The sequence below is a fragment of the Sus scrofa genome, chromosome 7 (assembly GCF_000003025.6).
Source record: "Sus scrofa isolate TJ Tabasco breed Duroc chromosome 7, Sscrofa11.1, whole genome shotgun sequence".
Lineage (NCBI taxonomy): Eukaryota > Metazoa > Chordata > Mammalia > Artiodactyla > Suidae > Sus > Sus scrofa.
Window position 1 is genome coordinate 78279451 of NC_010449.5, and position 143154 is coordinate 78422604.

Below are 143154 nucleotides of genomic sequence, written 5' to 3' on the forward strand. Positions count from 1 at the left end.
TGTTCCTAAATGTTAACCCGGAAAAATCTGGGCAGTTGCATACAATGCTGAAAGTGTTCCTGGGACACTTGCCCCAGCGGCTGACTGCCTCTCGGACCCCTACTGTTTCCTACAGCGTGCTATTTCTCCACCTGCTGGTGGTCTTCCAGCTACAACAGCACCTCTTCCCTCACCTCCTATTTATCTTTCGGTCTCTCCCTCTAGGTCCGCCACCAGGCCAGTAAAGGAGATGGGTTAAGCACGAAGCGAATCATCTAGAGAGGCAACTGCTCACCGGCTCAGGGAAGTGATTCAATTCCCAGGCCTGAGCCTACCCAGGAAGACTACCCTGACCCTCACCTAGCCGGTAAAGTGTCCTAGGATGGGTTCAAAGTCAGAATTTGAGCTCTTTAGGGAAGATTCTCAATTACTGAGCTTCGAAGGCAGTGTCATCTTTGGTACCAGTGAGGTACGGTTTGGCACACACTGCACTCAGGTTCGAATCCAGTCGTCCCTTCCTCAAGCTTCTGAGAAGTCGTCAGTTCATTTTAGTAGGTGGTGATGGTCCTGCCTGGCCCATGCCCTAAAGAAGGTGAGAGATAAATTTGTCTATGTGGCTTGTTACTCTAAGTCAGCCTCTACAATAGTGACATTTTGGATCATTCTTTACTGTGGGGGCCTGTCATATGCTTTGCAGAATTTTAGCAGCATCCTTGATCTTTACCCACTAGACACCGGAAGTACTGTCCAGTTGTGACAACTGAAAAAGTCTCCAGACATTGTCAAATATCCCCTAGGAGGCAAAATCCTCCCTAAATACTGAAGGTGCAACTAAAGTATTATTTTTCTATGTTTGGTTTGTCTTCTCAATCTTTTAGCAGTCTCTTTTGGAGGGCAAAATTCTTGATTTTATGAAGTATGATTAATCATGTTTTTCTTTTATGGATCATACTTTTCATGTTGCATCCAGGAAGTCTTTCCCCAAACACAGTTGACAGTTATTTTACTCTAAATATTTTATAGTTTTGATTTATGATCCATATGGAGTTAATTTTTTATTCAGTGTGAAGTAGGGATCAAAATTATTTTTCAAAAGAACATCACTATTGAAAATACTACCTTTCTGTACTGAATTGCCTTTGAAATTTTGTCAACAATTAGTTGATAATACATATGTGGTTCTACCTCTGTACTCCTGTCCAATAAGATCTTTTTTTTTTAATTTTAATACCAATACTACAGTCTAGATGATAGCAGCTTTATAAGTCCTGATATCAAAGTTCTCCAACTTTTTTCTTCTTTTCAAAATTGTTTGGGGGCATGAACTTTGGAATGAGCTGGTCATTTTCTGAAAAAAACAAAACAAAACAAAACACCCAACTCTGTTGTTATTTTTATTTGAATTGCATTGAACCTATAATCCAATCTAGGGATAACTGATATCTTAACATATTGAGACTTCTTAATATGTTCTCCTTGCATTTAGGTTTTATTTCATTTCTCTTAGCTTAGCTTTTTTTTTTTTGGTATGCAAGTGTTGGACATATTTTAATGCTATTATGTATTTAGTAAGTCTATAGTAAATTGGATTGCTTTTTAAAATTTCAACTTCTGATTGTTCATTGCTAGTATATATACTATAAATATAATACATAACATATATATTATGCATATAGTATAAACAATTACATATACAATTAATTTCAATATTAATCTTATATTCCACCACTTTGTTAGATTCACTTATTATAGCTTTCTGTAGATTCCATAGGATTTTTTCCATAGGCTTTCATGTTTTCTTGGAAAATAAGACAGCTTTACTTACTTTTTTAAACACAAACTTGATGTCTTCTATTTCAATTTTTTTTTCATAATTGGGCAAAAAAAAACCTATAGTTTAATGTTCCATAAAAGTGATGAAAGCAGATGTCCTTGGGAGTTCCCTTGTGGCACAGTGGATTAAAGATCCAGTATTATCATTTCAGCAGCTAGGGTTACTGCTGTGCCTAGGTTTAGATCCCACATGTTGCAGGCATGGCCAAAAAAAGAGGAGAAAAGAAAGCAGATGTCCTTGTTTGCTCCTCATCTTACAGGGGAAACATTCAGTCTTTTATTTAAGTTGAAGTCAGAAGTTTTCTATAGATGCCCTTTATTAGGCTGAAGAAGTTCCCTTCTCTTCCTAATTTGCTGAGAGTTTGTATCAAGAATGCATGCAAAGGTTGTCAAATGCTTTGCATCTTTTGGTAAGATCCAATGATTTTTTTTTTTGTTAATCTGTTATCATGAATTACATGAATTGATTTTGAATATTAAACCAACCTTGCTTTTTGGGGATAAAGCCCACTTGATCATTATATATTATTATTTCATATATTGTGGATTCAACTTGCTAATGTATTAAGTTTTTTTGCTTCTATGTTCTTTAAAGATATTGGTCTGTAGTTTTCTTTTTTTCGTAGTGTCTTTGTCTGGTTTTGATGCCAAAATATGCAGGCTTCATAGAAAAGTTGGGAATTATTATCTCTTCATTAATTTAATGGGAGGAGTTGTTTATAAATGGCATTATTTCTTCCTAAAATGTTTGTTAAAACTCGCCAGTCAAGTTTTCTGGGTCTTGTAAATAGATTGCAGAATACAAAACTTGCAATAATTAAGGCCTATGGGGACTTCACAACTAGCTCCTGCTTCGTGGACTGATGTTTGAATTAAAGAGTCTGCTTTTTGTATTCTTCTAAGGGAGACTTTCATTTTGTTGATCCACAACCAAAAAAACCTGCAAAAGACAGAAGTAAGAGATGCTTGTACCTAGCCTCAAGTAATTGCAACTCACCCTTCCGAAGCCATCACAATGGAAGACAAGGCCGCAGACAGAACAGGAATACAATCTGTGTGAATGCCGCCTGCGTAGCTGAGTCTGGGCGAAGCCTTCAGTATACCGCAACACCAGCACCCCCCACCACCCCTCTTACACATAATTTGTCCTACACAATACCAACTACAACCTCTATGTCTCCCCTAACTTAGAAAATCTCTAGTATTTGTGCAGACAACTCTGAGACTAGTGCCAGATCATCTCTCATGTTTCCCCCTCTCTTCAACAGTCTTCCTGATTCCTGAGGAGAAGCTTTGGGAAGGACATAGTGGCTCTGGGAGCAGTATGTCTGTCTCTCATCTCTTCCATAAGCTGTGTCAAAGGTCAAGAAGAAGCTAATATTTTCAGATGATGTTGAGCAAGTCAGCCTCTGACGATTAAATGAACCATTTAGGATCCTCACAATCATGAACTGAAAAACCTATTCTCAGGTCATTTTGGGGATGTGTTTGCTCCTATTTACTAAGGCTCTTAGTCCACAGCTCACCCCAGGCGAGTGGGTGGGAATAAGGGATTTAAAAGCCTTGTCACCCTGAGATGTCAAAGAATGGTACTGAAAGAGGAATTTAGAGGGACTAGGGAAGAGCACTTCTTATATGTTGTGCCTCATTGTGATCTGTAACAACCTCACATTGTTCTGGCACACTATCTTTTCTGGAGTCTGGCAATGGTAGCCAAGTGGCATTTGGTGACTGCCACCCAGGCATTGAACCTAGCAGTGACCTTTCTTGACCACACATTTTTTTTGGAAGATAAGCAAAGATTGACGCTAATTAAAGCCACAAAAAGCTTAGAAGGAGCATGGCTTATCAAATGGCGTTTTAGAGCATTTGCAAATGCTTGAGCACCTACTTAAAGCTAGAAACTAATCAACAACCTAAGATATCTAGGGACTCTGTTGCCTCCACCTCCCCCCGCCAATCAACTGAAACAACTGAAACGTCAAAGAATGCACGTATGTGACTGCTGAATTTTTCTTCAGAGAAGGAGCAGCCTCTCCTGGTTTTTTACTCTACTCCTAAGACACCTGAAGCTCCTTTCTAGACTGAGAGGAAGCCAAAAAGAATGAAACATAGTGACACCTGCCGAAAGCCCACAGCCTAGTGTGTAGTCTTTCATCCACTCATTATTCATTTTTTCACTGAGCTCTTCCCCTTTAAGCTCTGGGTGCAAGATGAAAAATTTAGAGTCAGTGAGGAAAGGAGGCTTCCGCGATAAGCCTCCGCTGTTCCTTGAACCTTTTCCCCACTCATTCTTAGGTCATATTTGAAGTTAAGACTTGGGGAACGCACTGAACCAAGACGGCAAAGGAAAGTAGTGAGTATTAGAAAGAGCAGTCAGAAAGAAACCAACATCTGGTAGCGTGGCCGAGCGGTCTAAGGCGCTGGATTAAGGCTCCAGTCTCTTCGGGGGCGTGGGTTCGAATCCCACCGCTGCCAATAAGGTATTTTGCCATTTGCGGAACACATCCAAGGCCTAAAACACACAAATGTGCTAGCCCAACACTCATTTGGCCTGAGATGAAAGACAGTGCGGTAGTGAGGTTCAGGTCAGACCATGCAAGCCAAGTGGGTACCAATTTTCTGTCCAGATAGGGCTTGGGAAAGTTTTGCCAATTGGTGACGTTTTGATAAGTCTTCAAGGATGAAGTTCACCAGGAGGATAGGGGAAGGTAAGAAACGGAAGTTTTAAGACCTGATAACGCAGGTGTAACCCCAGAAGAGGAAGCTGTCTGTCACAGGGATTGATAAAAGGATGGGAAAGGACAGGAGTGGTGTTTTGTTTGTTTACCCCACCCACCCACCCCCATAAATGAAAACTCAGAGGATTCCCGGGCCCTCTATGAATGAACTTCAAAAAGCAACTCTGGTGAGGGCGCAAGGCACAGGCCCTTGGGTCGGTAATATCGTCAGAATACAGTAGTGACTTTGGCGTCAGCTCCTCTTGTCCTTGGCTCCTGGCTGGTCTGTTTGTTCTGGAACATTTCTGCCTTCCCACCTTCAAGCTCCATCTCTTGTCTCCAGATGGAGTGCCTTGCCTTCTCTATGCATCTTTATGAGACAGGAGAAGGACAGAGAGGGTTCGGGAGCAACTGTTCAGAGATGTGACTCAGCAAGAAGGCGATCCCCACGAGAGGACAAAGGTGTTTCAATTCTTGAAGACGTTGAGTCAAGGATTTTTGACAACTTGGAAAATTAGCTCACTATCCCTACAGCTTGCTTTCAAAGAGTCCAAGAATGTTTTAACCCATAATCTGAACTCCTATTAGACATTTTCACCTATTGAACTGTAAAGACGTTGTACTTCCGGATCTTTGCCCATATTTCGGAGGGGGCCAAGGAGCGTTGATGGGTAGCATTTGATGTCCACTGCAACCCAGGTTGAATCTAAGTGCTGCCTCTTTTTCAGTTGTCTTTGGAGAGGTCAGGAAGGGTAGAACACCTTTAAGCAAAGCAGAAAAACTTTATCTCAGGAGGTGGTGAAGGAATAAAGGTAGCACATGTCCTTAAAAGAATCACCAAGAGAAGCTTGGGGTCTATAGGCATTGGTTCATTCATTCATTTCTTTTTGAAGAATGTTAATTGAAATATAATTGATTTACAATGTTGTGTTAGTTTCATGTGTACATCATAATGATTCACTTATACATATATATGCTTTATGTATATACATATATAATTTTTTTACATTAGCTTTCATTATAGATTACTACAAGATATCGAGTATTGTTCCCTACACTTCATATTTTATTACATGTTTTTCTTAATGTTATGGAAATGGTTCTCTAAAGATTGATTAATCTGTCACATAATGAATATACAGAAAAAATCAATTTGTTACTTTTTCAGTTATTACTCTTTCTGTTTGGAGGAAGTTTTATGTAACACAAAATTGAGAATAATGTAAAGAAAGTTCTCATATATATGTTTTCACTGCTCCTTATTATTGTCATTACTTTTCTTTATAATGACAAATTGCATTGGTATAGTACATTTTGTTAACAATCAATGAGCCAATTGTACCCTTTTATTAATGATTAAATCCAGGGATAGGGAACTCCCTGGTGGCCAAGCAGTTAAGGATCTGGTGTTTTCACTGCTGTGGTTCATCCCTGGCCCAGGAACTTCCACATGCTGCTGGAGCAATCAAAAACAAACAAACAAACAAAATTTAAATTACATTCAGGGATACTAAGTACTTACATACAGAGCAAAACTTCTTTGATTGCCATTAAAGATTTCTTCAAACCTGGAGCTTAAAAGAACCTTGCAATAAAAGCCTGAGAGAATCTGAGCATACTTAATTATAAACACCTCCTGGATGACTATCCTAAACTTGAAACTTTCCCTTTATTTTCCCATTGGCTTCCCTCAGCCTGCACTTCAGAAAATATCTATTGCTCTAAACATTGCTCTCATTGCACCCAGAAAGTATTTCCATCTGAAAGAGCGATAACTGCTGAAACTCGGTGAATCAGGACCAATACGCTGCAAATTCTGATTTAAGATACAGAAATAGAAATAAAGAGAGACAGTAAAACCATACAACAACAACAGAGCCAAAAAGCAGGAGGGAGGAGACATAGAGAGAAACAAAGAAAGAAACAATTTTTAAAAAAGAAGTTCTGCTATCATTTGATCCAGCAGTCCCACTCCTGGGCATCTATCCAGAGAAAACCACAACTCTCAAAGACACATGTACTCCGATGTTCATTGCAGCACCATTTACAATAGCCAAAACATGGAAACAACCTAAATGTCCATTGACAGAGGAGTGGATCAAGAAAATGTACATATACACAATGGAATATTACTCTGCCATTAAAAAGAACGAAATACCAGCATTTTTAGCAACATGGATGGACCTAGAAATTATCATGCTAAGTGAAGTCAGCCACACAGTGAGACACCAACATCAAATGCTTTCACTGACATGAAGAATCTGAAAAAAGGACAGACTGAACTTCTTTGCAGAACAGATGCTGACTCAGAGACATTGAAAAACTTACGGTCTCCGGAGGAGACAGTTTGGGGGGTGGGGGGATGTGCTTGGGCTGTGAATGGAACTCCTGTGACATCAGATTGTTATGATCATTGTACAACTACTGATGTGATAAATTCATTTGAGTAATTAAAAAAAAAGAAGTTCTGGGGGGAAAAAATCACAGACTGAACTCAGAAAAGAAAGCCAGACACCCTAAAAGATGGAAAGTGCGAAAGAGACGTCGACGTACAAGAAGGGGAAAAATTTGAGAGAAAAACAAATCAGAAATACACCTAGTAGTAGGAAGGAGGTGGGGAAAACAAAGCAGGCTGAAGGATGGGAACTGAAGGGTACAGTCAGTGGAAGATGGATGCTGGAGAACGAGCTTCCGACAAAAACTTCCGGTTTGTGGGCGGAAGATGGGAACCAAGTCCCCAGACTGGCCGCAGAGGGCCAGGCCAATGGGTACCTACGCGAGTGCTCAATCCTCCTAGCGCGACATGCTTTCTCCATCATTTCCCAGGAAGCCTCAGAAAAGCAGAACTAGGTCTAGGTGGGCACCACTGCCCGCTCTAGAGTGAGTGGCAGCGTGAGGTGTGTACGGAACCTGCGGGCGGGGGGCTGGAGAGAGATGGGTGAGATGTGGGGAGGCACTTAGAGGCGGTGCTCCTCCTCAAGGAGTCTTCAGCGGACTTGCAGCCTGCCTTCTTCTACTGTTCCTCTGCAAGCCCGACCCCGTCCGACCCACATGTCCCTTTGGCCAACGCCCCCCTCTCCCTTCACCGTCTGTCGTCCTGCAGAAAGGGGCAGGAGAGGAGAAATGAGTTAACTGGTGGCTGTCCTGGCCCAGGCATTTTGAAAATCGCAGTCCTGGGATGCCTGCCAACCACGGAGCCCCGGAGTGTGCACGGCTCCCTGCCAAGGGGCTTCCAACCAACCCAAGGTATGTCGCATCCGGAGCGTCCCAGTGCCTTGGCTTCCATTGTTTCTGCAAAAAGGAACTATCCAGGAAGTTCTCGCATTTCCAAGTACCCTTCGATAGCTCAGCTGGTAGAGCGGAGGACTGTAGGTCAGACGTCCGTTGACATCCTTAGGTCGCTGGTTCGAATCCGGCTCGAAGGAGATACTGTTGAAGTTTTTGCCCCACTCTTGTCTTTGCATCAGAAGAGCATCGAAGTCCTTGCAGAACCAGTTGTCCCTTCCTGAAATCCAGATCTATCCCCTTCAGCCCCAAACACATCTTTGCTCGCACCTTAGGAGGCTGCCCAAACCTGCCAGCCCACTCAACGTTCCAAACTCTTCACGCTTTTATTCACCCACTTCTCCCCAGGGAGAGCAGCGCCTGCTCTGCCACCACCGCTTTGCTCAACGTGGACAGATCCCTCACAAACAAGTGGGCGTTCAGCAGCTGCCCACTACAAGCCCTGGAGCCCGACAAGCACACGGGCCATCACAGGGGTCACGGACAACCAAGGCATCCTTCTGGAAAATCCTTCCACTCAATCTTCCTTTCCTACTCTGCTTCCTCCTAGTATGGTCCCTGGCTTCACTTTTCTGTCTAGCCCAACTATAATCTCTGTATCTCTATTCTGTTGTTTCTCCTCCAACTCTCTTTCTTCCTTTTCCTATAACTATATAGACCCACCAAGAGAAAACCCTCTTCTTCTCCCTGCTTTTTCTACCAAGGGACAGGACTACCACCCTGAGATTTCCCATTCCATTGCCAACTGTGCCCCTGCATGGAGAGAGGCTGGCACTGGCAGTAAACCACCAGGGCTCTGGGGCCAAGGTGGTGCTGAGGCTTGACACTCACAATGAAAACTTCAGAGGCCACCTTCAGGTCTTCTGTCAGTCAGAGGACAGGGCTGTGGCCCCAGGAAAATCTTCAGATTCTTTGAAGCTTCACACTTGTTTTTGTTGCTGCAGGGAGTTTTAAGTACCTTCTGAGAGAGCAACGATTGTTCCTACTCTACAATGGTGACAAAGACACTGGCACAGATTCCCCTGCTACCTCTGATGGAGATGCATAGAAAGAGAGACAGGCAGAAAGATGACAAAGACAGAGAAGGAGAATGACTGCAAAGGGGAGAGGGAGAGAGAGAGGAAGGGAGTTTGAGCAAAAGGAGACTTGGTACTGAGAAGGAGCCCTGAGAGTAGGAAAGACTGGGGGCAGGTAGATAAAGGTGACTTAAGGCAGGGAGGAGAAGAGGTCAAGAGTGGGCATTGGTGGCCAGATGTGTGGTTGTGGAGGGGCACAACAATTGTCCTCCTTACACTGCCATTAGCCTGTGCCTTCTGACCAGCTGGCTTAATAGAGGTCTAGCTCCTGAGGCTACATGGGCCTGCCCTTCTGCATCCACCACCCAGCTCTCCCATCTGGCCAGGTTGCAGTAGGGCTGGTGGTTAGAGGAGGGTTGGCAAGGCTGTAGGTGCAGAGAGGAAAGCCAGTGAGTGAGCCTTGCTCTTTTCCCTTCTGAAGGAAGGAAACTACAAAAGGCTGGACATACAGTTGGAAAGCATCAGCAAAACGGTGATGGGAGTGTGGCTTTCTGAAGCAGCCTTCACTCCTGTCCCACTGCTGACTGAGAGGAGTTGAGCCTGGGGCTGTGGAGTCTCCAGGGGTCCAGGAGGTGTTGCCATTGCTGTCCCACAGAAACCTTCAGGAGGAACCTATTGCTCTGTGGACATGGAGAGTCCCAGCCTCCAATGTCACCATCTGTGGAGACCAGTAGACAGGGACTAAAGAGAGATTCTAAGGCTTTCATTGGATGAGCCTTCTCCTACTTCGATCTTCACCCCTCATGGGAATTGCAGGAGTCCAGGTTTGGGGGAATCTAGCTTTGGTGCTTTGGGGACATAATAGGGATGGGAAGGTGGGCTGGTGGGTGGGAGGAAGACTATGGTGACCTGGACATGCCAAGGCGAGCCCCAGCAGGGCCACTTCTGCTCTCTGGGTTTCATAGCAGGCAGTAGGGGACCTCTGGGGAAATGCATCCTCGCAGGTGCAGACCTGCGGGTCTCCTGATCAGAGGCTGGAAACGCAGGCATTGAAGGGCAGGTGGCCTGGGTGTGGTTTACTGCACATCTGTGCTACCTGGGCTGGGTGGGTGAGTGAGTGATGTTGGGGTGGCAGGTACACACCAGATGGGATCTGAAACATTTGTCAAAGTCATGGAGCGAGGGCAAGGGGTCCAACTGGGACAGCAGTGTGCTCTGCCCCAGGATCTCGAGCTATTTCAGAGAGCAGCTGAGTCAGCCAAAGGAGTTCGGGTCTCTGGGCAGGAGAGGGGAGCCCAGTCCCAGCCTGGCCACAGCGAGCAGGGTGGGTACCTATGGGTCTCCCCTCCCAGCCCAGAAGGCTTTCTCCATCCATCTCTTCCCAGAAGCCTCACTGCACGGAAAAGCGAGCCTAGCTCATGGTGGGCAGCAGGGGCCCGTCGGGGTTGAGTGTCGGGGTGAGGGCTCCTCAGCACCAGGAGCAGGTGTGGAGTGAAGTGGTGCGAGGGGCAGAGCTGAACAGGTCCTGGAGGGCCCTTCAGCGGACCTGCCTGCCAGGTGCCTTCTTCTTTCCTGCTTCTCTCCTCAAGTCTACTCCCACTCAATCCACGCATCCGCATCCGTGGGCCTAACACTCTCCTTCTCTCACCGACTTTCTGGCCACCGAGGGCTGTTGTCTGGCTTCTCCCGATAGAAGTGACAGGGAGAGAAAATGAGTCAACAAGTGGCGGCCTGGGTCCAGGCATTCTGAAAATCGCCGCCCCGGGGTGCCTGCCAACTGCTCCTTGCCAAGGGGCTTTTGATCAATCCAAGGCATGTGACACCCGGGTCCTCCCAGGGCCTTGGCCCCGGTTTTACCAAAAAGAGGAACAACCCAGCAACTCTTTATGTGCACCCTTCGATAGCTCAGCTGGTAGAGCGGAGGACTGTAGAGCCTATGCTTGTGGACATCCTTAGGTCGCTGGTTCGATTCCGGCTCGAAGGAAGTGCTTTGGATGCTTTTTTTGCACGGGCGCTCTAGTGGATTCTCACCAGGAAAAACACCTGTCCCTACTCCCCTGCTCATGAACTCAAGCCCTTTAGCTAAAATAACCCATCATCACTCCACCTTGCTTTTGCCTAGCGAGCAGCTCCAATCAGCCAATCGCCACAACCTTCCGATCCCTTACACTATATTCTCCCACTTCTCCCCAGGGAGAGCAGCGCCTGCTCTGCCACCACCGCTTTGCTCAACGTGGACAGATCCCTCACAAACAAGTGGGCGTTCAGCAGCTGCCCACTACAAGCCCTGGAGCCCGACAAGCACACGGGCCATCACAGGGGTCACGGACAACCAAGGCATCCTTCTGGAAAACCCTTCCACTCAATCTTCCTTTCCTACTCTGCCTTTTCCTAGGATGGTCATTGACTTCTCTCTTCTGTCTAGCCCAACTGTAATCTCTGTATCTCTAATCTGTCTCTCACTGCGCGGAAAAGTGAGCCTAGCTCATGGTAGGCAGCAGGGACCTGTCGGGCTTGAATATCGGATGAGGGCGCCTCAGCACCAGGGGCAGGTGTGGGATGAGGTGGGGCGGAGTGGTGGTGGTGGTGGGGCGCTTAACGGCTCCTGGAAGGCCTTCTGTGGACCCTGCCTGGCCGGCGGGGTTGTTCTTTTGCTCTGCTTTCCTCCTCAAGTCTGCGGCCATCCCACCCACGCATCCACATCTGTGTGGCTAACACTCCCCCTTACACCTCATCCTCCCCCCGGCCACCCAAGGCTGTTCCCCCCCCCCCCCCCGCAACAGGTGGCAGCCTGGGTCCAGGCATTCTGAAAATCACCGCCCCGGAGGTGCCTGCCAATCACGGAGCTCCGGAGCAAGCACTGCTCCTTGCCAAGGGGCTTCCAATCAATCCAAGTCATGTGGCACCCAGGTCCTCCCAGGGCCTTGACCCCGGTTTTTACCAAAAAGGCGAACAACTCAGCAACTTCTTTCTGTGCACCCTTCGATAGCTCAGCTGGTAGAGCGGAGGACTGTAGTGGTGATAAGCTGCTGTCATCCTTAGGTCGCTGGTTCGATTCCGGCTCGAAGGAGGTGCGTTGGGTTCTTTTGCCCCACGAGGCCATGTCTGTCAGGCAAATAGGCCTTTGCCGTAAGCTGTGTTCCAATTCTCATCCTTCAGAACTGGGAACCTCTTCTGGAGCCTCTCTGATACTACTATCTTTTTCCTGTTGCCAAGGAAGCAAGGCACACGTCTTCTTATTGAAGTCTTTGACCCATTCCCTTCAGCGCAAGTTTCTCACCCTGCATTGCCCTGCCTTAGCAGGCATCCCCAACCCCACCTCCCAGCCTTTTACACTTTGTTGCCCCATAGTTCTTATTTTTGATCCTTCTGCCCAGCACAGCACTGTCTGATACCACAGCTTTTCTAATCATGGACAAATCCCTGTCAAACCCCAGAGGAGCTGCTTACGGCAAGCCCCCCCCTTCTTTTTTTTTTTTTTTTTTTTTTTTTTTTGGCAAGCTCTTTATATTGGCAAGCATACAGGTCACAGATAACACTGATATGTATGTTTGAAACTTTTAATTTTGCTTTATGTATATATCTGTTTTTCTCAATGTATTTTCCCCCCTCATTGGTATTTTTTATTTTGTCTGTGAATTACATATGTTTTAAACCCAGCTATACAGTGAACTCTTTTGGTTGCCTTCTTAGCACAGTTTTAGTAGGGAATTGCCTTTTGAAAATGTAAGTATTTGCTAATCAGCACTACTCTTTAAATGACATTTAAACTGAAATATGCTGCCGTTTTGTCCGTTTGGTTTATTGAGTGATTATTACTCCCAATGTCCTATCTAAATAGGTGGTCTGATTTCTGGATTTTTTTCTACTCAGGTTTATTTGTGTTGTCAGTATTTCCTGGTGCTCATGTAGGTTTTTGGCTATATTATGAGCAATGATATCTCCTAGTCAGCTTATATCATTTGGTACAGACCGTGATCTATACAAAGACTCTATTGCTCTGTATTCACAAGGAGACCCCAGCCTTGAATGTCACCTTATGCAGAAATTAACATAGTGGGACCAATAATGGAATCGGGGCCTTTCTTATACACCCTGTAATTCTACTCCTTACACATTATGTTTAGATTTGCTTCTATTTACTAAAAATGTGTTCTCAGAATTATGAATGAAGGCATGTACTCATCAATAAAGGGACTGGTATTTCTTGCATCCTCTTCTTAGCTCATCCACCCAGGTTGTGTTGACTCAATAGAGTTGCCACTCTATAGGATTTACATTCTGGTATATTTTGTTGACAAACCTTTTAATAAGCACCTAATCTGTCCCAGGTATTGTGCTTAAAGGTTAAAATATAGGTCTTGCCTTAAAATCTTTCTGAATGTATGTTACACAGAGATGGAAGTGGACAGTTATAATAGTGTGCTGAAAACTGCAATTGAGGTAAATAGAACATTCCATGTAAATCTAAAACTAAAATTAAATCTTAGGAAGTTTTAATTCGTGCTAAGGTGGTGGGCAAAGTAGAAAATATGGAAGGTTTAATGGTAGAGGCAATGCACTGTAGTCAGTTCAGTTTTAGCACAGGAATAGTAGATCTGTGATCAGGTGAGCAGAGTGGATACAGATAGTTAGAAAAGAAACACAAAGCTGAAGAGTGTTGATTTTTTGGTAACTATACATTATATCACTGCAGCATACAAAGTTCAGGACTACCAGGAAATGACAACACAAATAATTGTGCATGGAATTTTAATTTATAGCACTGATGTTCCAGTTGCTGCTTATTCTGGAAGCAAGGGGAAGATTTCTCAACATCCCTTGTGAGTCTTCATGGAGAAGACACCATGGTTTTATCACTTGGTATATTTATTATTCTACCAGAATGACCAGCAGAAGAAAGGTTGATTATGTCCGTGTGATAGGGATGGTGTAGGCTAGTTACACAGGTAGTTGTATAAGTCCCAGTAGGGGACCACAGATAGAGAGGGAAACCTAGGGAACTTTGATAAACCACTGTAAATTAATAATCTCTCAAGAGCCTTCAGAACAAAGCAGGCTTGCTTAACTATAAAACCATAAATAAAAGCACAAAATATGCCTCAGGTCATTAACTGAAAGATAAAATGAGGCCTGCATTCAAGTTCAGCAAAATAATGGTCCTTAGGACCAAGGACAGGAAGTTAAGGGAAAGATGACGTTCCAAAATAGGAGACGGCTCATTATACGGAAATCTGAGATGCCACAGCCACAGCCATGCCAGATCCAAGCTGCTTCTTTGATCCACACTGAAGCTCACTGCATTCAATGCTGTATCCTTAACCCACTGAGCAAGGCCAGGGATTGAAGCCACATCCTCATGGTTACTAGTCGGGTTCCTTACCCTTGAGCCAAAATAGGAGTTCCCATTCAACATATTTTAGCACCTGTTACCACCCTTCTGCTGATTTGAACAAGCACCATGACAGTCTTAGTTTGACCTCAGAGGGTCAAATACAATCTTACCTGATAAGAAGGAGGAGCTAATGACGTAAGCCTGATGTCTACTCAAAGGAAGAGGGAAAAGGCGGACGTTCCTCCCCTCCTCCACTTTCCTTGAATTATAAAAATGTAACCCACCTAACCCTTGGGGCAGAGCCACCTTGCCAGCGGGCTTGCATGTCTCACAAGAGTCCTATCTTAATAAATCTCTTTCTTGCCTATCACTTTTCTCTCACTGAATTCCTTCGGCGCTGAGTCCCAAGGAACCTGAACCTCAGTAAGTCCAGACACCAGGAGTGCAATTCTAATTAAAAAAACAAACAAACAAAAAACAATAAACATGGGTTCAAGTCCCAATCTGGGTTCTGGCTAGGTTCTAGTCAGATGTGTTGGCAGTTTCACTTGTACTTCCACTGCATTCATTTCCACTCCTACTGTCATTATCTCTGCACACACGTTTTTGCAACTGCCTGCCCTGATTCAGCTGACAGCAAGGGCAAAAACACTGCTGATGCCAGGAGGGAAAATTTTTACCTTGTATGAAGCGTTTGCCCCTTTTCAGATTTAGCAGGAATGGAGACCAGGGAAACTTCCATTCAAGATCTCTTGAAATTGTCTTCTCTCTTTCTTGAACCTCAATATGTCATCACACTCTCTCTTTTTTTAATTGAAGTGTAGTAAATTTACAATGTTGCATTAGTTTCAGGATCCAACAAAGTGATTCAGATAGATATAGATAGATCTATCTATATCTACATTTCAGACTCTTCTCCCTTATAGGTTATTACAAAATATTGAGTATAGTTCTTTGTGCATATAGTAGGTCCTTATTGGTTATCCATTTTATACATAGTGGTGTGTAAACATATCATCTTTTTACCACCTGGGTAGCCTTTCTCAGCAAGTCCTTCCTCTATGATGCCTGGACCAATAGAATTCTCTGTGCAGGCCACCCATCCCTGGTGATAATTAAATAGTTATACATAGGTTATAAATGAAAATGTTTACCTTTCAATAGTGACATTAATTAGAAACCAAAGCTTTTGTTATGCTCTTCCATCTCTACACTCATGCTGATACAAGCAATCAAGAGGTTACACGACAATGGGAGGAAAAAGTATGTATACATGTATGTGTAACTTGGTCCCCATTCTGTACAGCAGAAAAAATTAAAAAATAATTAAAAAAAAAAGAGAAGTATGTGGTCCAAGAAGGGTAAAATGGCGTTTGCACACAAAATCCATAAGCAAGAAATAGAAATCCTGGCCTCAAATTGAACAGTTTTTCAGTCAGTAGTGGGTAAAGGGAGTGTGGGTAGGCGTCAGAGTCTTCTCAAGATGGAGGACGAAAGGTGTGATCTGTTCGAGTACACCTTGTGACTGACACTCTCACCCTGTACACAGACTGAAATATCTTTGGGCATTATGTGGCAGATCCCTTTATTTAAGTATCAAACCTGATCAGGCCAAAATCATTGCATACTTTGTAGATAAATAAAAAGCTCTTTAAGAGGAGACGATGGGGTCCTAGGGGCTGGTAGCCACAAGAAATGACATGGTGACTTGCTTCTTCAGGGTCAGAAGGCACCCCCCCCTTTTTTTTTTTATAAGACAGAGCCAGGGTTCAAACCCAAACCCATGCCACAGTAGTGACCTGAGCCACAGCAGGGACAACACTGAATCCTTAACCCACTGAGACACACCAGAACTCCAGTGAAGTGGTGCTATTTGAGACTGAAATAAAATTTGAATGCCCACTATCTTCTAGTCAACATTATACTGCAGATTTTGTTAGAATAAATGAAAATAAAGAAATGATTGTGTAAAAAGAAAATATAAAGAAAACTACAGATCAAAAATGCTGTTGAATACAAATGGTGATTTCTAAGATTTAAGATGAAAAGACTGATAAATGAATTTCTTGGGTTTTATTTGGTTTTTTCTCTTCTTTTCATAGCTACACCTACAGCATAAGGCGAGGGGTCAAACTGGAGCTGCAGCTGCTGGCCTGTGTGTGCCTCAGCCACAGCAATGCCAGATCCAAGCCACATCTGCAACCTATGCCTCAGCTTGTGGCAACACTGGATCCTTAACCAACTAAGCATTCTTATGGATACTATGTTGGGTGAACCACAATGGAAATTCCAAAAATAACTTATTTAAAAAATAGAAAAAAACTCACAGATTTCAAAACTAATCTTATGGTTACCATAGGTGAAACTGGTGGAGGGAGGAGAGAATTGGAAGGGCAGGAATAACATACACACACCACTGTATAAAATAGATAATTAGCAGATTGAACCTGCATCCTCCCAGAGATAATGATGGGTCCTTAACCCACTAAGCCACAACAGGAACTTCTGAACTCATGGGCATTTGTCCCTCTGGTGGGTAGGATGGCTTTTGATGATAATAGTGATGGTCTCAAGCAGCTTTACTTCTCCAGCTCTCCCTGGTGAAGCTGTGAGGGCTCACCAACCCCATGCCCTTCTCCCCCCATTGCCTCTCTTGCAGTTAGACTGATAAGGTGGCCAGCACCAGCCAGAGATAGGTGGGCACAAGTGGTATAAGTGTCTTCATGTGCCTATTCATGCTCTTCTCCTCATCCTTGGTGATGGTCCAGGCTTCATGTTGAAGACCCTGGATCCCTGAGCTATTGCTGCAGCCCACAAGACCATAATATGAGTGAGAAGTAAACCTTCCCTGTGTTAGGCCAAAAGAAAAAAAGAAAGAAAAGAAAAAAGAAGTCTACAGCTATATTACTAGAAATAACTGATGATTTTAATAAATTTGGTTTTTTGTCTTTTTTATTGTAATAAATTTGCAGTATCAAAGGTTAATATTAAAAAATTACGTGTATTTCTATATGCCATCATCCTCTAGAATAGTTAGAATATTAGATTTTTTAAAGGTTACCTTACAATAGCATCAAACAATGAAGTACCTAGAAATACATTTTTTAAAATGTGCAAAATCCTAAGGCACAAATTACAAAATATTATTGGAGAATTAAAGAAAATTATATAAATGGAAATATAGTCTATGTTTATGGACTAAAAAACTCAGTATTATAAAAATATCAAATCCCCTCAAAATAAACTTTGATCTTAAAATCTAATCAAAATTCCACAATTGTGCAGGGCTTTCTTTCTTTCTTTTTTTATTTTTTTTTAAGGCTGCACTTGCAGCATATGGAAGTTCCCTGGCTAGGGGTCAAATTGGAGCTGCAGCCGCCGGCCTACACCACAGTTATGCCAGAACCAAGCCCATTGGTGACTGATGCCGCAGCTTGCTACAACTCCAGATCCTTAACCCACTGAGTGAGGCCAGGGATCAAACCTGCATCCTCATGGATACTAGTTGAGTTCTTAACCCTCTGAGCCATAATGGTAACTCCCAGACAGGGCAACTTGATAAGACAATTCTAAAGCATATATAGGCATATTTGTCAAAATAGCTAATAGACTCTTGAAAAGGACAAATAGAAAGGATATAGCTGTACCAGATGCCAACAATCTTTATAAAGACACAATTTGGTGAGAGTGGTAATGACATGGAACAGGCAAATATACCAGTGGAAGAGTGTAGTCTAGAAATAGACCCATGCTTGGCCATTCATTTGTAACAAAGATTACACTGCAAGGGAGATAATCCTCTTTTCAATAAATAATGATGGATCACTTAGTTAATATGGTGGGGAAAAATAAATCTTGATTCAAAGCACATATTACATACAAAACTGATAAATTATAGATTTAATTGTCATTTGCAAATCTGACTGTGAAATGTAAGAGTAATACTTCTTTAAAAAATATGAGAATATCCCACCTTGAGTTAGGCATATATTCCTTAAATAAGACACAAAAAAACAAATGTAAAGAGATAAAATGGATATACTGGGCTGCATTAAAATTAAGAGCTCATTTTTTTAAATTCCGTTAAATGAGTAAAGAGGACTGCCACAGAGTAGGACAATGTACTTGTATATCTAACAAAGAATTTCACCCCAAGTATATAAAGAATGCCTAAAAGTCACGAGAAAAACAATTAACAACCATTCCGATGCTTTTTCTTTCAACAGGTTTTTTTTTTTTCCTTTTTAGGGTCTTACCCACATCGTATGGAAGTTCCCAGGCTAGAGGTCAAATCAGAGCTACAGCTGCTGGCTTACACTACAGACACAGCTACGCCAGATCCAAGCTGCATCTTTGACTTACACCATAGCTCATGGCAACTCCAGATCCCCACCCCACTGAGCAAACCCGAATCCTCGTGGATACTAGTCAGATTGGTTCCTGCTGTGCCCCAAAAGGAACTCTCTCTTTCATCAGTTTTTAAAGCACTGTCTTTCCTGCTGCTTCAACCACTTTTTTTTTTTTTCTTTTTTACTGCACTCCAGACATGTGAATTTTCCCAGTCCAGGGACTGAACCCATGCCACAGTTGTAATCAGAATCGCAGCAGTGACAACATCATACTCTTAACCCACTGAGCCACAAGGGAATTCTTCTGCTTGTGTTTTTCTATTACCGAATCTGAAGTCATGAAGATTTACCCCTATGTTTTCTTTTAATGGATATATAGTTTTAGCTCTCACATTCAGATCTATCATCCATTTCGAGTTTATTTTGGATATAGTGTGAAATGAGTTCAGTTGCATTTTTTTCTATGTGAATATTAAATTGTTCCAGCACCATTTGTTGAAAAGACTATTCCTTTCCCATTTAATGGTCTTGGCACTCTTGAATTCTTATTTCTATTTCATTGACCTATATGCCTATCTTTATGCCAATTCCACATTTGTGGAATATTTTAAAACTGAGAAATGTGAATCCTCCAACTTTATTTTTATTTTTCAATATTGTTTTGGCTACAGGGGGCCTCTTGCAATCCTGTACGTATTTTAGAATCAGCATAAACATTTCTGCAAAAATTTCAGTTGGGATTTTGATAAGGATTGCACTGGATCTGTATATTTCTTTGGTTAGCATTGCCGTCCTAACAGTAGTAAGTCTTCCAGTCCATGAATATGGCGTGTCTTTCCATTTATTTAGGGTTTTTAAAATTTCTTTGAACATTTTGTAGTTTTTAGTTTACAAGTCCTACATCTCCTTGGTTAAATTTATTTCTAAATGTTTTATTCTTTCTGATGCTATTGTAAATGATAGAATTGTTTTCTTAATTTTGGATTGTTCATTGTTAGTTTATTGTTGTTAATTTTTAGTATATAGAAATACAAATGATTTTTCTGTGTTGATCATGTTTCCTACATTTCTGAATATGTGTGTTTGCTTCAGTAGTTTAGCGGTTTTTTGGTTTTTTTGGGTTTTTTTAGAGTGGGTGAATTCTTTAGGTGTAGGTCACCAGTGAGATGAAAATCTAGTGTTGCTGTGGCTGTGGCTGTGGCCAGCAGCTGCACATCTAATTTGACCTCTAACCTGGGAATTTCTATATGCCTCAGGTGTGGCCTAAAAAGAAAAAAAATTTATAAAATCTCCTAGTAGAGACAGTTTTACTTCTTCCTTTCCAATTTGGATACATTATATTGTATGGTATGTTATGGTAAAGTATTGAATCATATCTTTTTATACTGTTTTGTTTCATTTAATTTTATCATGACAAGTTTTGTGGCCTAATGTCTATCTTAGAGAATGTTCCATGTGTATCTTCGAGGAATGTGTATTCTGTTGTCGGGCAAAATGTTCTATGTAGATCTATTGGTCCAGTTGGCATACAGTGTTGAAGTCTTCTATTTCCTTTTTTATCTTTTGTCCAGTTGTTCTATCCATTACTTAGAATGCAGCTTTGAAGTCTCTAACTATTATTGTAGGACTGTCCAAATCTTTTTATCATTTAAATAATTAAATGATAATTAGTTGTTGGTTTCCTTATTAATGAGTTTTAAAATCTCTTAATATAGTCTTATACAAATCCTTTACTAGATATGTGAATTTAACATATTTTCCCAGCCTATGGCTTGTTCTTGCATCATCTTAGTATTTTTTTTTTTTGAGAAAGAAAACTTGTAATTTTGATGAAGTTCAATGTATCAATTTTTCTTTTATAGACTGTGCTTTTGATTTAGTTTCTATGAAATCTGCCTAAATCAAAATCAGATTATGTCTTATTTTGTAATTTTAGAAGTTAAAAAAAAATTTTTTTAGAAGTTAAAAATTTTTTAGTTTTACATTTAAGTCTATGATTCATTTGATTTTTATATATGATCTAAGGTGCAGATTAAAGTCCATTTTATCATATGAATATCCAAATGTTTCTGCAATATTTGCTGAAAAGACTATACTTTTTCCGCTTAACTTTCTTTTCTCCTTATTGAAAATCAATATATATGTGGGTTTGTTTCTATACCCTCTATTCTGTTTTATAGATATTTGTCTACCTTGATGTCACTTTACATTTCTCTCATATATTTTATCTATTAGTTCTATTTTAGGAGATTGTCTCTAGCCAATCTTGAAGTACCCATTTCCAGTCCTGAAGTACCTGTTTCCCCGAAGGTCACTTATCATGTTATATCCTTCTTTTTCACACTGAGATTATACTCAAGGCCAAGTGATATGTGGGTATGAGTTAACATGTATGAATTAAGTACTATGGAATAAACATCTCCTGTATGTGTTTTAGATTTGCATTATAGTTCCCTGTTCTTTTAAATTCAATTCTATCTTCTGCTTTATTCTCCTGGAATTTCCTTTTGTACAAAATTTGGTAACGACACTCTGTCCTCACCCTCTTAAAAAATGAAAAGGGAAGAAAAAGAAGAGAAAATGTATCTACATTTTAAGGTATTTGTCATAATGAAAAAGATAGCGCTCTGGGAGTTCCCGTCGTGGTGCAGTGGTTGACGAATCCAACTAGGAACCATGAGGTTGCAGGTTCGATCCCTGGCCTTGCTCAGTGGGTTGAGGATCTGGCGTTGCCAGGAGCTGTGGTGTAGGCTGCGGACATGGCTCAGATCCCGAGTTGCTGTGGCTCTGGTGTAGGCCAGTGGCTACAGCTCTGATTAGACCCCTAGCCTGGGAACCTCCATGTGCCCAAGGAGTGGCTCAAGAAAAGGCAAAAAGACAGAAAAAAAAAAAAAAAAAAGGAAAGATAGGCTCCTGCACTCAACATATTATTTTAAACCCATCTCCCCATTCTGAACTGTGATTCTGTGTGTATAGATGTGTTTCCATATTGTCTCCACTACTTTTAAATCAGAAAGTGGTTTGTTGCTGAAAGGTTTGAATTCCTCTTAGAGTTTGTTGCTCATTATAGTCTTAATATTTCCTGGCTCTGAGGAGCCCACATGGTATTTGACATTCCCCAGTGGTTGGTGGGCTAATTTTGTGGAAATCGAGTTCCCATCTTTAGGAGAATATTTCTGACATTCATTAATTTTTAACTGCAGACATCTTGAATTTCTAAGAACTTTGAGTTTTCTTTAAATTCGTATCTGACTTCGCTGTGTATTTCAGAGGTTATTTCACTATGAAAAATCTCAAACATACTAAAAATGGAGAGAATGGTATAATGAACAACAGTGTAACCAACTCATAGTTCCATGAATTAACAATTCAAGGCCAAGCTAATGTTACCTATTCCTCTACTCTTTTAATTTCATTTAATTTTAAAGTAAATACTAGATATCATATCATTTTGCTACAATTTATTTTTCCTTACAAAGTGATAATTGAATTTTTAATACAATTTCTACCACAATAGGATTTTTACCGACAAGGAAAACTGAAGTCAAAATGATATCAAGTGGCAGACAAAAAAAAAAAAAAAGAAAGAAAGAGTTCCCGTCGTGGCACAGTGATTAACGAACCCGACTAGGAACCATGAGGTTTTGGGTTCGGTCCCTGCCCTTGCTCAGTGGGTTAACGATCCGGCGTTGCCGTGAGCTGTGGTGTAGGTTGCAGATGCGGCTCGGATCCAGCGTTGCTGTGGCTCTGGCGTAGGCCGGTGGCTACAGCTCCAATTCAACCCCTAGCCTGGGAACCTCCATATGGCCGCAGGAGCGGCCCTAGAAAAGGCCAAAAAAAAAAAAAAAAAAAAAATGATATCAAGTGGTAATTAAAGTAGAGCTGTAATTCAAATGTTGCAGCCCAACCATTGAATAGATTTGTCTCCTCAGTTTAAATATTTTCCTTCTGTTCTCCATGTAGTGGCTTGGAAAGTTTTCCAGGGTATCTTAAAACCAAGAAATAGGGTGCAGAACAGCATAAGAAAGTCCCAGGTAAATAACTACCCATCTTGACATTTGCTTATATATACACAAAACAACACTGGAAGGATGAGCAATAAAATAATGAAAGGGGTTAATCAGGGAAGGGATATAGGGTAAATGGGGAGGGGGCTAGGACCTTTAAAATCTACACACTATTACCTTTTTATTTTTGAATCATGTGAGTATAATTTATATTTAAAAATAAATATTTCCTTGTAATATGCTCTATTTTATGCAAAAAATTAGGATATTTCTATGATCAAGTCAGCTAAAGTATTGTAAGCTGAATACAAACACCATTGTCAGTTGGACAAATAGCGATGCAATTTTTTTTGTTTGTTTGTTTTGTTTTTGTCTTTTTTTGCTATTTCTTGGGCCGCTCCTGCGGCATATGGAGGTTCCCAGGCTAGGGGTCGAATCGGAGCTGTAGCCACCGGCCTATGCCAGAGCCACAGCAACGCTGCATCTGAACCGCCGCTGCAACCTACACCACAGCTTACGGCAACGCCGGATCGTTAACCCACTGAGCAAGGGCAGGGACCGAACCCGAAACCTCATGGTTCCTAGTCGGGTTCGTTAACCACTGCGCCACGACGGGAACTCCGCAATTTTTAAAAATTGCCTAACTTTGATTTCTTTTCTTTCTGTTGTAGCCTTAAACCTTATAGTTCAATTAAATTTAAAACATTTTTATGGTTTAAGTGTGCTTTACTAGCGAGTGCTCAGACTCCATGGGTCTCTCTTCAATGAGACCACTCCTCCCTGAAGTTCAACAAACAAGAGCATCCATTTCTAGTGTAGTTCAATTCAGCTTAGCTCAGCTAGTTCTACCTGTTTCTGCTCCCACTCCTTCCTCAGAATCTGAAGGGATGACACTTCTCATGCCTCATTCATGCTTCTGGTTAGGTATTTTCTTTTCTCTTCTGGAAATGTCCAGAAGGATGGAATTCGGCCAAACTGAGTCTCAGGGGCACCTTTGTAGAATCAACCATTTGTATCCATGGGTTCAGCATCTGGGGATTTAACCAACTGTGGATTAAAAACCTTAAAACATTCAGGAAAGCTAGAGATGTCACAGGCAAACTTCTCCTGTCTTATCCCACCCTTGGGGATACTATCACTTCCCAACCCAGAAGCCAGGGGAGGGAGTCCCAATATCTCAAGCCTTCAGGGAGAAGACAGGATGTCTGTGTTACTCAGGATATAAACATTTCCCCCGAGTGCCATGCAAGAGAAAGGGGGGCAGTGGCTATGGCTTTCTGCAGCTGGTCAAACTCCATCCTTCCTCTCCTTCCCACCATGCTGCCCAGTACTTTGCAGCTGCCAGTTGGGATGGGTGATAGATGAAGGCAGAAGCGTTCCCACTGATGCCTTGTTGAATGAAGAGTCACCCTCCTTTTCAGACTTATCAGGCATGGAGTCTGGGAAATTTCTGTTGAACTGCAAATCTCCTGAGTCTTTGAGGAATTATTTTCTCTCTTTCTTAGGGTTTTAACTCCTCACCACTTGGGTCTCTTCTCCAGCAGACACTGCTGCTAGCTGGGGTCTTGATGTCTGGTTCAGTAAATTCTCATTTGAGGCATCTTCATTGGAAACTGAAGTTTTGCATGAAGAATCCTACCTGTTAATGGAGAGATTGGATAGGAACCTATGACTTTTTCAGCCTTTTCCTTCCCTGCACTCAGGCTACTGCCAGAAACTAGAGAGGATGGGGTCTAAAACAGGAAAACTGACAATTTTTGTGTTCATAAAACTCACCAACAAAATGAAGACCTGGCTTTAAAGAGAACATTTTCCAACCATTCAAGACAGAAGGAATTATAGGTAAGTGCATTGAGTCTTGTTACAGATAGAGGAATGGCTAAACCCCTCCAAACCCACTCTTTGCCTTCCAGTCCTGTGTGGTTCTTTTAGTGACGTACCTTGGAGCATTGTGAGATCATTGTTCTTCACTTGACATGAGCTTGTTTTAGCCCAAAACTAGTGATCAGATTGCAAAAGAGAATCTTTCTACAGGGAGGGTAGGGTGAGCTCTGAGGGTTTTACTGCCCATGGCCAGAAGAAGGGGCTATGTGATGCAGCCTCCTTAAGATCAGAAAGTCCCTTTGTTTACAAGGCGGAAGAACAGCTTCTGGAGAATTAAACCCGGGAGGAAAACGCAAGAGAAGAGGCTGATTATCCAACTGCTGCCTGTTTTCCCAAGTGCTTTTTTCCTGTCTTCAGGAACTGCAAGAGTGCCAGGCTATTGTCAGCCTCACAATACAAGGTATGAGGAGGACTCCAGGATGGAGTAGGGCATTTCAGGCATAAGAAAGGAAAGAGAAGTCTTGTGGGGCGATCCCTACCCTCAAGGAGACATCAAGCATATTCAGGGTAGGTAGGAATAATTCCTTCTATATTTTGGCTTAAGACTCATCTTCCTCTCACTTTAGATATAGTTAGGCTCAGCTCAATGGAAGGATTGTCAGAGAGAAACAGGGAGCCAGAAAGAGTCTTCTTTGAAGTGACCAGTCTGATCTCATTCCACTCTATCTCTTATTTTCTGTGCTTCTGCCCACATGTGCTATGTTCACATGCTGCTCTTTTCCACTGAAACCCTGCTCTCCTCTCCCATCAAATCCATGCTTATTTTTTAGCATTGATTTTAGGCATCACCTTTTCCCAGAATACATCCTGTCTCTCTAAGTCTCAGTTTGGTTCCCTTTCTAGGTGCCTCCTTGTTACCCTATGCTCACCTGTGACTTTCCACCTGTGACACATGTTAACTTTTCTGTCATTCTCATTAGGCAGTGAGCTACATGAGAGTAGTGACAATGTCTCCTTTATCTCCAAATCAACAAATATAGGACCTGATACATAATCAACAGCTTAATGATTTTAGCTGATAGTAAGGCAATTCCTTTAGAAGCTGAAGGGAGATGAGACTGAATGGAATTCCTAGGAGGAAAGACCACATAATTGCTTTATCCTTTTTTTTTTTTTTTTTTTTTTTTTGTCTTTTTGCCTTTTCTAGGGCCACTTCCTGCAGCATATGGAGGTTCCCAGGCTAGGGGTCTAATCAGAGCTATAGCCGCTGGCCTACGCCAGAGCCACAGCAACGGGGGATCTGAGCCGGAGTCTTCGACCTAGACCTACACCACAGCTCACGGCAACACTGGATCCTTAACCCACTACGCAAGGCCAGGGATCGAACCCGCAACCTCATGGTTCCTAGTCGGATTCGTTAACCACTGTATCACGATGGGAACTCCTAATTGCTTTATCCTAAACAAAAAGTACAAAAGTTTTCCTACTCAGGTGGGATCTACAGGTGAGAAATTGTAAGTAAAGATTTTAAACTTTGCTGTGAACAAAAACTGCTGGGTGTGCTAGAGAACAGTAGGGTTGACAGAGAACCCATGACTTAAGGTCATTTCTCATGCTTTGCATGGCTAAAGGGGATCAGTTTTCTCCTTATAACTGGTGATAGTCTTCAGAATTGAAATGATGAATCAAGTGGTAAGGACTTCATTTCTGATTTCATTAGTAATGACCAGGAATTCATAATTCTCTCTCTGACATGTCATTTGATAGAGCCCAAGTTTGTGAAAGGGCCTTGGCCTAGTATCAAAGATTGAAAAAGCTTGAGAAACACATCTTAATATTCCCCAGAATACTTAGCTTGAAGTTGACACTAAATAAATAGATGTGGATAACTGACTGATAAAATCAATGTGGTTTATCCTATTCTCCCTTTTAAATATAACATAACTTTTTCGATAAGCAAGCACTTTGTGACAAGCTGAGTTCAGTTAGATTCTGGGGTTGCAGGGGAAATTCTCCTTGAAAAGAGAGATTTCATATAATAGATGTACAAATGACCTAGATTCCAAAGACTTATTCTACAAGCCTAGCCGATGAAGGAAAAACAAGACTGGATTTTTTTTGTTGTCATCTTTTTTTTCTGTCTTTTTAGGGCCGCACCCATGGCATGTGGAGGTTCCAGGCTAGAGGTCCAATCAGAGCTGTAGCTGCCGGCCTACGCCACAGCCACAGCAACACCAGATCTGAGCCGCATCTGCAGCCTATACCACAGCTCACAGCAAGGCCAGATCCTTAACCCACTGAACAAGGCCAGAGATGGAACCCTCAATGTCATGGTTCCTAGTCGGATTCATTTCTACTGCGCCATGACAGGAACTCTAAGACTGGATTAACTGATAGTCTTCCAAGGGAAGTGGCCAGAGCTTTCTCTACTATATCATTTGTTAGCTAAGTGCTGGCCACTCATTGCATTATTGTATTTCATTTGCTCTTTAGTATTTTACAATTGAGGAGCACAGAGAGGTTAAGTAACTTTTCCAAGGCTACTCAGCTAGTAAAAGCTGGAATTTGAAGCTGGACAGTCTGTCTCAAGTCTGATCATGGCTGAATGGGAATCACATTCTTCTCAACATCATTTTTCTGATATTTTAAATCCAACTCAACAATATTATTCTTGTAATTATGAGGTATCACCATTTAGGATGTGAAAATACTAGATGTAAAGATGGAAGTCCTTGGCTTGAGGTTAACAAATGCAAACTATTGCATTTGGAATGGATAAGCAATAAGATCCTGCTGTACAGCACAGGAAACTATATCTAATCACTTGTGATGGAACATGATGGAGGATAGTGTGAGAAAAAGAAAGTATATATATATATATATATATATGTGTGTGTGTGTGTGTGTGTGTGTGTGTGACTGGGTCACTTTACTGTACAGTAGAAAATTGATGGAACACTATAAGCCAATTATAATGGAAAAAATAAAAATCTCTTTCTAACAACAAAAAAAAAAAAGATGGAAACTCCTGGTATTTCACAGCTAACTTTTAGCTACCCTTGATAGAAGAATCTTCCCCAGCTCTAAAAATCAATTAGATCTCAGGTCTTTCAAATCTTAACAGGATCTGAAGATCCTGGTGATCTGGAGGAAATGACTGGAGAATGTGGAGACATGTGCGCCTTATCATGATAAACTAAATTTCAGGATTGTCTGCAGAACCTGTGCTTACCAGGACCACATTGGTGTTGTTGCCCAGGTGGGAAAGATAATGGCTCCTGGTGGAAACCAGAGCAATGGTGTGACAGAGTTCATCCTGGCGGGCTTCCCAGATCTCAACAGCACCAAAGCAGAACTGTTTTCTGTCTTCCTTCTTGTCTATCTGCTGACCCTAACAGGCAATGTGTTGATTATCGGGGTGGTAGGTGCTGATATTCACCTGCAGACCCCCATGTACTTCTTTCTGGGTAACTTGTCCTGCCTAGAGATCTTGCTCACTTCTGTCATTATTCCCAAGATGCTGAGCAATTTCCTCTTGAGGCAACACACTATTTCCTTTACTGGATGCATTACTCAGTTCTATCTCTACTTCTTTCTTGGGGCCTCTGAGTTCCTGCTGTTGGCTGTCATGTCTGTGGATCGCTATCTGGCCGTCTGTCATCCTCTGCACTACCCCTTGCTCATGAATGGTGCTGTGTGCTGTCGGGTGGCCTTGGCCTGCTGGATGGGGGGACTCTTCCCTGTACTTGGCCCCACAGTGGCTGTGGCCCTGCTTCCTTTCTGTGAACAGGATGCTGTGGTACAGCACTTTTTCTGTGACAGTGGCCCACTGCTCCGCCTGGCATGCACCAACACCAGGAAGCTGGAGGAAACTGACTTTGTGCTGGCTTCTCTTGTCATCATATCCTCACTGTTGATCACTGCTGTGTCCTACGGCCACATAGTCCTGGCTGTCCTGCGTATCCCCTCTGCTTCAGGCCGTCAGAAGGCCTTCTCTACCTGTACCTCTCACTTGATGGTGGTGACCCTCTTCTATGGAAGTGCCATTTTTCTCTACGTGAGGCCATCACAGAGTGGTTCTGTGGATACTAACTGGGCAGTGACTGTGGTAACAACGTTTGTGACACCACTGCTGAACCCATTCATCTATGCTTTACGCAATGAGCGAGTCAAGGAAGCTTTGAAGGACATGTTTAGGAAGGCAATAGTACGCTTTTGGGGGGATCTTTTAGTTGCTAAGTGTTTCAGTAAGAAAACAGTGAAGTGAAAGTGTCACTTAAGGAATATCTTAGGTCCAAGTCTTCTCCATTGTCACTCTCATTCCTGCCATCATCATGGATATCACCATATGACTGAATTCTGGAGCTACTAAAGATCTCCAAAGTCATCAAGTCCATCCTTCCTCTCTTCCAGGCAAAAACTGCTTGATTATATCTCATACATAAATCCACATTATTGGGAGTTCCCGTCGTGGCGCAGTGGTTAACGAACCCGACTAGGAACCATGAGGTTGCAGGTTCAGTCCCTGCCCTTGCTCAGTGGGTTAACGATACGGCGTTGCCGTGAGCTGTGGTGTAGGTTGCAGACGCGGCTCGGATCCAGCGTTGCTGTGGCTCTGGCGTAGGCCGGTGGCTGCAGCTCCGATTCAACCCTAGCCTGGGAACCTCCATATGCCGTGGGAGCGGCCCAAGAAATAGCAAAAAGACAAAAAAAAAAAAAAATCCACATTATTATTGATTATCATAATACTATCATTTCATCATAAGAACTTCCAACCTGTATGATCTTAAACCTAAGGGTCTGTGGTCACCAAGAAGTCTAAGGATGAGCTTTAGAAAAATGTACAAGCCACATTATTATGCACAGTTATATGCATATTTTATAACTACATCAAAGTTTATATATTTGAGCCTGTATGCACTTGTCTGGGAAGAGGATACATAGCTTTAATTCAATTCCTAAAGTGATCCATATATGATCTTTACCAAAAGTTATAAACTGATTAAAATTCTCATTTGAGCCTTCAAGTGGTTTAGGAAAATCAGAAACTTTAAGAAAAATTTCCTTATAATTATGAAAATAAATAAAAGCAAAATAGATTAGCTGGATACTTTTGCATATACTCTGTGAAGAAATGCATTTACTGTCAGGTGGAAAAGAGGAAAAGCAAATTTAATAAGGGACTTATTCACTTCATGGCAATTTCAGGTATCTTTAGAAAAGCAGATCAAAAGAAAATTTTGTGAATAATAGCAATTAATATGGTTTCCAATTTACACTACATTATAAATTGAATTAAAGACATAGTCACTCTTTTTGCCATTGGATTATGTTTCTTTCATTTGTCCATCTTTTTTACATTTTCATATCTATCATCTTTATTCATCTCTGGTTTTTAGTAAAATTGGGATTGGTGGAGTTCTTGTTGTGGCTCAGTGGTAACAAACCTGACTAGTAACCATGAGGATATGGGGTTGATCCCTGGCCATGCTCAATGGCTTAAGGATCTGATGTTGCCGTGAGCGGTGGTGTAGGTTGAGATGTAGCTCAAATCCTGCATTGCTGTGGCCCTGGCACAGGTCACCAGCTGTAGCTTGGATTCGACCCCTAGCCTGGGAACTTCCATATGCCACAGATGTGGCCCTAAAATGTAAATAATAAATAAATAAATAATTGGGATTGGAATGAGGACGTTTGATATCAAAAAATTAAGAATGCAAACTATTGCTGTACCATACTTTGTGTTACATTTTATCTATCTCACTTAATATGTGAAAGGAATTGGCATTCCTATTTGTAGTGCTCTTGAAATCTTGGACAATATTTATTTATTTATTTATTTATTTATTTAATCATTCAACAAAGGTCTGTTTAGCCTCTTTGCTGGATACTGGGATACACTAGTATATGCTAAGATGAACAAGAAATGGTTTCTAACCTCAAGTAGCTTTGATTTTAGAGGAGAAGACTGAGAGACCTATAATAAGTGGAAATGATAAAGGTGTTTATAAAACAACATTGGGGGTCACTTGAAAATTGATTTACCCTTTCTAGTGGTTTTTTGTTAGAGAAGTTTTCAGAGTCTTTCATTCATTAAACAGGAATTAATTCCACCTTGGAGTGTGTTTGTATACATAGAGACAATGAAAAAGAAAACAAATTTCAAAGTATGAACAACACATCGACTTCAAAACAGTGCTGCAAAACTTGCAAACTAATTATTAGCATGCAAAGAGATGACCATGAAGCTTCTGTGGTCACTGAAAATAGTAATGCTTTTATCTGGTTCTAATTAGACACACACACACACACACACACACACACACACATCTTTCTATCCTGAAAGATTTCAGAGTGAGAGCTAAAGGAATGGAAGGAATGATCAGTGATTTGAGAGGAAAAAAGAATTCTAGATCTAGAAGTGCTTCCCAGAGGGCAGATGAAGTATTGCCTTAAAAGCTACCCAATTTCATGGTGCAGAAAAACCTGAAGTCAATCCCAGACACTGGCCAAAAAGAGGAATTCATGTACAATTTATAGCATTTCTGGAAGGAATGACCCCCATATTTTAGCAATAAAGCACCTTAAGCCATCTATTTTCTTTTTATTCCTTTTGGCGGGGTACGCACCCAAAGCATATGTAAGATCCCAGGCTAAGGCTAGAATCAGAGCTACTGCTGCTGGCCTACACCACAGGCACAGCAATGCCAGATCCAAGATGAGTCTGCAACCTACAGACTCAGCTAATGGCAACGCTGGATCCTTAACCTACTGAGCAAGGCGAACCCGGCATCCTCATGCATACTAGTCTGATTTGTTTCTGTTGCACCACAGCAGGAATTCCCTGCCCTGTGTTTTTCATTCCTAACAGTCCTTTCTTTAGTTTGGATCTTTCTCCTGAATCTTAGGACTTTATTTCCAGCTTCCTACTGTGTATCTTCATCAGTAGTCATTTAGCAAACACATCAAAGCCCGGGCTAGCTATATCACCTTTCTCATGGGACAAGCCACCTGGAAGTCAGGGTGTCCTGGCAGATTCTACTCTCTTCCCTCACTCCAATCACCAATCACAAAACTCTATTCTTGCCTGGCCAAGTAACTTTTCCAAGAGGAACCTTGCAAAGGACCAATATGATCAGGTCAGATGAAAATTCTCTCTGTAAGCGAGTTTGAAGGGCTATCATTCCAGGAGTTCATAAGTTTGGGCGACTTCTACAAACCTTAATCAACCACACTCCAAGGTTACAGGTAGACACCTCGCACTACAGCCGGCTGATTTTCTAGTTACACAACCAAAGATCACTAAAGAGTCTGGAAGGTTCTTGCCATAAATGGCAAGACTATTGTCACTATGCTATACTGCATGTGAAAAATAATTCAATTACACTCCCCTGGACGGAATGGATGTCTGTGCACTTAGAACTCGACGGTTCCCGAAGGCCCTATTTAGCGTGAGAAATTACCACAACATTTTCGACACTGGGGTAGACGGACTAGGGCCTCAGGAAGAGGTTCTGCTCAGCGCTGAGACCCCAACACACCTCCACGTACCACTCTTTCTGTGCGAAATGCCCTAGTGAGAAGTACACTAGTTTTTTTCCGCTCCAAGTGCAGAAGGGGGAACTGTTAGAGCAAGCCAAGCCACTGCTGATAAGGGGCCTGTTATAGCAGGACGACGCTTCGTTTGGCTCTCAGGGGGCAAGAGGGGGTTGGGGAGCAGGACGACGCTTCGTTTGGCTCTCAGGGGGCAAGAGGGGGTTGGGGAGGGGGAGGCGGGGGATAAAAGGAAAGCTGTAATCGGGGCTCGTCCGGGATTTGAACCCGGGACCTCTCGCACCCAAAGCGAGAATCATACCACTAGACCAACGAGCCGCTCCTATAAGCATTTTTTTTTTCTCTTTAGGAATATTCATTGATTCTGTTAGTCGCATCATAAAATATGAGTACCGTTTTTGATTCCTCTTCTAAGCCCAGTAATTTTCTCCAAGTTCCAAGAGCATTAACATGCGAATTCGGAGGGACCTGAGCCACGCGTCCCAGAGGTGGGAATGTTCAGTAAGGGACTCAGAGTGAGCTGGTAGTCTGACGGTGGACACTTTCACGAGAGTCTGAGTACTTACAGGCCACACTCGCAGGTGGCCTGATGTCAGAGGACCGGTAAGGACAAATAAAGAAACCATTGATTGACACAACATTGTAAATCAACTATATTTTAATAAAAAAACAAACTAAAAATCCCCATTGATTTCTTCAAGAGGCAAAGGTTACCCCCTCCCACAACCCCCACATCTTGCCCCCAGGATCCCGCAGCGGAGGAACCTAATACTACACGCCTGGGGAGATCAAATCAGACTCATTGCCTGGCTGTCTCACACACTTTAACATGTTTTGCTGTTTCCTTTTAGTTTTATTTAATAAACTTCGTACTATAAGTATAAATTTAAGGCACCCTTCAAGGGACCGCAGAAGGTGGCAGCCATCAGAAGAGTTACCCATTTCCAATACCCTCTTCTATAGAAGCCTGCCCTCGCTTGCTTCTCTATCACCCAGAGGGTGGTGGGTGGAATGCGAAGGGAGGGCGGTGTCTGTCCTTCGCAGCCCCTTCGGCTTGGGGAACGAAGCTCTTAGGCGCCAGCTTTTCTGCCTTAGTCACACTGTTCGCTGTGCACCTAGCACCTTCTTGGCTCAGGGGACAAACTCTCTAAGTAGCAGTTGAATGAATGGCTGAATATTTGCCCCAGGAGGCTGAGCCAGCTGAGGCTGGAGAGAAAGGAAGGGAAGCTCTCCTTTCCCAATCTTTCTATGCACTGCCACATTCTATTTATTCTGGACTTCAGGTTCAGCATTTAGAAGAGCCCGGAAGCCAAGAGAGAAGCAGCTACTCCTCAGACTTCAAGTTGTTAGCAGAGAGTGTGAAAGGACCTAGAGAAAGCTTACTCCCTCTCTAGCCAATTTCTGATTCAGGAAACCTGGAGAACTCTCAGGCCCAGACTGACCCTGACAGAACCCGACTCCTTTGAAAGGTTGGGGGGAGGGGGGGAGATCTCCCAGACGCCTTCACTTTCTCACTGACTCTCTCCACCAACCACTCCAAATTTTGAGGGTCCGGGGGTACGTCCTGGGCTTCGAGAAAGCCATCTCCCTTTAGAAAACAAAAACCAACTTTAATTTCAGTCCACGAAACCTGGAGCAGTTACTTTTATACGAATCCAATCAGATTGGAAACAATGGCTTCATGCTTGGTCTCACATCCTTCTCTTAATTAAGACGCCAGCACCCTACCCCACTCTAAACCAGGCTTCCGCTCGTGGCCCGGGTTTTGCCCGAGTTCACTGACTTGTTAGGCTGAGAAACATGCACTGTGGGTGCTACCAGTGCTCTTCCAGGTACTTATATTCTTGTTTGCGCCTAATCAAGTACATGTTCATTTCTCTTATATTAAGAAGCATTTCCTTCAAACAAATTTCTTTTGATTTTTAAGCATTTATTAAATCGTTTAGATAACAGTATTTGCCTGCAGTTCTTAAAATTTAGGGAATTCGGCGTTCACAAGAACCTATCGCCTTGGCTCCATAGCTCAGGGGTTAGAGCACTGGTCTTGTAAACCAGGGGTCGCGAGTTCAAATCTCGCTGGGGCCTGTGGGAAGTGCTCTTTCCGTTAGAGTCACTTCCAAAGAGGGTGGTGGTCCCCTGTTTTTGAAAGGAAGCACTGCGTGATGTCCCAGGGAAAATCAGATCTGGAGATCTGGGATGAAAGATCGCAGGATTGGAGCCACTATGGACCTGGAGGAAAAAAAGGTAGATATTTGTATCAGCAAGTAGTTTGGAAACTAGGTTACTCAGGTCTTTGCGACTGCTAAGTCCAAAGATCTGAGATTGTGAAAGACACCAAATCGGTCTATTTACAGCCGTGACCCGCCCCCCGGTTGCCACTGGAGCGTGAAGTTCTCCTCCTTTCCCCACTTGCAACCTGTTTTTCCCGCGCTCTTGAGCACAACCGGTTTGCAGATTACCCTGAGGCAGCCTAGTCCAGAAGCTACGTAGATACACCCCGATTCGGATGGTTCCTGCTCTGTTTCTATCCTCACTTGCTCGGACTCAGACTCCATGTCCTTTTGTCCCAGGTTGTTCCCGGAATTTGGCTGTTACTATGTGCTCAAATATTGACACTAAGTTAGGTCTGTCGAGCCCTTCGATAGCTCAGCTGGTAGAGCGGAGGACTGTAGTGGTAATAAACTGCTGTCATCCTTAGGTCGCTGGTTCGATTCCGGCTCGAAGGAAGTGCCTACGATTTTGCTGCAGTCCGAAAGATTTAATTCTGTTTTCAGGTAGCAAGAGAATAGCTATTTGCAGACCATAAAAATTAATTTTACATTTCCTCTTTGTGATCATCCAGTATACACATGATTCGGCTTACTGGGCTGGTATGAATTAGTGGCTCTCCTTTTAAATTTGGACGTTATCTCCCAATCTTTAGGACCAGCTAGCACTTGACTGAATATTGGGTAACATCCCTCAACCCCACCCCAACCCTACACATTTTCCTTACAGTGAATAATTTATACTAGAAAATTCAGGGTTTAAAGAGAAATACTGGAGAAGTATCTGCCCTTCAAAAAGACATAAACAAACAATACAGAGAAAAAGCAATGAAAAAGGCAAAACATGCATATGGAAATGTTTCTTCAATAATAACAGAGAAATACTAATTAAAATAAGAGGTTTCACACCATATTAGAAAGCGTGGATTAGTATTTAGCAATGATCAGGATACAGTGACAGGACTTTCTTGTAGTGTCACTACTTTCTAGAGGACTGTTGGGCATTATAAATCAGGAACTTTCAAAAGACATTGTAGGAGTTACCTGATGGCCTAGCTGTTAAGGTTTTGGTATTGCGGCTGATGTGGCCCAGGAATTTCCACATGCCGTAGGGGCGACAAAAAAAAAAAAGAAAAAAGAAAGAAAAAGGAAAAACATTGTATTTGATCAAGTGTTCTTTTCCTACTTCTAGAAATGCACCATTCATTTTTGAAAAAGAAGAAATACGGCAAAAAGTATTTGTGGGTAAATTGTGTTCTTTATACTTTAATGGTTTTTTTCCCCCAAAATATGCCATATATATAAATTTCATTCTTTAAAGAACAGTGATTTAACTTTAAGAAATGAAATTTAAAAATATCCTCTGCTGCTATGGAAGACATTTTGGCAGTTTCTTACAAAACTAAATATATTCTTACCATGCAATCCAGGAGTCATATTCCTAGGTACTCACTCAAATGAGTTGAAAACTTGTGTCCACACAAAAACCTGCCCATGAATATTTATAGTAGCTTTATGTGTGTGTAATTGCCCAAACTGGAAAGCAGTAAAGATGTCCTTCCACAGGTAAATTTATAAATAAACTATGGTACATTCATACAATGGAATCTTATTCAGCACCAAGAAGAAATGAGATATCAAGCCATGAAATGATATGGAGGGACTTTAAATGCATGTTACTAAGTGAAAGAAGCCAATCTGAAAAGGCTACATATTGTATTATTCTAGACATATGACATTCTGGAAATGGCAAAATTTTATGGAGACAGTAAAAGATCAGTGATCACCAGAGGTTAGAGGGGAGGGAGGAATGCATTGGTGAGGCACTGAAGATTTTTAGGGCCGTGAGACTATTCTGTATGATTTGTTAATGGTGGATATATATCATTATACACTTGTCAAATCCCATAAAATGTGCAATACAAGAGTAACCCCTAATGTAAATAAAGGACTTTAGGGGCTTTTTAATTTTTTTTTTCCTTTTTTTCCCCCCCTCACAAGTCACTGGGAGCAAAGCAAACCTGATCTCTCAATTTCTGGGAAAAATATGGCCTTTTTTGTGAAGACCTCAGGGGCCCTAAGATATTTCTTGTTGAGAGGTGGGGGAAAAGGAAAGGAACTGGTTTAGAGGAGTCATCAAAGTGAAATGGGAGTAGGCTTGGGAGGACACAGAAGAGACTTCTGAACAAGGAGTTGAAAACACATAAAAAGGAAGATAGACTTAAAAAAGTGTCGTTAAAAACAAACAAGCAAAACCAATCCAGATTTGGTTCCTACAGAGTCCTAGTTCTCTACTTGTTTCCTTTCATCCATTCCTCAAGGCATTGCAGGGAAATTCTTTACCTCCTTGAGAAATATGTACAGCCAAATCCATGGGTACTAAGTGGGGTAACAGGAGCTGAGTGGCTGAGAAGTGCAGTGGGTACCACTATTCTGATAGGGTACCACTAAATAGACCCTTAGTGTACCACCTTCTCTTTCCCACACTGAGTTGGGTTCTGCACAGGTATTGCATTTGTGTGGTTCAGAGATCTAGACAGTCTCCCAGATAAGTGAATTTACTTGGAAGAGGCAGAGGAGTGGCTAATCCAACTTTGACAGCACACCCCACTAGGCCGGACACACGGAGTCAGCCAAGAGTCAGTTTTGAAGTATTTTGGAATCACAAACCCCCCGGCAAAGTCAAATTCAACATAACCGTTTTCCTGCCCCACCTCACCCCCATGAGGCGATACTGGCTGAATGAGAGCTTGAAGCCTGGTTAGAAGTGGTTTTCTTCATTCATTCATTCATACATTACATTCAATTATGAAAGTAATGTCATTAAATCCTAAATTGGGTCTGCATCAAAATCAGGTCTGCGCAGGTTTTTTTCGTGGTTACAGAGCTGCAGCTCCTACACTAGTGTTGGCAGCGGGCTGATGGGGGCTGTGGGACACTTTCTAGGCAGCCTTCCCTACTGGATGGTGCCTAAGTCATGTTATGGGAACGATTCTGTGAGGACCGAAAAAATTTCCCATTGCAGGTACGATAAAGTTTGGATGCAAGGTGACCTGCGTGCTGATTGTTTGGGCACTGGATGTCATTAAGAAATCGAAGCTATCTGGTTTGCAGACTGACAATGTGGTGACAAACCGAACAAAGATCTGTGGGAAGGTTTTGACCGCGACAGTAATTTAACCACGGTTTTACCACTTAAGAATCAGGGTAAGATTAAAACGCAGCATTGGCAGTGGTGGGATTCGAACCCACGCCTCCGAAGAGACTGGAGCCTAAATCCAGCGCCTTAGACCGCTCGGCCACACTACCACACGCTTCTACCGTCATTTCATCCTTAAGTTATTCACTTCGTTAAGCAGGCTCGAAAGTCTATTTTTTAATGGTTAGCGGGTTCCCCCTTCAGTGTTTCCATTCATCTCTAGGGTTCTAAAAAAATTCCGGGAAAGGAGAAATCATCGCAGAAATTCCGGGAAAGGAGAAATCAGCTGGAAAGTGGCCGATGATTATTAGCGTGAATACGCTTGGAAGACTTCCACCTTTTCTTTAACCTAGGCAATTCGACCAAGAAAGAAACAACCACCACCCATCTCACAGTGATCAGAGAAGACTAAGATACTGCTCGCTGTTGGGTGGTTGGTCCGTGTCTGCGAATCTTACTCCAAGGGCGAATGTGGTCGAAGATGAGATCCAGAAGGAAGTCCCCTTCCGTTCACAGACCTGACAAGTCCGTCACCAGATTGAAAGGTCACAGTTCCCCTGCAGTTTCAGTCAGAACGGAGAGACTGGGACTAACTGACCGCTTTCTTGAAAGTAGCATTCAGGGGTAGACCGACACACAAGCGCAATGCTATAGTTCCACCACTAACCCCCGCCCCGCCCCATTCCGTCATTTCCCTTATATAGGGACCAACTTGACTCCGAGAGAAAGGTTTACATCCAAGAGCGTTCCCAGACCTGTAAGGGTTGGGTTCCGGGTTTCCCTGGGGGTCCTGGATCCACAAGGCTCCATATCGTTTCTTTCGAACGGAGTAGAGGGAAAACGAGGGAAAAGATTCAGAAGTGATCCCGGGGATCTCCAGCACCCAAATGGGATCTCTCTTACCTGCCAATGACCTCTACTTGGCGCTGGGCTATACGTTATCTATATTTTTCTTTGATGCTTCTGATGGGTCATTTCTGGGTCTTTGGATCCAGAAATTTTCCTAGGGGTCTAATTAAAGTTACCTAACTTCTTCCCACCTCCGTCACTACAAAAACCACACGCTGCCCTTAGGAAGAGACTTACAGGGTCCGCTCCCTATCAGCTCCCCACCTTAGCCAAGCCCGGCTGCCCTCTGGGTTCTGTTTTCCAACACCCCTACCTCGTGTCACCCAGTCCACACCCTATGCGCCTCCCGCTCCTTTTCGACCTCTGTTTTCCTCCTCTGGTCCCAGCTGACTGGCGATCTGAGCTCCCGGGGCGGGGGGGGGGGAGCTGGGTGTCCACCCGTGGACTCCAGCTATGTTCTCTTTCTCTGCAGAAGCTAAGGGAAGTTCCCGAGGGAGGTGGTCCAGTAGCTAAGGTCAATGAATCTAGCCAGATGAGCGAAGGCGTGGCTTCTATGCTCCAACATCACTGGAGATCGAGGGGTTCAAGAACCCTTCTCCAGCTCCTTTGGCTGAAGGGTATGACTTCTAAGAAACTTCATTTTGTGTTTTCACGCTTTTTGAGATTCTTCAGGAAAAATCAAGTGTGAGCTTATTGCCTTCAGCAGTGCACAGAGTCTTTGCCACCTGCCATGGCAGTGGAAATACGGAGGCTAATCTCAAACTGGAGAAACCTGGAAATCATGTGCAACCAACTTTGTGTGTAAGGTGAGGAAGCATCGATTTCCAAGACAGAAAAGGCCTGGGGCACTTTATTACTTGAAAGGAGGTAAGAAGTAGATAGGAGGAGAGAGAACAAATATTTAAAATATCTCCTGAATATTTTGTCTAGTTCTGAACAATACAGGAGGCTCAGGGTCTGCGGATAGATCTTGGGAAGTCTCATACTGAGGCTTTTGATGAGCTCTTCAAATGAGATTATACACTCACATTCATATCTGTGTCTGTTAATGTTAATTTGGTAAACATACACATTTAAATAAACCACAATTTCTGTAAAAGTTTGGGCTTCTTTTTAAAAATATGGATTAAAAAAAAAGTATGGAGATTCTCATAAGATGGAAGTGGCCTGACCCTTGATCTTTTTTAGTGCTATGTCAGCCAGCAAAAAGAATCTGTTAACAAGAAAGAAGATGCTCATTACAGCAGAGCTGCCTTTGATCCTGGGGTGCTACATGCACAGGCTCCACAACTGACAGACTTCAAAGCACTTTCTTATCAGGTGAAAGTACCACATTCTCACATCCCAGGCCGAAGTTCCTTTACTAACCAGTGTGCACAGCTTCCCCTATTCAATCACCAGATAATGCTCAAGCACTCACTGCCTGCCTTGAACCCACTGGATCCTTCAATGTGAGGAGGAGCCTTGCTTGGTCTGTTCCCCGCAGGAGTAGATCATCTGTTGGATTGCACAGAGACCCAAAAGCCAAAAGTCTCAGCTTTCCCAGAGGAGTGCCAATTTTCCCAAATACTTAGTTATTCAGTATCTAAAGCCCTTTGGAAAGATGCCTGATACAGAAAAATGTGATGTATTTGTCTGGTACATGCCTAATTCCTTCAGTCGTCAGTGTGGAATACTAGTATTTTAGGCTCTGCAATATTACTAGAGAATTTAACCTTGGATTTCCTGTTTTCCATACCTTATCAATAGTTCAGATGATGAACATGTATATACAAGCAGGAAATTTATTTTAAGGTCTTGATGCTCAAAGTGTGGCCTAAGAACCAGCAGTGTCAGCATTTCTTTGTAATTTATTAGAAATGCAGAATCTCCAGCCTATGAATTAGAATCTTCATAAACAATGAGAAAAATTGTTTGAATCTAATTTCTTTTAATTGGAAGGAACCAATTGGGGAAATTTGAAAATATAGACTGTTAGATTACTTGGAGTTATTATAAATATTCTTAGGTATGATATGGTACTGAAGTTATGCTTTTATTCTTCATTCTTATTTTTAGGAGATGCCTACTGAAGTATTTAGGTATGAAGAGTCATAGATATGAGATATGAGACAAACAAGGTTATTATTTTTATTTCTTGAATAAAAGAAAAATCTCCTTTTGTAATAATACAATATAAACCTAGGAGAAGAATATATTAATAGACACACACATGACAACTCAAGTAATGAATGTGGCAAGTGTTAATAATTAGTGATTCTAAATAAGGGGTATACAGTTATTATTGTACTGTTTTTTCAACTTTTCTCTGGTAGAAGATTGAATATACAAATGGACAATGGCCAGACCATATTTAACAACGGAACTCTGGCCCACAGCCTGCAGTAATCAGCTCAGGAAACCAATTCATTATCTACTAGCTTGGGAAAACAGCCCACTATATTTAAGTCAGTCTTTTAGGAACTCTAGAAACAGTCTAGGAAACCGAAAAATAACCCCTGTAATGATCAGTTCCAAATGGCCTGGACTTGATTAGTAACCAGCAGCTTTCCTACTCTTTTTCCCTGCTTCCAACTTAGGACCAATCAGAGAAAGTCAAGTAAGCAGACCTAATCAATTACATAGGATTCTTGGCTTCTAGTTAGCCCACCTATAGCTTTCTTAGGCCAACAGCCTCCAATCAGGGCACACTGGAAGCTACCCGCCTTTTCCACTTTAAAGCTTTTCCACTCTGTCTGTCTTTGGGTCTCTGCCAAAACTGGTCATGACAGCTGACTCCCTTGTTACAGCAAGCTCGGAATAAATAGCCTTTGCTTGTTCTCATTTAGTTGATCTTCATTTATTTCCATCCTAGGAATTTATTTTGCAAAACAAAAAGTTGAGGGAAAATGGAAGAAATACAAACAGACAAACAAGTAATGAAAAGTATTCCTAAGATCTCTACTAGAGTCAAGTTGTTTCAAAGAGCTTCTGATGTCCAGAGCCCACTGGAACATGCCCATATTTGGCATTGTTCTCTGGGTCTAATAAGCTAGTGGGAAGGCTTGGAACTTCCTAGAATCAGACAGGCAGACCAAGTGGTGAGCCATGGGCAGTGAGTGGCTGAGAAAATGAGAGAAATTGATCTAGGGTCCTGGACAACCTTCAGGGGTAGGAAACAGGTTGAATATAGATGCGGTCTCTTGGTCAAAGTTTTATTTGTCATAATAGAGGAGTGAGGACCTTGCCTCTGAAGACAAGCTCTGTCTAGGAGAGGCAAAAAACATCAGGCTGGTGGTTGTTGCCCTGGCTCCTCTTCTTGGAATTATCCTTTGAACATTTTAATATCTCGTTGATGCTTTGCAAGCAGTCTATGTCTAGAAGAGGAATCAGTCCATATAGGGGATAGAAGTGAGCTTGCTGAATTGTGGCTGGGTGAGGATAAAGAAACTGATTCAAGAAAAAGGTAAGAGGAGCCAAGACAACAACCAGAGAATAAACAGTAAAGAGAGGAGGAGAAACGGCAAGGAGGAGGGGATGAGAAAGCTGTTGGGGAGACCATTTTGACTGTTTAGCAATTTTGCCTAAGGCCTGTCTCTTCAAAAATAATAACAATAATAATAATGATGGATAATAATGTACCCTAGTTTCCAAAACTAGGACACTGTGATTCTGCAAGGCTACGTAACTGCCCTAGTTGTTTTCTAACCACTACACCACGTAATCAGTGTCAACCCTCACCAACATAACACATTACCCGTGATTCAAAGTTTGTTTTGGTTTGATTTTCCTGCCATATCCTTAGGAATTATGATGCCTGTCTTTATGTTCAAAGAGATTTCTATACTGATCACCTTGGAGATTTCCTCCACTAAAACGCCTTCTGTAAGTAAATGTGGTATGGTGACCTGATTCTTGATTCTCATAGGCAGAGGAGTCTGTTAATGTCTTGTAGTTCTCTTGGGTGGGGTGGGGGTATATTAGAGGATATTGCCTGGTGTGGAAAGACTGATAGTTGAACACCAAGGCAGTGTTGGGAGGAACAGCTCTTGTCAAGCCGCAGGAGACCCTATTTCCTTCTTGGCTGTGGGCAATTGTACACGTTGATCTCACCTTAGGACAACATTGTGATGCCTCTCATGACTTATCCCTGAACCTAGAATATTAGCCATAAAGGTTTTACTTTGCCTATTTAAATAGGGAATTTCTCTTCCTTACAAATTTGTAAGGTCTATGTCACAAAGTTTTACATTTACATAAAAATTAAAAGACACAACAGATCATGAGCTTTCAAATTTCTTACAGACTTCGTGATCTTGGATAAAAGACAACATTAAGAAATAGTAGGTCCAAGAGCAGGCCTGTGGTCAGAGAATCTAAACCTTACTAAACAGTGGTTCACTTCTTGAGGTTGCATGCATCAGTGACTCCCTCCCAATGTTCTAGTCTATTGCAGTAAGAAAGAGATACTAGATTTCTTGTAGTTAAAATGCCTTTTTAGTTCCTGTGTACCAGCTTACATAAACAAGGTTTCCAAAAAGTGAAAACACAATCCTTTTTTAAAAAATTGTATTTTTTCATACCAAAGATATATGTAAATCCATACATCTTTGACAAAGGATAAAGTCTGCCTCAGCAGCACCTCTTCGCTGCTTGTTCCTTTCCCTGGACCTTTGAGAGAGAGGCATGAATTCCAGTATACAAGCAAGGGTTTGGGGCTCTGGATTCTGAAAGGACAACATATACATGTTATATGTATAAAATAGATAAGTAACAAGAATCTACTGTATAGCACAGAGAAACCTACTCAATACTCCATAACCTGTATGGGAAAAGAATCTGAAAAGGAATATGCATATGTATATGTATAACTGATTCACTTTGCTGTACACCTAATACTAGCACAATATTATAAGTCGACTATATTGCAATAAAATTAAAAAATAAGGTGTTTGTCATAAGTAATAATCCCCCTCCCTCTCCCTCCAAAAAACCACAACCCCCACACCCCCAAAAACCCAAACCAACTGTGGTAAATCTCTTCTCCCCTCCTCTGTGGATTTAACCAACATATTAAGGGAAGGAAGTACACCATAACCTCCCTGTCCATCAGATATCCTCTATATGCGCCTCTTAATTCTCAGGTGGTTTTCCTGCGTGCCTACATACCTGGAATTCTGTCTGCATCCTTTCTGGGCGCCAGAGGCACAGAAGGCAATATCTCAACAGAGTATCAAGATAAGGGAGAAGACAGTTTAATAGTGGCTCTGCTCAAAGTGGGGTTTTTTTGAGGCGTTGACAGGACACAAAAAGATTCCAGTTTTTGGAAGGATGCCTTGGATTTTTGCTAGGATGAAAACTTCATTTGCCATTTCAGAATACTATGCTTACTAATACATCCAAGGGAGAAGGAAAAGAGCTGCTTCTCGAGCCAGGGCTCCATAGCTCAGGGGTTAGAGCACTGGTCTTGTAAACCAGGGGTCGCGAGTTCAAATCTCGCTGGGGCCTACTCCTTTTTACCCCTGATTCCCTCAGGAGAGTCTGTGCCCGATTGGGGTGCCCATGCAACTGTGCCTGAAGATCTCTCCTATGCTAAGAAGCACTAGAAAAGAAGGGCTAGGTTACCAACGCAGCTGTTCGGGCAGATTTCTCCCTCTTTGGCAGCGCCCGAGAAGACATTTGGGCAATGCGGAAGTACTTTCCCTGCTGCTCTCACCCTCTGGATCCACCACAGTGGCTGATAAAATCTTCGCCTCTCGAAGCTTATGCAATCTGGGTAAACAAATACACATTCCTGCCAATAGAAGTCACTCAAACGCGCAGTTTTTTGGGACCCGCCTAGTGACGAGAGTGAGCCTTGAGGCAGACGTAAAACATATTTGTTCCGTGGCTCGTTGGTCTAGGGGTATGATTCTCGCTTAGGGTGCGAGAGGTCCCGGGTTCAAATCCCGGACGAGCCCAGCATTTTAATTCTCACAACTTATTTAAAATGTTACGGCATTTTGTTCTTTCTTCTTTGTTTTGAAAAGTTTCAGCAAAAGCCCCTTAGGGGATGTGAAAAAACAAAGTTAGAGACAGCTCCAAGTTATGAATTCTGTCTGATCAAGAGTTTCCCCACTCTCCCTGGCGTGCAGGCTGGTGCAAGTGGCAGACCTGGGAGCGGGTAAATCTCGTCCTCTCTGCGCATATGCCGTGAAACGGAAATGGTAAAACTTTCCCCCTCCCTGCCTACCTCCAGCCACCCTGTTCATCATAAATAGCTATTCACTCCATAAACAAAGTTGATAACGTCCCACGAAACACTTTTTTAAATTATTATTTTGTCTTTAAAATTTGCCTTTGGAGATTTACATTCCCTCGACACACTGTTGCTCCGCTAGAGTTAACAGAATTCATCCCTACTTTACAGAAAGGTTTTAAAAAGAAGTGTGAGAGAAATGAAAGAAGGAAGAAAGGGAGGGAAAGAAAGAAAAGGAAAAAGAAAAAAGAACACTATGATGACACATAAAAACTTTTTTAAAGGATAACATAGCACACACATAAGATGGTGATTACGTAAGCATGTTTCAGCTCCCAATTTCTTGGCTAGGATGGGGGTGGGGGAACTCCTTGTATTTAAGCACTATTTGAAGTTTCCAAGCAGTTTCCCACTCATTTCAGGAGGCTGTTTTCTTCACAGCATTGATCACTAGTTGACATATTTATATACATTTAATTGTTTCTTTTTTTCTTTTCTCCCCCATTAGAATATAAACATTATAGGGCCAAAGATTTTGTTATGCTGGCTGCTATACCCTCAGCACTTAGCATTGTTATCTGCAATGTGTAGTAGGTGATTAATAATGAGTGAATGAATATTACCTTATATTTGATCTCACTCTGGCCTCTAGAAGTCGCAATTAAATAGCAGTTACTTTTGGCTTTTGTAGACCCAGATTGGAATCTTCCCAAAGAATAGGATACATGGCTATGGACTTACACTACAAATAGAAAGCCTAAATCATGCTTCATCTCTCCATTTTGGCTCAAGTACCCAATTCAGACTTCTCCTCAATGAAAAAAAACCCACTAAACTGTTTATCTGTGGGCCTTAGAATGACAGATGTCTATAATATATCTTGTTATTATCAAGACTTTCACATCTCTATTTTTTTAAATGTAGCTGTCTGTAGACAATTTGCTCTTTTTAAAATTTTATTTATTTGTTTGGCCTTGCCCACAGCATGTGTAAGTGAGCCAGGGGTGGAACCCAAGCGACAGAAGTGACCTGAGCCACAACAGTGACAATGCTGGATTCTTAACCTCTAGGCCATCAGGGAACTCCCTTTTAAAAATTTTATTTATTTTTTAAAATTAAAAAAAAATTGGTCTTTTAATATCAAACGCTAGTGGAATTTCAGCCCAGAATTTCAATTCAGATTGGAGAAAAGAAAGAGGCAGCTCAATGGTCTGAAATGTGGCAAAATATGTACCTAAGTAATGAAAACACATTTCTTTGATTACCAAACTCTATTCTAAGCACCTTACAGGTATGAACTATATTTCATAATATTTCCACAAGATATCTCCATTTTATAGATGAGGGAACAGGCAGGCAGAAGATAAGCAACTTGCCTAAGATCACACAGCTAGTAGTGTGAGAACAGGACCCTGGTATTCTAACAGCAACAGTGGAGCCCAGAATTTCCTCACTATCCTCCCCCTAACACTGTACTGCCTTCCTTTATACTGCATTTGTTTCTTGCTTGATGATGTCTTAAAGGTTTCAAAATCATTTTGTGAAAAATTATGGTTTACTTTTTCAGTTTGGTCTGTGAACTTCCCTTGTGGGCAGACAATATGTTTTAATCATTTTTTTCCTTTACTCTTCCACGGTGGAACAGTGCCAATAACAATAAAACCGCTCAAAATATGCTCTTTGGCTGAGTGAAGAAAGGCAAAGCAAAACTTACAGGTTTATGATATTAAAGTCCTAGCATTTTGCCTTTGGGAAACCATGGATTCAAAGGTATTATAATCTTATGACTGTTGTTATCTATCACTTAAAGAAGAACTTTGAATTAATGAAAGGCTCAGAAACATGAGGGTCCTAAAACAGCGCACTCCCACATTCTCTATCAGTAAAAACAAGTGGCTGGACTCAAGAGGAAAGTTCAACTGTCTTGCAGTGCAGTCGTGGCTGGCTTGAGGAAAAAGGTACGAGTGGCAGCGGTGGGATTCGAACCCACGCCCCCGAAGAGACTGGAGCCTTAATCCAGCGCCTTAGACCGCTCGGCCACGCTACCTCTGCTAAGAGAAAGTTTTATTACTTACCCTCTACTCTGTGCTTATTTGTTCCTATATTTGCAGTTTTAGGTAGTTCTTTGTATCTTTCCCCCTTGATTTATTTTACTTTATTCTTTGAAACCACAGTACTTGAGATTGGTGGAAAGAGCTCTAGTACACAAGTGCAGGGCATCTCGAGAGACCGACCAAGCAACCTTTGTTAGTTCTAACAAGTACGGAGCGCCTGCCTGGGGCCGGCACAGTTTGGTCACCCGGGAGAATGGGCGCCCTCTCGGGCCTGGGGGGCTCTCCACGGAAGGCGCCACTAGGCGAGAGCTTTCGCTGCTTGAAGTTTTCTGAGTCTGGGATGCTGCGGCGAGAAGGTGCCTGGGTCTTCCCAGAGGAGTCACGGAAGCTCTCCAGGCAGTGAATTTCATAGTACTTAAGGCAGGTCTAGAAACGTCCCAGACTGGATGAACCCAGAAACCGGTCAGTAATGCGCCGAAGCTGGGAGAAGCCTCCCGACCTGGGCCCAGCTCTCTGGCCGGCATCGGGCAGAGTGGTCGTTACCTTAAAGAGGCTGCCCTGTCGTGAACGCGTGTCCTCTCCCCTCCTCAATGCCGTGGGATCCCCGTTCAGCTGTGTCCCTGCTATGATTTCATGCCATCATTCCCGCAGCTTCTTTGATTCACTGGGGAGCCAAAACATGCAGCGCGATTATTCTCCTTGATCCTCAATTTTTTTCCTAAAAAACATCTGCAGCACAGCATTCCGGAAGAGAGTGCAGTGATTTTTTTCTTCCAGTAGATGTCACCCATGCCCATAGTTGTTAGAAGAGTTTATGACCAACTGTAGACGTGGCTAAAAGTTTCTTTGCTAAAGTTTGGGAATTGATAGCGGTGGTACAGGTGGCTCGTTGGTCTAGGGGTATGATTCTCGCTTAGGGTGCGAGAGGTCCCGGGTTCAAATCCCGGACGAGCCCTACTTTTGCTGCCTAGTCAGCTTCCTCACGTTTAGCAAGCAACCATTGTAGCTAATGTTACTATTTTATACTCCGCTAATAGAAATTTATGTCTTAGTCTTTAGACAAATGTTCCTTGTGTTATTAAATCACGACGATAAATACCAGATTTTATTACGTGTATTTCATATAGTATTTCTTCTACGAAATCGTTATTTCTAAAATCAACCTTCATTTCTCTTTGCAGTGGTTTGTTTGTTGTTGTTTTTTTTAATCCAGGTATTTTCCCTTCAGGAGTTGTGGAGGAGTATTTTATATGAACAGTTTCGCATAATCCTCGATTTTCCTCCACCGTAAACTTGGGGACCACTCTGGTTTCTGGGACCTCCGCAGGTCAGCAAATGTGTTGAGGAGAAGTGTCACAGAAAGGCTGGACTCGCTCTGTCGTTCAAACCTAACATCCAGGACCCTTGCGTGTGTGCGTGGGGGTGCGGGAATCGGTGGTGGTATAGCACTCTGGGGATGAACGTCTCAACAGGGACGCTCAAACTTGCCTGCCTATTAGACTCACTGATATGCAGGCATATTATTATTATATACTATAAACTATTCAATCATTCATTGACAGTCCAACCCCAAGCCAATTACATTAGATCTTTGAGGATAGGGCCGGCACATGGTTATTCTTTAAAAGGATCTCCAGGCATAATTAGTGTTGACCTTGGAGATGCAGATGCTACCCAATTGCTCTACAGGCCACAGCTGGAGACCATGCCAGTATCCCAGCAACACTAGACATCCTGCATCCCACTCCACGCCCCCCCGCCCCAGAAGCACCCCCTTCCAGCTGGTGTTTCCTCTTTCCAAGTTTAGTTTTGAGGCCAACCATGTGCCAGACTTAGTTTATCTCTGTGATCCTCCTTACTTTCCCAAGCCACAGAAACACTGTGCTAAGAGCAGGAAACTTCAAAAGAAATGAGACAGCCCAGTGGTTTGACCTGCTTTATTTGAGGTGGATATGTACCTGGGTGGAGGTAGGGGGCTTTCATTCCCTACAGAAGGGCTAGACTCTCATGCCCTTCACTCCTACATCCTTCCTACCTTTGGGGTATGCAGTGTTCACATCCTCCTATTTCTGTCATATGTGCCCTGACTCACCTGATAAACAAGACCAAGAAACCACAAGTATTTCTCACTTCACTCTTAGTAATGCTGCTGAGTATTTAGCTCCTAGTACTTCTTCAGACATTTGGAAGAACTGTGAAACAATCTTGGAATCATCCTTCGTGCTCTCTCTTATAACCTACATTCTATCCTTTAGCAAATGATGTTAACTGTACCTTTAGACTATTTTCAGAGTCCAAACACTTCTCATCACCTCCTCTGCCACCACTGTACCCAAGGTACCACCACCTCTCCTCTGCGTACTGCAGTAGCTCCCTTGCAGACCTCCCTGGTTGGCCTTTGTGTCTATTCTCAGCAGAGCATGTAGAATGATCCTATTAAAACCTAGGACAGAGCTGATCACTGCTCTGCTTAAGACTCTCTGATAGGAGTTCCATGGTGGCCTAGCAGTCAAAGATTCTGTGTAGTCACTGCTGTAGAGTTAATAGTTTGTTCCGGAATGATAAAATTGCAGTTTCCTCAGTCCCTGGGAGGAGTTTTACAAATTTATTAAAATGAAAATACATTTTCAGAGAGAGAGAGAGAGAGAACACACAGGTTAAAAAGAGCCCACCTCAATTTACAAGTGTTTTTATATTCTCACGCTGCGGACCTGAGTGGAGACCCAATTTCTCCTGCCCCCACCCCCTGTGCTGTGCAAAGGGCTGAGTGTTGTTTGATCCCTGTACCGGTCACATTTGATCTTCTGATAGGTTTGGGGCAGGATACCTTATTTGCCTGGGGAACAACGGTAGGGGAACAGGTTCTATAGAGGCAGGAGAGGAATGGGCGACACTCCTTCCCTAGTAGGCAGTGAGCAGTCCAGGTCGCTCAAAGTCGGGGAGGGGGCATTGCAATGACACTTTTGGATTTAATCTCCTTGAAGGGGACCCAAAGCCTGTAACAGAGTGATCCATCCACAGGTTTGATCCCTGGTCCCTGGAACTTCTGCGTGCCCATTGATGGGGCAGAAAACAAAAACAAAAGAGAACTCTCTGATGCATCTCCATTTCATTTCACATAAAATCAAAACTCCTTGCCATGGTTTAAGAAAATCTGTGTATGACTTTGCCATTTCTTGGACTGTCCTCACTTCTTTGACCTTATCTCCTATCATTCCTCCCTTTGCTGGCTACATTCCAACTACATTAACCTCTAGCACTCCTCAGAAACTACCACCTCAATGCTTTTATAGTGTTCTTCTCTCTGCTTTAAATTTATCTCCCTCATATCTGCATGGTTCCATTCCTCACTGCTTTTAAGATCTCTGCTCAGATGTTATCAGTGAGAACTTCTCTGACCGGTTGCTCCCTACTCCCCTTTCTCAACTTTAATTTTCTTCTTTGCATCTACCACCACTTGGCTTTTGTTGCTGCTTCTGCTGTTGTTTTATTAATTGTCCTTCCCCCACTACTAGAATGGAAACTCCATAAGAACAAAACTTTTTTTTAACTGCTAAAGTCTCAGAGGCTGGAACAGTTATTAGAACCTAGAAGCTAATCAAATATTTGTTAAATGAATTCTATGAATTGTTTTAAATAAAGATACACAGGAATCCCTATTTAAGGAATCCCTGATCCTGTGATCCCCGGGGCGGGGGGGGAGAGATAGGGGCATGGAGGTATTTGGGGCTTGAATAGAGGGCTCTTATAGTTGGGAATCCTCTGTGTGTGTCATCCCCTGGAAAAGTCTGAGGGAAGCCATGCCTGAAATATATTCTGTGGCAGCTCCCCTTCTGGACCACAGTATGGATCTATAAATGCTTTATAGATGCACTGAAAGTTTCTTCCACCTGGACATAAAGGAAGGCACAAAGTAGTCTCTTGGCGGCTGTAAATTGTACATCAGTGCCTTTGACTCCTGTTGCAAACTTGCTCCAGGCAGAGCTGCTGAAGCACAGGGCTGCTTCAGGCTCTTACCGCTTTGGGCAAATTCTGAACCAGATGGTGTTTTGAGGTCACACCGTAAGATTGCATTTAGCGGATTCATTCTGTACAAGTCTGTAAAATAACTGACTTAATGCAGTGGGGAACAAAAGCCCACAACAGGGAAACTGCAGAGGAAAAGGAAAACAGATTAAGGAAGGAGATGTACAACCCAAGAGAATTTATCAAATTCGCTTACAGGTTTTGTGATGAGGGATCACTGTGACTATGAGTCCTAAATAAACATTGTTCATATGTGAGGAGAATGCCGGGAGGAGTATATGAAGCAGAAAGTGAGAACATATTGTTGGTCACAAAGTATGTACAGAATAGGCAAAGTGTCCTGGCCCTCAAGAGTTATGAGCCCAAGTTCAAGTCTGCCCCCTTGTGGAAAAACAAAATACTACCATGAGTCTAAAAGGAGAGATTGCGGATTAAAAATTAATTTCTAGGGACCTCGCTACTTTTAGCTGATCCTTCTGTGTGCATTATATAGATGTGGAAATTATAGGGGAGAGAGCTGTGTTATTGTCATGGAGATAGTCTCCATGGAATTAAGCTGAACTGCTTTTTAAAGTAGATGGCACACCATGGACACAGAAGGAAAGAAGGAAACAGTTCTCACCCCCTAACGAATCTCTAGAGTTGGACTTTAACAGCCGAAGATGAGGGCTGGGTGACAAGCATAGATTTAAGGCCTTGAAGTAGAGGTAAATCAACATTTTTCTTTCCTTTCATTGATCTTTCTGATTTTATGTCCATATGGTGCTACAAGTTCCCACCAAAAGTATCAAAGAGATGATAACTTTTGGAGAGGATAGCTCTTTGGTGCTATCCTTTCAGAGCAAAATGTAGTTCCTTCAGGTCATTCACTCATGCGTTCTTCCATTCAATCAACATTTATCGAGTTATTTATTGAGAAACATTTATTGAACTTTTGCTGTATACTAGGCACTGTGCTTGGAGCAGAGATTTCCGCAGGGAACCAGGAAGATGTGTTTCTGCCCTCAGGAAACAATCCTTTTTTTTTTTTTTTTTAAACCAAGAAATGCAGTTACCCTGTTATGCTAGTGATAAAGAAGGACCGCAAAAGAAAAGTACAGAATGTGATACAGCACAGGAGAGGCTGCTTACTCACCTGGGGGTTTCTAGGAAGGCTTATCTAAGGAAAGAAAGAACACACAGAATTTAAGCAGGCAGAATGGGGAGGGGTGAATTGAATCGGGAACATAATGAGGGAACTAGATGTTAAAAACCTTGAGTTGGGATGAAGCCTGATGAGTTCAGGGAACTGAAAAGGGGAGTATAAAGAGGGAGAGAGAGGGAGGGTGGTTTTGGGGAGAGGCTCCTGTGCAAGGCCCAGTAGGCTGAGGGAAGAACTGTGGTCATTATTTCACGATTTATGAAAAACCCCCTAAAACTAATACATTTTAAGTGGGGGTGGGGATGGAGAGCACAGGCACTGAACTACCTTTGTGTTTTAAAGATTATTCTGGTAGAGTAGAGTTGACAAAAAGCCATGGGGAGCCCTTTTTATAAGCAAGCACAGAGCCCTCCATCAGAGAAGGTTACAGCTGGATGTGTTTTATCTCTCTAAATTTGCTAGTTGTTTTTATTTTGTGCATTCCACCAACTCTGCCAGCTCCCAGACACTTCAAAGGAGGTCAATGAGACCCAGGAATTAAGCTCAGGGTCACAGAGTTTCTTAGTGGCAGAGCCACTGTGAAAATAGGACTTTCACAACTCCCAGGCCGCTGCCCATTCCGCTCTAACTGGAGGCTTCCGAAAAGGGAGAGTGTTTTTTCGGTTGTTGGGGGGGGGTTTGTGTTTGTTTGGGTTTTGTTTTGATTGTTTGTTTATTACATCTGGGTTCCTTAAGGCCTTTGATGATTATGCGGGGTCAGGGGGCAATTATTATTCATCTGCTTGCAAGGAATCATCTGTGCTAGGTTTGCCAAGGGAGGAATGCACAAGGCCAAGTTAATAAAGCAAAAGAGATTTATTAAGGCATCAGAGGGGCATGGGCTGAACTCAAGATGGCGCCAGCTCTGACTGTGAGGAGGTGCCAGGCTTATAAAGGATCCGCAGCAGGAATCTGTGACTGGAGTTCATGGCGGGAACTTAAGGCAGGAACGACGAAGGAGGAGGGGAAGGTCAAGGGAGGGAGAGGGGGTCAAGTCCCGTGACAGAGGGCAATTAATCCTTGCAGGTGGTTAATCAATGCAGGCAGTTGTTTTCCATAGGCCATTGTTTCTTGCTGCCCAACCTGAGCCTCCACATTCTGGGAGAGGATGTCCACAGCAGGTCTCCAAGGTGAACAGCCACATTTGAGGGTTGGGAGGATTGTCTCCATCCTCCTGGGAACATATCAATCTGATTTTCAGGGAAGCTGGAACTGGCTCCCAAGAGGTGAGTGGAGCTGGGAGTGGAATGTGAGATGTGAAAGTACTTGGAGGTGATGTAGGAGAGGGAAGTTTAGTGTAGGGGAGACTGGGTTAGTGTTCCTCCTTCAATGAGGATCAAAGGAAACCGTTGAGGGCTCAGCCTGGGGACGCACAGGAGAAGCCAGGTATGCTGTGATCAAAGCATTCTCAGAGGGGAGAGACTGAAGAGCCTACCAAACAGCTGATAGATGCATTTAGGGCAACCTCCCCTCAACCTGACCTCCTCTGGGCCTGGTGGCAGTCATTTCAGGAATACAAGTAAAATTTAAAAAAAAAAAAAGAAAAAGAAAAAAAAGAAAAAGGGTTCCTGTCGTGGCGCAGTGGTTAACAAATCTGACTAGGAACCATGAAGTTGCGGGTTTGATCCCTGGCCTTGCCAGTGGGTTAAGGATCTGGCGTTGCCCTGACCTGTGGTAGAGGTCACAGATGTGGCTCAGATCCTGTATTGCTGTCACCCTGGCGTAGGCTGGTGGCTACAGCTCCGATTGGACCCCTAGCCTGGGAACCTCCATATGCCACAGGAGCAGCTCAAGAAAAGGCAAAAAGACCAAAAAAAAAAAAAGGTTTGGTTTGTCCCCAAGGGAAGTCAGGACCTGCCTGCCTGCTGTGTGCATAGCCTGGGGCTGTACCTGCGAGGCTGAGGTTGATAGCCCCAGATTCAGAACATGTCCTGCCCAAATCAGCAGCAGCTTGTTCTTGGACACATGCAAGCTTCAGTCTATCCATCTCACCTGAACGGAGACAAGTGAAGTGGAGGGAAGCCAGCTGGAATAGTGCCCAGAGGCTCCTGAAGGTATTGCCTGAATCCTGCTATTAATTGCTTATCTAGAAAACAGCTCTGTGATTGTCAAAGGTAACCGGTCAGCCCCTCCAGAATTAGGGAGGCTTCATACCTTTTCTTTCTTTTTTTTTTTTTTTTTTGCAATGGTAAGTGTTTTTGATTTAGGGAGGTGTCTCTTTGATTTAGGGAGGTGTCTCAGAATGCCAATGTCTGAGGTCGTTTCACAGACTACTCCACCATACTTCTGAATCATCATACTTCTCCATCCCCACTTCTGGGTCTGATGTCAAGGATCCAGCTCCCCATCTCCAGGGTCGAGGAAAACAGCAGGGGTACCATAGAATTGTCATCTTCAAAAATAACCATTGGGGTCCTTTAAATTTAGCTCAGAGCCTTCGTTTGTGACAGCAGAAAGGGACCTTATAGATCATGGCATTCTTCCTTTATTCTTTTCTACCATCTCCATTTTAGAGATGAAGGAACCGGGACTCTGAGAGGTGGCATGTCTTTCCCAAGAACACAGGTGAGTTAGTGGCAGAAGAAGAGAAAGATCTGAAATCTTTTACCCTTTTATCCACTCCATGAACCCTTTTTGATCTCCTGTGAGTACCAGGTGGTGTGCAAGAGCAAGCACGTACATTGTCCTGGCTCTCCAGAAGCACATTGCACGAGGCAGAAAAGGCCAGATCCAGCCTTTGCCATACCACATAGTAATTGCTAAGGCTCTGTTGTGTGCAGGAAGCATGGAGCAGGGCTTTTTATGGGGGCCCAAGGAGAAGATGGAGGTGGTCAATTCAAGGAGAGATTCCTGGAGGGACTGACTAAGGCCCACCCCCTTCGCATGGCACTCAGGAAGATATCTTGAAATGTGGGCTTATACTGAACACCTGAGAGTTTGTGGGAACCAGCATAGATTTCTTCATGGGCAAGTTTTACTTCCCAGGCTAGAAATAAGCCTGAGTTATCTATCATCTGACTATTGTCCACATCAAGTTTGTTGGTGGCAATGGTTTGGGAGGGTTCCTTAGTGAAAAAGCATAGGGAGGAAAGAAAGTAGATCCCAACCCAGAAGTACTTACAACCTTTTGTCTTAAGAGTGGCTCTAGGAGTTTCCATGTGGCTCAGTGGGTTAAGGATCTGGCATTTTCACTGAAGTGGCTCGGGTCACTACTGTGGTGCGGTTCAATCCCTGGCCCAAGAACTTCTGCATGCATGGGTGCAAGCCCCCCGCCCCCCACCAAAAAAAGTGGTGCTGCACGGTGTAATTTGGCTGATAGAGAAGTAGGAAAAGAAGGCTAGAGAATGGTGGGGGGCAAGGGGAGAGTGTGTTCTGCTTTAAACAACCTTCGCAGCTCCTTCATTGCCAATCATCCCCACCTTGGCCCTGCTTCCAAGCCAGAGAGAGATTCTCACTTCTCCCTTCCCTGCTTCCTGACCCTGGCATCTCCCCCCCTGGTGGAACCCAGATCACTCCAGCTCATCTCTAGGGTCCTTGAACTGGTTTAAACACAAGTAATTAAGGGCTATGAAATATAGGTGATTAAGGGTAAGAAACGCAGACCAATCCTTCCTCCAATGGTATGTCTGGGAGCACTCTAAGGTCCAGGGGGGACACTCTGAGGTCGGGGGGAGCACTCTGAGGAGCTGCCTGAGTCACGTGATGTGAGGCAAGTACATACCCTTTGTCTTGTGGAAGCTCTGAACCAGGGAAGTAATCCAGATGCCGTGGTTTCATATTGGGATATTGAATAACCCACATAATAAAGAAAAACTCACCTTAGTTGTGGGTTGGGTGCAACTCTAGAAATTATTATGCCATTTAGCAATTTGGGGCTCATCTACTATGGTGATCCTTAATCATCAGGTGCATTATAATCACCAGAGATAACTGCAAATGCAGATTCCAGGGCCTCACCTCCAGAGACTGATTAATTAGGTCTGGTGTAAGGCCCAGGTTTCCATATTTTTAATTACTAGCCCTGTGATAAACCATAATGGAAGAAAATATTAAAAATAATATATAGGGGTTCCCGTTGTGGTGCAGTGGAAACAAATCCTACTAAGAACCATAAGGGTGCAGGTTCGATCCTTGGCCTCGCTCAGTGGGTTAAGGATCAGGCATTGCCCTGAGCTTTGGTGTAGGTTGCAGATGCGGCTTGGATCTGGTGTTGCTGTGGCTCTGGCGTAGGCTGGAGGCTACAGCTCCAATTAGACCCCTAGCCTGGGAACCTCCATATGCCACAGGTATGGCCCTAAAAAGACAAAAAGCAAAAAAAAAAAAAAAAAAAATCCTGGATTTGAATCCCGTATTGGAGGAGCTTTTATAAAGGAAGATAATAAGAATGTTCGTCCCCTGGTTAGTGCTGTTGGCTAATTCCAGCCCCACAGGGAGAAGGAATAAAGGACAGTATCCGCCCAGATTCCCCTGGGTCTCTTGGGAGGAAAAGGAAACTGTAATAATGGCTAAGTTGAATTTCTCTGGAGCTTAGTAGGGCAGAAGACCCAGAATTAGTTTTGATTTTATATAAAGGTAATAAGGTGGAGTTCCCTTGTGGTACAGCGAGTTAAAGAACTGGGATTGTCAGCTGCCGTGGCTTGGTCACTCCTGTGGTCGGGTTCCATCCCTGACCTGGAAAATTCCATTTGTCATGGGTGTGTCCAAAAAATAAAATAAAAGCAAAATGGTGATGCAAATTTTCTTCCCTAAGTTTGTAGGATAAGATCTATACCTGCTAGGTAGCAATTTATTTGTTACTTACAACACTTCACTGATTTTTTTGCGTGTGTCTTTTTTTTTTTTTTTTTTTTTAGGGCTAGGGGCATATGGAGGTTCCCAGGTGAGGGGTCCAATCAGAGGTATAGCTGCCAACCTACACCACAGCCACAGCCACAGCCACGTGAGATCCAAGCCGTGTCTGCGACCACAGCTCACGTCAATGCCAGATCCTTAACCCACTGAGTTAGGCCAGGGATTGAACCTACATCCTCATGGATAGTGGTCAGATTTGTTAACTGCTGAGCCCGGGAGAACTCCCTCTATGCATGTTTCTGTTTGTAAAGCTCATGCATTATTTGGAGTTCCCATCGTGGCTCAGTGGTTAACGAATCCAACTAGGAACCACGAGGTTGCAGGTTCAATCCCTGGCCTCGCTCAGTTGGTTAAGGATCCAGCGTTGCCGTGAGCTGTGGTGTAGGTTGCAGACACGGCTTGGGTCCCACGTTGCTGTGGCTCTGGTGTAGGCTGGCGGCTACGGCTCCAATTAGACCCCTAACCTGGGAACCTCCATATGCCGTGGGAGTGGCCCAAGAAATGGCAAAAAGACAAAAAAATAAATAAAAATAAATAAAGCTCATGCATTATTTGAAATTGTTTTATACTACTTTATTCTGTGTACCTAACACATCGTTACTTCTCCATCCCTCAATGAGGGACACTTAAGTTAACTGCAGCTCTTTCTGCCACCAATTATGCCATAATGAACATCCCTGCATGCACTCAATCAGGGAAAATACTGTTGGAGTCTATGCTCAGAATGGGGGGTCACAAGTTCTCAGATTACATTCATTCATAATTTAACCAAATACTTCCAGATTACTTTCCAATATCACCACACCGATTTTCATGTTTCTAGATATTAGATTTTCTAGTTGTTGATAATTTGATGGTTATAAACCAGTATCTCTTTACTATGTTAATTTTGATTTGATTACTAATGAAGTTAAACATAGGTCATCATCCATGTTGGCTTCCTCTTCTAAAATTGCCTTTTCACAGCTTTTGATCATCTTTTCTTCCCTGGAATTTCCTGTCTTTTCATTGTTGATATGAAGACATTCTTTATATCTACATACTAATCCTCTTTTTGTTTGTTTGTTTTGTCTTTTTGCCATTTCTTGGGCCGATCCCGAGGCATATGGAGGTTCCCAGGCTAAGGGTTGAATCGGAGCTGTAGCCACTGGCCTACACCACAGCCACAGCAACGTGGGTTCCAAGCCACGTCTGCAACCCACACCACAGCTCACGGCAACACCGGAGCCTTAAACCCACTGAGCAAGGTCAGGGATCGAACCTGCAACATCATGGTTCCTAGTCAGATTTGTTAACCACTGAGCCACGACGGTAACCCCTACATACTAATCCTTAATTGATGTTAGGCATTACAAATGTTTTCTCCAAGGCTGCCAGCACTATTAAACATTCAAGACCAGTCTCAACTCTATCTCAGGAGGGTAATACTCTGAAATGTAGAAACAGGTCTTAGTTGCCTCAGTTGAAAATAGATTTTGTAACGAGACTTAGCTCCTTCCTGTAAACTTAGTGTAACATCTATAATTTAGCTGCTTGGAAGTCCTGGCAAGAAATATTGAACATGTTTCAATATGTAGATATAGTTCCTCTTCCTGTTTTTTTTGTTTTGTTTTGTTTTTTTTCTTTTAGGGCTGCACTGGGTGGCATATGGAGGGTCCCAGGCTAGGGGACAAATTGGAGCTGTAGTCCCTGGCCTACACCACAGCCACAGCAATGCCAGGTCCAAGCCACATCTGTGATCTGCACCACAGCTCACAGCAACACTGGATCCTGAACCCACTGAGTGAGGCCAGGGATTGAAGCTGCATCCCCATGGATACTAGTGAGGTTCGTTTCCACTGAGCTACGACAGGAACTTTGATATAGTTCCTGGCAATGGAAATGCTTCTGCAAGATGGTGTGCAAATCGAAATTTGTTAATTGAAAAATTCATCAACAATTAATTATGCACTTATATCTTTGTGGCATTTTTTGCAACACATATCCAAAACAGAACAGTTTGAATTGTGAAAGGACACCCAGAATGAAAGTTTTTGGAAAGTAAATAATAACTTCTGAGTTGTTCTTTTTCATGGTCAGGAATTAAGCTTTTATATGTGTTGTATAGAGATGCATGCTTTGAAGACTTTACCAGGATCCTCTGTCCTTCCTAGAACATTTTAACCCCCAAATAGCTTTCTTCTTGCCAATTAGAAAAATGCAGATATGTACGAAAGAAACTATGTAGCTGTCTTTCCAAAAGAGAGATCATTTCCGTGCAAGAAGTTGTAAAATTAAGTCCATTTTCCCATTCCTGTATCAAAGAGCAGGAGATGATGGAAACAAAAAGAATTCTATTGTCTCAATACCTTGAGCCATTATCTTTTACCAAGTCCCCATCTACTAACAATCCAGGTAGGTCTCTCAGGTATACTATAAATCAGTGCTTCCCACATTTTGCTGCATATTAGAATCACTGGGAAAGTTTTTACTGATTTCAAATCCCAGGTCTTATCCAGCACCAGTTAAAGCAGAATGTCTCACACTGGCATTAAAAAACACCAGGGAGATCCCAATGTTCAACAAAGTTGGGAAACCACTGCCATACGGTGCAGGAGTCCAGGGCTTTATCAAGACTAACGTAATTTCAGGGAATTGTTTCTGCTCTCTCCTGGATACCACATGGGAAGAAAACTTGCTGAAACTGGAGTTCAAGGTTTAACCATTGAGAAGGTGAGATCTTTTTTTTTTTTGTCTTTTTTTGCCTTTTCTAGGGCCGTTCCCGCAGCATATAGAGGATCCCAGGCTAGGGGTCTAATTGGCGCTGTAGCCGCCAGCCTACACCAGGGCCACAGCAACATGGGACCCAAGCCACGTCTGCAACCTACACCACAGCTCATGGCAATGCCAGACCCTTAACCCGCTGAACGAGGCCAGGGATCGAACCTGCAACCTCGTGGTTCCTAGTTGAATTCGTTAACCACTGAGCCACGATGGGAACTCCAAGAAGGTGAGATCTTTATTGCTCTTGCCATCCCACATCCCTACCTGAAACTTACTGCAACTCATTTCTTCATGAATGAACTGGAGATAATAGCTACCTCACAGGTTTGTGGTAAGGACTGATGAAAATTTGGGAAAATAGCACCATGCCTGGCACACTTTGGGACTTTGATGAATGCTTGGAAAAGTCCACACTTGTTTAGTGAGGACATATTCAGGACCTGCCTTACCCAACTGTCCCTCTGAAAGTAACTTTTCTTCTCTCGGGATGGCAGCCAAGTACACTCCTCCAAGGCCCTGCCCTTTCGGCTTTTTCCCACTTAGGCCCTCCCCACACCCAACTGGTTGGAAATAGTGAGACACAAAGGACTTTCTCAGATCCATGATCACAAGAATATGTTACCTTTGGGAGCTCCAGCAAAAAGGAAAGGTAAGAGGATTGAGCACAGAGCCAAGCGGGGTCGACAAGGGGAGAGATTGGGAAGGAATTGCGAAGAATGGATCAGTAGACGGTACACAAAGCATATTGAATTGAGTAGAATTAAGATTAAGACAATTATGGGTAAGAAAGTCATTCAGGAGTTCCCGTTGTGGCGCAGTGGTTAACGAATCCAGCTAGGAACCATGAGGTTGCGGGTTTGGTCCCTGCCCTTGCTCAGTGGGTTAACGATCCGGCGTTGCCGTGAGCTGTGGTGTAGGTTGCAGACGCGGCTCGGATCCCAAGTTGCTGTGGCTCTGGCGTAGGCCGGTGGCTACAGCTCCGATTCAACCCCTAGCCTGGGAACCTCCATATGCCGCGGGAGCAGCCCAAGAAATAGCAACAACAACAACAACAACAAAAAGACAAAAGACCGAAAAAAAAAAAAAAAAAGTCATTCAGCAATAGGAATACATCAGTCAGGCATGGATGCTTTTAATACCTTCTGTAGGTTCAGCTCTGTGTCCAGCATTCCGAAGGATTCAGGAGAAACAGGAGGTGAGATACCTATGGTCAAGGAGCTTGTGGAGGCCGACAAACACAATACAACAGGAATAATTAGAGAACAGCTTAATGCTAAATTCAGCTGAAGTGGTCAGAAAGGATTTTCTTGGGGAGCCTGTACCTCTAGCTGGATCTTGCAGGGTTAGCATGATTTTTATTAGCAGAGAGAGGAAATTAAAATATCTGAAGGATAGGGGAGCGAAGTCAGGGGATGGGGCTGAGGGGAGCCTGATTACCCTCTGATACTTTCTGTCTCCTCTTCCTCTGTAGGAGTTAGAGCAAAAGATGTGAAGGACCTCATACCCCTGATGATACTCATGGTGATAATTTTCCTGCTGCTTCTGTTCTGGGAACATGAGTTGAATGGGGATGCAGTGGCAGTAACCTTAGAGCACTTGCACGTGGACTACCCTCAGAGTGACGTTCCTATAAGGTACTGCAACCACATGATCATACAACGAGTCATCAAGGAACCCAACAACTCCTGCAAAAAGGAGCATATCTTCATCCATGAGAGGCCTCGATATATCAATAGTGTTTGCAATTCTCTCAAGAGGGTGGCTTGCCAAAACCATTCTGCCCTTCTATGCTTCCAGAGTGAGACCAAGTTCAAAATGACAGTCTGTAAGCTCACCGAAGGGACCAGATATCCTGCCTGCGGGTACCACATTTCCCCCACAGAGGGGTTTATTGTTGTCACTTGTGATGACATCGGGCCAGTTAATATCCAGAGGTATCTTGAATAAGTTGAGACCAGCACCCGAGTTTGCCATCCTCTCTTCTCCTCTCTCAGAGGTACAGATGCTGGTTCTCCCTGAGGTGCAACTGAATTGTGGACAGGGGTCATGCCTTGAGTGAAATGGTAATGTGTCTATCTTTCCAGGATTGCTGAGCTGGAATCTTTTTATTCTGCTTCAATTAAAAAAAAACTGATGAATTAAACCATAGACTCTGACTCTGTTTTAATTCCTTGTCTTTTTTCTTTCTCTCTCCCTTTATTTTGTTTTTCCCTAGGGCTGCATCTGCAGCATATGGAAGTCCCCAGGCTCTACTTCAAATTGGAGCTGCAGCTGCCAGCCTACACCACAGCCACAGCAACACTAGATCCGAGCCACATCTGTGACCTAAGGTGCATCTTCCAACAATGCTGGATCCTTAACCCACTGAGTGAGACCAGGGATTGAACACACATCCTCAGGGAGACTATGTCAATTAACCCGCTGAGCCACAGTGGAAACTCCCCTTGTCCTTTTCCTTTGGGTCATTTGATGAGAGCCAAGAGTGGATCCTCTGCAGGACTGGGATTAAGTAAGGTGAGTGAGGGACTCAATTAACATGCAAAATTTAAGGAGCATCAAAAACCCCTGAGTAACCTAGATAAATAACATTTTTAATCAAAATTAATGCAAAAATTCCTGATGAATAAAATATCTTAATTTTAACTTAAGACCTGATCTGACAGAGTTGGATTGAGGATAAGGCAGGGTACATGAGTTGTACCATGCAGGGTCAGATCCTGTTATTTAAAATTTTGGTATATGTTCATCAGGGATTATTTTGCATTATTTTTTTCTCCTTTTTAGGGCTACACCTGCAGCATATGGAGGTTCCCAGGCTGGGGGCTGAATTGGAGCTACAGCTGCTGGCCTGCACCACAGCCACAGCAACTCAGGATACAAGCCACATTTGCAACCTACACTACAGCTTACAGCAACACCAGATCCTTAACTCACTGATCAAGGCCAGGGACCGAACCCAAATCCTCATGGATAGTAGCAAGGTTCTTAACCTGCTGAACCACAGTGGGAATTCTCATACATTTATTTTTAAATGTTGCAGTAAAATTTATTTATCTTGATAACTGGGCTTTTAAATTTTTGTCCCTGCAGCAAATACCTCATTCATCTCATACTAATCCATTCCTGTTCCTAGGCGTGGAGGGAGTTGGGGGGTCATCTCTTAAAGGTCTTCTTTAAAGACAGTCTGTATAACTCAAGCTGTATCTTCTCTTATTCAGCTGCTGCCTCCATGCCTTGAAAGAAAGGGGAAAGGAGCTCAGAAGAAGCCTGACTTATCAGAAACCACTTCCTTTAAGACTAGAAAGAAGTGGGTAAGGATTGTCCAGGGAGAGATCAAGGCCCTCGGGGTTCAGTCCATTTTCCCCTTCACGTCCCCAGAGGGAACAGAGAGGATTCCTCAGACTACTCCCTCCTTCCCCCTTTTAGTTCTCACCACCAGACTGTTTGTATGATTCTTCCTCATTTAGCTATGAGCAGAGGGTCTTCAGAGTGAGAGGGCAAAAGGAAACAAGGAAGAGAAAGAGAGACTCTCAACTCTGGAGATTTAAGTTCTATCAATTTCCTCATCTGCTAAGTTAGGGGCTTGAACTAGATAATCTTTTTTTTTTTTTCCTGCCCCAGTGGCATGCGGAAATTCCCTGGCTAGGCGTCAAACACTGCAGTGACCTGAGCCACAGTGGTGACAACGCCAGGTCCTTAACCTCTAGGCCACCAGAGAACTCCTTGAACTAGATAATCTTTCCAGGCCTATTACTACAGAAACTGGCCTTGTTAGAGTTGTGGGGGGAAAGGGGTTAGTACTGGGTAGTGATAAGGAAAAGGGGGTAATTGGCAAGTAAGGGCCAGTACAGGGATAACTAATTCTGAGCTATGACATTTTAATTCTGTAAGTGAGAGCCAGAAACTCATACGGTGAGTTAAAGCAGACACAGGCAATGCACCAGCTTTAGAGGGCCCTTTCTGTTCTCATCTTTTCAGTTGAGAGACTTCAACTATTGCATTATTTATTTGTACTGAATTCAAGATCAGAGCCAGTGATGGGACTCTTTTTTTTTTTTTTTCTTTTTGGCTGCATGGGAAGTTCCCAGGCTACAGGTTCAGTTGGAGCTGCAGCTCCTGGCCCATACCACAGTTCAGGCATCAGATCTGAGCCTTTTTTTCTGCAACCTATTCCACAGCTCACGGCAATGTCAGATCCTTAACCAACTGAGTGAGGCCAGAGATAGAACCCGTATCCTCGCAGACGCTATGTCATGTTCTTAACTGGCCTAGTCGCAACGGAAACTCCACAATATTACCTTAAAAAAAAAAAAACCACCTCGGAGTGCCCATTATAGTGCAGCAGAAACAAATCTGACTAGCATCCATGAGGACTCAGGTTTGATCCCTGGCCTCAGTGGGTTAAGGGTCTGGCATTGCAAGAATATATGGGAGTTCCTGTTGTGGCTCAGTGGTAATGAACCCAACTAGTATCCAGAGGATGTGGCTTTGATTCCTGGCTCCATTCAGTGCATTAAGGATCCAGCATTGCCATGAGCTGTGGTGTAGGTTGCAGACTCAGCTCAAATCTGGTGTTGCTGTGGCTGTGGCATTGGTTGGCAGCTGCAGTTCTGATTAGACCCCTAGCCTGAGAACTTTCAAATGCTGAGGGTACGGCCCTAAAAATAAAATTAAAAAGAACCTATGCAATCAAATGCTCTAGGGTTTGAGTTTCAAAAAAGTAAAAAAAAAAAAGAAAAAAAAGAAAAAAGAAAAGAAAAAGGAAAAAAAATCACTTTGGGTTAAAGTATAAATAGACAGAGAAGATTTCACAGGAGAGGAAGCAGTGGTGCCGCCCAGAACCCTGGGATTCTGACAGCCTGATGGACACTTCATTCAGTTTTCCAAGCCTCACTGATTCCGCAGTATCTCCTCCTTCCTTCTCATACAAGTCTCCCTCCCCTCTTCTTGCCCCACCTTCCCTTATTAGACCCAGTCAGAGGGACTCAGGAAACAAATATAATTGCACTTCTTGCCTTGCAACAAACTGAAAACTTTCTCCACAGGATCAAAGAACTGGTAAAGACAGAAATTCCATGACTGAGAATCAGTGGGAAAAGAAATGAAGAGATGGGAAAAATAACCCTGTGGCTTTTGTTGTTGTTGTTCATGTGGCCACCATGTGTCAGTACTGTGGAAAGCTGCAGGAGATACAGCAATAGTGAAGAATGCGTTGGGGCTTGGGGGTGCTGTTGCAATCCACCATGGAGATTACAGACCCCAGCAAAGAGATTATAGGCAAAAGGAAAAGGAAGAGAAATAACTACTTGGTTCTGGACACTTTAAATATATTGTCTTATATAAGTCTCACATTTCCCTCCCCCCGCCCCCGCAAGGGGAAACTGAAGTTACTAAACAAGATGAAATAAATTGTTTATGAGTGAATAAGCAGGAATTTCAAGTTGCATCTTCAGACTCCACAGCTGATTGTTTTGGCATGCCCGAGGAATGCAGAAGTTCCTGGGCCAGGAATCGAACCTGTGCCACATCAGTGACAACACCAGATCCTTAACTCACTGCACTACCAGGGAACTCCTGGTTGATTTTCCCTACATCACATTTCCATTAACAGATGTAGGAGTCTTAACTTACATATGGGGATCAACCCTAGGAATGTCATAAGGAAAAGAGAATTATCCTATCGATATCGTCCTTGTTTTTATCTTTAATTTTTACTGCAGAAGAATTTACCCTAGATCTGAGATTGAGACCTTCTCCCTGCTGCTACTTGGCCTGAGGTTAGTTTTTCAGGAGCTTCAGAAAGCATAATATAAATAATTAAAGAAGAATTTTTAGATGTAAAATGACATGCCAGGAGTTCCCGTCGTGGCGCAGTGGTTAACGAATCCGACTAGGAACCATGAGGTTGAGGGTTCGGTCCCTGCCCTTGCTCAGTGGGTTAACGATCCAGCGTTGCCGTGAGCTGTGGTGTAGGTTGCAGACGCGGCTCGGATCCCAAGTTGCTGTGGCTCTGGCGTAGGCCGGTGGCTACAGCTCCGATTCGACCCCTAGCCTGGGAATCTCCATATGCCGCGGGAGCGGCCCAAGAAATAGCAACAACAACAACAAAAAAAAAGACAAAAGACAAAAAAACAAAAAACAAAAAAACAAAACAAAACAAAACAAATAAAATGACATGCCAAAAAGCATTGTGGTACTAATGAATTTGACACTCATATAGAAATATCATCCTCTGCATATTCAAAGATATTGTCTTCCTCTGTCTTCCTCATTATTGACATTCTTTATAGCTTCCCCCAAAGAAGCAGTCCAGGTAATAACAAAATGTACTGCAGTGACATGATGGTCTGGAGAAAAGTTTCAGAAGCTAATGGGTCTTGCATGTTGAGCAACAATTTCATCCATTGCTCCATGGAAGTGGTCGGCCGGGTCTCCAAGACCCCCAGGTGCAAGTATGAACAGAATCCTGGCATAAGCTGCTCTGAGCGCCAAGAACCGGGGACCACTGCATGCTGGCCCACTATGGGCAAACAATTCCCCAGTTGCCAATACCACAGTGTTACCTCGTAAAGAAAATTTGGCCGTGCTGACAAGTCATTCTTTGATAAGCTAGTTAGTGGCTCTAAGTGGTAAATCTCACAGGAATTTGAGACTAGAGTCTATCTAAAAAGGACATAATTATTCTCATTATTGGTTATTGCTTTTATTGTCCACAATAATCAAGGAAACTCTTGATTATTTATACTAACTGAAGAAATGAAAAGTCCAAATTGTGGAGAATTCAATTAAAATGTGTAACTGATCATGGAGTGTAGACACTTCTCTCCTACTCTTTCGTACATACACACACATGCACACACAAATTTCTCTGAACCAAACAGAATTCCATCCAAGCTCAGCTCTAAAGCCAAGAAGTATAGTTTACCCAACTTGACAGAATTAAGGAGAGAAGACCCCCAAAAATACAGAAAATTTAAAGTTAATTGTACTGCCACTGAGACTGTTTGAAGAAATATTGAATGACATAGGGGATGTTATTATTATTTTTGGTTATTTTTTGGTTATTATTTTTGTTTAACTCAATGAATTTTATTACATTTATAGTTGAACAACAATCATCACAAACCAATTTTATAGCATTTCCATCCCAAACCCTCAGCCCATCCCCCACCCCCCCAACCTGTCTCCTTTGAAAGTCATAAGTTTTTCAGTCTGTGAGTCAGTATCTGTTCTGCAAAGAAGTTCATTGTGTCCTTTTTTTATATTCCACATGTAAGCAATAGCATATGATGTTGGCGTCTCACTGGCTGAGTAACTTAACATGAAAATTTCTAGGTCCGTCCATGTTGCTGCAAATGCCATTATTTCTTTCCTTTTGATGGCTGAGTAATATTCCATTGTATATATGTACTATATCTTCTGTATCTACTCCTCTGTCAATGGCCATTAAGGTTGTTTCCATGTCTTGTCTATTGTATATAGTGCTGCAATGAACACTGGAGTACATGTATCTTTTCGAGTCATGGTTTTCTCTGGGTAGATGCCCAGGAGTGGGATTCATAGATAAAATGGTAATTCTATGTTTAGTTTTCTGAGGAATCTCCATATTGTTTTCCACAGTGGTTGCACCAATTTACATTCCTACCAACAGTGTAATAGGGTTCCCTTTTCTCCACACCCTCAGCATTTATTGTTTGTAGACTTTTCAATGATGGCCATTCTGGCCAGTATAGGGTGGTACCTCATAGTAGTTTTGATGTGCATTTCTCTAATAATTAGACAATTAGTGTTGAGCATCTCTTCATGTGATTTTTGGCCATCTGTATGTCTTCTTTGGAGAATTGTCTGTTTAGATCTTCTGCCTATTTTTTGATGGGGTTGTTCATTTTTTTTTGTTTGTTTGTTTTGTTTTGTTTTTTGGTATTGAGCTGCAGGAGATGTTTACAAATTTTGGATATTAATCCCTTGTCAGTCACTTCATTTGCAAATACTTTCTCCCATTCTGTGGGTTGTCTTTTCCTTTTGTTTAGGGTTTCCTTTGCTGGACAGAAACTTTTAAGTTTAATTAGGTCCCATTTGTTTATTTTTCTTTTTATTGTCATTGCTCTAGGCAGTGGATCTGAGAAGATATTGCTGCAGTTTATGTCAGAGAATGTTTGTTTATGTTTTCCTCTAAGAGTTTTCTAGTATCCGGTCTTATATTTAGATCTTTAATCCATTTGGAGTTTATTTTGTGTGTGGTATTAGGAAGTATTCTAATTTCATTCTTTTACGTGTTTTCCCAGCACCACTTATTGATGGGGCTGTCTTTTCTCCATTGTGTATTCCTGCCTCCTTTGTCATAGATTAGTTGACTATAGGTGCAAGGGAGGGAATGTTATTGTCATTGCTTCTCTTTAAAGCATGTACACTGACATATGCACCCATCTGTGCAGCCAGGGTGTGCCTGTCCTCCAGAAAATGCCAGAAGATAAATATCCTTTGGTTTAGCTGCTGCCCTCAGTCAACAGCTCAAGTCCTATGCAATCTCCATTCCTCCATTCTCTTTTCTATTTCATAGGTTGCAATTTTTTTTGAGGAGGGGGCATGCCTGGAGCACGTGGAAGTTCCCAGGCCTAGGATCAAACCTGAGCCACCACAGTGACAACACCAGACCCCCATCCCACTGCACCACAGGAGAACTCCCCACAAGTTGCAATTTTTATTCAAGAATAGTCCTGATTTTCTGGGGTTATGGGAGAGGAATGGCAAGCCAGGGAGAGATAGAGGAGGTAGAAAGATGGGAGATAGCAAGTCTAAGCAAAGTGCTGGGCAGGATTAGTTTTCAATCTTGTTGTTTTCTGATGTTCCCATGAATTTTTTTCCACTACCAATTGCTTATTTGTAAGTCTTTATGATTCAACACTCTACATAAAATATCAGCAGTTATCTTGTTCGTTAATGACTGCCTGTGTGTTCCTGTTTCCTCAGCATACATGCTCCCTCCATCCTGAGACCACTTTTTTTTTTTTTTTTTGTCTTTTTGTCTTTTCTAGGGCCGCTCCTGTGGTATATGGAGGTTCCCAGGCTCGGGGGGTCAATCGGAGCTGCAGCTGCAGGCTTGCACCAGAGCCACAGCAATGCGAGATCCAAGCTGCACCTCCAACCCACACCACAGCTCACATCAATCTTTAACCCACGGATCTTTAACCCACTGAGCAAGGCCAGGGATTGAACCTACAACCTCATGGTTCCTAGTCGGATTCGTTAACCACTGAGTCACAACAGGAACTCCCGAGACCACTCTTTTTTAATGTCCCAATTTTAAATAAGTGCATGTAAATGAATGTTGTACATCACTCTTTTTTTCTTTTTTAATTTTATATTTTTATTTGATTATCAATACATAATTTTTAAAATTTCCCCAATACATTATTTTTTTCCTACTGTACAGCATGGTGACCCAGTTACACATACATGTATACATTCTTTTTTCTCACATTATCCTGCTCCATCATAAGTGACTAGACATAGTTCCCAGTGTACATCACTCTTTACATAGAAATTTTCCTGATGTTTTTCACAACTGGTCAGAATTCTCATTATACTGAAGTGGCAAAACGCTGACAATCAACTAATATGCAGTACTAGGGCAGATATTTTTATATCTTTTAGCTGGGTTTTCCTTGTCAGTGTGGCGGCTGCTTAAATAAAAAATCACTATGGACTTGGCCAAAGAGTTCTGTTATTAGCACTCCATTTGCACTTGACAGCCAGAGAAAAAAATGGTGGAGGAACATGCCTGGGGTACATGCTTCCTCTTCTCTATAGGAGAAGATCTCATGGCCATGGAAGGGAGACATACTCACTGGGTTCTATTCCAGGGACAGTTCCATGTGGTGAGAAAGAGGTATCTGATGCTACCGGTTGCTCTATCCATAGTGGATCAATCCACTGTGTCCTCTCTTGGTTTGTTTGTGGGTATTTTTTTGCCACAGCATGGAGTGGCTTGATATGGGATCCCAGACCAGGGACCTAACTCTTGAATTCAAGCTGCAGCAGTGAAAGTGCCAAATCATAACCACTAGACCACCAGGGAGCTCCCAAACTTGGTTCACATTTTAATAACTTCTTTCCTACTGTAGAATTAAGCTCTGGTGGTGGGCATATTAGCCCCAGAGACAATAACAATTCAAGCTCTGGGAGGGTTTTTTGGTTATGTGGAAGAAAAATGAAATCCAACCTAGTTCAGAATTTAGTACAGATTTCTTCCTTTATCAGGAGACAAGAAAAAAGACTCATCAGAATGGACACCTCTTTCCAGGACAGGAGCACCCTCTAAAGATGGTCTTAATTTAGATGGTTGTCTAGTACTCCTCTGAGCACCCTGTCTGACCCCCATCAGCTCAAAAGGGAAGTATCTTAATTAAGACCAAGTTGTTCCACTCCTCTGAAGGAATCAGGAGCTCTGGGTTCCAAGCCTTTGGTGCTTAGATTTCCCAGAACCTAGTTCATCACACTGTGAAGTCTGAAAGATATCAAGTGTGGAGGTGCTACGGACAGTCAGGCCTCCCGAGAGCTAGCACTTCTCACCCTCAAAGCCTGTCACCTCTTTGACATAATATGCATCTGAAGATCCCTCATGGTGACAATAGGCAGGAGATTTCAGATTCTACAACACTGAGTCTTCATAATGTTCCTCTTCTGCTCTCAAACCACAGAAGCCTCCTTTTTATTGTAGCTTCACACCTAAATTTCTCAGGCTGGCTTTTTTTTTTTTTTGTCTTTTTGCTATTTCTTGGGCCGCTCCCGTGGCATATGGAGGTTCTCAGGCTAGGGGTCCAATCGGAGCTGTAGCCACTGACCTACGCCAGAGCCACAGCAACGCAGGATCCGAGCCGCGTCTGCAACCTACACCACAGCTCACGGCAACGCCGGATCGTTAACCCACTGAGCAAGGGCAGGGACCTAACCCGCAACCTCATGGTTCCTAGTCGGATTCGTTAACCACTGCGCCACGACGGGAACTCCTCAGGCTGGCTTTTAAGGCCTCTAATGTTCTCTTCTCATCTTACCTAGCCTGTCTCCAACTGTTGTTTTGAGGCTGCTCTCCTCACAGTCGACAGAACTTGTGTCCTTGCCTCTCCTTTGCTGGGCTGAACTTGATGTCCTTCCTTTCCCCTTTCTCATTCTATCATCTCAGCCCACTGGAGGAGCACCATCGGACTAGAAATAGCCCTACAAGTGTCTCTTGTACTTGCTAGAAAAGTAACTGAGAGGTAGCTGTGCGTCACATCCCTGTAGCTGAAAGGGGACATCAGAGGGAAAGAAATGGGGTGATAAAGAAGACAGAACTGGAGTTCCCGAGGTGGCTCAGCAATTAACAAACCCAACCAGGATGATGCGGGTTCAATCCCTGGCCTTGCTCAGTGGCTTAAGGATCTGGTGTTGCGGTGAGCTGTGTCTTTTTTTTTTTTTTTTTTTTTTTTGCCTTTTTCTAGGGCCGCTCCCGCAGCATATGGAGGTTCCCAGGCTAGGGGTCTAATTGGATCTGTAGCCACTGGCCTACACCAGGGCCACAGCAACATGGGGATCCGAGCTGCGTCTGCAACCTACACCACAGCTCACAGCAATGCCAGATCCTTAATCCACTGAGCAAGACCAGGGATCAAACCTGCAACCTCATGGTTCCTAGTTGGATTCGTTAACCACTGAGCCACTACGGGAACTCCTGGCATTGCAGTGAGCTGTGATGTAGGTCTAAGACACAGCTCAGATCCAGCGTTGCTATGGCTGTGGCGCTGTGACTGTGGTGTAGGCTGGCAGCTACAGTTCCAATTGCGGCCCTAAAAGACAAAAGACCAAAAAAAAAAAAAAAAAAAAAAAAAAAAAAAGAGGAAGAAAACTAATCACAAGGGCTACAGGAGGGAGAACAAGGGCGAGAAAGGAAGCTGGGAATGGGGGAATAGAGAGGCCTAAGAAGAGATGTTGACAAGAGTTATGTTGAATAAGAGACGTAATCATGCCCTGTATTTCCCAACATAAATTTCCTTTAACCAATAATTCCAAGGTGAAACAAATCCCTGGCCTCAAGTGCCCAGGATGGTGCTGAAGTAAACAGAACCTTGGCAACATAAGTAAATCTTCATGTAATTTACTGACTCATCATGACCCCCCAACACCATTTTACATCACCGGGATTTCAATTTCTTTATCTACAAAATGCAGAGGTTGGGTTAGATCTGAGTTCTCAGACTTAGGCGTGCATCAGGATCACAGCAGCGAAGCTTTCCAGTTGCCCTTCCCCAAAGCACCCCCCTGCTCTCAAGGCAAAGAAGTTCGCTGAGGCACAGGGCTGCCTGGCCTACTTCCTTTCCCAGGCTGTCTGAGCAGAAGGGATGTTTGCCAGTCCCAGGTCCAGGTCTGAAGTTTGTAAACTGGCCTCCTCTGTTACTTTTTTTTTTTTCGCCAAACTTCCCCATAGCTAGATCCCCAAAATGGACATGACTGGGACTCAACCTCAAGCATGTAGAGGACGATTTGTCTAGGAATAGCTGGACAGCAAAGGGGAGGAAGTGACAGGCCTGTATAACTGTTCGAAGCAGGGTTATCTTGCCAAACCTGCACTGCTCATCTTGGAAGTGATACAGGAGAGAGAAATAAATATATGTACAATCCACTGTACTTTGAAATGTTGTTCCATCATCTGAGCCTTATCCTAACAAATTTTAAAACTTGAGAAGCTGTTATTAAACAGAAATCCCTCTAACCTGGGAGATTTAGGTTCCATAAATCAGACTGGAATATATGAGTCTGTTACTAGAGTGTTAGGTTTACTGATGTTTGAACAGCATTAGATTAGATGAACTAAAAGCATTCTTTCTAGCTACAGGACCTTCTAGTTCTTACCCCAGTTGGGGGGAAAAATTGCTGCCTATATGTTAGAGCTTTTGAGGATAGTCCCGGAGCAAAACAAGTCAATTTATCTCAAAGAACATCTACCTCCAAATAGTGGTCCAGAACCACCTGGGCAGCATTTTTACCCTGAAACTCCCTCCCAGTAGAATACATCTGGGAGAAGACAGAAAAGCACTGTAAGAGGGACTCATTTTCCAACACAGATCCTGAGAATCTCGAAGAGGGTTACGCACATGAAATGCATAATTTTCACTCCAGCAACCAGAGAACTGGCAGTTTTTGGTGTTTTGTTTTTTTGTTTTTTTGTTTTTTTGTTTGGATAAAACGGCTGTTTTAAATCCCTAAGCTTTCATGTTTGTCAAGTATGTGAAACTTTTTCAAGATCACATGAGACAATTACAAGGATGAACTTTGGCAGTTGAACCGAAGTTCTCGTTGTGGCTCAGTGGGTTAAGAACCTGACTAGGATCAATGAGAACGCAGGTACAATCCCTGGCCTTGCTCAGTGGGTTAAGGATCCAGCGTTGCTGTGAGCTGTGGTGTAGGTTGCAGACGTGGCTTGGATCTGGTGTTGCAGCTGCAGCTCTGATTCCACCCCTAGCCTGGGAACTTCCATGTGCCTCAGGTGTGGCCCTAAAAAGACAAAAAAAAAAAAAAAAGTTGGAACAATAATGAATAACAACAGCTGAGGTCCTATGATGTGCCAGGATCTGGTCTAAAATATGCATATTCTGGAGTTCCCATTGTGGCACAGTGGAAATGAATCCAACTAGGAACCACGAGGTTTCAGGTTTGATCACTGGCCTCACTCAGTGAGTTAAGGATCCAGTGTTGCCGTTGCCATGAACTGTGGTGTAGGTTGCAGACACGGCTCAGATCCTGTGTTGCTGTGGCTGTGGTGTAAACCGGTAGCTGTAACTCCGATTCAGCCCCTAGCCTGGAAACCTCCAATGCCTTGGGTGTGGCCCTAAAAAGCTAAAAATTAAAATTAAAATTAAGTAAAATATGCATATTCTCTTTTCATTCTCAAAATAATCTCCATGAGTTAGGTTACAGTTATCCCTACTTCGGTGATGAAGTGAAACATAAAGACTTTTGGGTAATGTATGAAGTCACACACATAATAAGTGGTCCCCAGGAATGAATAGGGACTGTCTCATTCCATGGACCATGCTTTTAGCCTTTCATCTTTATTTGACAGGAAAAAACAAACTTGCCTATAGCCATACAGAAAGGTAATGGTGAAACAGTTGTTGATAAACTCTACCTCACAGGATTGTTTGGAGGATTAAATGGTAGCTGTCACCATCATCATCGTCATTGTCATCCTCATTATCAGATCAGGGCACTGCGAAGAAAAACATGGCTGATAAAAGGGTGATGTCTTTAATACATAAAAAGGTCTATCAATTTAGTAAGATACAGATGAACATACCTACAGAAAAACAAGCAAGGGGTTATAGAAAAACAGAAAATTGGAGTTCCCGTCGTGGCGCAGTGGTTAACAAATCCGACTAGGAACCATGAGGTTTCGGGTTCGATCCCTGGCCTTGCTCAGTGGGTTAAGGATCCGGCGTTGCCGTGAGCTGTGGTGTATGTTGCAGACGCGGCTCGGATCCCGAGTTGCTGTGGCTCTGGCGTAGGCTGGTGGCTACAGCTCCAATTCGACCCCTAGCCTGGGAACCTCCATATGCTGCGAGAGCCGCCCAAGAAAATGGCAAAAAGACAAAAAAGAAAGAAAGAAAGAAAGGGAAGAAAAACAGAAAATTAACAAAATATAAAAATTGCTATTAAACATTTGGAATTTTTTTCCTTCCTCCTAAAGGTAATATAAATTTTAAAAAGCAATGTGATATCATTTTTTTATCTGCCCAATAAGATTTTAAAATTTAGCACAGTACTGGCACAGATGCAGGAAAGGGGCCATTCTAGTGCATTCTTCCTGGGAAAACAAATGGACCTCTTTACTGTCTTTCTGGAGAACAATATGAACTCAGCCAAATTCTGGCTTTCATACCCTCTGCATGTTTGGCTTTCTTACTCCACTGATGATACTCTTCTCTCCTCTTCACACCCTTTAGGTAAGAGACTCAACTCTTCTGTTCTGGCTCTGATGCCCTAAGTTCAGGCCCTGGGGCTTGGCTTGTGTCTGGTCAGAGAGCAGCCAGGTGAGCTGGCCTAGAGCGGGTCATGCGAGAGCTACAGGCTATGCTGCTGGCATGTGCTCCCTTTGACTCCCGGCTCAGGATGTTCCAAGAACCACATGTTCTCCTTGATGGGAATGTGGCTACGCTCTCTAACCTGTCACATTCAACTCCCCTTCTCTCCTGGACACAGGAGGCCGGGCCTGTTGGAGGAGGAATTGGATGGGGTGGGGGAACAAAGTTGAGAAGAAATTTGCCTCAGCCAAGAGTGATGACTCTTCTGCTTTGTGACCCCTTTGACCTTCTATCCCTTCTTCATCCAACTTCCATGTTCTCTTCTTCTGCCCAGATTGTGTCCTCAACATACATTGCCCTTTTGCATCCAACACAGCTTCTGCTTCCTGTTTTCCTTCCTTGCTTTGCACCACTTAATGTGTCTTTTCTGTGTGTCTCGTATTCAAAATCACTCTTCAGACATAGGGTGACAAGTCAGACAGATTTCTAGAGCCAGGGCACCCATAAGATTTCACTCAAAGGCCAGTATTCACTCTGGTTTCAGCCCCAGTAGGGCAACCTGCTCATCCAAGGCTCATGAAACACATAGTCCTGGGTTGCCCAGGTGGAAAAGGACAAGAACAACATGAATTGCTGAAGTCATCCTGGGTACATATCAAGCCCTTTTAGAGGGGTATCTCTGAGCAGCTCCCTAGTCTGCTTTAGAAATCCTATCTTGTCTTCCTTTAGAAAATTCTGGAATAGCTTCACTGTCTTTATAAAAATCATACTCATCATATTCACTATAATCATTTCTCTCTCCCCCTCTCTCTCTCTCTCTTTCTTTCTTTTTTTTTTTTTTTTTTTTTTGGCCACAGGGAGCAGCAACTTGTTGTGGGATCTGTTTCCAGATCAGAGATTGAACCCGGACTATTGCAGTGAAAGCTCCAAGTCCTAACCACTAGACCACCAGGGAATGCCTCTGTAACTATTTTTATGAGCTGCTTCCTTCGGGGCCTGATTAACAGGCACTATGATAATGACTATGAGCATCACTCAATGTGTGGCAAATTATATTGATGTGAATTTCTTTTCATTACAGTTCAAAAACCTGTTCATCATATTTTTCCTTTTGTACTTTAAAAAAATTTGTTATTCGATCCGGCGTTGCCGTGAGCTGTGGTGTAGGTTGCAGGCGCGGCTCGGATCCCGCGTTGCTGTGGCTCTGGCGTAGGCCGGTGGCTACAGCTTGGATTCAGCCCCTAGCCTGGGAACCTCCATATGCCGTGGGAGCGGCCCAAGAAATAGCAACAACAACAACAACAAAAAAAAAAAAAGACAAAAAAAAAAAATTTGTTATTAAAGTATAGTTGATTTACAATGTTCCTTCGATTGCTGCACAGCAGAGAGCCAGTCATCCATATATACCTATATACATTCTTTTTTTTCCTACTATCTTCCATCATGTTCTTATCCCAGAGACTGTACTCAGTTCCCTGTGCTGTACAGTAGGACCCATTAATTATCTGTTCTAAATGTAGCAGTTTGAATCTACCAATCCCCCCAAATTCCCTGTCCATTCCCCTCTCTCCCCATTCCCCCCTGGCAAACACAAGTCGGCTCTCCTTGTCCATGATCTGTCTCTGTTTTGTAGATAGGATCATGTGTGCCATACTTTAGATTCCATATGTAAGTGATATCATATGATATTTGTCTTTCTCTTTCTGACTTACTTCACTTAGTATGAGAATCTTTAGTTCCATCCATGTTGCTGCAAATGGTATTATTTTGTCCTTTTTTATGGCTGAGTAGTATACTTTGTAGTTCTATTCCTCATGTCGGACAATCAATTGTCCATACATTATAGAAGTCAAGGCATGTTCATGTAGTCCTTGAGTGAATAGGTATTTGGATTTAGTGGTGGGAAATGTAATGATGTTATGTGAGGTGGCCTATTATGAGAACAAAGTAGTAATAGTGTGATTAATGAGTAGGAGATATTTACAGGCAAACGACTGAGAAACTTCCATTTGTAAGGCATTGTACCAGCTACTGTGGGAAAAATGTAGGAATGAAAAAATGTACCCTCACCATACAAGGTACTAGATACAGGATAACAACATAGTATCTTAGTAGAGGCACATACTCCTGCAAAAGAAGAACTAAAATCTTGACGTTGGTGGATAATCTATTAAAATAGCTAAAAATTTGAATAGAAGAAGAAAACAATACCAGGAGTGGGAAGAAACATACAAAAAGAGTAGGTGGAAATATAGTTGTAGATGAATGAGTACCAAATCCTTTGATTATGAGAATAAATAAATTTTATGGTTTTTCCCCCACAGGATTTTAATAGGCTGAAAAATGGCTCCCAGAGATATCCAGCTCATAATCCCTAAAACTGCTGAATGTTACTTTGCAGATATGATTAAGCTAAGATCTTGCAATGTGAATCAGAGGTGTCTCCATAAGAGGAGGTGTGGGGAGATTTCACTACTGCAGCACAAGAAGGCAGTGTGGTAGACTGAGGTGGGGTATTACCAAGTTGCCTTTGAAGATGGAAGAAGGGGCCATCAAAGAATGCAAAGAATGCAGCACTAGAAGTTGAAAAAGGCAACAAAATGGATTCTTCCTGGAGCTGTTGAGGAAGTGCAAACCTTCTAACTCCTTGTTTTAGGCCCAGTGAAACAGATTTTGGATTTCTGCCCTTCAAGACTCTAAGAGAATAAACGGGTATGGTTTTAAACCACTAAGTTTGTGGTAATTTGTCACAGCAGCAATAGGAACAAAGTACAAGTATAATGAGAGATAGGAGTTCCCACTGTGGCACAGTGGTTAACGAATCTGACTAGGAACCACAAGGTTGCAGGTTCAATCCCTGGCCTTGCTCAGTGGGTTAAGGATCCGGCGTTGCCGTGAGCTGTGGTGTAGGTCACAGACACAGCTCGGATCCTGCGTTGCTGTGGCTCTGGTGTAGGCCGGCGGCTGCAGCTCCAATTAGACCCCTAGCCTGGGAACCTCCATATGCCGCAGGAGCAGCCCCAGAAAAGGCAAAAAGATCAAAAAAAAAAAAAAAAAAAAAAAGAAGTATAATGATAGATAGATGAAGATTAAAAAAAATAATAAATAAGCAAAGGAGTTCTCCTTCTGGTGCAGTGGAAACAAATCCAACTAGAATCAGTGAGGATGCAGGTTCCATCCCTGGCCTCAATCAGTGGGTAGGGGATCTGGCTTTGTCGGGAGTTGTGGTGTAGGTCGAAGACTAGGCTCAGATGTGGTATTGCTGTGGCTGTGATTTAGGCACACAGCTGTAGCTCCGATTGACCCCTAGCCTGGGAACTTCCATATGCTGCAAGTATAGCCCTAAAAACAAAAAACAAAACAAACAAACAAAAAGTAATAATTGAAGATTAATTTAAAGGGTAATAGACATGACAGATTAAAGGGGAGAGAGACCAGAGACAAAGTACAGTCTTGGTGACTATAGTATGTATAACCTAGTATGAAGCAATGAAGACAGGAAGTAGAATAACATTAAGAAAATAAAGGAGATTAAAATGAGAACATTTAGAAATTCTCGTCGTGGTGCAGTGGAAACGAATCAGACTAGGAACCATGAGGTTGAGGAGTTGATGCCTGGCCTCACTCAGTGGGTTAAGAAACCGGTGTTGCCATGAGCTGTGGTGTAGGTTGCAGACGCAGCTTGGATCCTGAGTTGCTGTGGCGTAGGCTGGCAGCTACAGCTCTGATTGGACCCCTAGCCTGAGAACCTCCATATGCCAAGGGTGCAGCCCTAAAAAGAAAAAACCAAAACCAAAAAAACGAGAACATTTAAAAGGAAGTAACCATATCACTTACTGATTGATCATCTTGCTTAAAAATATTTGCCAGTTTTTTACACCGTGAAGTTATTTTTCAATTGCTCCACTTTTCTGTATTGTACTATTTGAAAGTAAGTCATCCTGCTATGGGCAGGGGAGTTAGGCTGCACCTCCTGGAGGGAGTAGTATCTACGTAAACTATTTGGAATATTCTGTGTGGAAGATTTGTCTTTTCTCCCCCATTTATTTACTTATTCAAACACATTTACATCAGAGTGGACTCACAGATATTCATTTTATACTTCGGATATGATCCAATCCCAAATTATTTTGTTGTTGACATTGTTCTAGTTTTGGTCATCAAGGGCTCTTTCAGTTGCCTCCTGTGTCCCTTTGATGTTTTGTATTGGAGAGGGGCTTGAGGTTTGTTTGTTTATTTATCTTTTGCACACTCTCTTATTTTTGATGTTGTATTTTGAAAGATCTGCATTTTTTACACCACCCACTTACATTTTGTGTTTTGATGTTATATTTTATCTTTTTTCTTTTGGTCACACCCATGGCCTGCAGGAGTTCCTGGGCCAGGGATCACGTCACAACTGTAACCAGACCACAGCAGTGACAATGCTGAATCCTTAATCTGCTGAGCCAGGAGGGAACTCTGTTGATGTCATACATTACATCTTTGTGTTTTTCCCTTAACTTTTTTATTGTAGTTTTAGTTAATATTACAGTTTTTGTCTTTCAATCTTTTTACTAGCTTAAGTGTTTGATCCATTGCCTTTCATATATTTTTGTCTTTACCCATGGGATTTTTCCCTTTCTATATTTTCTTATTTCTTGTTACAACCTCTTCTTTTTCACTTAAGAAAGACCCTTGAACATTTCCTTTTTTTTTGTTTTTTTTTTTTGTTTGTTTGTTTTTTGTCTTTTTGCCATTTCTTGGGCCGCTCCTGCAGCATATGGAGGTTCCCAGGCTAGGGGTCAAATCAGAGCTGTAGCCACTGGCCTACACCAAAGCCACAGCAATGTGGGATCCGAGCCATGTCTGCAACCTACACCATAGCTCACGGTGACACCGGATCCTTAACCCACTGAGCAAGGCCAGGGATCAAACCCACAACCTCATGGTTCCTAGTCAGATTCATTAACCTCTGAGCCACGACAGGAACTCCCCGAACATTACTTTTAAGGTCAGTTTAGTGGTAAAAAACTCCTGGTTTTTGCTTGTCTAGAAAATGCTTTTTCTCTCCTTCAATTCTAAATGATGATAACCTTGCCAGGTAGAATATCCTAGATTATCTGTTTTTTTCTTTTTTTCCTTTCAGCACTTTAAATCTGTATAACCCTCCCTTCTGACCTATAAAGTTTTCTGCAGAAAAATCTGTTGATAGCCTTATATGGCTTCCCCTGTATGTGATTCTTTGTTTTAACCTCTCTGATTTAAAAATTTTCTCATTTCCTACACCACACCCACAGCAACTTGGGATCCAAGCCACATCTGCAACCTATGCCACAGTTCATGGCCACACTGGATCCTTAACCCATTGAGCAAGGCCAGGAATTGAACCCTCATCCTCATGGATACTAGTCAGGTTCATAACCCGCTGAACCACAACAGGAATCCCTCGTTGTGCTATCTTAACTTTTGCTGCTTTAATTATGATATGTCTTTGTGTATGTCTTGTTTGGGCCTCTCTGCTTCCTGTACCTAGATATTTGTTTCCTTCTTCAGGTTATGGAATTTTTCAGCCATAATTTCATCAAATGTATTTTCTACCCCTTTCTCTCTCCCTTTTCTTTCTGAGACCCCCATAATGCAAAAGTTAGCATGTTTGATGTTGTCTTAGAGATTTTTTTTTTAATTTTTGCTGTTCTGATTGGGTGATCTCTACTCTTGTGTCTTCCAAATTTCTTAGACAATCTTCTGTATCACCTAATTTGCTCTTAATTCTTTCTAGTGTATTTTTCGTTTTAGTTATTCTTCATCTCTGACTGGTACTTTTAATAATTCTCACTACATTGATCTAGTTTTTTCCCAAGTTCAGTTAGCATTATTATTATTTTTGCTTTGAGCTCGTCTTTTTTTTTTTTAGAGTTGCACCTGTGGCACATGGAAGTTCCCAGGCTAGGGGTTGAATCGGAGCTGCAGCTGCTGGCCAACACCACAGCTCATGGCAACACTGGATCCTTAACCTTCTGATCGAGGCTGGGGATCAAATTCACATCCGCATGGATATGAGACAGATTCGTTTCCTCTGAGCCATGACAGGAACTCCCGCTTTGAGCACTTTATCAGGTGAATTATCTCTGTTTCATTAGGGTTTTTTCCTTGAGTTTTACCTTATTCTTTCATATCAAATATATTTCTTTATCTTTCATTTCACTTTATCTGCCTGTCTCTGTGAAAGTAGGTGAAACATTTTCCTGTCTTGCAGGCATGTCCTTGTGTGGAAGTGTCCCTATGCAGTATGCATGTGCCCAGTGGCTTAGGTGGGAGGAATGGATCTGAAGTGAGCACAGGTCTTATCTTCTCCTGGGGTACATAGGCAACTGCCCCCTTGATGGGGGGTAGCGCTGGACTCGAGGGGCTAGAGCCAGAGCCAAATGCAAGCTGGAGTTTCTCCTATGCTCAGTGGCAGTAGCTGCTCTGTTGAGGGACAGGAGCAGAAGACCTGAGGGAATAGGGCGACTTTTTGGAGAATGGTAGGCTCTACCTTGGCTGAAGATGTGGCCAGGGCCCAAGGGCTTGGAGCTGCCCTTCTGAGCTCTGCTCCCCTGCAACCTCCAGGGCGCCTACTTGATTAGAGGTCGGGTCAGCAGATGAGGGATTGGAGCCATACTTCTTAGTTGGCTCTGTTCCTTTCCTGGTGCATGTGTACACTGACATGTGCACATGCAGTAGCACTGTTGCTCTCTGCCTTAGCAGGGAGCAGCACTGGAACAGGAGGAGCTAGAACAGGAGCCCCATGGGGGCTTCAGGGAACGCTGGGTAAGTCGTGGCAGGCTGACCAGAATACCAGGCAGTTTTCAATCTTGTGCCTCAGCACCAGAATTCTAAAAAACATGGAAGACACCTAAAATAAGGACTGAGCTAAATTTTGCTTCCACCCTTGAGAGTTGGGGTTTTGATGCAGATATATTGGATTTAGGAAAGAAGTACACACTTTTCTTGCACCTGAGTGTGAAAAGCAATTTCATACTGCACATGATATCTAAAGTTAAAGTATATTTCCAAGTTGTTATGGGTTTGAAATTTATCTTGGAGGTCTTTTGCCTGTAGAGATTATTATTATGTTATTTGTTTCAGGTAACGTTTCTTGTAGTCTCACGTATATGGGCATGTAATTCAGTTTATGTGTGTGTAATCAAGTTTTCAATCATTTCTTTTATGTCTGTGCTCTTGTTTTGTTTAATACATCCCTTACAAATTCCAAAATTATGAAAATTATTCTACTAGTATCAATACCTTTAATGCTGTTTTTTAAATACTACTTTAATCTCTAGTCCACCACACATTGTGGAGTGTGTTTGTGTTGGGAGGCGGTGTATAGAATGAACACTGAAATCTATGTTATGTTTTTCCTTGATAGAGAGCCCATTGTCTCACTGGATTTATTTTCCTTTCCCAAGCAAAATCTATGAGATGCTCTATCCTAACATATTCCATACTTCTATTTTTCTGTGATTCCTAATCTCTGAAAGGACCAAATTATGAAATCCAAACAAACCAGGGGCCATATCCTATATTCCCTGGTCTATACCTACTAAACTCAATTGACCTTACCAAAATAAAGGCAAGTTATCACTGCAACAAATTTTTAAATTTTTTTCTAGAATTATACAATAAAAAAGCTAAACAAGGCATGAATAAGTATTTATTTGTGGAAAACTGCAATCAATAGAAAGATTTTTGTCATCCTGACCTAGCTTTGACACTGATTTTTCAAAATTAGATGTCAAAATGATTGTACTATTGTGCTCCGGAGATTGATTTTCAATTCCTGAGTAACTCTTACTTTGTGTGTGTCCATTCTGGCACCTCTGTAAGCTCAGACACTCCAGTCTTCACAGTGACTCTAAGGGAAGAATTTTCTTTTTCTTTTTCCTTTTTTTTTTTTTTTTTTTTTTAGCTTTTTGTCTTTTCTAGGGCTCCCACGGCATATGGAGGTTCCCAGGCTAGGGGTCAAATTGGAGCCGTAGCTGCCAGCCTAGGCCAGAGCCACAGCAACAGGGGGATCCAAGCCACGTCTGCAACCTACACCACAGCTCACAGCAACACCGGATCTTTAACCCACTAAGCAAGGCCAGGGATCGAACCCGCAATTTCATGGTTCCTAGTTGGATTCGTTAACCACTGAGCCATGACGGGAACTCCAGAAGGAAGAATTTTCTTGAACCGAGCAAAGGATTTGAGTTTCAGAGAACCCAGTGACCCTCTTATGACCCATACAGATCGCATTGTTCTCCAGATTTTCTCAAACTTACACCATTCTCAGTTTGGTTGTGGGTGTAAAAGCCTGAAGCATAAATATTACCTCCAAATGTTTGTGAAATATATCCATTTGAAGCTGGCTAAAGTGAGACTTTACTTCCTGAGTTTGATGAAGAGATACTCTGGGAATGACTCACAAAAGTAAGTCTAATTCTAAAGACTGTCTTTAGAATCTCTTTGTTCAACCACTCCAGCTAAGGAACTGATATTTCCTGATGCTTATTAAAAGTGGAAGTTCACTGATGTCAAAATGTGGCATTCTGAGAAACTGGCACTAAATATTTAAGAACATGCTTAAACCAGATCTAAAAAATCCATTGCTTATATCATATTTCCTTTAGAGTTACTTATTTATATTTTGAAAAATAGTCAACTTTCAAGATAACAATAAAAAATAAGTTAAAAAAAAAAAAACCATTCAGAGGTTCCCTTGTGGCTCAGCAGTTTAAGGATCTAGCATTTATACCATAGCTGCTTGGGTCGCTGCTGTGGCATAGATTTGATTTCTGGCCCAGGAACTTCCGCATGCCCCAGAGTGGCCAGAAATAAAAAACTGAAAGAACCATTCAGAAATAGCAGTTTAATAAGGTTTTGTCTTGGTGCCCCTTCTCCTTCGCCATGTAAACTTTATTTCCATTCCTTGGGACCATATTGCAGATAGAGTTTAGTGTTTGGGTTTCTTTTCTCCAGCTGTTTCTAATGGACATTGGCTACTTTTGTAATTTGTTTGGTATTTCTGTCTTTTCTTTTCTTTCTTTTTTTTTTTTTTTTTTTTTTTTTTGTCTTCTTGTCTTTTTAGGACTGCACCTGTGGCATATGGAGGTTTCCAGGCTAGGGGTCGAATCAGAGCTATAGCCACCGTCCTACGCCACAGCCACAGCAACATGAGATCCAAGCCACCTCTGTGACCTATACCACAGCTCACAGCAATGCCAGATCCTTAACCCAATGAGCAAGGCCAGGGATCAAACCCGTGTCCTCAAGGATGCTTGTCGGGCTTGTTAACCACTGAGCCATGACAGGAACTCTGTATTTGGTGTCCATTCTTTTTTGTATGTTGTAGGGAAAACCCTTCTGTCAGAAATAGCAATTCTATTGGGGTTTTCATTGTGTGGTTTTGCCTTTACTTCTCAAAGAAGGACAAGAACTTCAGCTTGGCCAATCAGAGGAGCTCACATTCCTGGATTTACACATGTGGCAGAAACAAGGCCAATCAGAGAAGTCATTTTCTATGTTGAATGAAAGTGGGAAAGGATGGCCTTTCTGGCAATGACCCTAAATAGAGTCTAGAAAGGTGATAATGATGTTCTCTGACATGACGTGCGGACACCCTGCATGACAATCAAGTTAGCAGAGAGAACACAGTGGAGAGAGAGAGACTAGTGAAGGATTTAAGGTCTTCATCTTGCTGTGCCTTCTGGATGTTTGTCTTCTGCTGTGAGTCAATAGACCTCCTGGGCTTAAGTTAATTTGTTTGGTATTTCTGTCATTTGTAACCAGGTAGTCCCATTACTCTAATATTACAAATAGTCCATACCTCTAAAGACTTACTGATTAATATATATGAAAATTCTGGAAAATAATCCATTCTAAGAATATATAATTCTATGAATATAGAATACTAATTATCGCAAATGTTGGCTCTTATTGTGGTGGCTATTGTTGTAGGGATTTTGCCATTACTATGAACATATCAGCCTTAATTTGAACTTTGCCATAATTTTTGTATATTTATGTTTTCAAAATTCAAATTTTTGGAGTTCCCGTCGAGGCTCAGTGGTTAATGAACTCAACTAGTATCAGTGAGGATATGGGTTCAATCCCTGGCCTTGCTCAGTGAGTTAAGGATCCAGCGTTGCCATGAGCTGTGGTGCAGTTTGCAGATGTGCCTCAGATCTGGTGTTGCTGTGGCTGTGGTGTAGGCTAACAGCTACAGCTCTGATAAAACCCCTAGCCTGGGAACCTCCATATGCTGCAGGTGTGGCCCTAAAAAGACACACACACACACACACACACACACACACACACACACGACTTTAAAAAATTGAAATTTTTGTCCTTATCAAATAAAACATTGTCTATATTTTTAAGAAAATTCTTCTCACACTTTAGTAGGCTAAGAATACTGTGAGCTGGTTTCAAGTGCACATTTCTGGGTCCATCCATAGAGACTCTGATGAATGAGGTCAGAGGAAAAGCCATGGAATCTACATTGCACAGGAAGGCCAGGTGGTTCTGCTGTGCAAGGTTACCAGGTGGAAACTTAAGAAACATTGCATGAGTGTGTCTCACACTAGTCTGTGTCCTCTCTTTCTGTCTTTGCTCCTGTCTGTCTGTGTCTTTCTCGATTACCCATTTACACTTCATCTCTATTCCTACCCTCTGCCCCCAGCCACCACTGATCTACTTTCTGTTGTGTCCTTGTACTAAATTTTGGAATAAGAAGAGAAGTGGGGAGTTCCAGTCATGACTCAGTGGGTAATAAATCCAACTAGGAACCATGAGGTTTCGGGTTTGATCCCTGACCTTGCGTAGTGGGTTAAGGATCTGACATTGTGGTGAGCTGTGGAGTAGGTCACAGATGTAGCTCAGATCCTGCATTGTTGTGGTTGTGGCGTAGGCCAGTGGCTACAGCTCCGATTAGACCCCTAGCCTGGAAACCTCCATAAGCCACAAGTGCAGCCCTAGAAAAGCAAAAAATAAAAATAAAAAAGAAGAAGAGAAGTGACTGTGGATTGCTTTCTTAGATATTAAAATGTTTATCAAGGATAATAAATAAAACAACACTGTTGGCAAACAGATAAATGTAGCATTAGAACACAGTAAATAGAACATTCAGAAAGAGAATTACCTGATATATAAGGTAGCTTTTATTTTTTAAGATTTTGTCTTGTTAGGAGGTCCCGTCATGGCGCAGTGGTTAACGAATCCGACTAGGAACCATGAGGTTGCGGTTTGGTCCCTGCCCTTGCTCAGTGGGTTAACGATCCGGCGTTGCCATGAGCTGTGGTGTAGTTTGCAGAGGCGGCTTGGATTCAGCGTTGCCGTGGCTACAGCTCCGATTCGACCCCTAGCCTGGGAACCTCCATATGCCGCGGGAGCGGCCCAAGAAATAGCAAAAAATGGAAAAAAAAAAAAAAAAAGATTTTGTTTTGTTAGTTTGAGAGAATTTCTTTATTTCGATAGTCCTTATAAAAGTATTTTATAAACACATAAGCAATGATAGCAGCCATTTGTTCTCCAGCCTCCTTTGTTAGCAAAAAGACAATCAAATATTCACTGTTAAAGAACAAGCATAACTGGGAGTTCTCTTAATGGCTCGGTGGTTAACCAATCTGACTAGGATGGGGTTCAATCCCTGGCCTTGCTCAGTGGGTTAAGGATTCAGTGTTGCCATGAACTGTGGTGTTGGTCACAGACTTAGCTCAGATTCTGTGTTGCTGTGGCTGTGGCATAGGCCAGCAGCGGTAGCTCCAATTTGACCCCTAGCCTGGGGACTTCCATATGCCACAGGCTCGACCCTAAAAAAAGCAAAAAAAAAAAAAGCATAACTAAACCTTATTTGTGGTTGAAAGTTAGAATTCATGAAGTTCTTCTTAAGTTCATGGAAAAAAGCTGATACATATTTCATTCTTATTGCCACATTGTAAGGTAACCTTTAAATTAGAGGTGAGAGAATGAATTTTATTCCTCAAATAATTGGTACTGAGATGACGTAGAAACCATGGAGGGGAACAACCGCCCACGTTACTCCTAAATAAATTCCAGTTGGATGAAAGGCTTAAATTGTTAAAAATCCATGAAAGTAATAAGATAGAGTGAAGGCAAAAATGCGTATACTTTGGAGTGCGCACAGATTTTAAGAAGCCTGAAACCACAACCATCTTTATTCATAGATAAAGGAGAAGGATGAGATAAAGGATAAAGGAGTGGGCCCCACACAGCAACAGAAGCAGGCACACAGCCTCAAAGTGGAACATGACCCCTTCTCTTCTGCATTCCCTCCAGGAAAATATGTGGACTCTGATCAACACGCAGCCCCTACTTCTGCTGTTCCTGCTTCTGAGGCCACTGCTGTTCCTAAAGACAGATGACTATGCTATATCAGGAGCAAAAGAAGAAGAATTTTACGATTACATGGAAGAATTATATGCTGTAGGGCCTACAAAACCACCCACCAGAGAATCATTTAAAAAGCGCGTCCTTGTTAGTAGTGATGGGAAACCATTAGCTGATAAAGACTACTGTAATGAAGAAATGAAGATGAAAAATGTTCACAACAGGTTCTTCTGTGTTAAAGAACATTTCTTCCTCCAAGCATCATATGAGAGCATTCGACACATCTGTTACAATTTATTTGTGCCATGTAGAAATAATGTTAGGAAATGTCACAGAGGTAGGGAAATAATAAAAGCAGTGCATTGTTTGTTAATAAGTGGGATTACAATGCCAACCTGTATGTACAAATCTACTTACAAGGAGGGACTGGTCCTTCTGACTTGTCAATGGGAAAATGAAATTGGAGATATTATTCCTAATCATGTAAATGATATTATACTGGTATAAAGTGTCATCCACTAAGATGGATTTGCTTCTCACCATTCTAGAAGAATATTTTCTAAGAGGTTAGAGCGAGATGATAGAACCCTATCCTTAGTGATCCTTTAGGGCCAAAACTGTTTGATTTTAATCATCTACCTTCTGGGCCAGGAGAACTAGATTAACAGATAGTGCTCTGAAATGTGGTTTCAAACAGGTCACACAGTTCAGCACATTTTGAATGTGTCATGAGGATAAATGACTGCAGTGACAGGATGAGCAGCACCAAGAGGAACAGGCAATGGTTGCCTGCAATGGGCTCCAAAGTGCTATTCATGTGATTCTCTAGTTTAGTAGAAATAATAAAGTGCATTGACATAGCAAAGTGTATGTTTGTGTGGGGGTTCTGGGTTTGGACTGATCTTCCTCTGTGACACAAGTTGAAACAAAAAGAATTTGGAGCCCCCCGAGAAATGGCGAAATTCATCTTGCTGGTGCTAGATTTTAGATATTCCACTGGTTCACTTCTTTCCATACAGCATAATGCTCATGGGAACATGAAGGTTCAGATTCTAATCAGAGACATCTCAGGATAGACTTGAATATTGAGACTAGCAAACTCTCCCAGATACTTTCAATTTTCCAACATTCCTTTTTTTTTCTTTGTTTGGCTGCCCCCACAGCCTATGGAACCCACATCACAGCAGTGACCTGAGCCACTGCAGTGACAACGCCAGATCCTTAATCAGTGCACCACAAGAGAGCTCCCAGTTTTCCAGGGTTACTTTTGTGGATCCCAACATGTTTGCTTTCACTTAGACATCACTGTTCACCCAACTACAAACAATTCCTCATTTGCTGGTATAGTCCTATTTATTCACAATTCCTATTCTCACTTTCCAGTAGCTGTGGCTTCAACTGGGAATAGACCACTTCCCAAGGGGGCTGGAGACTCAGTATGAGAGAAGAAATCTACCTGTCCAGTTTAGATAATACCTTCTCTTTCTTTGTAAAATTCCTTCATATCTTTTGATCGTGATTCCCCACAACTTCCTCAAAATTGGCTAAGGAGTAGTGGGGGGGGAAGTTGCCTATCACTTCTGCACGTGTCATTGCAACCCAATCTGTACATCTCCTCCCCATTCCTTTTCAGTCTTCAGATTCAGAGCTGAGGGCCGAATTTATTGATAAGTTGATGTAATTAAAACCCTGGGGCGCATGGCTGTCAGACCCCATTCATTGACTAAGGAGAGGAGACCAGAAAAATCAAGCCTCTAGATACCACTCTTCATGAGGAAACTCATGGCTTTTCCTTGTCATGTCTGAGTGAATGACACATTACTTTTGAGAATCACCACAACATCCTCTAAAAGCCAACCTTCTAGACATCAGCTGAAGAAGTTCTGCTGAGTATGTGCTGTGGACTATCTCATCGGGGTCATGTTCACCTCAACTATCTTGGGGTTATACAACATACAATAAATACATTTAGGAGAGTATTGTATAGTACAATACCTAAGGCATGAACTAAGCACAATATTTCTTCTTTTCTCCACATAAATGATCTGATCTGTGAACATTCTAAAAATAGAGTCATGGAAAAAAACAAAAATTATTGCCATGGATTGCTTCTCTTATCTAATATTGCATATGAAATCTAGCTCCTGGGAGTTCCCTGGTGGTTCAGCAGGTTAAGGATCTGGTGGTATTACTATTGTGGCTCTGGCTACAACTGTGGTGCATTTTCGAACCCTGGCTCAAGAACTTCCACATGCCATAGGTGTGGCAAAAAAAAAAAAAAGGAAGAAAGGAATCCAGATCCTGGTCCCTAACCACTAGACTCCATAAGAAAAATCAAAACTGTCATTTTCTGGAATTCCCATTGTGGTGCAGCAGAAACGAATCCAAGTAGAAACCATGGGGTTGCAGATTCTATCCCTGGCCTTGCTCAGCAGGTTAAGGATCTGGTGTTGCCGTGAATTGTGTTGTAGTTTGCAGACCCAGCTCACATCTGGCGTGGCTGTGGCTGTGGCCTAGGCCAGCAGCTGTAGCTCCGATTCAACCCCTAGCCTGGGAACCTCCATATGCCGAGGGTGTGGCCCTAAAAAGCAAGCAAACAAACAAACAAAAAAAAACCCTATCATCTTCTGCTTTATGCATTTTGCGATTTCAAAAGAGTATTGCCTGTGCCCATTAACACTCCCTCCTCAATAACACCAATCAAGTCAGATGAATACTATCCATACCTGGATTCCCGTTCCCATTTCTTTTTCCTATTTGTGTCCCTTGAGATGACACACATTCATGTTATTTCAATGTGGTAAAATTATTTGTCCCTTTGTGCTGGCTTTTTTCACTTAGCATAGTGTCTTCTAGCGTCATCCACATGGTAGCATATGCCAGAATTTCCTTCCTTTTGAAGGCTGAATAATATTCAATTCAATGTATATACCACATGTTTATTTACTCATCCACTGCTGAAATCTTAGGTTGCTTCCACCATTTGGCTATTGTGAATAATGCTGCTTTGCGCATGAATGTACAAGGAGCTGTTCTAGTATTTGCTTTGTGTTTTTCTGGGTATGAACCAAGAAGTGGAAATTTAAAATTTTTTATCCATCTGAAAGGTGAGAACAAAACAGCACTATGTTCAACATTCAGGTAATTTATAACAGTATTAGAAATGGATGATGCCAATCAGCCTGTGCATACACACGCACGCAGGCACACACACAGAAACTGTCCAGTTTTCCTAGGACAAATTCAGATAAGTTGACTTTTCTACCTATGGAAGGAAACATAGAAGACAACTAAAATAAGAACCTATACACCAAAAATCTGCAACGCTATAAATCAGATATAATGGGAAAATATAAAATCTTCTAAAACAATTAAAAATGGAAAAAAGAAAAAAAAGAAGCTAAGGAGTTCCCACTGTGGCCCAGCAGAAATGAATCTGACTAGTATCCATGAGGATGCAGGTTTGATCCCTGGCATTGCTCAGTGGGTTAAGGATCTGGCATTGCTGTGAGCTGTGGTGTAAGTCACAGACGAGGCTCAGATCCTGATTTGCAGTGGCTGTGGTGTAGGCCAACAGCTGCGGCTCTGATCTGACCCCTACCCTGGGAACTTCCATATGCAAGTGCAGCACTAGGTAAATTTTGCCTTCACCCTTGAGAGTTGGGATTTTGATGAGGATATGTTGATTCAGGAAAGAAATTCACACTTTCCTTGCACTTGAGTTGGAGAAGCAATTTCATACTGCATATATCTTTATTTTTTCCAAGCTGTTGTTGGTTCCCGAAATTTATTTTCGGTACCTTTGCCATTAGAGGTTATACTTAGGTTGGCTGTTTCATGTAAGGTTTTCTGTGTACCCGTATATAAGAGTATGTAGTTCAACATATATGTGTGTATTCAAGACTTTCATTTTCTTTATACCCATGCCCTTGGTTGTTTAATAAAGACATTCCTTACAAATTCCTGTGTCAATATTGTTAATGTTGTTTGTTATTTTTTATTTATTTATTTAGTCTTTTTAGGGCCGCACCTGCGGCACATGGAAGTTTCCATATGAGTAGAGAAAACCTCTTCTAACTGCTGTCCAATCCGCACTCTCTACCTCAAATACTCTGGCATGGAAGAGCAACCAAAAATTCAAATAGGAAGAGAATAGAGGAGTTCCTGCCGTGGCTCAGTGTTTAATGAACCAGACTAATATCCATGAGAACTCAGGTTCGATCCCTGGGCTTGCTCGGTGGGTAAGGATCCAGAGTTGCCGTGAACCTGGTGTAGGGCACAGATTCGGCTCAGATCCCACATTGCTGGGGCTGTGGTATAGGCCGGCGGCTACAGCTCTGATTCGACCCCTAGCCTGGGACCCTCCATATACCACAGGTGTGTTACCAAAAAGACAAAAAAAAAAAAAGATTAGTAGAAATACTTCTCAGGTTGGGAATAACAATTCAGGATGCATTTCTGACCTATTTATGAGTCTGAAGGATCTCAGAAATTCTTTATGCTTCATTAGCCTCAAAAGATCCTTCTTAATTTTGATACTATTACAGGCAGAAGTGAAGCTTTTTCATCAAGCTTTCAGCTCTCTAAGCCCCAAGCCATGACCCAAACTGAGATTCTAAGCGCTCTGCACCCATCATAACCACTTCATAATTTATAGCCATGGGATGCAAGACAGCTTTGTGGGATAGCCCAAATGCAGTCAATATTGACTGAATTTATAAATTGAATAATACTATTTCAAGCTAAATTTAAAAGCTTAAGGAAGAACTATGAGTTTTAATTTTTTATTTTAACCAATTTATTTCTCATTGTTAAAACCAAAATAAACTTCTTAATAGGTTCTGAAAAACTTCTTTGGATACACTCAAATGCTCACATCAACCCTTATACCTTCTGTTCCTCAATAGCCTGATGCCATCGGCATCCCCTGCGGCCAGTGCTCAGGGTTTAGTGCACAGGAAAATCCCGATGATGTTGGACCTGGAATCTGCCCTAGGCCTTCTATTTCTCCTGAGGGCCAAAAAAGTAAAATGATAACAACTCCCGACCTTACTGCGAGACCTTGAGAAACCCCTGGGGCACAGCTGGGGCATGATCAAAGGACAGAGTCAACAGTTTACAAAAAACATGCAGGAGATACAGAACATTCTGATATTGTATTCCATGCACACAATAATTTTATTTCATCTCGTTATTCAAGATACGTACAGGTCAACTGTTCTCCCTAAGTGGGAGGAGATTCTGGAAAAAAAGTCATGAAGCAACATATCCAGGCTTCAATATCCTGGAAGTATAAAATAAGGCTACATTTCCATTTAAAAAAAAATTTAAAGATTTCAGATGTCCATGTCCCCAGATAGGAATATAGTCTGTCCTTTCATGTCCTTGGATAACTTCTGATCCCCCTGTTGGTGCTCACTTCATGCATTCTCACAGCGCCTTCAGATCCTTCCCACACTCTCTTTGGAGGGATGGTGTCCACTGACTGCCCTGTCTTCACACCTACTTCCACCATTGCCCCAGCTTCAGGGGAAAGAGCTCTGCTTCCTCTTTTCTTTTAGGTCTGTCTTTCCCTTAATTATCCAGAGCAGAGCTATGGTCAGATAAAAACATTTTTTAAATTAAATTTTAAGAAAATAGAAAAAAAAAATTTTTTCCTTTTTTGCCCCTCCCCACACACACCAGGGCATACGGAGTTCCACCCAAGCCACAGCTGTGGCAACACTGGATCTTTAACCCACTGTGGCAGGCTAGGGATCGAACCTGCATCTCAGTGCTCCCCATCCTGTTGTGCTACAGCGGGAACTCCAAAAACAGAAAAATTTTAAAAATACAAACAATGATAAAATATGCAGATGTGAATACCCTTGTATAAACTCTCTGTTTGCCTTTGGGGATATTTCCAGAGGTCAGAGTCCTAGAAGTTAAACTTCATGGGTTACATGAGGCAATTGTCATCATCACAAAGATGTACATTTCCATTTTGTGGACTTTTCTTTAATTGTGTTATACTTAAATTGTAATATGTTTGATTATTTTTCTTGATCAAAGTGAATTTACAGTTCAAACTCAATGTATTGAGTTAGTGAATCCCCAGTTTGTACCTGTATGTTAATTTCTTTCCCTCCCAAATGTTAAGAGCAATATATTGTAACATCCAGTGTTGAAAATTAACTGTTTTACCAAGATATATCATTTTGATTTTTATCATTGGTATATGCATATTAATTAGTAAAGACTAAGAAAATTGTACTATTTAAAAATTCATCATAGTCTTCTAGAGAAAATTATGATTCATTTACTGATACATATCTTCTCAGATTTTATTCTCTCAAATTTACCAAGAAACCTTGAGACAGATGTGAAAGTCAAGCATCCTCTTTACAAATCCCAATCATGAAACTAGTGCATTGGCGCCATCTGGTGACATTCCTTATGCACGTCATAGATGCTGAGGTGGGGGTGGGGCATTGTTATTTTTGAAAAGTTAATACATATAGGAGAAAAAATTAGACATACCATAAATTCAGCACATACCATTTAATGTTATATAACATATATTTATATATATATAACACATTTAACAACATTGAATTATCTTCAATTTTAAAGGAAATTTATTTGCCCAAGGCTATAAAATTAGTTCTATTTGTTTGTGGAATTTATTCTTTTCTCATGCTGAACTGTCCCCATATTTCTCTGAAGATTTCACTTATAAAATATGAATTAAAAGAAAAGTCACAAGGCAGAAATTAGAGGATAAGGTCTTAATTAATAATTAGAGGCTAAGACACTGATGAAAGAAATCAAAGATGACACAAATAGATGGAAAGACATACGATGCTCTTGCATTGGAAGAGTCAATATTATCAAAATGACTACACTACCCAAGGCAAGCTACAGATTTAATGCAATCCGTATCAAATTAATAAGGACATTTTTCAAGCAAAATATTTTAAAGTTTGTTTGAAAACACAAAAGACCCAGAATAGCCAATGATATCCTGAAAAAGAAAAATGGAGCTGGAGGAATCAGGCTCCCTGACTTCAGACTATACTACAAAGCAACACTCATCAAAACTGTATGGTACTGGCACAAAGACAGACATATAGATCAGTGGAAGAGGATAGAAAGCCCAGAATTAAACCTACAGCCAACTCATCTATGACAAAGGAGGCAAGAATATGCAATGGAGAAAAGACAGCCTGTTCAATAAGTGGTACTGGGAAAACTGGACAGCCACATGTAAAAGAATGAAATAAAACATTCCCTAACACCATACACAAAAATAAAGCCAAAATGGATTAAAAACCTAGATATAAGGCTAGATACTATAAAACACTTAGAGGAAAACATAGGCCAAACACTCTCTGACATAAACAACAGCAACATCTTCTCAGATCCATCTCTTAGAGTACGGACAGTAAAAACAAAAATAAACAAATGGAACTTAATGAAACTTAAAAGTTTCTACACAGCAAAGGAAACCCTAAACAAAACGAAAAGACAATCCACAGAAAGGGAGAAAATCTTTGCAAACGAATCAACTGACAAGGGATTAATCCCCAAAATTTATAAACACCTCCTACCATTCAGTACCAAAACAAACAAACAAACAACTCCATCCAAAAATGGGCAGAAGGTCTAAACAGACAATTCTCCAACGATATACAGATGGCCAAAAAACACATGAAAAGATGTTCAACAACACTCATCTTTAGAGAAATGCAAATAAAAACCACTATGAGGTACCACCTTACACCAGCCAGAATGGCTATCATCAAAAAGTCTACAAACAATAAGTGCTGGAGAGAGTGTGGAGAAAAAAGAAACCTATTTCACTGTTGGTGGGATTGTAAATTGGTGCAACCACTATGAAAAACAGTATGGAGATTCCTCAGAAAACCAAAAATAGAACTACCATTTGATCCAGGAATCCCACTTCTGGGCATCTCTCCAGAGAAAACCATGACTCAAAAAGACACATGTACTCCAGTGTTCATTGCAGTACTATATGCAATAGCCAAGACATGGAAACAACCTAAATGTCCATTGACAGAGGAGTGGATCCAGAAGATGTGGTACATGTACACAATGGAATATTACTCAGCCATTAAAAGGAACGAAATACCAGAATTTTTAGCAACATGGATGGACCTAGAAATCATCACGCTAAGTGAAGTCAGTCAGACAATGAGATACCAACACCAAATGCTTTCACTGACATGTGGAATCTGAAAAAAGGACACAATGCACTTTGCAGAATGGATACTGACTCACAGACTTTGAAAAACTTATGGTTTCCAAAGGAGACAGTTTGGGGGGGTGGGAGGATGCGCTGGGGTTGTGGGATGGAAATCCTATAAAATTGGATTTGGATGATCATTGTACAACTATAAATGTAATAAATTCATTGAATAATAATAAAATAATAATAATTAGAGGCTAATACCTCCAATTAGTGTATTCTGAGTTACTTGAAAACTGTTGTTTCTATAAAACAAAACCAGGATGCTATGAAGAAGTAACAATAGAAGAGAATAAATATTTGGAATAAACATATTAATGTCAGGAGGAACAAAATAATCATTATTAAGGTCAAAAAATGAAGTCAATGATTCCACCCCTACCCTGGGAACCTCCGTATGCCATGAGTGCGGCAGAAGAAAAGACAAAAAGACAAAAAAAAAAAAGAATTGTGTTTAGGAGTTCCCAGCATGGCACAGTGGTTAATGAACCCGACTAGGAACCATGAGGTGGTGGGTTCAGTCCCTGCCCTTGCTCAGTGGGTTAACGATCCGGCATTGCCGTGAGCTGTGGTGTAGGTTGCAGACTCGGCTCGGATCCCATGTTGCTGTAGCTGTGTCGTAGGCTGGCAGCTACGTCTCTGATTCGACCCCTAGCCTGGGAACCTCCATATGCCGCAGAAGCGGCCCAAAGAAATAGCAAAAGACAAAAAAAAAAAAAAAAAAAAGAAGTCAAAGAAATTTCCAAGAAATTCATTCCAAGACATGAGAAAAAAGTAGAAGAGATGAGAAAATCCAAAAGATCCAATATTTGACTAATAGAGTTTCAGAAAGAGAGGAGAAAGAAAAAGGAAAATTGAAAACCGAATAAATTAAATTTCCCAGACCTCAAAATTTGTTTATAAATTAAACCCTACAACGGCCACCACCACCGCTCAACCTACACTTAAGCATATCAACGTGAAAATTGAGGACAGTCATAAAAAGATCCCAAAAGCTGTTAGGGAAATAGAATATGTAATTTACAAAGACCCGAGAGGGCATCAGGCTTCTCAACAAGAGCTTTGGATGAGAGAAAACTAGGAAGCCATGTGTTTTCACAGTTCTAAAGAGAAATTCTTGTCAGTCTATAATTACGTACCCAAGCAAACTATCAATCAAACCTGAGAATACAATAAATACATTTTCCAGTATGCAAGAGTTCACAAAATGTACATCCCAAGAACACTTTCTTATGAATTTCCTTGGCCATAGGCTCCAACAAAAAGAAAAAGAAGAGTAGACCAAGAAAAAGGAAGGTGTGGTGTCCAGACAACAATTATTACAGGATCGCAGCTGAACAATAGAACTACTGGGGCAGAGGCTCTAGGAGAAAAATCTCTGCGGAAAGGAAATACTTGATAGAACACTTAACTTGATCCAGAGAACAGATGAACATGAGGATGTACAGCTTGCAAAAAGTGTAACAAAATTAAAAAGACAACAATAAATGCCTGGGAGTTCTCGTCGTGGCTCAATGGTTAACGAATCCAACTAGAAACAATGAGGTTGCAGGTTCGATCCCTGGCCTTGCTCAGTGGGTTAAGCATCCGGCGCTGCTGTGAGCTGTGGTGTAGGTCCCAGACAAGGCTCAGATCCCGAGTTGCTATGGCTCTGGTGTAGGCCAGCATCTATAGCTCCCATTAGACCCCTAGCCTGAGAACCACTATATGCCATGGGAGTGGCCCTAGAAAAGGCAAAAAGACAAATGATAATAATAATAATAATAAATGCCTGGAGATACAAAGTGTTTTTAAAAATTATGGTGTTTCTGGATCTTAAAAAAAAAAATACTATTTGCATATTCAAATTAACAAATAATTTACATCGATTTCCAGTGTTAGAGTTAATGAACCTAAGTCTTAATTTTGATTACAGAATGAAATATTAATATTAACCACATGACAATGTAAAACTAAAGGACAGATGACTGAAGTTGTGAGATGGAATAAAGGAAAGATAAGGATGGTAATATCCTCATCTTGCAAATTAGGGTCTCAAACTATACAGCACTTAGCTGAAGCAGATATTAAGAGAGTTAGGATAGTATTAGGTTAGAAAGGTAAGCAACAGAGAGACTAAACTATAGCTACATTAGGAGGAAGAGGAGAGGGAGATGAGATGAAATAGAGCTAAACCTAATCTGGGAGGACATGAAGTCAATAGACACTTGATGAATGAAAAAGTAGAAGGAGCCTTGTATAGAGAGAGTGGGAGAAGAGTGAGAAATTGTGTCTCTGGCACCACTTGGACTTGGACTGGAGAGTTGGAAAGTGGTGAGGAGAGAGACTGTAGCTTTTAACTGTGGACATGTATTGTTTTGAGAAATAAAAAATGTGTTGACTGAGAGCATTTCTACTGAGGATGATAAAAAAAGAAATTTTAGAAATAGATGGTAGTAATCCTGGGCAACTGTCCAGAGAAAACCATGGCTTGAAAAGATACATGTACACCAATGTTCACTGCAACACAATATACAATAGCCAAGACATGGAAACAACCTAAATGCCCATCAACAGAGGAGAGGATACAGAAAATGGGGTACATATACACAATGGAATATTACTCAGCCATTAAAAGGAAAGAAATAATGCATTTGCAGCAACATGGATGGATCTAGAAATTATTACGTTAAGTGAAGTTACTCAGCCAGTGAGACACTGTCATATGCTATCACTTACAAGTGAAATCTAAAAAAAGGACACAGTGAACTTCTTTGCAGAAGAGACACTGACTCACAGACTGAAAAACTTATGACTTCCAAAGGAGACAGGATGGGGGGGGGGGGGAAATGGGCTGGGAGTTTGGGATGGAAATGCTATAAAATTGGTTTGTGATGATTGTTGTTCAATTATAAATGTAATAAAATTCATTGAGCTAAAATTTTAAAAAAAGAAATAAATGGTAGTGATGATTGCACAGCCTCGTGACTGTAATTAATGCCACTGAATTGTATATTTAAACATGATTAAAATGGCAAGTTTTAGGTTTACATATATTTTAAGTGTGGTCTGAGGTTAAGATTCATCTTTTCTGAGTCCAGCTCCTGTAACACCTCTGCTTAGGGCAATGATTAGCCCTAGAATTCCAGAAGATGGATTTAAGTAATAGCAATAGCAAAGACTACAGAACTGCAGAACCAGGGAATCACATAAGTCATATGAGGACATTTGATTATTTCTGGACGTGAAGCTGCCTGTTCAGCTTTTATTCTCATTATACAGGGCCTGCCAAGTGAGAAAGTTCCCATCTTACAATTGACTTACTTTTTTTTTTTTTTTCTTTTGTCAATGTAGTCTTGGGACTTTAATCTTCTTTCCATTTTAGGATTAACATTGAAAGAGTCACTTCAGGAGTTCCCGTTGTGGCGCAGTGGTTAACGAATCCAACTAGGAACCATGAGGTTGCGGGTTTGGTCCCTGCCCTTGCTCAGTGCGTTAACGATCTGGCGTTGCCATGAGCTGTGGGTGTAGGTTGCAGACCCGGCTCGGGTCCCGAGTTGCTGTGGCTCTGGCGTAGGCTGGCAGCTACAGCTCCGATTAGACCCCTAGCCTGGGAACCTCCATATGCCGCAGGAGCAGCCCAAGAAATAGCAAAAAGATCAAAAAAAAAAAAAAAAAAAAGTCACTTCAAAAGTAGTTGGGATGACTAAGCTGAGCAAAACAGATTACAAGAGAGGAGCCAGTGAGAAGACGCCTGGGTATGGCAATAGTTTGTCCAGGCTGGTATAGAAAATCTCAAGAATAGTAAGCACTGATTATGACATTACCCACAGAAGGGCATGTGGCCAGAATGAAGGTGGGTAAATAATGGGAGAGCCATGGCACTATGATGCAATGTTCCTCTACAAGAAATTTCTGAACCACATTTTCTCTGTATATCTTCCTGAACGAACCTGGATTCAACACCCATGGCTGATGATACTAGGCAGCCTTCATGAATCACCCATTCGAATTTGAGGTTTTGGGGGTTTTTTTGTTTGTTTGTTTTGTCTTTTCTAGGGCTGCACCCGCGGCATATGGAGGTTCCCAGGCTAGGGGTCCAATCAGAGCTGTAGCCGCCGGCCTACACCACAGCCACAGCAACTCGGGATCCAAGCCAAGTCTGCAACTTACACCACAGCTCACAGCAACACCGGATCCTTAACCCACTGAGCGAGGTCCAGGATTGAACCCGCAACCTCATGGTTCCTAGTCAGATTCATTAACCACTGAGCCACGATGGGAAACTCCCAAATTTAGAGTTTTAAATGTGCATTTACAGAGTTACAGAGCATATGTACCAAAAGAGGGTTCATGAGGCTTTGAGTCAGGAAGCAGAGAGAATCTCTGGGAAGAGGAGGCACTGAGTCGAGTCACTAAGAATTGGTTTAGGTATGGCCCCTTCTATAACTGCTATGCAAAGTTAAATAATAATGAGATGCTTTATTTTGCCTATCAAACTGTCAGAGATGAAAGTGAAAGATAATAGCAACTTATGCAAAGTACATAGTGACATGAGGACATTCTGGACACTGGTGGTGAGAGTCTAAGTACAACTTTATTGAAAGGGAATATGTGGGTAGCTACCTAAAGCTTTAAGATTTATGTTCTTTGACCAAATGACTCCCCTTGGAAGAATCTGCTTTAAGGAAAAGAATCTGTGCAAATTATTTATTGTTAGGAGTCACCTTAACTTCCAAAAGCAAAGAAATCTATACATGTATGTGTAACAGGGTCACCATGCTGTACAGGAGAAAATTGACAGAACACTGTAAACGAGCTATAATGAAAAAATAAAAATCACCATATAAAAAAACAAAAGTAGAAGTCAAATTTTTCCTCTATGTAGTTAAATAAATCATATTGCATAAACAAAATAGAATAATACATTGCTAGAAAAACTTCTAAAATATCCCAAAATACTAATACATAAATTTAATTTTCAAAAGATGTAATACCTCTTCCCTTCCGTTAGTTTATTTCCCCTTCCCTTCCCTTTTGTGTATTTCCATTCTTTTCCCTTCCTTCCCTTCCTAAACAACTTAGTCCTGAAGCTACTAGATGGGGCAAAGCCAGGTGGGCATCCATAAGGAGGGTCAGCCTAGCATGGGGAATAGAAAGCCAGAGAGAGAGGTGAAAAGGGCATCCATATGCTTAGGGGGAAAGGAGTGAGGCATGAGGGTTGCGGGGGAGCCAGCAAAAAGAGTTACAGCCTGAGCAGGCAGATGAGGTAGTTACTCAGAGGGTAAACTGGAGTGGGGTACGAAAACCCAAATAGGCAGCATCCATGTAGGGGGGCGGCCTGGTAGAGAGTGTCAGCGTCTGAGTGGCAAAGAGCATCTGTATGGAAAGAGGAACAGTGGCAGATTAGTTACATATGTGGAGATTGGGCAAATAAGTAAATACATAAAAGAAAATATGGTAAAAGGGGATTATAAATATAAAATGGAACTATAAATATGGGAAAAGAGAAAATTAATGAGAGCCTGTGGGGCTGCATTTGAGTTGAAAGTATTGTGATTTCATGGTTTTCAATGTAAATACGTGCATAAAATACGTGAAAGTGCTCGGAGTGTGTGTGCATGTAATTGCCTTTTTTTTTTCTCTCTCTCTTTTTTTCCTACATTCCTATGCTCTCCACTGAGGGAGTCTTGGAACCTTCTCACCACAACAATGAACACAAACCTGGCATCTAGATCTTGAACCCAAAATTCTGTTCTTAGAGTTCCCGTCGTGGTGCAGCAGAAACGAATCCTACTAGAAACCATGAGGTGATCCCTGGCCTCCCTCAGTGTTAAGGATCCAGCATTGCCGTGAGCTGTGGCTGTGGTATAGGCCGGTGGCTACAGCTCCAACTCAACCCCTAGCCTGGGAACCTCCATATGCCGGGGGGTGCAGACCTAAAACAAAAAACAAAAAACGCTACGAAACAAAAACTTCTTTTCTCCACTATCTTTGGAGAAATGACTGATTCCAAGGCAAGTAAAATATAGGTGAGCTTGAACCATCTTGCTGTTTCTCAAAATGAGGAAGTGCCAAAAGAATGACAGGAGCATGTCAAGAAGCACATAGAATCCAAATTAGAAGGGTTTCCCACTGACTGATTCTGGGTCAGAGTATATAATCCCATTTCAGTATTTATAACCCCCTTCTACCACATTTTTTCTGTAATATATTTCCTTTTCTTCCGGAGAAGAGTATACCTGTGAATTCTTGGCAGATAACACTCACAAGAGCTTGGAGATGGCTACACCTTTCTGGTAAAGAATATCTTTTATCATTGACTCTTCACCTTGGAATTACATTCTTCTAAACCCAGCCTCCTAATGCCATATTGCTGGTCCTTAGCCAGAGCAGCTTTCCAGGGCACTGCTGAGTACTGAATTTAATCATATCACTTTCTCTCTTTCTATTCTATCCCCTATGGGTCTCATGTGTGGATGTGCTAAAAAGGCAGATACAATGACTGATTTCAGGTTTTTTTCTAATGACTATACAACCAGTAACTAGCACCCTTCCAAACTCATACAAAAGCATTCACAGAGTAACTGCTGTTTTGCTTTTGTTGTTGTTGTTGTTGTTGTCATTATCATCACCTCATAAATGTGCTGAAAATTCCACTATTTCTTTGAAGTTAAAAATTTTATGCCCCATAGGTCCTGCTGTGGCATAACAAGATTGGCAGCATCTCTGAAGCACCAGGACACAGGTTCAATCCCCTTCGTTGCCACAGCTGCAGAGTAGGTCGCAACCGTGGCTCAGATCTGATCCCTGGCCCGGGAATTCCATATGCCGAGGGGTGGCCAAAAAAGAAGAAAAAAAAAAAATTATATCCCATGTATAAGGAGGCACAGTAAGTTTATAAGGGTGTAATCCCAAACACTAGCCTCGTGCTAATGCTGGAGCACTGATATTTTCAAACAGTGGGATATTCCAGTGCCGCCTGAAATCTTGTATAAGTAGGAAAAGACCCATGATGCCTCAATGACTTGTGCATTCATGTTCTGCTTAGCCATCTTCTCTTTTCCCTTATTTTTCGTTTAGATCCAACTTTTACCTGGCCTCTGAATCATAATTCTAATAAAGACCAGCCCAGCTCTTCCCAGAAGTGGCATCTCTGTGATTGGAACCATCTTCTGGAAACTAACTGATGCCTGGTCTGCAAATGTGAAGAGGAGAGGGCAGGCCTATGGGTAGGATCTGGGGTGCAGAGGCAAGAACATCTACAGATGACATAAGAGGTCCAAGTTCTGCAAAAACAGCAGCAATTCTGTCCTATGGAGTTTTTTTTCATCCACCAGGAATGAATCTCTGTAGGATGATGTTAATTTTGCCACCTTGGAAGGCGAAGGAGTGAGGAATGCAGATCAGTCTACTCTACCTGCAAGAATGAGCATCAGAGGGATCTGAGGAGGAGTGTTCATGTTAAGAGCCCAACAAGGACACAATAAGAGTGTGTGTCCTTGGATTTGACCATAACCAGAGCTGCCTCTAAGGTGTATGTGACCCTGGCCAAATTTTTTTTGGGGGGCAGGGAGGGGTGGATAATAAGACCCCTATCCAAAAAAATTTTTAAATGTATTATAGGGAGTTCCCATTGTGGCTCGGCAGAACGAGCCAGCTAGTATCACGGGGATGCAGGTTTGACTCCTGGCTCCTCACTCAGTGGGTTAAGGATCCAGCATTGCCATGAGCTGTAGTGTAGGTTACAGATACAGCTCAGCTCCCACGTTGCTGTGGCTGTGGTGTAGGCTGATGCTGCAGCTCTGATTCGACCCCTAGTCTGGGAACTTCCATGTGCTGCAGGTGTAGCCCTTAAAGCAAAATAAATAAATAAATTTATAAATAACATTTTATAAAATTTTATAAAATATTATAAAATTTATAGGCCCAAGTGAAGTGTAGTTACTTATTGGTGAAGATTTAGAATTTCGGGTGGTAGAAACATACGTATTTGCTTATTGTTCAATCAGTGCCTTGCAGACTTTTTGTAATGTCTGGGCACCATCTCTTCCTGCCAGATCTAAAAGCCATTTCTTCATGTTCTTTATGGATGGGTGTAGCATTCCTGGATTATTTCCTTATCTCCCACCACATGATAAAAGTAGCACAAGGCCATGGCTCTTCAAAACCCATCTGAATTGAAACGCTATAGATCTTATTTCTACAGTTTCCTAATGCCATTTATTTCATGCCAGCTGAATCGTGACTCATAGCACAAATCATCCACTGTGCTGCCTGCGAAGACCAGCTTTCAGTGACTCTCTCAGAAGTTACTTTGTTATTTTAACATTGTTGATAATGACTGCAAAAGCAAGCACTGTCTTAGTTCAGTTCAGATTGTTATAACAAAATACCCAAGACTGGGTATCTTACAAACAACAGAAATTTATTTCTCACGGTTTCTGGAAGCTGGAAGACCAAGATCAGGGTGTCAGCATGGTCAAGGAGAGTCTTCACAGGGCAGAAGTGGCTAGGGATCTCTCGGGAATCTCTTTTGTAGAGGCATTAATCCCATTCCTAAGGGCTCTATGACTGAGTTCCCTCCCAACGGCCCCACTTCCTCACACCATCACATTGGGCCTTACAATTCTAACATGTGATTTTAGAGGGAATACGTGGTTAGACCATAGCACTCACAGTACGCAGGGAAATGAGAATGATAATTTCTGGCTGTATGAAATTTGTCATTTAGAGTTTTATTGTGTAAATCTAAACAACACATCTTCCAAGCATATCTTCTCCTGAACTCTTTTTTTTTTTTTTGAGAACTGACTTGAGAATTTATATATTTTTCTCTTTTCTTTTACTGAAGCTTAACTGACTGACTTTTGTTTTTGTTTTTGTTTTTTTTTGTTTTTTTTTGCTTTTTAGGGCCACACTGTGGCATATGGAAGTTCCCAGGCTAGGGGATAGAATCAGAGCTGCAGCTTCTGGCCTGCACCACAACCGCAGCAACACCAGAACCTTAACCAACTGAGTGAGATACTAGTCAGGTTCATTTGTTACCGCTGAGCCACGACAGGAACTCCAACTCACAATACTATATTAGTTCCAAGTGTACAATTCTCTTGAACTCTTTAGGCCATAATCACCACATTCTTGGGAATGCCACCTCTTTCATAACTGATCACACCACACACACTCCTGCCTTCCACACTTTGCCACCATCCAGGAGGATAGGCAAGTGGTCCGTGGGCGGAGTGAAAGAGCAAGTCCATTCACACAAAGGGTGACCCCTTCATCTGCACAGATTAAGAGAGCAGGTCATCAGCTGTCAATCAGAGGCAAGGGAGGGAGGGCACTGATCTGAATTGTCCTATTGGCACTGCAGAACAATGGTCTCAAAAGTCCTTGCAGGAGACAGGAGCAGCCCGCCATAACTCCGCAAGGTATGCAGGCTGCACAGGGGTGCAGCAACCAGCCTGGATGGCAGCAGTGGGCAGCTCACAGGGTAAGAGTCATGTGCCATCTCCTCTGCCAACCTCTTGAGCCATAGATCAGAATAGCAGAGCAGCAGGATCATGACTGGGTGAAAGCCTCCCATATATGCACTCAAATCCAAGGATGAGTAGTGACCATTGGTGACCCAAAGTCCTAAATTCATTCTGTGTTCCAGGATGTGTTTGAGCCACCCAAAATCAATTGGTCAGCACCACTGCTGTGTGATCCCAAAAAAGAAATTACCACATCAGCTGGGGGGGAACCATCCACATATCAGGTCACCCTTTTGGGAATAGGACCTGGCTTTGAGGCCCTAGGATGACCCCATAGGTGCAAATCTCAGAAATCTGGGGAAATAGCTATTTGGCCCCACACTTGGGTAGGGGAGCATGGCCCCGTAGGGAGAAATAGGACTCAGGCCCACAGACGTCCCAGTCCTAGCTCAGAGTAATCAATTCTGAAGGGACTGCTAGCCCCCAGTCAGTCCCAGACACTAGAGGGGACTCCCAAACTAAAGGCACTCCAAAATGTAGAGGATCTCCTGAAGGGCTGGGCTCTAGTCAGGGGCTCTGCTTGCTCAGGCCGAAGGACACACTGGCTTCAAGTATATACATTTCGTGGCCACTCAGGGGATGGCATTTGAGTTCTACAAGACTCCACCTATTCACATACTAGCCAATGTGACCCAAACTGAAACCGAGCTAATGGATTGCACTTCGTGTCATAAGCATTGCTTGACAGAGATGCTGTTCAAAATGCTTATGTGCCTTCTATGGGCAGTGAGCCCACAACATCACCACCCAATGCAGCTGCCATTCATTGAGCCCTTTAATCTCAATATCATTCTCAAGAACAACCCTGTAAAGTAAAGCACTCTCATGATCTCATTTTACAAATAAGGAACCTGAAGTTCTGAGACCCAAGAGCTGTTATCACTGTCACAACCGCTTTTAAGTGGCAAAGCTTTCAATTTTATTCAACATCTATCTGATTCCAAGAACTGGTTCTTTCTCCCATTGTATACAACATGGATTTGTTGAAAATCTGAGTGTAGATTACTTTATAATGTTTAACTAGGTGTTCACCTTTAGGGTAGACCCTAGGATAACCATAGAGATGGGTCAGGTGAAGCACTTGTCTATAACAAGGAAAAGTCTGTAACAACTTTTCCCAACTAGAAACATTAGTTCTAGGAAATGTTATTAAAGGATTAAAGAGAGAGAGGAGGGATTTTATGGTTAGAGAAATTTAGAAATGCTAAATATGATCTTTACCTATTAGAGAATTCACAGGCCAGTTAATATTAAAAGGTTATCCGATCTACATAAAAGAAACCTACTTAGGAGTTCCCGTCGTGGCGCAGTGGTTAACGAATCCGACTAGGAACCATGAGGTTGCGGGTTAGGTCCCTGCCCTTGCTCAGTGGGTTACGATCCGCGTTGCCGTGAGCTGTGGTGTAGTTGCAGACGCGGCTCGGATCCTGCGTTGCTGTGGCTCTGGCGTAGGCTGGTGGCTACAGCTCGGATTCAACCCCTAGCCTGGGAACTTCATATGCCGCGGCAGCGGCCCAAGAAATAGCAACAACAACAACAACAAAAAAGACAAAAAGACAAAAAAAATAAAAAAAAAAAACAAAAGAAAACCTACTTAGCTCTGTTTAACCCAGTATTCTCAAACATTTCAACATCTCTGTTTACAGGCAGGAACCCTCCAATCAAATTACAGGTCAGTCATTTATGAGCTGGGTGATTTTTTTTTTTAAGGGCTGCACCAGCAGCATAGGTGCATTCCCAGGCTAGGGCTTGAATCAGAGGTGCAGCTACAGCCATAGCCACAGCAACTTGAAATCCTTGCTGAGTCTGTGACCTACACCACAGCTCACATTAACTCTGGATCCTTAACTCACTGAACAAGGTCAGGGATCGAACCTGCCTCCTCATAGATACTAATCAGGTTTGTTACCACAGAGCCACAACAGGAACTTCAAGCTGGGTGATCTTGGTTCAGGTAAACTTGGGCTCTCTGAGCCTGTTGCTTATCACCTGCAAAATAGAGCTAATATAATATCACCTCGTTACAGGGATTTACAGAAAACCAGACATGGACAGCATCTAGTATAGAGCACCCAGCATACAATGGCAATTTCCTTCCTGCTTGTCTTAAAAAGAGAAGAATTCATATTGACCTCTCTGAAACATGAATTAAGCTACTCAGCTGTTTTTATTTGCCTGTGCAGTATTTGACAGGAGTCAGAAAATTGGCTTCTCTTTAAATGATTCTGTTTCATACAACTTTATAACTTCTGAAGAGGCACTGGATAATCAACAAGTAGCTAATCATGGAAATCCTGTGAATTTAGATTGTTATGATCATTATACAACTACAGATGTGATAAATTAATTTGAGTAATAAAAAAAACAGAGCTACACAGGATTAAATTTTCTGTAGCTCACTGGAATTAAAGTTAATATATATAAAAAAAGCAGGTAATCATGGATCAATAAATGTGTTGAAGAATACAGGAGAAATGTATAATAGAGTTACTTTCCCAAAAATGCTTATCGTGGAATTATCTCCTGGCTCACTGGGTTAAGGAACCCGGTGTTGTCACTGCTGTGGCTCTGGTTACAGCTGTGTCACAGGTTCAATCCCTGGCCAGGGAACTTCTACATGATGTAGGTGTGGCCAAAAAAAATGCTTGTGGTCTCACTAAAATCATATCGTATACTGAAATTAATCAAGGGATAACTAAATAGTATATATAGGTCACTATCCCTTACCTGAAATTTTGGGGGCCAATCCATTTGGAAACAGAATTTTTAGGATTTTAAAAAGCACATTGTGTGAGTGTGTGTGATGCATTACTTATGCATCCCTAGAAAGCTTATCTGAGGCCAGTGTTCAAATCAAACATATTGATATTTCCTCAGTGAAATGTGTTATGGCCGTAGAGCATAAATAAAGATAAATAGCTTTGAGGAGTTCCATTGTGGCTCAGCAGGTTATGAACCCAACTAGTATCCAAGAGGATGCAGGTTTAATCCCTGGCCTTGCTCAGTGGGTTAAGGATCCGGTGTTGCTCTGACTATTGTGTAGGCTGGCCACTGTATCTCCAATTCAACTCCTAGCCTGGAAACTTCCATATGCTGCAGGTGCAGCCCCCCCCCCAAAAAAAAAGGCAAAAATAGAAAAATAACCCTGAATTTCCCATCATGGCTCATTGGTAACAAACCCAACTAGGATCCATGAGGATGCAGGTTCAATCTTTGGCCTCACTCAGTGGATTCGGGATCCGGTATTGCATGAGCTGTGGTATAGGTTGCAGATGCGGCTCAGATCTTGTGTTGCTATGGCTGTGGCGTAGGCCGGCAGCTACAGTTCTGATTCGACTCCTACCCTGGGAACTTTTCATGTGCCACAGGGTGCAGCCCTAAAAAAGCAAAAAAAAAAAAAAAAAATTTGCCTTGCATCATCAATTTAGTCAGATTTTGCATCTCATTGAATTCTGGAGCCACTCTGAAAGAAAACCTTTCAGTTTTCAGAAATTTGGGGGGTTAGGGAACACTGGATAAAGGACTGAGGACTTGTGATAAGGACTAAACATATACACTGGAATGCATAGAGGGAGCTACATTGGAGCTAAAAGAGTTGGTGAAAGTTTTTTTTTGTTTTTTTTTTTTGTCTTTTTGCCATTTCTAGGGCCGCTCCCGCGGCATATGGAAGTTCCTAGGCTAGGGGTCTAATCGGAGCTGTAGCCACTGGCCTACACCAGAGCCACAGCAATGTGGGATCCGAGCCGCGTCTGCAACCTACACCACAACTCACAGCAACACGGATCCTTAACCCACTGACCAAGGCCAGGGATCGAACCCGCAACCTCATGGTTCCTAGTCGGACTCGTTTAACCACTGCGCCACGATGGGAACTCCAAGAGTTGGTGAAAGTTTTGTCATCGGGCATCATTTGGGATCTAATGCGTCCACTATTCCCTGAGGTGACTGAGGTTTCCACAGCATCTAGTCAACTCATTATACCTACCAAGTTGTGTTTTCCTGCTTGAACCACAAGGAGCCTTCAGAGTGCTTTTGTGAGTTGCTTTCTTGAGGTAGTCTCCACAGTCAGATAAAAGCCTGACCACTGAGATTTGTCCAAAGTGGAGACTGAAAGAGGGTGATGACAGTACTTGTTGGAATGTGGGAACCCTTAAGGGGAGAAGCTGGTGGGAACCTATAAGATGATGTAATCTCATCTGTGAATGAAGCACATGGGCTTCCATTCCTTGCTAATGCCAGTCTCCTAATAGTTCACCACCCACAATGGATCCTTTGTCTTTTGGGCAGAAGTCAGACTTGGAAACTTTCCCATGCCATTCCCAATCTTTCAATGCCTTTGTTTACCTTCTAGACAAATTCCTAACTGATTTTCTCTGACACTTATTCTTTTTTCCTCTCTCACACTCACTTCTCATTTTCTCCCTTAGATCACCATTTGATTGTTTCTCCTGAAAAAGGATTCCTCATCAGGAAAGCAAGTATCTGCCTTGTCAGGGCCCTGTCTCCTGCCACTCCTCCACCCATCTCTGAAATGCCAAGGCAGCCCACAGATGCAGGCAAACTTTCCTGCCCAACAGCTCTGTTCCTGAGAGATCATTTCCAGGAGAGGTAAGTCCGAGGCATAAAGGAAAATGCTGAAACAGGAGAGTCTGAGAGGCAGAGGGAAGCATTTAAGTGGTTGCCTGCCTGCAAGAACAGGAAAGCTAAGGGAAACTGGGAACTAAATGTAGAAGAACAGGAAAGGAAAAGGCAGGTCTGGGCAGCCAATCTTTCCTTCCCTCCAGTTTCCCATTTATGTAGGTCCTTGACTCTTTTTTTTTTTTTAGGGTCAGGTCTGCAGCATATGGAGGTTCCCAGGCTGGGATTTAATCAGAGCTGTAGCCGCCATGTCTGCAACCTACACCACAGCTCACGGCATGCCAGATCTTAACCCACTGAGAGAGGCCAGGAATTGAACCCACAACCTCATGGTTCCTAGTCGGATTCGTTAACCACTGAGCCATGACGAGAATGCTGGTCGTTGACTCTTGAGTGTGTTACTGTCTAGGAGGCTGAAGCTGAGAAACACCCGTGGCGGGGAGGAAATCTCAAAATCAAGTCACATAGTGATTCCTCATTGCCATTTTCTAGGATTCCTCCCTGTACCATGCATGTCTAACTACATTATTTCTTTCTTTTCCTTTCTTTTTTTTTTTTTTTTTCTTTTGTCTTTTTGCTATGTCTTGGGCCACTCCTGCAGCATATGGAGGTTCCCAGCCTAGGAGTCTAATCAGAGCTGTAGCTGCCAACCTATGCCAGAGCCCACAGCAACTCGGGACCCAAGCTGTGTCTGCAACCTACATCACAGCTCACAGCAACGCTGGATCCTTAACCCACTGAGCAAGGGCAGGGACCGAACCTGCAACCTCATGGTTCCTAGTCGGATTCGTTAAACACTGCACCACGACGGGAACTCCTTTCCTTTCTTTTTAAAAGTTTTGTTGACGTACAGTTTGATTTACAATGTTATGATAATTTCTACTGTACAACAAAGTGACTCAGCTGTTCATGTACACATATCCCATTCTTTTTCAGATTCTTTTCCCATATAGGTTATCACATAATATTGGTAGAGTTTCCTGTGCTATTTCTTGATAGATTTGAATTCAGAGGAAATAGGCTGAGGGCAACCTTTTACATTCTCTATTTATTCGACCCTACAATTTTTCTCCTCTTTGAGTAGATCCAATCCCTTTTCTGCTGAATTATTCTTTCACCAACTTTCTTATTCTTCAAAGGAAAAAAGGAAAGAGGTGCTGAGTGAGAAATAAAATTCCCTCTGTGGGGGAGTTCCTGCCGTGGCACAGTGGAAATAAATCTGACTAGGAACCATGAGGTTTCGGGTTCAATCCCTGGCCTCGTTCAGCAGTTAAGGATCAGGCGTTGCAAGGACCTGTGGCATAGGTAGCAAATGCAGCTCGGGTCCTGTGTTGCTGTGGCGTAGGCCGGCTGCTGTAGCTCCTATTCGACCCTAGCCTGGGAACCTCCATATGCTGTGGGTGTGGCCCTAAAAATTTTTTAAAAACAAATAATTTTAAAAAGTGGGGCAAAGGAGTTCCCGTCGTGGCGCAGTGGTTAACGAATCCAACTAGGAACCGTGAGGTTGCGGGTTCAGTCCCTGCCATTGCTCCAGTGGGTTAACAATCCGGCATTCCCGTGAGCTGTGGTGTAGGTTGCAGATGCGGCTCGGATCCTGCGTTGCTGTGGCTTGGCATAGGCTGGTGGCTACAGCTCCGATTTGACCCCTAGCCTGGGAACCTCCATATGTTGAGGGAGCGGCCCAAGAAATGCCAAAAAAAAAAAGACCAAAAAAATAAAAAAATAAAAATAAATAAATAAATAAAAAAGTGGGGCAAAAAAAAAAAGAAAAGAAAGAAAAAAAAGGGTTGGGGAAGAAAGAAAAAAGGGTGGGGGGAGAGGGAGTTCCCATTGTGTCTCAGGGGGTTACAAATCTGACTAACTTCTATGAGGATGTGGGTTCAATCCCTGGCCCCTCTCAGTGGGTTAAGGATCCAGCATTTTCACGAGCTGTGGTGCAGATTGATGACATGGCCTGGATCCCACATTGCTGTGTCTGTGCTGCAGGCCAGCAGCTGCAAGTCTGATTTGACCCCTAGCCTGGGAACTTCCATATGCCGCAGGTATAGTCCTAAAAAGAAAAAAAAAGAAAAAAATTCCCTCTGAACCCGTTCAGTCTACATCTATTGAGCACTTAATATGAGTATTATTCTACTTACTGGACATAATTTTTGAAAATGGCTCTCTCTCCTAATCACTCTCTTGACCCACTTCCTTCTAACTACAGGGCTAACACCTTCTTACCTTTCGTGGCTTAGAGATCAGTATCGGCTGAATGAATTTCCAAAAGGATTCAAAGAACCGGGAGAGCCCAAAAAGAAGAGGAAAGGGAGACCAGAAGAAAGCGGGGAGGTGGAGAAACAAAGGGAGAGAAAGGAAGATACAAAACGGCAGATAGTAAAAGATGGGAGGCAAAAGAAAAAGGGGAAGAAGGGTCGAGAAAACAAGTGCTGTCCCTGCCCAGGACATGTTCTATCTCAGTCTGCACCACCATAGCACCTCAGTAGCAGACCCTACACCTAGGGGCCAGGAAAAGAAACCCGATGCCAGATGCAGGGGCCAGATGCAGTCACAGGTTGAATCACTTTAATTTGCATCTGCAAAAGTGCTGCGTGGGAACCCCCAGAGGTTTATGTGATTGCCCCAGGGGTTCACAGTGGGTAGCAGGGAAGGACACGGGTAAAGGATGCATTAAACTCTTGTGTTCCATACCTAACCTAAAGGCCGCCAGACTAGGGAACAGACTGATGACCAGGATTATAGGAGAGACCAAAGCCGTTTCATCACCCTGTTCTACAGCCTCTAATCCCAGGAACAAAATGCAAGTTGGGTGAACTCTAGGGCAAAGAAGATTTATATTTTCATATGTAATAAAGAATAGGCTAACCTCTCTTCCCCAAAAAAGAGAATTTTTTTTTTTTTTTTTGGCAGAATACCTAAGGAGGAAAACTGCATGAAAAAGAGCAAGTGGAGAGAAAGACAAAGATGAGAAAGTGAAGAAGAGAAGTTGCTTCATGATCCAGACATTACCTGGACTTTCATGTCATTACAGGATATCAAAATGTGCTTTTCAAGAAGGAAAGTTACATAATTACAGTGAGGAGTGACTTGGCCTGGTTTGGATAACTTGCAGAATGTCAAATCAAAAGGACGGGCGCTTTTGTGACACTTGCCTCCCTTGAGCTCACAGGCAACAGGAGGACTCTTACAGACAGCTTTGATTTCATCTGGTTCCTCATGGATGAATATGTACTGGGATATGCATGTGTGATTGTACGGTTTCATCTTCTTTGCCATCAGGGTATTGCATTCCCTATCCATCAGGTCAGACCTGAGATAGTTTGGGTAGCTCTGGGAGAAAGCCTGAGCTCTGAGCATCTTGTTTCCTCCAACTTCGTCTTCACTAAGGATGGTCTCTTCTGGTTGCATCACTACATTGTCACTAAGCAGCAGGGTTTCCATGGTTCGGGTGCCCGCTCCCTTCTTAGTGGCCTGAGTCTTGTCCTGTGAGTCACTGGACTGAAACTCACTCAGTAGCTGATCACTTTCCTCCAGGACTGCTGCAGCCATCTGAAGTCCCAACCCCAGGCCCACCCCCAGACCCAGCAGCAGCAGCAACATCATGAAGAAGAACTGCACCAGAGTCAGCTTCATTTCGCCTAGAAAGGAGGAGGGAAACAGAAGGACCAACTTTGAGAAACCTGGCTCCAGTAGCGATCCTAGACTCTCCTAAACCCTGACGGCATAGTCTTTGGGGTCTCTTCTCCCTTCTCCACATCGTCCACTCCCCCCAAGGCAGAGATCCTTTCCTATTTCTCCTGTTCCTCCCCATCACGTTCCCTGTTGCTGTGTAATAACATTTGGATGTAGCAGAACTGAAAGATGACCAGTGGAATCAGTTTTGCAACTGACTCACAGATGGGGAATCAGTGGGGAAAGCTGACATCCACTGACTTTTTTTTCACCACACCTGTGGCTTGTGAAAGTTCTCGAGGCAGGGATGGAACCTGAGCCACAGCACAACCCCAGTCACTACAGTGGCAATGCCAGATCCTTAATTCATGCCCCAGGAGAACTGCAAATTTCAATTGACTCTTAAACAGAAATTAGCTCCTTCCAAAAAGGAAAGAGTAAGAAGAAAAGTACAGTGTCATTCTTTCCTTGCGAGAAATTCTTTTAAGATGTCTTATTCTCAGTAAAAGACTAGAATTACCATAGGAGACCATCTTCCTCTTTTTATCTCAAATTTATTTTTGTTCATTCAAGTATGTTTTATTTTCCCTGCTACCCCCCCCCAAAAAAAAGATCAAAAAGAATAGGAAAAGTACTCTAGTCCATTCTCACACCTAAACTGAGGTTGGTGGGGAATAATCAATTTCATCTTGCTAAAACACATCTTGTCATGGCAGATTCATTTCTACTACTACAGCTCTCTTAGCATTTGGGTATTTCTTGCTGATTAATTTTTGTACTCTTAAAGAGAACATGAAAAAAAAAAAAAAAGAATGAAACCAAAAAAAACCAAACAACTGACCCACTGGAGATCCCCTACTAATAAAGATTCTAATGAGACTGAGAGAAAGAGCACAAGTTTTCATTCTGCTCTGGCAGTCTCATGCCCCCATCAAAGAGAGACCTTCCCAGAGGTCCCTTAGGGCTCGGCAGGTGAAGGATCCAATATTGTCACTACTATGGCTTGAGTTCAGTTCCTGGTCTGGGAACTTCTGCATGCTGCCAGCATAGACAAAAAAAAAAAGAGATAGATTTCCCCTACCAGAAAAAATATTGCTATAAAGAACATCTTTGAGACAATTGATACTATTAGAATATTGTCAGTCGAGTAGATAGGAGTATTATATCAGTGTTTGATATATTGAATCTGAAATGTACCCTGATTGTTTAAGGGAATATATTTGTTTTTAGAAAATGAATCCTGAAATATTAAGATGCAGAGGGGCATGATATTGGCAACTTACTCTCCAAGGTTCAAAATAGATATTATATGTATGTGTGTACATGTGTGTTTACAGAGTGAGAAAGAAAAACTGTTTTAATGAGGGAAATAAATTTTTAAAATATTGTGTTTGCTCAGTGGGTTAAGGATCTGGCGTTGCCGTGAGCTGTGGTGTAGGTCGCAGACATGGCTCGGACCTGGCGTTGCTGTGGCTGTGGTGTAGGCCGGCGGCTACAGCTCTGATTAGACCCCTAGCCTAGGAACCTCCATATGCCACGAGTGTGGCCCTAGAAAAGACAAAAAAAAAAAAAAAAAAAAAAATTGTGTCTGGATAAAGGGCATTTAGGAGTTCCTTGTATTGTTGTTATAACTTTTCTTTAAAGTTGAAATATTTCAAAAATTGTTTAATTCTTTAAAAAGAGAGAGAATTCCCCATGTTGTTCTCTGGAGCACCCATCACCACTGTGACTCACCTACATACCTAAGTATCTTCAAAGATGCTCTCGTCCTCCTATTTCCCAAGTTCTTCCCTCCCAGGGTTTCCTTCTCTGGATGCTGGTCTGCAGAAAAATGGATATCCCCTTGTGATCCATGTGCTCTTAAACCCAGACTTACTTCCTACGCCCAACCCCATTACCATGCCCCCGGCCCAGCACTCAATAAATGCACGCAGCCAACTGTCCTTTCTGCTCCCATAAACACTTTGAAGTAAGTCTGTTTGGACATTGAAACAGATCCAGACATCCAAGACAGGAAATGTCTCCAGCCTGGGAAACTGCAGACAGCTTTGTTTTCCAATCAATTGTTCCACGCCTGAGTTACACCCACTATCCTGTGGTTTATAGTAGCCTGAACTTCCTTATAAATTTCAAACCAAGTCATTTCCTCATAGTCTCTGCACAAACTTCCTTTAACCCTTCCCTGTCATTTCTGAAATGTCAAGATCTTTGGCCTTCACAGACTTCGAAAAACTTATGGTTACCAAAAGAAACAGGTTGCGTAGGGGGGAATGGGCGGTGGGTTTGGGATGGAAATGTTGTAAAACTGAGTTGTGATGATGGCTATACAACTATAAATGTAAAATTCATTGAATTCAAAAAAAAAAAAAAAGATCTTTGGCCTGTATTTAGGTCATCCCTTCAAAGTGATTATTTTGATTTTCACATTTTAGAACTGTACCATGATGTCGTTAGAAGATTTAGAGTATCTGAGTCAATGATGAATTTTTACATATCTTTACTGATGAGGCCTATCCCAGCCCTTCACTCTCTATCTTTTCAACTCACAGCCAATAACCACATATCAAGTTTTGGAAAGCCAATAACTGAGCCCTAAATATGAGATTACCCAAAGCAGCACCATCGCTATCATTCCCCATGGGTAAGTAAAACCAGGAGGGTTGTAATGATGAGTCTACTCACTTTAGCTGAAAGTGACATCATGAGGCAACTTTTTTCTTTATTTTAGGGCTGCACCTGCAGCATATGGGAATTCCCAGACTAGGGGCTGAATCAGAGCTGCATCTCTGACCACAGCTTGTGGCAAAGCCAGATCCTTAACCCAATGGGCGAGGCCAGGGATGGAACCCGCATCCTCATGGATACTAGTCATGTTTGTTACCACTGAGCCAGAACAAGAACTCCCTCTATTAGCCTTTCTGAGTTGAGGAGATGGAATTGGGAGTCCAAGGAAGTAAAGGCCACTCAAGTCCACTGTAAAGTAACCAGAGGGGACAGGACTGCACAGAAAGAACTCCAGAGATCCACAGCAGAGAGATATCACTGCATTCCGCAGAGAATGACTAAAATCGAAAAATAGTGATAGGAGTTCCTGTGTGGCTCAGCTGTTAAGGATCTGGCATTGTCACTGCAGTGGCACTGATCACTGCTGTGGTTCAGATTCAGCCTGGGAACTTCTGCATGCTAAAGACACAGCCAAAAAAAAAGTGATAAGATCAAATACTGATAAGGATGCAGTGGAACTGGATCTCTCATACCTTGCTGGTGGGAATGTAAAATGATACAGTCATGCTAGAAAATTTGGCAGATTCTGAAAATACTAGACATACAATTATACAACCCAGCAATCACACTCCTGGTCATTTATCCCAGAGAAACAAAAACATATATCAGAGTTCCCACCATGGCTCAGTGGAAACAAATCTGACTAGTATCCATGAGGTCGAAGGTTCAATCCCTGGCCTTGCTCAGTGGGTTAAGGACCTAGCATTGCTGTGAACTGTGGTATAGGTCGCAGATGCAGCTTGGATCTGGCGTTGTAGGCCGGCAGCTGTAGCTCCGATTTGACCCCTAGTCCGGGAACCTCCATATGCCGTGGGTCTGATCCTAAAAAGACCAAAACAAACAAACAAAAAACCCCATATATCCACACAAAAACTTCTACATGACTATTCACAGCAGTTTTATTCATACCAACCAAAATCTAGAAAACAACTCAATTATCTTTCAATAAGTGAAGGGCTGAACAAACTGTGGTACTTGTACCCCATGGAATACCTATACACCTGACAACCTGGATAGAGCTCAAGGGCACTATTCTGAGTGAAATTATAATAATATCAAATGGTCATGACTGTGTAATTCCATTTACATGACATGGAGAATATAGTATTGTTTGCCAGGGCTTAGGATGGGAGGGATAAGAATACAGGTGTGACTCTAAAGAGGTAGCACAAGGGAGATATTTGTAGTGATTAAATGGTTCTGTATCTTTTTTTCTTTTTGTCTTTTTAGAGCTGCACCTGTGGCATATGGAGGTTCCCAGGCTAGGAGTCGAATGGGAGCTATAGCCACTGGCCTATGCCACAGCCACAGCAATGACAGATCCGAGCCACCTCTGCCACCTACACCACAGCTCACGGCAACGCCGGATCTTTAGCCCACTGAGTGAGGCCAGGTATCAAACCTGCATCCTCATTATCAGCAGTCAGATTGTTTTTGCTGAGCCACAATAGGAACTCCTAGTTCTGTACCTTGACTGCTGTGGTAGTTACATGAATCTACACATGAAATAAAATGACACAAAAGTACACACACATAAACACACAGACATTATACTAATGTTCATTTCCTGGTTTTGATATTATACTATAGACAGGTAAGATGTAATCAATAGAGGAAACCAGGCGAAGGATACACGGGATCTCTGTGTACTATCTTTGAATCAATTACTATTGCAAAATAAAAAAAGTTTTTTCAAGCGTTAATGCTCATTATAAAATGTGTGCATAATACTATAAAGCAACACACACAAGAGTCTCATCAAGACTGTCATTTACATTTTGATGTACATCCTTGCAGTTTCCTCCCACCCCACCTAACCCTGTATTGATGCTAAATGTAACATGTCGATTAAAAGTTGAGGAGTTCTCACTGTGGCATAACGGGATTGGTGATGTCTCTGCAATGCCATGAGGCAAGTTCAATCCCTGGCCTGGCACAGTGGGTTAAAGGATCTAGTGACATAGGTCACAACTGCAGCTCAGATCTGATCCCTAACCCTGAGCTCCATATGTCACAAAAAAGAAAAAAGAAAATTGCAAGTTAAGATGTCAGATGACAATTGAACATAGTAAACATAGGAGTCTAGAGTTCAAAGGAGGCAGAGCTGGAGATGCACATTTGGGAGACATCAGCATAGGCCTGGGTATAAAGTCACAAGACTGGAGGAGACTGAGTCTCAGGAGAAGGTTGGTGTTTTATTTTATTTACTTACTTATTTATTTTGTCTTTTTGTCTTTCTAGGACCGCTCCCACGGCATATGGAGGTTCCCAGGCCAGAGGTCTAATCAGAGCTGTAGCCACTGGCCTATGCCACAGCCACAGCAATGCCAGATCCGAGCCTCATCTGCGACCTATACCACAGCTCACGGTAAGCTCACAGCCGGATCCTTAACCCACTGAGCAACACACACAAGAGTCGAACCTGCAACCTCATGGTTCCCAGTCGGATTCATTAACCACTGAGCCACAACGGAAACTCCTTTTTTTTTTTAAATGGGAAAAATAACAGCTTTTTTACTATAATAAAGACCAAGTAGAGAAGAAAAACTGCGGGAGAAAAAGGAAAGAATTGTTAGAGCAATGATTTTGAGTGCTCAGACTCTGAAGATGGATTACCTGTGTGGACTCATGTAAATTTTTTTTTTCTTTTTGTCTTTTGTCTTTTTAGGGCCGCACCCATGGCACGTGGAGGTTCCCAGGCTAGGGTCCAGTCAGAACTGTTGCCGCCAGCCTATGCTACAACCACAGACATGCCAGATCCCAGAAGCATCTGCGGCTTACAACCACAGCTCACAGCTCATAGCAGATCTTTAATCCAATGAGCAAGGCCAGGGATCGAACTTGCAACCTCATGACTCCTAGCCAGATTCATTTCCGCTGCGCCACGAGGGGAACTCCTAAATGTGTTGTTTTAACTGTGAGTCACACTACAGGATAGTAAAGGGGACATACAACATGTTTGCTACGAAAGATTGGCTCTAGTGACATGATGGCGAACCTCTGATTTAAAAGAATTAATAATGGTTAGCGGTCTTGCTACTGTGGACAGGGGGTCTTTTCCCTGATTCTGCAGTTGCAAGTGTTACTGCTTAGTGACAGTTGACTGGGTACAAGAATCCAGGTCGCCCTTGGGCTGGAAGCTCTCCAGCTGTGAGGAGTTTCTTAAGATGGGAGACATTGAAACAAAAGAAAGGGAAGAATGCTGAACAATGTCTTACTAATTAGGAACCCAACTCTTCTTGGGTCCCAAATAAGCCATGAGCTTATTTCCCCAGGGTTTTTGTCACTCAAACACCCTCCAGATACAAAAAAATCCAGGGTTGTGGAAAGGGCTCATTTTTTCAAAGATGGATGACCTGGTATCTAAACACTGACGCTGTTAGATCTCAGAGCGCTAGCACAATTGTGTGCAAATTTTAGCATCCGTTTACCATCACCCACGGAACATTAGGGGGTTTAGTCTATTAAGGGTATTCAGCAAATATCTTGCTAGTGAATGCCTCCTCTGGATATTATGTAGCATATTTCTTTTTACAGAAACAGTTCTGAAGCTTATGCTCAGATCAAGGTTAAGTAGAGTGTGAAACCTAATCTGTGCTCTGCTCAGCAAACTGTACAAACTGGCACAAAGCTGACATCCCTCAGAGGAAGGGGCTTTTCTTTCAATCCATGCAAAGTGATGTTTAGGCTTCCAGGAACCTAAATAGATAGCTTTGCATTTTAGTTCATTTTCACAGAAATGACCTCATATTATGACCCTTACAACTTCTCCACCAAGTAAGAATGATTTCTTCTGTTTTAAAATACAACTGAGGCCACAAAGGTAGTGGGTGACAGAACCGGAATGGAACCCTGATCTACCTGACTCCCACGGATTGTTCCTTCCCTTATACTACACATCTTGCCCCTGATAATCTGTTCCAGTTGAGGTCATTTCTTCTTGGGTCTAGAGAAAAATCAGTCACCATTAATGCCTAAAACACTCTTGCTTATGGATGGATATTTTCAGCTGTTATCAAGAATCAGGAGTTCCCTTTGTGGCTCAGTGGAAAGGAACCTGACTAGTATCCATGAGGATGCAGGTTCGATCCTTGGCCTTGCTCAGTGGGTTAAGGATCTGGCATTGCTGTGACTGTGGAGTAGGCCAGCGGCTACAGCTCAAATTTGACCCCTAGCCTGGGAGCCTCCATATGCCACAGATGCAGCCTTAAAAAGACACACACACACGAATCATAACAGTTCATATAACAAGTGTAAAGTGTGATACATACACCAGCTTCCAATCTGTAGAACCCAACCCTTCTAACCTCTGCTGATCTTTCACTCTTATAATCATTTTATCCCTTCTCTAATCACTGCAGTTCTCCTGATCAGGCTCTTACTTGTTTGGGTCCTGCATAGCCCTGGGTCCATTTGACACTATGGGGCTGTTATTATACTACGTCTTGTTCTTTCTAAATGAATGATTTTGCAGATCTGTACTGTTGGAGGAGTTTTGTTAATAACATATGATGGATGAAACTGACCACAACCAAACTACTCTGATGCAGGGCAACTTCCAGAACCAAACAAAGTCTAAAAGAAGGAGCTCCCCAAATCACATCTAATCTTCAACTCCCCTCTCTAAATGCTCTGTCTTCTTATAGCCTACATCTCTGCCAGGAATGATGCCAGCTCACTGAAATTCTAGGTTGTATCCTCTGTAAAAATATGTTCATATGTTTTTATCAACGGAGGTAAGTAACATTCACTGACTTCTTTGAAATAGGGTTAACAATTCTTTCTCTACCTATATTTTTTTCTTTTTAGGGCTGCACCTGCAGTATACAGAAGTTCCCAGGATAGGGGTTGAATCAGAGCTGCAGCTACTTGCCTACACCACAGCCTTGGCAACACTGGATCCAAGCTGCATCTGCAACCTAAGCTACAGCTTAATCCTCTGAGTGAGGTCAGGGATTGAATCCTAATCCTCATGGATACTAGTCAGGTTCTTAACCATCTGAGCCACAACAGGAACTCCAACAATTCTTTTTTTTAATTTTATTTTTTTTATTTTTTATTTTTTTGTCTTTTCGCCTTTTCTAGGGCCACTCCCATGGCATGTGGAGGTTCCCAGGGTAGGGGTCGAATCGGAGCTATAGCCACAGCCACAGCAACGCATGATCCAAGCCATGTCTGCGACCTACACCACAGCTCACGGCAACACCGGATCCTTAACCCACTGAGCAAGGCCAGGGACCAGACCCGCCACCTCATGGTTCCTAGTCGGATTCATTAACCACTGCACCACAACGGGAACTCCCAACAATTCTCTTAGAGACATTTTGTCAAGAAATGTTTTCAAAGTGACTTTATTATCAGGTTTTGCATGCCAAAGAAGCAAACAAATGTCCCTGTAATTTGCACTAATTTTATTACAAACCTCCATAACCTTTCGCACTTGAAAATTATCAGCTTTAAAATATCCACAAGCAGGAGTTCCCATAGTGTCTCAGCAGTAACAAACTCAACCAGTATTCATGAGGATTCGGTTTTGATCCCTGGCCTCGTTCAGTGGGTTAAGGATCTGGCGTTACCATGAGCTGTAGTGTAGGTCGCAGATGTGGCTCAGATCTGGTGTTGTGGCTGCAGTGTAGGCTGGTAACTGCAGCTCCACTTCCACCCTTAGTCTAGGAACTTCCATATGCTGTGGGTGTAGCCCTGAAAAAAAAAAAAAAGAAAAGAACCACAGGCCTTTTAAGGCTCTGTCACCTACTGATAGTTTCTATTTTAATCTAATGCTTGTCCAAAGACTTCCCCATAAATTATGGTCTAGAATTTGCATCTTCAGTTTAAAAAAAAAATAGTCGGAGTTACCGTTGTGGCACAGTGGAAACAAATCCAACTGAGGTTTCGGGTTCCATCCCTGGCCTTGCTCAGTGGATTAAGGATCTGGCGTTGCCTTGAGCTGTGGTGTAGGTTGCAGATGAGGCTCAGATCTGGCATTGCTGTAGCTGTGGCTTAGGCTGGCAGCTGTAGCTCTGATTTGACCGCTAGCCTGGTAATCTCCATATGCTGTGGGTGCGGCCCTAAAGAGAAAAAAAAAAAAAATTTAATTCAAAAATTAAAAAAAAGTTGGGAGTTCCCGTCGTGGCGCAGTGGTTAATGAATCTGACTAGGAACCATGAGGTTGCGGGTTCTATCCCTGCCCTTGCTCAGTGGGTTAACGATCCGGCGTTGCCGTGAGCTGTGGTGTAGGTTGCAGACGCGGCTCGGATCCCGCGTTGCTGTGGCTCTGGCGTAGGCCGGTGGCTACAGCTCCGATTCAACCCCTAGCCTGGGAACCTCCATATGCTGCAGGAGCGGCCCAAGAAATAGCAACAACAACAACAACAAAAAGACAAAAGACAAAAAAAAAAAAAAAGAAAAAAAAACACTACAATCCTTCCTTCAGTGATGACTGATGTCATCAACATCAGTCACCAGCAGAAAACATCTGTAAAAGATGTGCATGGCTGAATGCACCTCCCCCTTCACCTTTATGACTTATATCTTGATATTTCCCCCTTTCCTCTTTAGGGCAGTATTTCAGAACCATCTGAAATACTGCCTCCTGCCTCCTGGGCTGTAGTTAGTGAACAAAACAAAGGATGTCAAGGTCATCTGTGACAACAAACCGCTCCCGAGGGTGGGCAGGTGAGCCCTGAGGGACCTCAGGGAAGAAACAAAGAAGACTGGCCCACAGCTAAGGTGTATATCAAAGGAGTGACTCCAGGAAGCCCAGACCTTCCCATCTTCCCATTGAAACTGGTTTTCTGTAAATCTGGTTATCTTTAAATCTTTTGTTCCTACTACCTTCCTTTTGTTGCAAAACTCATATATCGTGGCATCCCCACCTCACCTGCTCTGAGCGGTTTACTGGGGCTACCTGAGATGCTGTCTCCTGGGCTTAAGTCCTAATTTCACCCCAAATAAAACTTAACCGTCAATTTTCAGGTTGTATTTTTTTTAGTTGACAATGCAAAAAAGGCTTTTTTCTTTCTTCTTAAACTCTCTGTAATCTATAACAAATTGCTAGACTCTGATTTCGCAAACTGTAATAAACATAAATGTGATATTTGGGGAGTTCCCTGGTGGCTCAGTAGGTTAAGGATCCAGCATTGTCACTGCTGTGGCTCTGGTCAAGGTATGGGTTTAGTCTCTGGCCTTGGAACTTCCACATATACCACAGGCAAGGCCAAAGGGGGGGGAAAAAATAGATGATATTGATTCTCACTGACTCACACAATTAGCCCATAAATTTACCAGATCTTACTTTTCATAGCAATATAGATATTTGCATAGATTCAGTCAGAATCTGCCCTCCTTTTACCAGGATATAATGGAAAAATAATTTATGCAACCAAAGCCTCGCGCAGAGATTATTTTTGAGAATGATGCCAATTTATACTAATATGATGGGTAGTTCCCTTCGTGGCTCAGTGGTTAATGAATCCAACTAGGAACTGTGAGGTTGCGGGTTCAATCCCTGGCCTTGCTCAGTGGGTTAAGGATCCAGTTGCTGTGAACTGTGGTGTAGGTCGAAGATGCGGCTCAGATTCCATGTTGCTGTGCTATGGTGTAGGCTGGCAGCTGCAGCTCCAATTAGACCCCTAGCCTGGGAACCTCCATATGCCACCAGTGTGGCCGTAAATTGCAAAAAATAAAAATAAATAAATAAATAAACTAGTGTGATGAATCAATACCTACAAAGTCCTCTCAGGAAAACTTGTCTAAGACCTGGCTTATGGGGTCTTGGGCTTGTAGAAGGTAAGGAAGATCACTTAAGAAATTGTTGGAACCTTGAGAAGAAAGGAACTCACCCAAATTTGTATGCACCATGGGTGAAATCTGGTGGAAAGAATTTCTTGGGCTTGGTTTTTCTAAACTCAACATAGCAAATAACGGAAGCTTTTGAAAGTTCAATCTGGGATTCCTTGGGAAACTTCCAAAAAGGAGTTAATTTTGAGGCCTTAGCAATAATTTATGGCCCTAGATTCACAGAGTTGACTCAAGGAGCCTCTGTGGTAAATTAACACTCTTGCTACGCCTGCATGAATAATCTGGCCAACCCAACAGTCTTGCCCTTTTTGCTTTTTTTATTTCCCACTATACAGAGTTTCTTATCCTACCCCTCTTCTTATTCTTAGTGCCTAGCCTAGTGTCTGGCATACAGAACGTAATCAACATAATTTATTAGAAGAATCAATATCAGGTTATGAAACTGTATTTGCACCTGATTCCAACTGAGAAGCAGCGAGGAGAGCCAAGGAGGCAGGGTGAGGGGCAGAAGTCACCACACTTGATTCTCTCCTCGCAAACCTCAGCTTTAACTCAGGGAGAAGGAGAGTCCATTAAAAACAAACTCATAATTACCAGATAAAAGTTTTCAGAGAATACAAAGGCTCTAACTCTGCTGTTAGTAGCAACTGCAGCAAGAAAAAATAAGAACAAATCCACAAAGAGTGAACACATATCTGTAAACAATAAGTGCTCACAGTTACCCAGTTATTACTGGGTGCCAGGCGCTGTTTGAAGTACATCATTTTTACTGATCCTTCAAATCTTCTCAAGAGCTCTGGGAAGTAGTTGCAAATATTAATTCCATTTTATGTATGAGATCCTTGAAGCAAACAAAAATAGAGTAATTTTGCTAAAAATTGAGTAATTTGGCTAATAGTGCCAGCAAATAGTGGAGCCAGGATATGAATCCAGGCAATCTGATGCCAAAGCCACATTCCTGATGGCCAAATTCAAACTCTTGGAGATAACAAATACTGATGATATTTTGGAGTCTTGCCATGAAATCTCAAAGGGCAACAACAACTTTTTTTTTTTGCTTTTCAGGGATGCACCAGTGGCATATGGAAGTTCCAAGGCTTGGGGTCAAATTAGAGCTACAATTGCCAGCCTACACTACAGCCACAACAATGCCAGATCTGCGGCCTATACCACAGCTCATGGCAATGGCGAATCCTTAACCCACTGAGTGAGGCCAGGGACTGAACCCACAACGTCATGGTTCCTAGTTGGATTGTTTCTGCTGTGCCGCATTGGGAACTCCAAGGTGCAATTACAATTATATCCTTAGAATAAATCCTTCAAAACAAAATAAAATAAACTTATATAATTAGCTTAAAAATACTCTAGGAAGAAATGAGCACAGGTAAGAATAAAATAAGAAGGAGAAAAGTAACAAGATGGGCAAATTTTTTGTTATGGTTGAAGTTGGATATGGTGGGCACTGGGAAACTAATCATACTCTTTTCTCTACCTCAGTGTATGCTTGAAATTTTTCATAATAAACAGTTTTGTTTTTTTTTAATTATCTTGAATAGGGAAGGAAATGAAAAAAAGGAAGTCTGAAGGCCTTGTGCGGTTTTTCTGTTTTGTTTTGGGGGGGAGTTTGCACTCAGTAGTTTAACTGCTCCCTGACTCACCTCTGCTAACTGTTCTCTAGAAGAGGATATGCAAAACACCAGAGGTTTGGGGGAAGAGTGAGCCCAGGGAGGACGTGCTCAAGTGGCCTTGTTTCAGCCTTGAGTGCTGGCAAGCTTCACCCCACACAGGGGCGTTTGTCTGAACCGATCAGATCTGAGACTGGGCGGTGGCCAGATACTGCTGTCAGCAGACCGGGGAATGGAACTCTCTAAGGGCCGAGGACAAAGCTGGAGATGGGGGTATGTGGGGTGAATCAGTGCTAGAGACCAGGGGAGAGACAGGAGGAAGGTGGGAAGCAGTGTGCTCTTTCCTGGTCATCCCCTTCCCCCTACATTGACATGGCGAATCCGGAGCAAGTGGAGTCAGCCTGGTCTTGGGAGCAAGAAAGCCAAGAAAGAATGAATATTGTTCATGTCAAATGCGGGGGGGGGGGGAGACAAAAAAAGCCCATACCACCTATGTTTTATTTAGTGGGTCTGCTGAGATCACTCTGAGGGACTGCCCAGAAGAGGAAAGGGAGGAGCCAGGACATACAGGAGTTTTTGCAACAAAAACCAGGTAGTTGGAACAACAAAAGATTATTGTTAAAGAAAATCAGGGAGCTCCCGTCATGGCGCAGCAGAAACGAATCCGACTAGGAACCATGAGGTTGCGGGTTCGATCTCTGACCTTGCTCAGTGGGTTAAGGATCCAGCATTGCTGTGAGCTGTGGTGTAGGTCATAGACACAGCTCGGATCTGGCATTGCTGCGGCTGCAGCATAGGCCAGCAGCTCCAGCTCCAATTCGACCCCTAGCCTGGGAACCTCCATATGCCACAGGTGCGACCTTAAAAACCAAAAAAAAAAAAAAAAAGAAAGAAAGAAAAATAAAAGGTTTGACACTTTCAATTAGACTTGTAGTCAATATTAACTTAGTGTGATTTCCTATTACGGGGTGCATTGCCTCTGGGAGATGAAAAGAAATAATAGCATATATAAAGTGCTGAATAAGTACCAGGGAATTGTCTTAAGGATTTTATTTACATTATTTCATCTAATATTACAAAGTAACATATGTATACTATATCCCTGTTGTATAAATGTAAAAGCAAAGCATTAGGAACCTTTAGTAAAACACCCAAGATCATACAGCCAGTAAATGACAAGGGCAGGACTGAATTCAGATCTATTTGACTAAAAATCTATGTTTTTGGAAATTCCAGTGTGGACAGGAAGAAGTATGGAAATAGACTGCCAGTGGGGAAATCTTAGCAATCCTTGTGGTGCATAATGGTGCTAGACACTAAGAATGAGAAAGAATGAGCACGAGTAAAGAAGTGTGTGTCTCTGTGTGTGTGTGCCTGCCGGGATGGAAGATGACAGGTTATTAAACGGCTGAAAGGTAATTATAACACAACTCTTTTAGAATGAAAACGTAATTGTATGTATTTAAATTGTAATTAAATGTAATTAAATGAAAAGGTAATTTTTAGAATGAAAGGTAATTGTAACACAACTCTTCTAGCATGGCCACTAAATACTGAAATAGTGAACTTAGCAGAGAAAGGACCAAACTTCAAACAACCGTCACTGTGACTTGAGGCAGTCCTCAAACAAGTTTTATTAGAACCACATTCAATTCAGTTGGCAAAATCCTCTGAAATCAAAAGACGATATACCATCTAAACTGGTGGCTTTTGATCTTTTAATCACCAGACACTTATTCCTCCCAGACCTCTTGGGTGATAAATTATCTTTGTAAGCTACAGTTTTTTCTCTTGCTTAGACTAAGGCAAAATATCCAGAAAAGCCCAACAGCCCTGCAGGAAAATCGTCAGGTAGTGGACACAGCACAAGGCCACACTGGATCCGTCCTCAACTCACAGGTTCGGATTTTGTTTGTGAATCTGAAATTTTTTAGTCTCAAGACTGACTCACACCAACCAATCCCAAAATAAAAAGAGCTACACTGAAAAAACATGCAGTGAAAAATAAACCTGCCCCAAACCACAAAGTTTAGTGAGCAGGAGTGTTGACATTTATTCAGGCCAGGACAAGGATGGGGAAATATTTCTGATTTGGAATTAAGGGCTGAGTCAATGCCACACTACTGAGGAGCAGTGGCTTAGAAGGAAGAAATTCCCATAGTGTAGAATTTCCCTTTCTAATCTCCAAGCTCCCCATCTCTTTAAAACACATTAGCATGTTTGTTGGTTTGTATTCTTTTATATTCCATCTATTCCAAGATGGGATTAAAGGTGGCCTCTGTGGGGTCCTCCCACATACAAATGCTTTCTAGATCCCGTTTCTTCTCTGTACGAAATAGGCTTTATTCAGCCTCCTAGGCTCTTTTGAATATCAAAGGGCAGAATCAAACAGTTACTAATCAGGAAAGTGAGGGAATGTAGGAATGAAGGAGAGGCAATCAAGACAAGATAGTACAGCTATTGAAGCAGAATCCTGGTTCCTGCGCAAGGGATATACATAACAAAATCTTTTCCGTCTTTGGGAACTAAGGCCCCCACCAAGGGGAAGGATGTTAACTCCAGGCAGAGCACAAGATTCCTGGAACACCACTCTGTTGCCTCACCACCAAGCAATCAGAATAAAGTCACACACCTTGCAGCCCTCGCTCCAAATTTTGCCTATTAAAAATTTCTTCCCCACTCCACCCCTCCCACCCACCCACAGCCAGTGAGGAATTAAGGGTTTTTTGAGCACGAGCCACCCATTCTCCTGGCTTGACCCTTTAATAAAATTTTCTCTACTCCAAACTCTGACATTTCAGTTTGTTTGGCCTCATTGTGTGTTGGGAACACCAACTTTTGTTCTGTAACAAAGGCAGCAGCTTGCAAAATTACATACAATACATGATAACACAAATCAAATTTAGGTGAGAGGAAAAAAGGCAGGATAAACTTTGATTGGTTGTATTTTAGCTGTGAGGATGCTAAAATCACTGCACTGTAAGCCTGCATTTTGGTCCCAAAAATTGGAGTCTGGATTTTCTTCCTTTTTTTTTTTTTTTTGCTTTTTGGACCATACTCACACGGCATATGGAAGTTCCCAGGCTAGGGATCCAATAGGAGCTACAGCTGCCAGCTTATGCCACAGCCCATAGCAACGAGGGATCCGAGCTGCATCTGCAACCTACACCACAGCTCACTGCAATGCCAGATCCCCAAGCCACTGAGCAAGGCTGGGGATTGAAACCGCATCCTCGTGGATACTTGTTGGATTTGCTTCTGCTGCACCACAATGGGAACTCCGGAGTCTGAATTCTTAGTGGCCACCCCGTCTCCATCAACAGATTAGGAGTTTGGGTGGTTAGATTTTACAAACAGTGGTGTTGACCAAAGATAAACACACAACCTGGAGTTCCTATTGGGGCTCAGCAGGTTACAAATCCAGCTAGTATCAAGGAGGATGCGGGTACCATCCTTGGCCTTGCTCAGTAGGTTAAGGATCCAGCATTGTTGTGAGCTGTGGTGAAGGCCCACAGCTGCATCTCCACTTAAGACCCCTAGCCTGGAAATTCCCATATACCACAGGTTCGGCTGTAAAAAGAAAAGCAAAAAAGAAAATCACACAACCTAAAAGTTGTGAATTATATTTTATTCAGGGACCTTACCAAGGCAACTTCTGTGTAATTCCAAGTGGTAAGGGAGGAGCCAGAATGCATACGATTTTTTGCTGAAAATAAAATATATATAGTTGGACATTAAAAGATTTCTGCTAGCCAGGAAAAATGAGTATCTCAAATTAATGATTTTAGTGCTTTTCTATGCATAGGAAGATGCAAAAGTCTGGGCTTACTGGAATTATTCCTGAGATATGCATCTTAACTATCTAGGGCCAGTATCTTGTTTTCCTCCAACTTGAATTCCCCTCAGGGAATACTGTCAGGCTGGCTGCACTGGCTGTTGGCTTCACTTACTGTTTTGTTTTGTTGGGTTTTTTTAAAATACTTTTATTTTATTTTACCTTTTTTTTTTTTTGGTCTTTTTGTTTTTTTAGGGCCCCACCCACAGATTATGGAGGTGCCCAGGCTAGGGGTCTAATCAGAGTGGAAGCTGCTGTCCTACACCACAGCCACAGCAACTCAGGATCTGAGCCACGTCTGTGACCTACACCACAGCTCATGGCAACACCGGGTCCTTAACCCACTGAGCGAGGCCAGGAATCGAACCTGAAACCTCATGGTTCCTAGTCGGATTCGTTTCCACTGTGCCACGACAGGAACTCCTTGTTTTTTTGGCCACACCGCAGCATATGGAAATTCTCTCAGGCCAGAAAAAAATCTGAGCCCCAGCTGTGATCTATGCCACAGCTGCAGCAATGTCAGATCTTCAACCCACTGTGCAGGGCCAGGTATTGAACGCAAGCCACAGCAGTGATCCAGCTACTTCAGCGACTAAGCTGGAGCCTCAACCCTCTGCACCACAAGAGAACTCCATAGGTTGAAGATTTTTTTAAAGTAAAAATTTTGGAGAAAATGGACATTAAAATTTTCCAAACTAAACAAAGATTGACTGTATAGCACAGGGAACTATATTCAGTAATTTATAATAGACTATAATGGATGAGAATATATTCAGTAAAAAAATACATGGAACCTAAAAGTTGAATTATGTTTTAATCAGTGGATAAAACTAAGGACTTAAGCCTGGGGGGCAACATCTCATGTAACCCCGAGAAAATTGCTCAGAGAAGGCCAGGAAGAAGCAAGGATATATAGGAGTTTTGCAATAAAGGGTAGGTAGTAGGAACAAAAGATTAAAGCAGAAAACTAGACTTCTCAAGTTCAGGAATTTAGCACTTTTCAATATATGGGGAGATGAACTTTGTCCAGGCTCACTGAATTTATTCCTTTGATATGCACCCGAACTATTTGGGGCCAGGGTCCTGTGTTTTCACAGCCTGAGTTTCCACAGGGCTCACCCGGGGGAGTGGCTGCTGTCATGGCTGCTAGGTGGCAGGTAGTCTTCATTTCCTTCCTGAGTTCCCTCAGGGCTCACCCGCTCACCCTTGGAGGAGCTGCAATCACTGATGACTATGGCATCCTTTGTTTACTGATATGGCAGGCAATATTTTATTTCTCAAATTAAAAAAAAGACTGTAGATATGTTTGTACATATGTATAAGCAATTTGCTTTGTTGTACACCTCAAAATTACGCAGTAGTATAAGTTAACTACATATAAATTTTTTTCAATTTCCAAAAAATATTAAAAATTCATAGTAAGTACACTAAACTGGTCACAGTGTTTATCTTGGCTGAGGAGATATAGGGATTCTGTTTTGTTCTTTATATCATCCAATTGTTCTACAGTAAAATGTATTGTTTTTGTAATCATATACAATTTTTATTTCAATTTATATACATTATATATATTTAAAAGCCATAGCCAGACTCTTTCTCTTGCCCCAGTGGCCTCTGTCTACACCACTCACTTCCCCACCCCTTCACGGCCCCAGCAAAGCAAGCTTGTTACCAAACCGCATTTCTCAACAAGGGCATTCACGCATATCACTAGCGCCTATCTTCCTTTTGCCACAAATACTTTCCCCATAAATTACTGCCCACACAAAACATACTTCCTCTAAACTGCTCTCCTGGAACAAATGGCTTTCTTCACCACTGACTGTACCTCTTTGCAAGTCTTCCGCCCATAAATCGTTCCTTCCTCAAAGTTCCTGTGTAACCTTTCTTCCACTTGAACTTTCTGAGCCACTGCCTCAATCCCCTGGTGAATTCCTCCAGGTGTGTTGCTAAATATTTCTCAATTGCTCACTTAAAGCGATGCCCTTCCCAAGCTGATGAAGTACTGAATCGCTTCCACTTTAATCTGGAATCAGACACAGCTCCCAACTCTTCCGAACCTGCTCTCCCAGCACCTTGCCTCGCAACCTGCAGCATGTCAAGCAGACAGGACATGCATGAACAGATATCTACTGCAACATGAAAAGTACAGTGTAACATCTTAACTCTCTTCCATATAATTTATGTGTTGGGGGAGTTCCCGATGTGTCTCAGTGGTTAACAAACCTGACTAGCATCAATGGGGTTGTGGGTTCAGTCCCTGGCCTTACTCTGTGGGTTAAGGATCTGGCGTTGCCTTCGACTGTGGTGTAGGTCACAGATTCGGCTCGGATCCTGCATTGCTGTTGCTGTGGTGCAGGCCGGCAGCTACAGCTCTGATTGGACCCCTGCCCTGGGAACCTCCATATGTCGTGGGTGCGGCCCTAAAAGACAAAATAAAAATAATTTAAGTGTTGGGGAAGTGTACCATTGCTATTCTGTCTTTTCCAAACAAATCCTAAAGTTTCAAGCTACTTTTTTGGAATAGAATTTTAGAGGTTGTAAGACCAAAGTGTTTGCTCTAAGGCTTTGCCAAATAATTATCTAGCCCTGCTTCCACACTTCAAGAATGTAACTCAGCAATTTCTTTTTAGTGAAGCTCTTCACAAATTGAGTGGACTCTGACTCCTTGTCTAGTCTTAACTCTCCGAAGTTGCCCAAGATAAATCTGATTCTCCTTTTACATCAACAATTCTTTAAAATGATTGAAGACCATTCCTCACTACTGTTTCATCTCCAATTTGCCACTGAGCACAACTCATCAGACCTTTCACGTTTAGCCTAAACATGTGGTATGTTTCCACACATTACCCACCTACATCATTCTCTGTAGATTCAAAGATATAGGGACAAAAGTCATGAATATGAAGTCTGGCTTAGTCATTCCTTTGCAATGTAATGATGGAAAAGTCTGGTGACTTTTCTTTCTTTTTTTTTTTTTTTTTTTTTTTTGTCTTTTTGCCATTTCTAGGGCCACTCCCTCGGCATATGGAGGTTCCCAGGCTAGGGGTCTAATCGGAGCTGTAGCCTGTAGCCGCCGGCCTACACCAGAGCCACAGCAACGCAGGATCCGAGCTGTGTCTGCGACCCACACCACAGCTCACGGCAATGCCAGATCGTTAACCCACTGAGCAAGGCCAGGGATCCAACCGGCAACCTCATGGCTCCTAGTCAGATTGGTTAACCACTGTGCTGTGACGGAAACTCCTGGTGACTTTTCTTTAAGCCTCTCTTTTTTTATCTGAAAAATGAAAATGAGAAATATGTATGTATGTGTGTATATATATGTGTGTGTGTGTATATATGTGTGTGTGTATATATGTGTGTGTCTATTTATATATATATATATTTACTTTTTAGGGCTGCAGGTGTGGCATATGGAAGTTCCCAGACTAGGGGTCGAATTGGAGCTGTAGCTGCCAGCCTGCACCACAGCCATAGCAATTCGGAATCTGAGCCTCGTCTGCAACCTACACCACAGCTCACTGCATTGCTGGATCCTTAACTCACTGAGCGAGGCCAGGGATCCAACCCGCCCACATCCTCGTGATACTTGTCGGGTTTGTAACCCGATGAGCCACAATGGGAACTCCAAAATGAGAATAATATTAATGATGCTTATTAGTCTCCATAAATATCAAAGCAAAAAGGAAGAAGAATGTAAAATCTTTTGACTCTGTGCATGTTACATGCTGTGGTTGTTCACATTAAAGACCCAATAGCAGCAGAAATGTCTTTCCCTTACCCCACCTCATTACCGATTGGAACCTTCTATACCTGGCTTTTTTTTTCCCCGTTTTTCCGGGGTTGGGGGGTGGTTATTTGTAAACCTTGGCCACACACTTTGAGATTTAGCATCAGTGGGTCCTTTGGAAAGATTTTGGCAGTGATTACTCCTCCGGAATCAGTCTACTTATATGTGAATGGTCTTGCTTCATTCTTTTAAAAAAATGCTTCGGAGTTCACGTCGTGGCTCAGTGGTTAACGAATCCGACTAGGAACCATGAGGTTGTGGGTTTGATCCCTGGCCTTGCTCAGTGGGTTAAGGATCCGGTGTTGCCCTGAGCTGTGGTGTAGGTTGCAGACACTGCTCGGATCCCACGTTGCTGTGGCTCTGGTGTAGGTCGGCAGCTACAGTTCCGATTGGACCTCTAGCCTGGGAACCTCCATATGCCGAGGGAGCGGCCCTAGAAAAGACAAAAAGACAAAAAGACCAAAAAAAAAAAAAAAAAAAGCTTCAGCAAAATAGCTGCAACTTCCCTCTGCACTAACCATTCCTCCACATTCAATCAGTATTGTAATTGTTTCCTTACCTGTTTCTTCTTCTTTTTTTTTTTTTGTTTTTTTAGGGCTGCATCCATGGCATAAGGAGGTTCGCAAGCTAGGGGTCTGATCGGAGCTACATTTGCCAGCCACAGCCACAGCCACGCCAAATCCGAGCCTCGCCTGCAACTTCACCACAGCTCACAGCAACTCTGGATTCCCTAACCCACTGAGAGAGGCCAGGGATGGAACCCACAACCTCGTAGTTCCTAGTCAGATTAGTTTACATTGCGCCAAGATGGGAACACCTCCTTACCTGCTTCTTTACCTCCAGATCACAAAGCCTGGCCACATTTTCTGGAAATGTCCCAAAGTCTGAAGACTGAAGAATCTAAGCTGGATGTTAGCACTGAGGTTCTAGGAAGGAAGGGCTATGTTCCCTCTAACATCTTTGAAGTTATGTAACAGTTATGACCTTGCAGGGACCACGTTACAGAGCTCTTTCTCTGCTGCCCTCTTATGGACAGCTATCAAGTCAAAGACAAAGCTGTCAGTGTTAATTCATTTCCTTTCATTATCAGGAGTCCCTGCAATGTGGTGCAGTTGTAACTGTACTATTAGCAAGTCATAAATTACTATAATCTGTAATCAATTAAAGGTCCCCATTTAAATCCCAGTCGATACTACAAACCATCTTGACTCCTCCCTCATAACATACCTAAGTATCAGCTGGGGGTAATTAAAAAATTTCTTTACGCCTCTTTACTTTTTTTTTTTTTCCCAAGCTAGGGATAATCAGAGCTGCTGTCCTACACCACAGCCACGGCAAGCCAGATCCTTATCCCACTGAGCAAGGCCAGGGATCGAACCCGAAACCTCATGGTTACTAGTTGGGTTTGTTAACCACTGAGCCGTGACAGGAACTCCAGTTCTCCCCTCTTTGATTCCAGATTCATTTATCCAACTGCATACCCCACATGTCCATTCAGGTGGAGGTCCAGACTTTTGAGACTTAACAGCTATAAAAGTGAACTCTTGATTATCCACCAAAATTCTTCCTCCCTTAAGAGTCTCACCCGGTAAATGGCAGCTTTATTCACCTAATCCATCAGGGAAAAAACTTAAGCACGATTCTTCATTCCTATCTTTTTCTTGTATCTTATTCCCAATATATCAGCAAGTCTTGTCTTCTCTATCTTGAAAATATTTCCAGAATCTGATCTCTTACCACCTCCATCATCATCACTGATGCAACACAACTTCTAACCTAGTGTTCCACAATGGTCTATCTGATCTCCCTACTTTCAATTTAACCCCATACCATGGATTTTCTGTAAAGGAGGCAGTGAGTTGTTTAGGCTTTTTCCTTTTAAAAGTAAATCAGTGGAAAATACTTTCACTGTCTTTTCATACTCAAAATAAAATCCAAACTTCTTACTGTGACTACAACACCTGCCCACATCTCCAACCTTGTCTCCCACCATTTCCATTGTTCACTCTAATAACATTGGCCTTCTTGCTGTTGTTAAAACCCTAAATTCCCCTCAGAAACTTCATGCTGCCTGCACCTTCTGCTTGCACACCATTCCCTAATCATTTCACTGCTCACTCACATATTCATGCATCTATTCAACTGCCAGCTTCTCAAGATGGCCTTTCCTGTACTAACCTATTTGAAATGGCTCATTTCCTTATTACTTTCTCTTTTAGTAGCTTACTGAGATATAATTTACACATCATAAAATCCACCCATTTTAAGTGTACAATTCAATGATTTTTTTTTTTTTTTTGTCTTTTTGTCTTTTTTGTTGTTGTTGTTGTTGTTGTTGTTGCTATTTCTTGGGCCGCTCCCGCGGCATATGGAGGTTCCCAGGCTAGGGGTTGAATTGGAGCTGTAGCCACCGGCCTACGCCAGAGCCACAGCAACTCGGGATCCTAGCCGCGTCTGCAACCTACACCATAGCTCACGGCAACGCTGGATCGTTAACCCACTGAGCAAGTGCCGGGATCGAACCCGCAACCTCATGGTTCCTAGTCGGATTCGTTAACCACTGCGCCACGACGGGAACTCCTCAATGATTTTTTTTTAGTAAGTTCACTCCATAGTGCAACAACTACCATAAATCAGTTTTGGAGGGAGTTCCCTGGTGGTCTAATGGTTAGGATTTGGGTGCTTTCGCCACTGCGGCCCAAGTTCAATCCCTAGTCTGGAAATTGAGATCGCACATCAGGCTGGTGCATGTGGCAGCTACCCCCCTCCCCCAAGATATCATTTTTGGAATAATTTTACTCCTTAAATAAGACCCCTTCTGCCCATTTACATTAATCTCGCTTTCTACCCTGAACCCCAGGAAATGACTAATCTACTTTCTGTCTTTATAAATTTGTCTTTCTGGACATTTCATATAATTAAAATCATAAGATACATGTTGTTTTGTATCTAGGTTGTTTTGCTCAGCATGTTTTTGAGGCTCATCCATGACGTAGCATACATCGGTAGTTTGTTCCTTTTTTTTTCCTTCTTTTTGGATAAATGGAAATTTTCCTGGCCAGGTTGCAAACCTCCACCAGAGCAGTGACCAGAGCCACTGCAGTGACAATGCCAGATCCTTAACCTGCTACAAGAGAACTCCAAAAGTTTGTTCCTTTAGTTTGTTGAATATTATTCCATTGTATGGACATACATTTTGGCTATCCGTTCACTAGCTGTTTCCAGTTTGGGGCTATTTTTTAGTAAATGTTGCTGTAAACATTTGTGTGTTAAGTCTTTGTGGATATGTTTTTATTTCTCTTGGAATTACTGTGTCATATAGAATTTTCATGTCTAACTTTTTAAGAAACTGCCAAACTGGTTATCCAAAGTGGGTTCACCATTGTACATTCTCAGCAGCAACGTATAAGACTTCTTTGCCTCGTCCAGCGCTGCAGGGCAACAGGGAATCCTGGAAGAGGGATAGTGTGGTATAACAAAACCCACAAGACTGTTTTGCATCCGGAAAGTAGGGGACCAGGAGGCACTCTGTTCTGCAGAACAAAGGCGCTGGTCTTTAGCCCACATGACTTTTATTAAGGAAGGTGCCCTATGTAGATTAGTGAGCAGGAACAGGGATAGGGAATGACAAAGCTACCTCTTAATGAATAACAAAGGAAACTATTAGCACTGGTGCATCCCTCTAGGGCATAGTGCAGCTGCTTCTAGAATAGCATAGTTTATGCATAACTCCCTTATTTTGTCTTTGAAGGAAACCCTGTACTTTAGAACTCTGCGTCAGCAGATATTTGCCTTCTGCAGAGTTCAGTTGTTCAGTGGTCTCCAACAGTTCTTATTTCTCAGCTTTCTCCCATTACTTGTTAATGTTGGCCCCATCAATTATAGACATAATAGTGAGTGTGAACTGTTATCTCACTATAGTTTTTTTTTTTTTTTTTTTTTTTTGCTATTTCTTGGGCCGCTCCCCAGCATATGGAGGTTCCCAGGCTAGGGGTCAAATCAGAGCTGTAGCCGCAGGCCAGCGCCAGAGCCACAGCAACGCTGCATCCAAACCACTTCTGCAAACTACACCACAGCTCACGGCAATGCCGGATCGTTAACCCACTGAGCAAGGGCAGGGACCAAACCTGCAACCTCATGGTTCCTAGTCGGATTCGTTAGCCACTGCGCCACGACGGGAACTCCCTCTCACTATAGTTTTAACTTGCTTTTCCTTCCTCTATATTTGCCATCCCCTTATATCGATTATTTTTTTCCTAATACATATTAATTTAGGATTTTTTACGTTTATATATATTTGTAGTCTGACTCTCCAGTTAAATATACACTTTTTGAAAGCAGAACATTGTCCTGTTCTTCCCTGTTTTTCCAGTCCTTAGAACAGTTATTGCGTAAATGGATAAACATACCCTCCTCATGTGTTCATCTTTCTGCTCAACAGCCTAGAAAGGTACACTCAACAAGTGCCTTATCCAGGGCATTGAAAAGCTTCAGGCTTTCTCAAAGATTCATGAGCAGACAACAGTTTATAAGCTGATAATTTTGGAGTTTTGGATGTGTATATGCATGTATACACATGCACACACACAGCTCAGCATTTCTATATAGGCCTTAATTCATCTAATTATTAAAAGGACACAATTCAAAATAAATGGGGGGAAATGGACAAATAAATGCAGTACAGTATTGTCAAGTAAATGTTATGGTTATCTTATGGTCATCATGTTAAAAAAAAAATGCCGATATTAGGTAAAGACTGATGACAAGCCCTGACATAAACATCACTTGAATAAATCAAATACGGTTACTTATCCAAAGGGTACAGAATAAGAGTTCCCATCGAGGCTCAGCAGTTAACGAATCTGACTAGCATCCATGAGGACGCAGGTTCAGTCCTTGACCTTGCTTAGTGGGTTAAGGATCTGGCATTGCCGTGAGCTGTGGTGTAGGCTGCAGATGCAGCTTGGATCTGGCATTGCTATAGTGTAGGCTGGCAAGTACAGCTCCGATTAGACCCCTAGCCTGGGAATCTCCATATGCCATGGGTGTGGCCCTAAAAAAATAAATAAATAAAGGAGGAAAAAAAAAAAAAAGCAAAGAGTACAGCAAAAAGTCAGCTCAGTTAGGAAGATTAACAATTTTTTCAATTCAGACAGAAGTACAAACTTCTTGACTCCCACACCTTCACCAGAGTGTGTATTATTATTGAAAGCTCTAAGCAAGTGAGTCATATTAGACTCTATGGAAATATAACAGTAGTTCTCAGTCTAGCCTTCTTGTACTCATAAGCAAATGTGACTATGCCCAGAGCCCCTCCTTGGGTGAAAGCACCTTATGTGTCTAAGGTTTATACAATGCACAATACTATTGGAGGGTATAGTTTGGTTCTTGAAGGCACCTCTCCCAGACTCTCCAGGCAAGTACATTCTGGTCCGAGAACATTCCTGAACCCAGTATTATGTAACTGTACCAGGGGTCAGTTTTCTTGTTCTTTGAGATTCCTGCAAACAAGCCTTTAGACTGACCATAGAGGTATCCTCAAGTAATAAGTCAATAAGTAGGAAATGTTTTAGAAGCTGGACACGCCTACAGAATGTCATATTGTCAGAAAATGTCCCACATTACTGTTACCATAACCCTGATTTTTTATTTTTTTATTTTTTTAAACACCGGTGGTTCCTATCCATTTGTGAGGGAGGAGGGTGAGTTAGGGGAGTAAGCATCCAAGGAAACCTAATGACTTTCTCTTGTCCCCCAGATTCATAATCTTGTAGCTCTATCAGTGGATGTCCAGAGTAAGAACCTTCCAACCTCCAAACAAGCATATCAAAAACAACCACCCTGCCAAATATCAACTTTATTCCTTGATGGCAATGAAATTATTTTCATATTTTGTTTGATGGAGTAGGTGGGAAACTAACCATAGTTTAGGTATACACTATTATTTGGAGGGAGCAGTGGAGATTAATCTAGTGAACTGGAGTTAACCTGAGACAAACTTTGATGGGTAAAAAGAACACTTGATAGAACTAGAACATGCCAGGCTACATGCAAAGTAGCACTATAGTCCTACTAATTTTTTATTATAAAAATGTAGCCAGGGAGTTCTCATTGTAGCGCAGTAGTTAACGAATCCGACTAGGAACCATGAGGTTGTGGGTTCAATCCCTGGCCTCGCTCAGTGGGTTAAGGATCCGGCGTTGCTGTGAGCTGTGGTGTAGGACCCCTAGCCTGGGAACCTCCATATGCTGCAGGTGCAGCCCTAGAAAGACAAAAAAAAAAAAAAAGAAAAAAAAAATGTAGCCAAAGTTCAAGTAGAAAAGCTCAAAATAAACTGGGAAAAGGAAAGACTAAGGCCAAAATCAAATTGCTGGCTGACAAGCAATGTGACATTTTTAAAAATGAGTGAAAGAGGGAAGGGAAAGGGAACAAGGAAAAAAGTGATTTGCAAGTGAGATAAACTAAGCCTCCTAATTGAACAAACTCAGAGTAGAAGTGAAAATGAAAACCAAGTGGAGAGTTGAGGATTTTCTGACCCCAAAACAAGAGAACAAAGGCAGATTAATTCCAAATAATATCAAATCTAATTTAGGCCTAAGCTAAAACTCTGGCAAAGAGATTAAAGACAGGAAATTTTCCGTATTTATTAAAATCCAACTTATAATAACGGAAATACAAGGCAGATGGCCAGTGTTTATTCAAAAGGTGTCCCTTAAAAATGAAGTGTATTTGTGAAAAACAGAGGCCTGTTTACAAAGAAAAGGGTAGTGCAAATCTAAGCCAAATCAAATTTAGATGCAAAGCACAACACAGAAGGAATAGTTCTGTTCTCCTTCACCTCCAGTTTTTAAAGGGGTCGAAGGTGGCATTATCTCTTTGTCTTTATTCCTAATAGTAATCAAGGAATACACTGAGAAATAGCTAAAATAAAAAAAAAAAGATTGTTTTCTTCAAGTGCAATGATTTACTGATTTGACAAGGTCTCCAAGATATAATGATATCTTGATAAAATAAAATAGCAAAGTGCAGAACAAGACAGATAACATGCTAACTTTCATGTATAATAGAGGAAAAAATTAAGATATGTTTTATTTTGTTTATATATTTTTTTAAATCCCAGAAGAACACAAAAGAAGCTAATAAAGGTGGTTCCTGTTGGTGGGGGAGGAAAGGACAGACGGAGCAGAGATGAGGTGAAAATTTTCACTGTATACATGTTATGTTGCCTAATTATACCTGTTTTGTTTTGTTTTGTTTTTGTCTTTTTAGGGCCACACCTGCGGCATATGGAGGTTCCCAGGCTAGGGGTTGAATTGGAGTCGTAGCCGCTGGCCTATGGCTACATCACAGCCACTGCAACTCGGGATCCGAGCCGGGTCTGTGAGAACTACATCACAGCTCACGGCAGTGTTAACCCAGTGAGCGAGGCCAGGGATCAAACCAGCGTCATCATGGATGCTAGTCAGATTTGTTTCCACTGAGCCACAACAGGAACTCCTATTGCCTAATCAAAGAAAAAAATTTTTTATTAAGGTATAGCCGATTTACAATGCTGTGCCATTTTCTGCTGTACAGCAAAGTGACCCCAGTCACACACACATATATATACATATATACATATATACACATTCTTTTTCTTATGTTATCTTCCATCTGATCTATTCCAAAAGGTTGGTTATAGTTCTATGTGCTATACAGCAGGACCTCATTGCTTATCCATTCTAAATGTAATAGTTTGGGTCTACTAACCCCAAACTCCCTGTCCATCCTCATCCTTCTCTTCCTCCCTTCCCCTTGGAAGTCTGTTCTCTATGTCTGTGAGTCTGTTTCTGTTTTGTAGATAGATTCATTTACGCTATATTTTATCTTCCTTTTTTTTAGGGCCACACCTCCAGCATTATGGAAGTTCCCAGGCCAGGGGTCGAATTGGTGCTAGAGCTGCCGGCCTACATCACAGCCACAGCAACCTGGATCTGAGCCATGTTTGTGATCTACACCACAGCTCATGGCAATGCCAGATCCTTAACCCAGCAAGCAAGGCCAGGGACCGAACCTAAGTCCTCATGGATATTAGTTGAGTTCATTACTGCTGAGCCACAAGGGGAACTCCATCATTTATGCTATATTTTAGATTCCACATGTAAGTAATATCTTATGTATTTGTCTTTCTCTTTCTGACTTACTTCATTTAGTATGAGAATCTCAAGTTGCGTCCATGTTGCTGTAAACGGCATTATTTTTCTTTTTCATGGCTGAGTAGTACTCCATTAAATATATGTACCACATCATAATCCATTCATCCGTTGATGAACATTTAGGTTGTTTTCATGTCTTGGCTATTGTCAATAGCGCTACAATGAACATGGGGATGCATGCATTTTTTTGTTTTTTGTTTTGCCTTTTTAGGGCTGCAGGTTCAGCATATGGAAGTTCCCAAGCTAGGGGTTGAATTAGGACTACAGCTGCCAGCCTATGCCACAGCCACAGCAACTTGGATCTGAGCCACATCTGCAAACTATGCCATAGTTCATGGCAATGCCAGATCCTTAATCCATTTGGCAAAGCCAGGGATTGAACCCCCGTACTCATGGATACTAGTTGGGTTTGTTACCACTAAGCCATGACAGGAACTCCTGGTACTTTTTTGAATTATAGTTTTGTCCAGATATCTGCCCGGGAGTGAGATTACTAGATTATATGGTAGTTCTATATTTAGTTTATAGTGGAAACGCCATACTATTTTCCATGGTGGTTGTACCAATTTACATTCCCACCAAAGGTGGTGTTCCCTTTGTTGCTTAATTTTTTACTTGTGATTATATCACCTGTTCAAAACTTTAATCTATAAAAAGGAAAAATTCGACTTAAGTGTTAATCTTCATTTTTCTTTCTTTCTTTCTTTTGGTCATGTGGGGACATGTGGAATTTCCAGGCCAGGGACTGAACCTGAGCAACAGCAGTAACTAGAGTCACAGCAGTTACAATGCTGGATTCCTAACCTGCTGAGCCACCAGAGAGCTCCAACAGCGTTTTCTTTCAAACACTACAAAAGACCATAACCTCATTAAAAATTAAATACTTCAGGGAGTTCCCATCGTGGCTCAGTAGTTAACTAATCTGTCTAGGAACCGTGAGGTTTCGGTTCAATCCCTGGCCTTACTCAGTGGGTTAAGGATACGGCGTTGCCATGAGCTGTGGTGTAGGTTGCAGATGTGGCTTGGATCCCGAGTTGCTGTGGCTCTGGCGTAGGCTGGTGGCTACAGCTCCGATTCAACCCCTGGCCTGGGAACCTCCATATGCTGTGGGAGTGGCCCAAGAAATGACAAAAAGCCAAAAAAAAAAAAAAAAAAAATTAAATGCTTCATACCACCAATTATGTTATTCTTTTTTTTTTTGCTTTTTAGGGCCATCCCCACAGCATATGGAGGTTCCCAGGCTAGGGGTCAAATCTGCTGCACCACAATGGGAACTCCAATTAGGTTACTCTATGCAGCTAATTTGGGATGAAAATAATTCTACCCTCAGAACAAGCTTCCCTGCTTCTTCAATCCATCAAAATACTCCAGTGTGATTTCTCACCCACCCATCCTTGGTTAAAAAGCCTTCAGTGGTTGGTCATTTGCCTAGAGAATAAGATTTGTACTCCTTAGCCTGAAATCAGGGCCCTAAACAATCTAGCCCCTCTCCACTTTATCTACAATTTCTCCCATTCATGATTTTTTTCAATTTAATCATCCCAGTTTGTTAAATGATCAGACATTCCTGACTTTGCCTACATGTAGCGCCTTTTCACCTATCTTTCCTGTAAAGTCCAAGTCCTGCCAAACTTTTCCCCACTCCCCTTCCTCTGTAGCACGTTATCATTGGCACTTAGCATATGCTACTATTGTATTCCTCTTTCAAAAATAATTTTTCTAAACAATAACAGATGTTCCCTGGTAGATCAGTGGTTAAGGATCTGGCATTGTCATTGCTGTGGCATGGATTCAATATTTGGCTCTGGAACTTCTGCATGCTATGGGTGTGGCCAAATAAATAAACATGACACTATAACACATGAAAAGACTAAAAGGTGTGGAGGGTACAATTAATTCAGCCTTGATTTTCCTTTTTTATGCATATTTTCTGTCCCCTGTCTAGATTGCAAGTATTTTGTCTTATCAATGTATACTATGGCTTTTAAGACAATGTTCTATACAAAGTGCACAATTAATAAACATTATCGGAGTTTCCGCTGTGGCTCAGCCGAAACAAATCTGACTAGCATCCATGAGGACATAGGTTCAATCCCTGGCCTTGCTCAATGGGTTAAGGATCCGACTTGCCGTGAGCTGTGGTGTAGGTTGCAGGCGCAGCTCAGATCTGGTGTTGCTGTGGCTGTAGTGTAGCACCAATTCAACCCCTAGCCTGGGAACCTCCATATGCTGCGGGTGTGGCCTTCAAAAGACCAAAAAAAAAAGAGACCAAAAAAAAAAGTTATTAATATAGGTAAAGATGATCATGATAGGGTCAGGGAAGAGAACTTG

At 42.3% G+C, this 143154-nt stretch overlaps 5 protein-coding genes, 1 long non-coding RNA gene and 12 other non-coding genes across 27 annotated transcripts; 13 read left to right on the forward strand and 5 right to left on the reverse strand.

The window, feature by feature from the left end:
• Positions 4209-4290, forward strand: TRNAL-AAG. The gene has a single exon. It is a non-coding gene; the product is annotated as a tRNA-Leu (tRNA).
• Positions 7868-7957, forward strand: TRNAY-GUA. Its single transcript is given in 2 exon segments — positions 7868-7904; positions 7922-7957. It is a non-coding gene; the product is annotated as a tRNA-Tyr (tRNA).
• TRNAY-GUA lies at positions 10728-10817 on the forward strand. The gene is given in 2 exon segments: positions 10728-10764; positions 10782-10817. It is a non-coding gene; the product is annotated as a tRNA-Tyr (tRNA).
• On the forward strand, positions 11813-11903 carry TRNAY-GUA. The gene is given in 2 exon segments: positions 11813-11849; positions 11868-11903. It is a non-coding gene; the product is annotated as a tRNA-Tyr (tRNA).
• LOC100154303 (olfactory receptor 6S1) lies at positions 27620-28615 on the forward strand. Its single transcript, XM_001929203.1, has one exon. It carries the CDS (start codon positions 27620-27622, stop codon positions 28613-28615), a length of 996 nt encoding a protein of 331 aa, XP_001929238.1.
• TRNAP-UGG lies at positions 32149-32220 on the reverse strand. Its single transcript has one exon. It is a non-coding gene; the product is annotated as a tRNA-Pro (tRNA).
• LOC106508319 lies at positions 33816-34804 on the reverse strand. The gene is made up of 2 exons (XR_001305097.2): positions 34362-34804; positions 33816-34131 (listed from the first exon to the last, which is right to left on the reverse strand). It is a non-coding gene; the product is annotated as an uncharacterized LOC106508319 (long non-coding RNA).
• TRNAT-UGU lies at positions 33915-33987 on the forward strand. Its single transcript has one exon. It is a non-coding gene; the product is annotated as a tRNA-Thr (tRNA).
• On the forward strand, positions 34538-34628 carry TRNAY-GUA. The gene is given in 2 exon segments: positions 34538-34574; positions 34593-34628. It is a non-coding gene; the product is annotated as a tRNA-Tyr (tRNA).
• Positions 37397-37478, reverse strand: TRNAL-UAG. The gene has a single exon. It is a non-coding gene; the product is annotated as a tRNA-Leu (tRNA).
• TRNAT-UGU lies at positions 43632-43704 on the forward strand. Its single transcript has one exon. It is a non-coding gene; the product is annotated as a tRNA-Thr (tRNA).
• Positions 44085-44156, forward strand: TRNAP-AGG. The gene has a single exon. It is a non-coding gene; the product is annotated as a tRNA-Pro (tRNA).
• Positions 46400-46481, reverse strand: TRNAL-AAG. The gene has a single exon. It is a non-coding gene; the product is annotated as a tRNA-Leu (tRNA).
• TRNAP-AGG lies at positions 47372-47443 on the forward strand. The gene has a single exon. It is a non-coding gene; the product is annotated as a tRNA-Pro (tRNA).
• RNASE12 (ribonuclease A family member 12 (inactive)) lies at positions 53575-61456 on the forward strand. Of its 3 annotated transcripts, XM_003360812.3 has the most exons (4): positions 53575-53748; positions 54208-54259; positions 59852-59957; positions 60780-61456. In XM_003360812.3, the coding sequence occupies exons 2-4, from the start codon at positions 54239-54241 to the stop codon at positions 61253-61255; spliced, it is 603 nt and encodes a 200-aa protein (XP_003360860.1). In that variant the 5' UTR covers positions 53575-53748; positions 54208-54238; the 3' UTR covers positions 61256-61456. The 3 variants fall into 3 exon arrangements, with proteins under 3 accessions (XP_003360860.1, XP_020954976.1, XP_020954977.1); XM_021099317.1 differs by lacking the exons at positions 53575-53748; positions 54208-54259 and adding an exon at positions 59239-59257; XM_021099318.1 differs by lacking the exons at positions 53575-53748; positions 54208-54259; positions 59852-59957 and adding an exon at positions 60365-60503.
• Positions 61641-87858, forward strand: RNASE9 (ribonuclease A family member 9 (inactive)). Of its 4 annotated transcripts, XR_002345956.1 has the most exons (3): positions 61641-61822; positions 62527-62619; positions 64354-65182. XR_002345956.1 is itself a non-coding variant. In XM_021099319.1 (2 exons), exons 1-2 carry the CDS (start codon positions 61715-61717, stop codon positions 87223-87225), a joined length of 666 nt encoding a protein of 221 aa, XP_020954978.1. In that variant the 5' UTR covers positions 61641-61714; the 3' UTR covers positions 87226-87858. The 4 variants fall into 4 exon arrangements, 3 of the variants coding, with proteins under 3 accessions (XP_020954978.1, XP_020954979.1, XP_020954980.1); XM_021099319.1 differs by lacking the exons at positions 62527-62619; positions 64354-65182 and adding an exon at positions 86668-87858; XM_021099320.1 differs by lacking the exons at positions 61641-61822; positions 62527-62619; positions 64354-65182 and adding exons at positions 82663-82800; positions 86668-87858.
• Positions 64552-66332, forward strand: RNASE11 (ribonuclease A family member 11 (inactive)). The gene is given in 4 exon segments (XM_021099956.1): positions 64552-64640; positions 65029-65085; positions 65555-65589; positions 65592-66332. Coding segments are annotated over 4 exon segments (468 nt in total). The 3' UTR covers positions 65879-66332.
• On the reverse strand, positions 111162-134951 carry RNASE10 (ribonuclease A family member 10 (inactive)). 5 transcript variants are annotated; one of them, XM_013989060.2, is made up of 4 exons: positions 133454-134951; positions 128645-128706; positions 114534-114612; positions 111162-112757 (listed from the first exon to the last, which is right to left on the reverse strand). In XM_013989060.2, exon 4 carries the CDS (start codon positions 112750-112752, stop codon positions 112111-112113), a length of 642 nt encoding a protein of 213 aa, XP_013844514.1. In that variant the 5' UTR covers positions 112753-112757; positions 114534-114612; positions 128645-128706; positions 133454-134951; the 3' UTR covers positions 111162-112110.

Bases quoted from the DNA above. Each gene is read 5' to 3' on its own strand.
- LOC100154303 (XM_001929203.1), top strand. From the start codon at position 27,620: ATGGCTCCTGGTGGAAACCAGAGCAATGGTGTGACAGAGTTCATCCTG.
- RNASE12 (XM_003360812.3), top strand. From the start codon at position 54,239: ATGTCTTTCCCAAGAACACAG. The intron at 54,260-59,851 runs GTGAGTTAGTGG...TTTCCCACTTAG, and splicing joins TGTCTTTCCCAAGAACACAG to GCCCTCCCCACACCCAACTG. The intron at 59,958-60,779 runs GTAAGAGGATTG...CTTCCTCTGTAG, and splicing joins AGCTCCAGCAAAAAGGAAAG to GAGTTAGAGCAAAAGATGTG.
- RNASE9 (XM_021099319.1), top strand. From the start codon at position 61,715: ATGTCAATTAACCCGCTGAGCCACAGTGGAAACTCCCCTTGTCCTTTT. The intron at 61,823-86,667 runs GTGAGTGAGGGA...CATTCCCTCCAG, and splicing joins CAGGACTGGGATTAAGTAAG to GAAAATATGTGGACTCTGAT.
- RNASE10 (XM_005656307.3), bottom strand. From the start codon at position 112,752: ATGAAGCTGACTCTGGTGCAGTTCTTCTTCATGATGTTGCTGCTGCTG.